This window comes from Chionomys nivalis, chromosome 1, assembly GCF_950005125.1.
Source record: "Chionomys nivalis chromosome 1, mChiNiv1.1, whole genome shotgun sequence".
Lineage (NCBI taxonomy): Eukaryota > Metazoa > Chordata > Mammalia > Rodentia > Cricetidae > Chionomys > Chionomys nivalis.
In genome coordinates this window covers 102,477,367-102,599,823 of record NC_080086.1, presented here as the reverse complement: position 1 = coordinate 102,599,823, position 122,457 = coordinate 102,477,367, and the positions used below count along the sequence as shown (strand labels likewise).

General features: G+C 48.3%; 2 protein-coding genes across 6 annotated transcripts; one reads left to right on the top strand and one right to left on the bottom strand.

Annotated features, from left to right (window-relative positions):
- The first annotated feature begins 3,179 nt into the window (after positions 1 to 3,179).
- On the top strand, positions 3,180 to 41,772 carry Atp6v1c2 (ATPase H+ transporting V1 subunit C2). 5 transcript variants are annotated; one of them, XM_057766175.1, is made up of 15 exons: positions 3,210 to 3,284; positions 4,342 to 4,486; positions 6,544 to 6,611; positions 19,644 to 19,729; positions 20,520 to 20,549; positions 26,080 to 26,174; positions 29,015 to 29,106; positions 31,589 to 31,687; positions 32,218 to 32,286; positions 35,036 to 35,128; positions 35,230 to 35,323; positions 37,776 to 37,913; positions 38,711 to 38,808; positions 40,819 to 40,951; positions 41,134 to 41,772. In XM_057766175.1, the coding sequence occupies exons 2-15, from the start codon at positions 4,358 to 4,360 to the stop codon at positions 41,221 to 41,223; spliced, it is 1,314 nt and encodes a 437-aa protein (XP_057622158.1). In that variant the 5' UTR covers positions 3,210 to 3,284; positions 4,342 to 4,357; the 3' UTR covers positions 41,224 to 41,772. The 5 variants fall into 5 exon arrangements, with proteins under 5 accessions (XP_057622135.1, XP_057622158.1, XP_057622143.1 ...); XM_057766152.1 differs by lacking the exon at positions 20,520 to 20,549 and having other exon boundaries at positions 3,180 to 3,287; positions 4,348 to 4,486; XM_057766160.1 differs by lacking the exon at positions 20,520 to 20,549 and having other exon boundaries at positions 37,776 to 37,835.
- Positions 41,773 to 41,905: 133 nt separating this feature from the next.
- Pdia6 (protein disulfide isomerase family A member 6) lies at positions 41,906 to 58,746 on the bottom strand. Its single transcript, XM_057766128.1, has 13 exons — positions 58,652 to 58,746; positions 55,333 to 55,474; positions 51,386 to 51,443; positions 50,856 to 50,982; positions 48,511 to 48,617; positions 47,328 to 47,458; positions 46,966 to 47,080; positions 46,157 to 46,297; positions 45,480 to 45,564; positions 45,299 to 45,371; positions 44,866 to 45,024; positions 43,065 to 43,161; positions 41,906 to 42,342 (listed from the first exon to the last, which is right to left on the bottom strand). The coding sequence occupies exons 1-13, from the start codon at positions 58,683 to 58,685 to the stop codon at positions 42,274 to 42,276; spliced, it is 1,338 nt and encodes a 445-aa protein (XP_057622111.1). The 5' UTR covers positions 58,686 to 58,746; the 3' UTR covers positions 41,906 to 42,273.
- Between the last annotated feature and the right edge of the window lie 63,711 nt (positions 58,747 to 122,457).

Genomic DNA, 122,457 nt, shown 5'->3' with positions numbered 1-122,457 from the left:
AAATAAAAGTAAATACATCTTAGAAAGAAATTGACTGGGTTGTGGTGGTGCACACCTTTAATCACTGCATTTGGGAAGCTGAGGCAGGTGGATCCCAGTGAATTAGAGACCAGCCTGGTCTACAAAGCAAGTTTCAAGACAGCCAGGACTGTAACACAGAGGAAACCCTGTCTCAAAAAACAAAAAGCAAAAAGAGAAAAAAGAAAAAGAGTGGAGGGAGGGAGGAAAGAAAGAAAGAAAGGAGAGAGAGAGAGAGAGACTGGGAGTTCAAGCCGGGCGGTGGTGGCGCACGCCTTTAATCCCAGCACTCGGGAGGCAGAGGCAGGTGGATCTCTGTGAGTTCGAGACCAGCCTGGTCTACAAGAGCTAGTTCCAGGCAGGCTCCAAAGCCACAGAGAAACCCTGTCTCGAAAAAAAAAAAAAAAAAAAAAAAAGACTGGTAGTTCAGATTTTGAGTAGAAATGTGTGGAAGAACACAGAACTCAACAGTTCTTCACTGTTTTCTCCATCAGTGTTCCCAGAGTTATTTGACTTTAAATCGTATGTATACATGTGTGTATAGATGTGTATCTAAGGTAGGGCCTCACTGTGAAGTCCAGGATGACCTAGATCTCAAAGTACCCCTGTCTCAGCCTCCCGAGCACTAGGATCACAGGCGTGTACTACCACAGTGAGTTTGAATGACTTACTTACTGATTTATTTATTTTGAAGTGCTGGGAATTAAAACCAGGGCCTCAGACATTCCATGAAAATGTTTTGCCACTCCGTAACATCCCAGTCATGTCTTGACTCTTAAATAACAACACAAACTTGAAGAAATGAGATTTATAGGAAGAATGGTGTCATAAGCAAAGTCAAAAACACTTTTAGACATAGTCTTGGGAAAGCCAACACTGGAAGGGACGACATGGGTTCAAGTGATGCCACAGTCCTGTGTGCTGGCAGGCAAGTGAGGCTACACTCCAGATCTGCAGCCGAGTTCCATTCGCAGCTCTCCCATTAACGGAGCCATTCATCCAACTCCTTTGACTGCCTCCCTTCCCTTGACTTTCAGTGTGATCTGGTCCCGGGTCTATCATACTGGTTTCTCTGGAAAACTAAATGGAACGATTCAAAGTCCAAGATTGAGACCACCAGTGTTCGAGTAGGCTGCTCCTTTCCTGGTCTAGGCCCTCAGCCTCCATGCGCACACAGCGTTTCCTCATCCCTCGGTTTCAGGTGTCCTCCCTCAGGACATGTTGCAAGGACTGACTAATGCCCAGCAGTGTCTCAACACAGTAATGTGCACTGCAGGTGCTGGGAGCTCCAGGGCCACAATGCATCACAGTGAGATCAGTCACCTTGACCTTAAACCACACTTGTGCCACCTGGACTTCCCACCGCCACACGTCACAGCAAGTCTCAGACCTCATCAAGTTCTCTCCCCAAGGATGGGAAAACATTCGCATGAGTGGATTAATACGGCTGGTCTGATATAGTAGAGAGAGAGCCCTTTCTTAAGGCAGCAGCAAACACCTTCAACAACCCTTTAGCATCATCTCTCCCAGAAACCCCTGAAATCATTGCCTGCAGGAAAGGACTGCTCAGCTTCCTCTTTTTGGCCCTAGAAATGAATTCTTAGGGGCGTGTGAGTATATTTGCCTTGTTTTTGTTTTTATTTTTTAAAGATTTATTTATTTAGTATGCATACAGGCCAGAAGAGGGCATCAGATCTCATTACAGATGGTTGCAAGCCACCATGTGGTTGCTGGGAATTGAACTCAGGACCTCTGGAAGAGCAGACAATGCTCTTAACATCTGAGCTATCTCTCTAGCCCCCTGTTTTTATTTTTTTATTTTTTTGAGACAGGGTTTTACTATATATCCCTGACTGGTCTGGACTCACTATGTAGGTCAACCTAGCCTCAAACTCACAGAGGTTTGCTTGCGTCTTCCTCCCCAGTGCTGGGATTAAAGGTCTGCGCCACTATGTCTGACTCCTGCTTTTACATTCATGGGTTAATTCTTGGGGTTTCCCTTTCTAGTTTCAAATATTTTTGTAGATTTATTTATTCATTCATATTCTCTCTCTCTCTCTCTCTCTCTCTCTCTCTCTCTCTCTCTCTCTCTCTGAGTGTGTGTGTGTGTGGTATGTACTCTCCCAAGGTATTCCTATAGAGGTCAAAGGACAACTTTTGGGAGTCAATTCTCTCCTTCTACTATGTGGATTCTGGTATCAAACTCAGGTCATCAGTTTTGGTGGCAAGCATTTCCATCTCATGACTCCACTTTCTGATTTCAGAGAGAATATATACTTAAGCCTTGTGGACCCCACCACTTACCTATCTACCTTCCTACCTACCTATCTACCTACCTACCTATCTAATTTCGCTGGGCACTAAAATGAACTTTGGGCTGGGCTAGTAAGAGCTCATTAGTCGCACTGAAATCCTATGCAACTTTCCCCCATATTCTTTTTTTTTCCCTTGTCCTAGGGATGGAACCCAGAGCCTTGCACCTGCTAGGCAAGCAGTCCACTTGAGTTCGATCCCTCAGCACAACTCCAACAGCGTTAGATCCCCCTCTGTGTGGGTGATATGAGATGGGTGTTGCCTGGGCAACTTGGAACAGGCAGGCGCCCACGCTGACCGTAGAGGAGCCACTCCTCCCTGCAGGTGTGTGTGCGTTTGTGTGTTGAAAAACATCTGTGAACCTGTTGCGCTGCTTTCCGTGGGTTAGCCTGGACTCTCGTGCATGGACCTTGGAAACACCCTGGAGCAGGTGATTTCCCTGGATACCTAGCCAGGCTACGGTGGAGTGGGAGTAGGAGGTGGAGGCTGCAGCCCAGAGGACCCTCTGGGAATCCCTTCCTGTTGCTGCCTGGCTAAGGTGTCGCTATTAGCGCCATCGGGTAAGGCTCTCAGCTACCCCACAGCTCCGTAACTCCGTACTGAGCCCTCGTGCGGAAGAGACGTTGGACACCTTACCCCCCCACTCCCCTCCACCCCACCCCGTCGACTAGTGCTCTTCTGTACCCTGTCTGTATATATATCCTGCCCCGAGCTTGCTCTGCGAGTCGCGGGTCCCCAGCAGCGCCCCACAACAGGGACACCAAGGGAGGCGGGCAGCCCGTATGCAAATGTCCGAGGGGCCTAGGATTGCCCCTCCCGCTGGGATAAAAGGCGGGGCGGGGCACGCACCGGACTATTGAAGCCGCTGCCTCCCGGGAGCCGGCCGTGCGCTCCGGCCGTGCCTCCCGCCTCGCGTCCCCGCCTGTCGTCTACAGCCCAATCTCCCGCTGCTCCTGGTAAGGACGCATGGTCGAGTAGCAACAAGAGTCAGGGGTGGGGAGTGAACTGCTGAGACAGCCAGGGGCGACACTACCTACCACCCTCATGGGGTCTGCACCTTCTTGCGTCCTCGCGGCCCGGGTGTGCACCTTCTCTATGGGAACGTGGGAAGCCGGCGCCCACTACGCACTCTCCCCGGCTTAGCAGGTGGCATCTCCCCAGGAGTTGCGCACTAGCCAGTTTGTCCCCAGGCGATATACGGTCAGGTCGGAAAGAACAGCATTTGGTTTGTGCAAGGTTAGCAGGGACGCGCAGGGTCTCAGGTTGGTGTGAGGTGGAGGTAGAGAGAAAAGGGCTCCGCGGGAGCTCACGCTATCCCGTGGTGATTCTCCAGTTTTCTGTAGACGTCCCAGAACGAGATGCACCAGGGAGGTGACAGGACAGGAGAACCCGCCAAGAGGGAAGGTGTGGATGTACACACGTTTGAATGAGCAGAACAAATCGAGGCCCCTGCACCCCTATGCAACGTTGAAACTGCTGGTTGTGCCAGCCCAGCAAGCTATCTGGCCCCACAGAGAACCTTCTTTCTCAGCCGAAAAAAAAGACTAGTAACCCTTTGAAAAGCTCCCTTGAAGTTTGTTTCTACAGCTAATTCCATTCTAAACCAGCTGAGATCTGGGGCTTGACCTGATGTTATACGGTGAAAAATCCCTTGTCTCCCATCTCTATCCACCCTTTCTGGATTCCATAAAAAAACAGTATGTAAAGATGGAAAGTGTCTTCCCAGAAAGCTCCATGCTCCGGAGCCCGGGGAGTGTAAGCAGACAGTCTGGGATCAATCAGAGCACCTATGGTGGGTGCAGACAGAATGCTTATGGGCCAGATAGGTGTCCTTTAAGCTGCTGAAAATGCAGAAGAAGGTCAAAGCTCAGGCATGACAAACAGAAAGGCGGCAGGGCCCAGAGAGGATTAATTCTGAGGTAAGGAAGGGTGAAGTAGACATCTGACACATCTCTGCTCCTGTTTCTGTTTGTGTGCATTTGTCTTGGTGCCCGCTGGTAACTGGATAACCGGAAGACTTAGAGACATGTCTGAGTTTTGGCTTATTTCGGCTCCTGGTGATAAGGAAAACTTACAAGCTCTGGAGAGGATGAACAATGTAACCTCGAAGTCCAACCTGTCCCACAACACCAAGTTTGCCATCCCCGACTTCAAGGTAGGAGCCCCAGAGGAGTGGGAGGGTTATGGATTGGAGGAGGGCAGGGATTTCTGAGCAAGAAGGCAATTCCTCAGAAACCAAGGAGAGCAGAAGGAGTTAAGTAAGGCACATGTAGGAATGGTAAAGATAAATAAAAATAAACCTGAGCTAGAGGATGAACAGAGGTAGAGGAACAGGGTGTCAATGGAACTTTCTGCCACAGCCCCAGATTAATTGTGTCCCCTCGGGACTTGAAGCCACAGGTAAGCATGAACAGGGCAGGCCACAATGGACAGAGTGTGGATGGGAAGTGGAAGGGATCCTTAGGAGTGGCTCCTGGAGTGTTCCTGTGTTGTCTGCAGTATCTAAACAGACCTGCGGCATAGCTAAAGGTGCGGTTTGGAAGCCCTTCAGCTCTGATGTTTTTCTTGACTAGAGGGAGTCCAGGAAGTCCAGGACTTCTGATTCTGCTGGAGGGGAGAGAGAGGATGCAGTGAGGGTTCAAATGGGGGATTCTGAAAGGGCTCTTGCGGTGGATGGGGAGGCTAGGATGAAACAAACGTTAAAAGACGAGCAAGACGGTAACAATCTTTTAAAAAAATATTTAGTTTATATGAGTGTTTTTGTTTGCATATATGCTTGTTCACTATGTATGTGCCTGGGGCTTATGAAAGGCAGAAGAGGCCATTAGAGATCTTGTAATTTAAGCCATGTGGGTGCTGGGAATGGAACCTGGGTCCTCAGAAGAGCAGTCAGCGCTCTTAACTACTGAGTCATCTCTCCAGCCTCCAGGAATGATCGTTTTCAAAAAGATTAGTCAGGCCAGGCATGGTGGCTCACATCCATAATCCCTGTACTCTGGAGGCAAACTAGAGGTCGCTATAAATTCTAGGCCAGTCTGTTCTACAAATGAAGTTCCAAGGCTAAATTGTCAGACCCTTTCTCAGAGAGGGGGGGCTGGGAGGAAAGGGAGGGAGGAGGCTTGGGCTATAGTCTGTAGAGTACCTGAGTTCAAGTCCAAACAGCCATGTAAAAAGCTGGGTGTGCCCACCTGTCATCCTGTACTGAGGAGCACACCCTTCCTTCCCATGTCTCTGAAAAAACCCTCCAGGAGGTCTGTGGACACCACATTCATTGTTATACTAAGAAACAGACCCTGAGTCTGAAAAGACCCGCTACAAACTGAGCCGAGGTCAGGTCATCAATAGCCCTTCCTGGGAGAGAGAGATGATTTCAGCTCATTCTGTTGTCATCCTGCCCCAGAAAATGCAATTTTAAAAAATAAGGAAGCAAGTTTGGATCCCTAGCATCTATAACAGGTTTCACTGGCATGCACCTGTCATCCAGAACTGGGCAAGCAGCGACAGGGTCCCTGTAATCTCAGCCCCAGACAAGCAGAGACGGGGGCACCTGTCATCCAGAACTGAGCAAGCAGCGACGAGGGTCCCTGTAATCTCAGACAAGCAGAGATGGGACACCTGTCATCTAGCACTGGGCAAGCAGCGACGAGGGTCCCTGTAATCTCAGCCCCAGGCAAGCCGAGATGAGGTCCCTGGTCACCCAGTCTAGCTGAATTGGTGAGCTCCATTTTTCAGTGACTCTGTCTCAAATAACAAGAGAGAAAGAAATTGAAGAAGACACCCTGTGTTGATCACTGACCTCTACATGTATAAGTATCTGCACACATGCGTATACATAGGACATACACACTGACATGTACATAACACACAGATAATAATAAAGTTAAAAAGAGGTTTTTGTTGTTTTTTGAGACAGGGTTTCTCCATGTGACAGCTTTGGCTTTCCTGGATCTCACTCTGGTAGATCAGGGTGACCTCAAACTCACAGAGATCCACCTGCTCTGCCTCCTGTGTGCTGGGATTAAAGGTGTGCACCACCACCACCCAGCTAAAGAGATAGTTCTTAATATAGGTGTTTCCACATAGTTTAGTCTGGATGTTGGCTAAAGACATCCAACTCAAAGGGAAGTGAGTCCCTATGTGACTGTTAAAAGGGACACCTTACACTTCTGGCCAGAAAGAACATGAGCTTAATTCCTTTATGGTCTTTTCTAGGTGGGGACCTTGGATTCCCTTGTTGGTCTCTCTGATGAGTTGGGGAAACTTGATACCTTTGCTGAAAGGTAAAACATTTCTTATTTACTATATACAAGTAAGAATTTGACATTGTTGTCAGTGCACACAGCGCTCTTGCTTTGGCCAAACCAAAGTATGGTCTGTCTAAATCTGGTCTCAGAAGCCAGAAGAAAACACCAGTGGGTTCACCTGGGGATGTTGTGTCAACAGTGCTGGGTCCTTTGGGTCCCTCATTGGTGGGTTTGGTTTTTTTTTTTTTTGAAACAGCTCCTCCTTTCTTCCCTCCTTTCCTTCCTCCCTTCCTCTCTTCCCTTCCTTTCTTCCTTCCTCCCTCCCTCCCTTCCTCCCTTCCTTCTTTCCCTCTCCTCTCCCCTCCTTTTGTTCTGAGTCTTAGTAAGTTGCCTAGGTTGGCTCTGAACTGTGTAGCAGCCCTGGCTGTCTTTAAACTTCTTCAGCATGCTACGTGCTAGCCAAGGCACCATGTTTGCCTTCAGTTTGTTTTTTAGTGATGTATATACATAAGAAAAAAAATCAAAACAAAAACAAGACCACAGAATGAAAGTTAGATTTTCTTTGGATCTGTTTGCCTCCTCCCTGTTCCCTCATCGCCTCATTTCCTCTCTCTTAAAGCTTTGTCATCATAACTTTAGCAGGTGAAGCTTCCAGAGGTAGCCGGTGAAAGGACAAGTCAATATGTGTATAGCCTTGTTAGATGCAGGGACTTGTGCCTGTTGCTTGAGTCCATGAGATCAAACCAGCCTACTCAACATAGCAATATCTTTTCTTGTTGGGTTTTGTTTTTGTTTTTCTAAGACAGGCTTTCTCTATAACATCCCTGGCTGCCTGGAAATCCCTTTGCAGACCAGGCTGATCTTCAACTCACATGGACTTGCCTGCCTCTGCCTCCCTAGTGTTGGGATTAAAGACATGGGCCACTATGCCCTACTCAACACAGTAAGATTTCTTGCCTATTATCTCAGCCCTTGGGAGGCAGGAACAAAAGGATCCAGAACTCAGGGTCACCTTCTGCATAGCAAGTTTGAGATCACCTGGGCTACTTGAGGCTGTCTCACAAATAAAACTGTATAGCCTTAGAGTAATTCTAGGTAAATAAAATATATTATATATGTAAGATAACATACATAGTATATCCTGCTTTTTTCCACTTTGCATATTAGTATACCTCAGCGAAAGTTTCATGTTAGCTCACAACTGCCTGTTTGTTTGGTTTTTCTCTGGGTGTGTTACCTTGAGCAGATTTGCTTGTCTCTTTGTTGTTGTCTCTTATGTTTCCAAGTCTTAAGCTTTTGCCAACAGTGCATTGGTGACTGGTTTTGGTATACATGTAGAAGTAATGAAAATGGAGATACAGACTCAGAGAGTCTACGCACAGGCCCCAATTGCCCCTAGCAGAATTGTTAATCCCATCCGTACTCTCACCAAAATGGCCTCAGAAGTGGATTTTCGGATCTTTGATCTGTCTTTTGCTCTATGAGGGATTGCTGGAGGCAATCCTTGTCACTGTAGTTTGCAAAGCTATGAGAAGAAATTAGCCATCAAGAGAACCACGAGGTAACAGTGGCTACTGCTCTGCTCTCATGAATGAGTGAAGGGGAGAGATGTCATGCCAGTCTTGAACCTGTGAAAGAATGTCACCCAGGGAAAAGGAGCAGAGTCCCCTGTGTCCACTTCCTTTTGAGGTTGCGCTTTGTGATACAGAGGCCTGGCCTGCCTTCGATAACTCATCCAGCAGATGATGATCTATACAGAAGCAGAGACCCTGAGCGCAGCCCCCTGCCCAAGACTGCCTCAGGCTTTCGGTTTTCCCTCTCCAAGCAGGCTGCAGGGTGAGGTTGTACAGCCCTGTACAGTGGGCTTGGAAGGCATGGGCTGTTTCCCGCCTGGCTGCAGAAATGGCAGCTCTTAAGCCATTCCTTTTTCTAGACCTCAACACCATTAACTACCCCTGTGTACACTCCTTAACTCCTTCCTCCCTCACTGAAGCCCAGACATCACTGAGAACTCTGATGCAGGATGCTTCTGGCTTTGGGGTTATTATTGTTTGTTTGTTTGCATGCTATTTCCTCCTGATAGGCATTCATACTCTGCCCTATACATTTTGATTGCTTGTGTCTCCCCTGGTGGTAATGCAGCATGTGCTTAAGAAACATACAAATGTACATGTGCACATGTGCTAGCAGGATGAGGGTCGTCCTTGGGAAACGCAGAGGCCGCAAAACCATTTTTAAAAGCAGAGGCTAGGTGTGGTAAGGGATGAAAGTTTATTCACACCATGTACTGTCTCCGGTTTCCTGGTAGGCATGCATCCCCAGGTATGTTCCTACTGGGGACTAAGGACAGTTGTGTGCTGTGAGCGCCCTTGAATACAGCCTCATTCAAGGCAGGTGTCTCGCCTTAGGAATCTGTCTGTACTGGGCTTCAGATAAAAGGAATGAACTCTAGTTATAAATCCTCCGGTCACCCCAATTCTTTGAATAATACTCAAGTGTTACTAGATAAATACATGCTAGCTGGGCCTGTAAGCCATGCAGCGGGAACCTGTCAGCACTGCCTCTAGCCAGGGGAACAGAGAAGGGACAGTTTTCAAGGTGTATTGTTTCCATATCCTTTTATTATTTATTTACCTGGGCACAAGAGTGTTTTTCCATGCAGCTGCAAGGCTTCTGCTTATGGGAGCTCTGTTTCTAGAAAAGTTTATTCCTTCCCACTGCCTGTGTTAATTTACTCTGTAAATCATTTTTAAAAATTTAAGAAACCCATTTATTTTATCATTAAAAACCCCCTTCCGAAGAGTCAAGTCCTTCACAGATCCTCAGCCTAGTCTGTAGTGCCAGTCGGTATATTGTATTTCACAGGCACGTGGTTCCACACGGCCACTCAGTTGTGCCCCTGGGCTCCTCCGGTACCTTGTTGACTGCCACTTGCCCTTGGGTGGCTTTGCATTTTCCTTGTGGTCCTATGAAGTTGTCTAAGAGGTGACTGATCAGAGATTACATCCATGAGAGTGGCTGTCTGCGCAGCAATGCCAGACAGTTCTTATCAGGACACCATGAATGGATGCGGGCTAGAATTCTAAAAAGGTCTCCAGGCTTCCCATCTCCCATTGCGTGACCTATAACTTTTAAAGTTTACTTTTACATATAACCTTGTTTCCTTTTTGCTTTGTCTGGGTGCTTTTCTTTTTCCAAGAAAGCATATTTAATTGCTTGCTTAGTTTAAAATTTTTATTTATTTATTATTTATTTATTTTTTGCATGCACATATAGGTCAAAGGACAACTGTGGGAACTAATTTTTTTCTTTCTACAATGTGAGCCCCAGGGATAAAATTAGTTTGTCTGATTTAACCACCAGCCTCTGTTAATATTTTGTTCTTTTTTGAAATGCCAAAAGCAATGAATTTTTTCTCTCTATGTTTATGCTTTCATGATTTAATGTGTGTTGTTTTAGAGTAATTTAGGTATTCTGCATTTTTTAGTCCTTATATGTTTGGAAAGTTAATCTTTAAAAAATGTTATTTCTGCTTTTTTCATTTTTAATTCTTTTGCTGTATTATCAAAGAATGAATTAGGAGCTAGTTCTACCTTTGAGAATTTGAAATTTTCCTTGTGATCTGACCTACTGTTGGTTATTTTTAAAAGATTTGTTTTATTATTAATTGTGTGTGTGTGCGCGCACGCGCGCTCGTGTGTGTGTGTGTGTGTGTGTGTGTGTGTGTGTGTGTTCAATGCTTGTGAAAGCCAGAAGAGGGCATCATATCCTCAGGAGCTGGACTTACAGGCAGTTGTGAGGACTTAAAGGCAGGGTTGCTAGGAAACAAGCTTGAGTCTTCTGTGAGAACAGTAAGCACCCTTCACTGCTGAGCCATCTCTCCCACCCAACTCTTGTTTATAAGACAGCCTCCATATGTAGCTCAGGCTAGCCTTGAGCTCCCCTAGCTTTACTGTTTCTTTTTTATGGTGCTAGAATATATATTTCATTCTATTATACTTAACACATTGAATAAGTGGTCATCGTTGTTCTTTTACATATTGCTTTTGTCATTAATGTAAGTCTGTGTTTTTGATTATCCTAATACCCCCAGATCGCAATTATTAGTTCTCCTTGGGTTTGATTCTCAGTAACATGCATGCATGCACACACGCATGCACGCACTTACATGGTCAAATGCCATGGCATATTTAAGCTGTTTGTACACATTGCCAAACTGTCCCTGTGGGGTAGCCAGAGGCCCTTTCTTCATCCCCATCAGAGAGAATGCCCACTTACCAGGCAGAAGGAGGAGGCCGTGTGCTTGTTTTCATGAGTGTTTCTCAGACTCGCCGCCAGACTAAACATTTTCAAGTACCTATTAACCACCTCTGTTCCGCTTTCAGGCTTCGCCTTTCCCCGGTGTTTGGTCATGCAGTCCCTGGGCATCTCCCCAGGGTGTTCTCCCCTTGTGTGTCCTGGAGCCTCATTCTGGGGGAACAGGAGCCTGCATCAGGGCACAGTGATTTGGTGGAAAAGTGTCCAAATATAAATGCCTGTATACGGACCCACTGCTCTCCAGATACTTGGGGGTGCTGAACTCTTGTGGGCCCTCAGGGCAATTCATGACAGTCCTCTGGGACTGTGTTTGGATCTAGCACCCTGCCTTATCCATGTCTCTTCTGGGGGCAAACCATGGCTAGAGGTGCTTTGGTTTTCTGTTGTTTTTATGTTTTGAGGTAGGGTTTCAGGTACACAGGTTGGCATCAAATTTGTTAGATAGAGAAGGATGCCTGATCTTCCTGCGTCTACCTCCTGAGAGGTTGCTCTGCTGGGCCATAGTGTGGGCTCGTTATAAATGCCAACTTTCCAGAGAGAATTCTGTTGTGCTTGGCAAAGGTAATTTTGTTGAGTGGCTCTACACTATACAGGAGGATTTCTGTAAAGACTTATTCATTCATTCATTCACTCATTCATTCATTTTTGTGCACCTGAATTGAACTTACAGCTTTATGTTTGCTTACTAGACAAATACTGAGTTCTGTCCCCAGACTTTTTAAATTTATTTTGTTTGTTTGTTTGGTTGGTTGGTTTTTCGAGACAGGGTTTCTCTGTAGCTATGGAGCCAGTCCTGGAACTTGCTCTGTAGACCAGGCTGGCTTCAAGCTCACACAGATCCACCTGTCTCTGCCTCCCGAGTGCTGGGATTAAAGGCATGCACCACCACCGCCTGACTTTTTTTTTCAAGACAGGATTTCTCTGTAATATCTCTGGCTGTCCTGGAATTTTCTTCGTAGATCAGGCTGGCTCAAACTCACAGAGATCCGCCTGCCTCTGCCTCCCGAGTGCTGGGATTGTGTGCACCACCAGCACCCAGCACATTTTTTTTTTAAAAAACAAGATCTCAAAAAGTAGTCCAGGTTGCCTTCAACTCACTCTACCATCTAGGCAGGCCTTGAATTTTCCACCTTTTTTCCTGAGACTCTTGAGTGGCCTGGATTACAGGCATGTCCCTCCAGATTTAGCTTCTTTAAACTTCAGTGTCTTCAAAGCTTCCAGTGTGGAAGTTAAAGCAAGGTATATCTGGGCCCAGAGCTCCCTGGAGCAGAGAACCTCTAGAAACCTCTAGAAGCCTCATTCAATCTTTGCTTTAAAAAAAAAAAAAAAAAAAAAAAAAGATTTAACCGGGTGGTGGTGGTGGTGCATGCCTTTAATCCCAGCATTCGGGAGGCAGAGGCAGGTGGATCTCTGTGAGTTCGAGGCCAGCCTGGTCTAGAAGAGCTAGTTCCAGGACAGGAACCAAAAAGCTACAGAGAAACCCTGTCTCGAAAAATCAAAAAAAAAAAAAAAAAGATTTATTTATTTATTATAAATATAGTGTTCTGTCTGCATGTTTGCCTACAGGCCTGAAGAGGGCATCGGATCTCATTGTAGATAGTTGTGAGCCACCATATGGTTGCTAGGGATTGAACTTGGCACCTCTGGAAGAACAATCAATGCTTTTAACCTCTGAGCCATCTCTCCAGCCCCAATCTTTGTTTTTTATATAAAGAAAGTTACTACCCATCTCGGCTTACCTCTTCCTGGTGACTTTGCTGTAGAGCGTATGTCATTGTCCTTTGGCAGAGGCAGGAATAAAGACTGGAGTAAATCACACATCCCACCCTGTGTGGAAGCTTCTAGGCTCACTTCTTGGGCCAGGCACTCCCCTGTGTGGTATTTCCCATCAAACAGCACAGGGCAAGTTTGGGCCTTCTGGTTGTCCTCTAGCAGATGGAGACCTGGCTCCGGGCAGTCTTCCTCATTCCGTCGGCCTCAGTCTCCTCAGTACTCAGGCTTTGTCTGGTTTGGTGAGGAGTCAGTTGGTGCTCAACAGAGTCCCTTTGGAGGACCAAGGAAGGCTTCCCAGGCAGAACTCGTTTCTTCAGTCCTGGAGACGTTCCCTGGGCCCAGCCTTGTAACCTGTTTTCTCTCCTCTAGGCGTATGGGCAATGTCAGACCAACTCTATTCTGGTTTGCTAAAATTTTCCAATGAGTCAGGAAAGAGGAGGAAGCCTGGCTGTGTGTGTGTATGTATGGTGTGCGTGTGTGTGCGTGTGTGTATGTGTGTGTGTGTATGTGTGTGTGTGTATGTGTGTGTATGTGTGTGTGTGTATGTATGTGTGTGTGTGTGTGTGTGTGTTTGTGTGTGTGAAGGCCAAAGCACAACCTCAGTCGTTGTTCCCTAGGAGCTAGCCACATTTTTTCTTTTGGGACAGGGTCTCTCACCGGGATCCAGGTCTCATCAAGCAGCTTGGGCTGGCTAGCCAGGAAGTCTCAGAGATCTGCCTGTGCCTCCCCAGCCCTGATTACAGACATGCACCATCACACTGGTCTATTTTATTTTTAGCATGGGTCTGGGTATCATGCTTAGGCCTTTGGGTTCTTAAGGCAAACACTTGACCAACTGAGTCATGGCCCTAGCCCCAAAGCCTGACTTTTGCAGTGCCGATTTGCCCTGGAGGAGTTTGGAACCTTGCACCTGCCATGCTGAGAGAAGGAGCAGACAAACACTTCCTTCCAGAAGGATGGAGGACTGGGCTGCAGCTCCTGGGGCAGGCGGGGCCCCAGATGACGACTTGTCTGGCCGGGCTGGTCAGACACTGGGACTCTGTCGTACAATAGCAGGGCGAACTCCCTTGGGGCCACTATGTTGTCTTAAGGCCACTTAGGAAGAATCTGCTCTTTGCTTGGGCCCTGGGAACTGTGACTCAGGTGACTGAGGAGTGAGCCTTCCCTTCCAGAGTTATCCAGTAACTGCAGCCTCTGCCCTCCTACCTAGAGACTGGGCCTTCCAGGGCCTCAGGCCCCGCACAGCAGCCACTTCCTGGCTTGTGGTTACCGAAGCTGGGGATCTAAGGTCTCTCCCACCTGGTGTTCATCTGTACCCCTAGGGCAAGGGTGCTGCAGTTCGATGCTTAGACCCTGGGGGAGCTACTTTTGGGGCCAAGATCTACTTTTTGCATTTCTTTCCTTCTTTCTTTCTTTCTTTCTTTCTTTCTTTCTTTCTTTCTTTCTTCTGTCTGTCTTTCTGTCTTTTCTTTTTTCTTTTTTTGGGGGGTTTCTAACTTATTAGTAGAATTATCATTCAATAATTAAAATAGACAAACGTCCTGCTACAAATCAGTGGACGTGTAAGATAAAGTGCAAATGAGACTATTTAAAATAAACCAGGGTCTGAGGTGGTGACTGGCACCTTTAATCCCAGGATTTGGGGGGCAGAAGCAGACAGAGTGAGTTCTAGGGCAGCCAAGGCTACACAGAGAAACCCTGTCTGGAAAAACAAAACAAAACAAATAAAATAAACTAGGGTCTGGAGAGACGGCTCAGTAGTTAAGAGCACTGGCTGTTCCTCCAGAGGACCTGGGTTCAGTTTCACAACCCCAACTACCTGGATTTCACCTTCAGAGCATCGGACTCCCTCTTCTAGATTCTGTGGGCACCCATACTCTCAGGCACATACACCCAAAAGACACAGACACTCAAAAGGTAAAATAAATATCAAAAATAAAATTATAGAATTACAATTACGTGGCTATTTTATGTTTTAAAAACAAAATTAACTTTTACTTTTTCATTTCAATTTATTTGTATCTTTTTAAAAAAAGCTTTGCAGTTTTGTGTGTGCATGTGGAGGCTACCAGTCCACCTTCCTCCATGGCTGTCCATTATTTTGGATTTGATTTTCTTTACACAGACTGGACAAGGTTGTTTGAGCTTGCAATCATACTTCCAGGGGTGGACCAAAGACTGAAGGACCCTGGCCTTCCTGGCCCAGCAGGCTTGCTGAGTATTTGAGCTGCAGGTTCAATGACAAGCACTGTCTTAAAAGACAAGGTGTGGAGTGATTGAGGAAGATACCCAAGGCTGAGTTCTGGGCTTCACACATATGTTCAGATGCTCATGTGGACCTGCTCACATTTGTACATGCAGACAAAGACACACACACACACACACACCAAGACACGGGTTATAGACAGTGAAATGTGTACATTTGCAGTAATCAAATTGGTAAGTTTTGATGAATATGTATATTTATGTGACCAAGTAAGATTATTACACATTTATTAGTATGATCTATACATCTTCCCAGGTGGACTAATACACATTACATTTTAAGAAAATTAATTTTTAGTGTGTGTGTGTGTACATGAGTGGGTGCCATAGTTCATGTATGGAGGTTAGAGAACACCTTGAGGTAATTGTTTCTCTCCGGAGCTCTACCGTGTGGGTCTCACAGGGATTGAACTCGATCTCTTGGTGGCAGGTGACTTTGGCCACTGAGTCAAGCTCCCATCCCCCCATTTTTGGATTTTCGAGACAGGGTTTCTCTGTGGTTTTGGAGCCTGTTCTGGAACTAGCTCTTGTAGACCAGGCTGGTCTCGAACTCACAGAGATCCACCTGCCTCTGCCTCCCAAGTGCTGGGATTAAAGGTGTGCGCCACCACCTCCCGGCTTCCATGCTCCCACCCTTACTATTCATTTTGGTCAGATATTTTAGAGAAAGCTGCTGGAAATTTCTTTGTTGAATCTTAGAGACCCTGCAGTTTTCCATCAATTCTTCCTGTGACGCTTGTTCACAAAGCCATTGTTAAGATGGCGTCTGGTAGCTGGAAACCCTACCACCAGAACCGGGTCTCCCAAACACAGAAACTCATACAAATCAATGAAGAAAGCAACGGAAGAAAACAAAACAGAAGAGGGGATGGTCTTGAGCTTGCGATTCGTAGAAGAAAGCAGCCTTCTGTAGTCAGCAGACCTGAGGAGGGATGCACAGCCTCCCTGGAGATCACACATATGCAAATCGGGATGACAGTGACGTGTAGGTTTCCAGCTGTCAGACTGGCAGAGACTGAAAGGACTCCTAAGACCATCGTTGGCCAGGGTCTGGGGATACAAGCAGGCTTCTGCATTCTGGGGGCCGTGGACATTTGCTTCTTGTAATTAGATGGGCCTTGCCTGCCGTTATAAATAACCACCCCTTTTCTTCCAGTAGTTTCTCTATACTACCCATACAAGAGGTCAAAATGTGTGGATCGCTGCAACATCAATGCAAACGGGATGCACCTAGCGGGGTGGGGTGCCTTGTGGCAGGGCGACTTGTTGGGCTGCCGCGCTGTAGATTAAAGGGAAGAGGAAGCCTCTCACTTCTGACAATGAAGAGACCACGTGATGTAAAGGGAGAAAGGGAAATTTAAAAATGGCGTGAGACCCTTCAGTTCCCTTTGGCGAGAAAAAATGTTCTGGATCAGTGCCATGGTAATTCTCTGGTGACCACAGCCACTGATCACAACAGGTTGCTTTGGTTCTGTGGAACAGATGATCTTTCTAGCTGTTGAGCTTCACCGGAGCATGCCATTCTGAGACGTCCCGGAAGCCATGTGCGTGCTGGCGGACCACATTTGCTGTGGTGAGACACTCTGACGGGGCTCAGATGGGGAGGAGTAGAACCCCGCAGAAGGATGAGGTGCGGTGAGGCTTTGTTTAGGCAGTCGGCAGACACTGCTGCTAGAAGCTGGGGTCTCACCACCTTCATGTAAATAGGTAGTTATTGGATGGGTTACAGTGGCCACAGAAATAGGTCCGACCCGCTTGGGTTACTATGGTGATCTGAATAAGGAAAAGCAGCTTTCGATAGCACTGAACCTGCAGTTCTACGCCAGCAGGGACCTGGCTTAGGCTACAGCACTTATTAATGCTTGGGGCACAGTAGTTGCTTAGTTAGTGTATAAAATTTCCTAACCGAGTCAGCGTCCCGACAGATGACAGGAGGCACACTCATTTTCTGGTAACTGGAAGAGGTCTTGTGATGAAGAGGCCAGAGTTGTGTGGGAATGTAGCAGAGTTTAAGGGACAATGATGGGTCCTGGGCTGAAACACAAGCCTGAGGCTGCAGGAGCTAAGATCTCTGCCTGAGGGAACCAGACTGGACATTTCGTCTCCCTTTGATCTGCTGATCTCACCTGGGAGCCAGAGAGTAGAGAGCCCAGAGCAATCAGCCAGATGCCTGAAGCACATTTCTCTCACGGCAAACGCCTGGGAATACTCCTTGACTCCATAAAGAAGCCTGGGAAACTGTCAGTACCGCCCCAGGCTAAGGCCCAGAAAACAGCTCAGTTAGGTTTGTGGCCAGGGCTCCCCGCAGTGAGACTGTGCACTGCTAATCAAAGAGATGCAGGCACACCAAACTGGTCGGCTTTTAAACACAAGGCAGGCCACAGTGTCGGTCTAGAACCCAACAAGACCCAGTGGCCAAGAGCCTTGTCTTTGAAACCCACTTGCAGACACTTGATAGGGAGCAAATTGTTTAAGTTTCCTCATCTAATAGGTGGGATAATACTCAACTTCCCAGAATCCTTGTGAGGCTAAAACAATGATTCCAGAGAAACTGACACTTATACCCTCCTACAGATGAGAGTCGGTTATCAAAGGAGCCCTAAGCACACTTGACCCAAGCGGAAGGTAGACTCTGGAAGAATGCCTAATGGTGTGTTTCCTGTACTTGGACGACAATAGTTGTTCTTTTAAAAATTTTATTTACATTTTTTTTTTATTTTTCGAGGCAGGGTTTCTCCGTAGCTTTTTTGGTTCCTGTCCTGGAACTAGCTCTTGTAGACCAGGCTGGCCTCGAACTCACAGAGATCCGCCTGCCTCTGCCTCCCGAGTGCTGGGATTAAAGGCGTGCACCACCACCGCCCGGTTTTATTTACATATTTTTTAAAAAACTTCTTTAATGATTTATTTTTTATTTTATGTGCATTGGTGTTTTGTGTGCATGTATGTTTGTGTGAAGGTGTTGAATTCCCTGGAGGTGGAGTTACAGATAATTGTGAGCTGCCATGTGAATGCTAGGAACTGAACTCCAGGAGTCTGGAAGAACAGCCAGTGCTCTTAGCCACTGGCAGACCTGGAACTTTCTGAATAGGCTAGACCAGCCTCGAACTGAAGATTCACTTGCCTCTGCCTCCCGAATGCTGGGAGTAAAGGTGTGTGCCACTATGCCTGGCCTTACTTATTTTTGGAACAGGGTTTTGCATATCTCAGGGTGGCCTCGAACTTACTAAGTAGCCCGAGATGACTTTGAACTTCTGATCCTCCTGCTTCCACTGTTAGGATTGCATATTCTTTATGGTGCTGCGGATTGAACCAGACCTTTACCTGCTAGACAAGCCAGACAAGTATTGAGCTGTATCTCTAGCCTGGTTCCTCTCTCTCTCTCTGTCTTTCTCTCTCTCTCTCTCTCTCTCTCTCTCTCTCTCTCTCTCTCTCTCTCTCTCATCTATCTATCTATCTATCTATCTATCTATCTATCTATCTATCTATCATCTATCTATCATCTCTCTATCTGTCTATCTATCATCTATATCTATATCTTTTAAACTGTGCTAGGGATCAAAACCATTGCCTCACATTCTAGGCAAGTGCTGTGGTTGTTCACCTTAAACTATTTCACACTTAGGTCTTTAGTTTCTGTCTGTCATCCCTGATTACTTTGGCCAAGAAAACATGACTACCTCTTTCCCTTTCTTGCTTTCAACAAACAACAGTTGTCTTTCAAGGTGTCTATCTGCCTCAGTTTCTACGGTAGGCCCAAGGTACCATACTGTGCTTGGTTAGTGGGATTGTGCCTGCAATAATGGAGGAACTTGGAGCTAGGGACATAACTCAGTTGGTAGAATGTTTTTCTAGCATACACAAGGCCCTGGGTTTTATCCCCAGCACCACAAACTTGGGCATAGGGGTACATGGCTGCATTTCCAGCACTGGGGAGGCAAAAACAAGAGGATCAGAAGTTTAAGGTCATCATTAGGTATGTAGTGAGTTTGGGGACATCCTGGAGTATAGGAGGCTTGTATCAGTTGGATGGCAAAAGGAAGAGGGAGGGAGGGGGAAAGAGGGGGAGGGAGGGGAGAGAGAAAGAGAGAGAGAGAATGAAAATGAAAGGGAACGTATTCCAACCTCCATCTGTAATCTGGTATATGGCTTGAGTTCTTTTAGTGTGTTCACTGGAGGCCCAAGGTTTAGCTTTTCTATAAAATCAATACCAGATTATACTAGAAAGATATCAAGTAGAAATATTTACCCATAGCACAGCCAGCGATCATCTTACTGTCTAAGTTTCTGTCTTGTTTTTTTTTTTTTTCCATCTAACATTATAATGCGTGCCTTGTTCCATGGTATTTGGAATTCTTTGTAAACCTTATTTTCAATGGTGGCTAATAATCCTCTGCTGAATCAACCATCTTCAAACAATTCTCTATTGTTGAACCTTCGGGTTGCTTCCAATTTCTTATTGTCAGCCGCTCTGCTGCAAAGAACATCTTTTTATTCAGAAGGCTTTTCTGGGTTTTTTTTTCCTGTTTCCTCAAGATGGTTTCCCAGAAGTGGAATGACTGGTTCAAAGGTTCTTAATGTCTTAAGTCTCTCCTTACAGATTGCCAAATTGCTACCCCCAGTGGCTTCAAGGGCTCCTTTCTCTGCCAGGAGGATGGGTGGGTGGTCCTGCAGGCAGCTTCTCACTCTTACTGGCTCTCTCTTCTCTACCCAAAGCCTCATAAAGAGAATGGCGCAGAGCGTGGTGGAGGTCATGGAAGACTCCAAGGGCAAAGTCCACGAGAACCTCCTGGCTAATGGAGGTAGGTTCACAGAGGTTTCTTCTCAGGACCCGTTTCCCTCATGATGGCCACCATGGGAGTTCTGACTATCCAGTTCTGTTAAGCCATTTCTGGAAAATCTCACATATCTCCACCCACTTATCACTTTTTTTAAACCAAGCAAGGCGTGAGAAGTGAAGTGGCTGTATGTAGTGAGAAATGCCTCCAACCGGAGACAGCAGGGCCGCATCAGACACTTCACGCGGAATGTCCCCATTCCAGAGTTTTGGCTTCCCATGCTGATGGACACATATTCAGGCACCCCAGTGCTGCTTGGCTGTTAAATGTGCAGATGCCATTTGGGCTGTATTTTTAAATGTGTAGCAAAAACATAGAGACTTTGAAATCCACGTGTGGTGGCACACATCTGTAATCCTACACTAGGGAAGTGGAGGCAGGAAGGACATCCTGAGATAAGGAGTAAGTTCAGGGCCAGCCTGGGCTATCTAAGACTGTCTCAAAATATGTATAAAAGCAAAACACAGACATGAAACAACACTTGGATCTTTTGAAAACTCTAGAATTAAATACTGACATATCTGTAGAGCGAATTAACCTTGAGTCTCTACATGTCTATTAAAAACGAGAGCATACACATTTACAATTAGATCATTGGGATAGGCAGCACATATATGAACACACATATGCTACCTGGAATGTTAAAAGTCTTCTACTGGTTTAAATTGGCAAATGGAAATATCCACTCTCCCCATTCTGAACCGGATCCGCATGTCTTTGTGGTTTAATAACCCTGTCTCATATTATGTTTCAGGTCTGAAGGAAAAGATGAAGTGTTTAAAGAGTAGGTTGTGTCTTGTTTGCCGTGCACATGCTCAGTGTGCTGCTGCATGTCCCTGGGAGGGCAGGGCCCCAGGCTGGTCATAGGGTACAGTGACCAGGCCTCAACGGTTTCTCAAGCAACCTACCTTAGAGCTTGGTCACTGTATCCAGAGGATGCAGTTCACAGTTATCTCATTCCTGTCTCCCTCCTGTCCTCTCTGTTTATTACCTGGAAACAGGACTGCATCAACTCTGGGGGCTTGGGGTGAACTTCAGCATCTTTTCGCTTGCTCTCTGCACGATCTTGAAGCCTGTCTGGTGTCCCACCTGCTCTCTAAGGATGTCCACTCAGCCAGACCTTGTTTCATGTGGTTCATGGGCATCATGGGTCTTCTAGAACAGGCCATGGAGTGGGTGTTAGAACCGCTGGCTTAGCATTTTCTCTCATCTACTGTAACAAGCAGAATGCAAAACAAGTGATATTATTTCATTTTATTTTTTGAGATGATGTCATGCGGTCAAGGCTCACTGTGTATCTCAAGGTGACTTTGAACTTCTGATCATCTTGCTTTCAGTTCCCAAGTGCTGGGATGACAGATGTGTATTACCACACCTGGTTTATGGTTTATTTAAGCATACACTAAAATGCTGATTAAAATGCTCACCGCGTTCCAGGACTGGGGATACGGCTCATTGGCAGTGTTGACCCAGCAAAGTGCCGGACCCTGGATTTTACCCTAACACTGCCCCAAACCAAACAAACCACGACGATAAGCAAACAAACCCGTCCACTTAGCTTTCAACTCAAAGTTGATGCCACTTAAATGTATGTGCTGTTCGTTGTGGGATCCACCCCTGTCAGGTGCACCGTCTCTAGGAGAGAGCAGGAAACTTGGTCTTTGTTGCTTGTTTAGCATGTGCCGTCATCTCCTGGCTTCCTGCAAGGCTTCTGCGGGTTAGTCCCAGTTACTTCCAAGGCCATTTATGAGCATGCTCTGTGAACCAACCCTTCCAAAGGCCTAGCAGCATGGTGAGGCAGTGCCTACAGTAGCTGCCCAACCTTAAGTCCACACCTTTGCATTGAGGCCTCCCAGAAAGTCCAGTGACTTTAACTCATTTTCCCAGAAGATTTTCTTCTGCAGGATACTCTCAGACTAGGGATAGAATTTTCTAAAGCTCTTTTGTTCTGTGCATGGGATTTTAATCTTTTCTCCTTCATGAGAATTTAGGGCATTGACATCATGAAGTCTTGAAGGGGTCAGACCTGGTCATTCCATGCACTGTCCATCTTGTCCTTGCTTTTCTCACTTGCAAATGGACTTAGTAACAGTCTCAGTCTAGGTTCTTAGCTTTGCTGGGTGCCTTTTGCTTTTGTTTGTCTTTGCCACCAGCTGTGATGGAGCCTGCTAAGACCCTTGTGAGTCCGGCAGAAGCAGAGCAGACACACACGTGTCTGGCTCGGGCTGTGGAAGACCTGTCTGGCTAGCCAGCATTGGGCTGCCTGCCTGTGCAGTTATAATCTTGTATGCTGGCAAGGCCCTGGCTTGGTTTTTCAGATGAAGTCATTGTTGCTCAAGAGACAGCTGCCTGTGGGGAGTGTGTCTGGGTGTTTGGAGAGAGCAGGAAGGCTGGGGTGGCAGAGGCCACTCCGGAGTAATATTCCTGCCTACGGTATAGACAGGAAGAACTTTCAGGTTGTGATCTGGAGCAAAGGTTAGTGTCCAGAACTAGCACTAAAGTGGAAGACAGGAGAGAGGAACAAGGGGGAAGAGGGCATAGCTACCAACACAGAGGCCTATTGAGCTCCGACAGGAGACCATTGTCAGCCTCCTGGTGCCTCTGGGAGCTCAGGGCTGGTGGGACAGAGACCCACAGTGCCCTGCACCCTGCAGCGGAACCTTCCCTCCTAATAGTGAAATCCACGGGGGCCTTGGATTTGGTGGCAAGGCATGAAGAGCAGAGCTTGCTCTGAAGTGTGTCTCTGCGGAACAGCCTATAGAATGTACATTGCCCTGGCTGCATTGGCCGTGCTGAGTGTGGCTGTCAGTGTCTTGAGCCTTCTGTGGAATGCTTGGTTCTATAAGGTTCTGTGGTGGGCTCTGGAGACTTGGGCTTTGAGGGAGGTCAGCTAGAGCAGCCTCGACTGATCAGAGAGGCTGGGAGAGCAGTTGAGCACTCCATGGGCTGGGTGGGAGGGCTCCAGGATGCTGCAGGTGATGCGGAGGGTGGAGAGGGAGTGCCCCTGACAACACATCACCCTGACATCTGTCCTGGCGGGCGGCTAGTTCCTCAGCTTCGGGAAAGATTTGAGGTCATCAGTGGGCGTTCTTTCTCCTGCCTGTGCTCTCCCAACAGTTAGCATTGCTGTCTCTTGAAAGGCCTCATGTGACCTTTGTTTAGCTTTTGGGTCATGGGAATGACAAAGCTTTTCCTAATGCCAAAACCTATGCTAATATCTGTCAGTCCGATTGGACAAGGAGGCTTCCACAACACTGTCTCACTCTATGTATGGCCCAGGCTGGCCTAGAACCCACTATGTAGTTCAGGCTAGGCTCAAATTCAAGGCTAGCGTCCTGCTTTGACCTCCCGAGGGTTGAGATTATGGTTGTGCACCACCACACCTGGCCAGGTGTTTCAGGTTGTAATGAGGACTCTGCCCGGTTAAGGGCAGCCATAGTTTGTGTCATCAGATAGTCTTTCCTTGACTGCTTATGGGGTGGCAGTGAGCATGGGCAAAGAGATCTGATGTCCCATTTTCAAGAGCCCAGCTCTCACCAGGTGTCCTACCCCCAGCATTTTAGAGATTCTCTTGTCACATCTTGTCACAGGCTGAGGCACTGTGGCCAACGTTCAACAGAGGTTTTTTTTTTTTTTTTTTTTTTTTTTTTTTTTTTTTTTTGCAAGTCTCTGCCAAGTCTACCCACTCTAGAATAAAATCAAGAGCGTAAATTTTATAAAGGGGCTGGTGAAGGGGCAAGCCTCCTTCCTCCTACAACATAGCTAGATCCTGAGAGCTGGGCACAATGGGGACAGGGACCAAGGACCTTCCTTTGTGATGGGCAGGGCGTTCGGTGCTCTGTGTCATTTCTTCCTGCCGTGATGGAGCTTACATAACTTACTCTGTGCTGGGGCTTCCTCCTGGAGATATTGACATCCCTTAATAGGGCTGAAGAGTAAATCAGATGGGATGACTCACTTCTCTCCCAGCCCAAGGTAAGCTGCGAGCGAGTCCACATCACCACTGTTATTTTAAGGCATTCCTGCCTGCTAAGTAGTAGGGCCACTTCCCTCTTGAATCCCCTTTGGTTTCCATCTTTTTCTTGGGGATTAGTGCATCTCCCCGTCAAAGTTGCTCTTGCCTCATCCTGAGTTCATCCTCTCTGCCCTGTCCCTTCCTCTGTTGCACGGCCCCCAGGTTAATGACTGTCCTTCCCTCCACTTAGCTACCCAGCCTAGGAATCTGGGTGTCACTCTACTTCATGCCTTGTGTGTCCCTGCATCCTGCTGAGTGGGTTCCCCTCCTTTCTGCTCCCAGAGCTTCTTGTCTTTCCTCTCTCCCTTATCCTCACTGGCTTCTGTCCACTCCCAACATGGGCTCTCGCACTGTTTCTCCATGACCAGTTCCAAGCACGGAGGTACAGATGTGACCTCACCTAGTCTCCTAATTCCTGGACTGCCTAGCTCCTGCCCACCTCTCTGCTCCATCAGCTTCATCTAGACTCCTAACATCTTCCCCCAAAGTGACCATCAGTCCTTCTGACACTCGACACAGAGAGAATGGCTTGACTTTAGGAGTTCAAGGTCAGCCTGGGCCGCACAAAGAGATCCCCATCTTAAAAGGAATGAAAGCTGGGCGGTGGTAATCCCAGCACTTGGGAGACAGAGGTCTACAAAGTGAGTTCCAGGACAGCTAGGGCTGTTACACAGAGAAACCCTGACATGAGAAAAAAAAAAGTGGTATGAATGAAGAAGAAATAACACGCTTCTATGGTGCTCTCTGGAAATGTAGGCTATAAATCTAATTAAGCCTTTAATCTCACCGTTTGAGAGGCAGAGGCAGATGGATCTCTGTGAATTTGAATACAGCCTGTTCTACATAGCGAATCCCAGCCTAACTAACACTGTCTCAAAACAAAACAAGCAAGCCCTCAAGAGGTGAGAGGCCTGACCACTCTCAGGAACGCAGACTCAGTTCCTCTCTTGTGTGGGACCCGGGACTTAAGCCAGTGTCCTGTTTTCCTTTGAGATAATCTAAAAAAAATGACAAAAGCACCTTTAAGAGAGAAAAGGTTTGTTTTGCTGACAATTAAAGGTCACAGTGCATCCCTGAAGGAAAGTCAAGGCTGGCACTTGGAGCGGCTCGGCATATCCATAGTCAAGAGCAGAGAGAAAGCAATGCATGTATGCTTCTTATGCTCAATTCCCTTTCCACACCTACCCTGTCTGGGACCCCGGCTAAGGGAATGGTGCCTCCCACAGTGGGCTGGGTCTTCCCACATCAACTGCTTAACCAAGGTGATCTAGAAACACACCCACAGGCCAGCCTGATCCAGACAGTCCATCCCTGAGTCTCTTCCAAGGTGACTCCAGATCGTGTTAAAAATTAAAACTAAGTATCACAGCTGAGTGTGGTGGCGCATACCTTTAATCCTACCACTGGAAAGCAGAGATAGACAAATCTCTGAGACCAGCCTGGTTTACATAGTGAGTTCCAGGACAGCCAGAGACATACAGTGAGACCCTGTCTCAAACAACAACCATATAAAAACAAAACAAAACAACACCCTAAATGTCCTAATCAGCCAGGCTCTTTGGACTAAGATGTGTCAGTGCAAATGAACCACCTTCAATTCCTCCCACTCTTCTGCTCACAGCTGGCTGGGCTAGGCAGGAACACCCGTCTTTGCTGTGGAATTTGTTTGGTTTTGATGAAAACACTGGTGTATTCTGCTCACTCTAGACTTCAATGGGCACACACCAAACGATGTCCATGGCTCCAGGTGGGAAAGCCGTGACAAGCAGGTTCCATGGTGTGGCTGAGCTGTGCCATGTCCTCCCTAAAGTGGACGATGTGGGTTAACATCACCTGGCTCTTGTTGGGGACTCAAGAAGTAGGGGGCACCTGTGACAGGTCATGGCTCAGTGGTTGGGAGCCTGGTTTGATGCTTTCTGCTGTGCCTTTTGGATGCCTTGAAACAGACTGGTGAACTAGCTGGGGAGGGTAGGCCAAGCACCTGTTGAAGGTGACGAAGTTACCAATGGCCACAGAATGTCACCTTCTTGGTTTCAACCTCCAGGAAGGGCAGGCTTCGTAGTAAACTCTAGGTGGAAGCTGCCGAAGGAGAGCTTGGTGCTTGGCTTTGAAGTGTACAATGGCAAGTGTACAATGAGGCCTCCTGCTGGCTCTGAACTGCTCCTGCATGGAGCATATACACTCCGGAGCCCATGCCTACTCTTCAACTGTTCCCTGACTGCTTCTTTGGTGTGAGCACCAAGCTCAGTTTGTCTCCCTTGGCTTGGTTCTGGATTCAAGCTCGCCTTTGCTCTTCCAGTTGACTTGACATCCTTTGTGACACACTTCGAGTGGGACATGGCCAAATATCCTGCCAAGCAGCCACTGATGAACGTGGTGGACACACTGGCCAAGGTGAGGAGAGTCTGCTTGGAAACCTCTGACCGTCTGAAGGACATACATGGGGCTGGGACGCCGACAAGGTAGAAGGCCAAAGGCTGGGATGTTAGCTCTGTGAGTGACCCAGGGAAGGTCCCTCTTACCATGTCCTGGGTAAGGTTAGAACTCAGGAGAGACTTATGTGCACTTGTTTCCTGTCTCTGCCACCCAGAGAACTGGCTGTAATCTCACAGGAGAGTCCCCCTGAATGGGCCTGAGGCACCTGTGTTCTGACCCCAGGCCCCAATTCATTTCACTCCCCTACTGTGACTCAAAACCTGTGATGGAATGGCTTAGTCTTACCTCCCTCACCATGCACTTGGGCACCCAATGCCCTTTGGATGATTGATGGTTGATTGATTGACTTTGTGGTACTGAATGTGGAACCCAGAGCCTTTCAGATACTAAGTATTCTACCACAGAGCACTTTTAATTTTTATTTTGAGGTAGGGTCTCACTAAGTTGCCCAGACTGGCCTTGAGCCAATTCTGTAACTCAAGCTGGACTTAAACTTTTCATCTTTCTGCCTCAGCCTCCTTAGTAGCTGAAATTACAGGGCTTGGGCACCAGGCCCAGATCTCTTGGTAAATGGTTGGTAAAACATCATTGTTTAGAAGACAGTGTGGTGTAGAAGCTCCACCCCTTGGTCATATTGTGCCAGCTCATCCCCTAAGTGTCTTGTGACAACAAATCAGTACCATGACAGGGTACCATCTACTGAGCCATGTTCTTCGGCTCACACTGGGTACATGCCCCATAGCACAGGGATCTGCAGGGACCATGTGGGCATCCCATAGCCAAGGTGACTTCTATGTGCCTTCACCATGGGTGAGATTTGACTGTCCTGCCCTATTGCTGGTGCATACAGAACCCTTTATATGTCATGGCTGGTCCAGTGGCTGGGGAGATCCCAGCTCTATGCTCAACAAAGCCGCCCTGTTCTCTTAAGTGGCTGAGCTTCCCTGAGGGCGGTAGGCAGGTCAGGACAGGAAGGGTGGCTTTGAGACCTTTTCTCCTTCAGGTTTCTTGGGAATCTGGGTGTGGCTCCCTGGGCTTACATCCCCTCCCAAGAGGTTCTCACAGGTGCTTCTAGCAGGAGGCAGCCCAGGGTACTGTGCCAGGTATGGCTTTCTGGAGAGCATCACCGCATCCACCACTGAGCCGAAGAACACAGAGTTTTGTGGGGTTGGGCATGCCACCTCAGGATTCTGTGTCCCAGGGACACTGGGCTTGCCCTGGGGAAGTTGGAGAGCAGTAGAGTCAGAACTGGCTCCCTGCTAGTCCAGGGTATCCAAATGCACAACTGTTAAAGCAACAGACTGAGGGGTGGTGGGTAAGATCAAATCCCACAAGGTGTGCAGTGTTCAGGCTCCACGCTCCGTCACAGGGCTGTAGGCTAGCAGGACAGGGGTTGGGGGAGACTGGATCTTCAGCCTGTGCTGCTCCAGGAACTTGTATATGAGCCCCAGCCTCTCCTTGTTCTTCTGAGGTGGCTTAGGGCTTTGTGCAGTTTGTGTAGCACATGTCCTATGGTCACATGATGTAGCTGCACCCCGACTGGTATGTGCGGTGTGGTCCATGTGCACAGCATAGCTGTGCAGCCTAGTTATGCGGTAGGATGTCATCAGTGACGGAACCCCTCAAGGCACATGGATCTCTGTGGAGCCTTTTTCTAACGTCCTGGGAGCGTGCTCCTCTTTGGATGTCTATTCTGAGTATTTAAACTCAAAACTTCCACAGTACACCGGGTTTCAGTTCATGATTCTCAACAGCTCCCCCACCAGAAGTGCGCATGGCTCTACAGCATGGACGCACACTGTCGGGCATACACACGCTCATCATATCTCACTGCCAAACTGGAGGCAAAGGGGTGGCCAGATGGCTTGTGTTTTGGGGTACCCGCCACTGCCTTCCAGCTGACATGCACCCAAGCATGCTCAAATACACAGCCACCTGTTTGTCATTATGGCTGCAGGGCGCTGCTCACTGTCCTGCTGTGTCTTTGCAGGGCCAGGTCTGCCGTGAGCCCTTGGAGGACAGAACTGTCTTTAAATTACCACAGAGTCAGCCACTGGGAGGGACTCACTGTGGCTCTGAATCACTCGCCACCTTCTGGCCTCAGAGAGTTTATTTACCACCATCCTCTTGAACTGTTCTTCACTGGGGTCAGCTGTCCTTGGGGCCTCTCTAAAGATGGCGTTCCTCCCATGTCGAGTAGATGGGGAGCCTGAGGCAGGGAGCAGAGGCGCTCAGTCACTGGGCACTGCAGGTTGGGAGGAGCTGCAGTCAAGTCTGGAGAGGTGGATGATTGGGAGGATGAGCAGGGAAGACAGGATAGGTACCTAGCAGAGGTACCCAGGGCCGGGAAGTTCGGCATCACTTGCTGGGAAGGAGCACAAGCTAGTGTGTGACACTGGGCAAGCTGTGGCACCTCAGTCGCTGTAAAGTTGTCTCCACTCACTTCCCCATGTGGGGACTGACTGTGAGGGCCAGGTGCTGGGGGCTGGGAGAGTAAGGAGGGAGATGACCAACCACCCTGATGAGTAGGCAGGTTGCTGTTTTTCTTTTGTTTCCTTGTTTCTTTCTTTATCCTGAGACAGGGTTTCAGGCTAAGCTGCAAACTGGCTGTGGAGCTGAGGATGATCTTGATCTGATCTTCCTGCCTCTGCCTCCCAAGTGCTGGAATTACAGAAGTGAGCCCCAGTGGCTGGCTTGGTCACTGTTGTTAAGTGTCCCATGGATGCTTGGCCAGATTTTGAAGAGTTTTACTAACTCCTCAAGGTCACCAGGAGCGTCTCTTCCCCCCTCCCTCCCAGCAACTGGCACAAATTGAGACAGACCTGAAGTCCCGCACAGCCGCGTACAGTGTTCTGAAGACCAACCTGGAGAACTTGGAGAAGAAATCCACGTGCGTACCACACCCACTGCATTCTCTCTGTGTGCATCCGGTGGGGGGTCGGGATAGCCTTCACTCTTACCTTCCTCGCGGCTGTGGCCCTTGAACAGGTGCACAGTTGGAGCTGTGTGCTAGGAACCTGAGGCAGATTGAGAGGACAGAACCAGGCAGGGTGGCCACTCTTGTTGTGAACACAGAGGAACACGGTATTGCTTCCTGCTTGTTCCTCCTTTCCCCCTGTCCCCACTCCTTACCCAGTAGGAGGCTCTGGGGAGCCTGCTCAGGATTTTCGCTGCATCTCATCTTCAAGGAGGGCAGGCAGGATGGGATGTCAGAGCCCAGACCTCTTCAAGAGGCAGACAGGATCATGGGCAGCAGTCTAGGGCAGACCAGGATGGCTCACGGGCAGCAGTCAGGATTGAGAGTTGCAGGGCTTCAGGTGCCCTGGCTGTTTGCTGGAGAATGGGTTGTTCAGGCCCCCGACAGACCAGGCTCCATAGTGATGTAATCACTAGAAGAGCAAGCTTGGGACCATCATAGCAGGGATAGGGATGGCAGTGAGCACCCTGGGAGGAACAGGCAATAAGGAGCCAGGCAAGCTCCCAAGTGAGAGGGGAAGGTGGGTAGGGCCGGGCAAGCATGAAGTGGTCCCCAGCATTCACCTTTACACCCTGAGTCTGAGTCTAAAAAAGCAGAGTGGCCCAGGAGCTCAGAGTCAGCTGCCCTACCTCTGTTTGGTATCTCTTATTTAAGCTTCCCTCTTAATCCTTCCCTAGGCTAGTTTTTCCATTCATAAAAGAGAACAGAGATTGACCATTCCTGATCTGAAAATCCAAAATGAAAAACGATCCAAAACCAGAAAAGTTTTAAGCATCAACATAATTCCTAAATGGAAAGTCCTGTACCTGACCTTTTCGTGACTCTGGCCACGATACAAACACTAAAATTGCCATGTAAGCTTCTCTGCCAGCTATTGTATGAGTCCTGTATAAAGCCAATGGGTTTCTGCTTTGACTTGTGTCCTACCTCCAAGAAAGCTCATTATTCCAATAAAACATTCAAATGAACAAAATCACCCGAAATCCAAACAGAGAAGGAATGCAGAAGCTGCTATCCATCAGTGGGGGTGGAGACCACAGATGCACTGAGCTTAGAAAGTCAGTTCCAGTTGTCTGATTCCATCTCTGGGTACCTGAACCTGAGCAGTGGTGGATGCCAGTCAGGCGGGCACTGTTTTACCTTGAGTTCAGGGTAGCTTAGTCTCTTTTGAGCTTAGGGTCCAGACCATGGTGGGCCACCCACTCACTTCACCACCAAGTCATAGACAGTTTGATGACTGGCAGGATGGATCCATGGGCAATCTGAGTTCAGTCCCTGGGTCTCGCCTGGCAGAAGGAGAGAACTGACTTCTGCAAGTTGTTTGCTGACCTCCACCAATGTGCCATAGCACATGGATTCCTGCACACACACACACACACACACACACACACACACACACACACTCACACAACAAAGTAAATAAATAAAAAGTGCAGTTAGAGAATTGGAACTTTAGCAGGAGACTGGTCCAACCACTTCTCCCCTACGGTCCCTGATTCCTCCTCCTTCACCAGTCAGATGCTGACTCTGCCTTCCATTTGTTCTCTCGATGCACATGTCCTCAGGCCCTGTGGACCTAGAGTGAAAAGTTATAGCCACTCATTCAGCAAACCTGTGGGTTTGCTATGTATGTGGGTTACCTATGTCTCCTAGCAGGGTAACATGCTGGCTGTGGTGACAGGATGGCCGGGAGGTGATCCACCACTTTGTCTGCACACATAGTTGTGTGCGGGAGCAGACACCCTTGGAAGCTGGGGTTTCTCTCTTGCCTTTGAGGCTTTGCCCTCGGCTCTGTGCTTGGGAGGTTGGAAACCTTGGGCTCACATTGCAGCCTGTGTGCTCTGGGGGCTGTCTGGTTAGGACTCTGCAGTGTGGTAGCTGCGTCTGTCCATGCAACAGCTTGGTGATAACACCACGCTCCTCATCTGAGCCAGGGCTGGTGGTGTAGACACAGCTGATATTTCAGGTGAGTGTCCCCAGCTGCTGGACCGAACAGCTTGTAAAGTGACACAGAGCTATCTCTATCTGGGCCTATCTGCCCCATGCAACTTGGAGACCTTGCTGTTTTGATACTTGAATAACTTTAGCCGCCTGCCACCCGAGGTCCCCTCCCAGCGCCTGGGTTGGCTTTTGAGGGCAGTGCAGGTCACTGAGGTGTTAGATTCAGCAGCCCCTTGAGTGGCAGGTGATAGCTGCAGAGGCTCTGCCAGTTTCCCTCTCCCCAGAGGGAAGAGGAGGTAGCTCACTTACCATTTGGCTGTACCTGGCCCTGGCAGACAGCTCAGAGACTCCCCTGGGCCTGCTCTATTTCCTGCTATTTGTCTGGACTCTTGAGGCATGTGGGATCAGTGAGCCTCTCTTTGCTGGACTTACCTATTGTCCCTCTGCCCTCCAGGGGAAACCTCTTCACTCGGACATTGAGCGACATTGTCAGCAAAGAAGACTTTGTACTTGATTCGGAATATCTCACAACCCTTCTGGTCATCGTTCCCAAGTATGTGGGCAGGAAGATAGTGGGTGTGTGCTGCTCAGGGGAAAATGAGGTGGGCCCCTTGTGCCCTGCTGGGTCAGGTCAGCAGACATTGCTGCTCAGGGCCCATGGGGGGGTCACTATCTCCACAGGCACAGAGCCAGGTGGATGGTAGCAGTGACAGAGCCTTAACTGGGGATCTGTGCTGTGCCCACAAGGAGCCTAAGAGCTCTACTCTTCCCTTTGTCCTGGCGCTAGAAAGACCATTCCTCTGGCCCCAGGTCACCTGGGCCAGGATCAGATCATTATTAGTAAGCTTCAAATATACCCATTCCTGAGCTCTCTACATGGGGACCTTCTGGGAAGACCTGGAGCCCTTGTAATCAGACTGGGCTCAGCACAGCCCAGGGCAAGAGCGGGAGCTTTGGGGATGTTAGAGGCACTCCCTGGTTATACCTCTCGACTTTCCATCGTCAGGAGAAGGTGCAAACAGTTTCCTGAGACAATAGAAGCCCTTCCTTCCCAAAGTACTAAACAGGTCTGTGTCCTCACAGGTCAAGCTATGCACAGTGGCAGAAGACGTATGAGTCCCTGTCCGACATGGTGGTCCCTCGGTCAACCAAGTAAGTGAGACCTCAGCTTAGTCTACATCCCCAGAGGGGACATGTATGGATGGACTTGGAGCACCAGACATGTGCCAAGGGTGGGGCACCTCACAGCACCATGCCTGTGCAGTAAGTCCCTGTGGCCTGGAATTCCTGCTTGCCATTGTCCTTCAGAGCTCCAGTTCCCTGTCCCTCCTCTGGTAAGGCTGTTCTGGCTGCTTCCAGCAGAGTTTCTGGGTTCTCTGCCTGCCTACTCTGTATTCTCTACTAAACATCCATTCGGCAAATGCCTGAACAGAGTGACGGCATAGGGCTGGCCTCAGAGTCTGGGCAAGGAGGGCATTCTCACTGTGTGGCCAGTTGGTGTCAGAACAGGAACAAGTGAGCACTGCAAAAATGATGGGTAGGCCCGGGATGACTCTGTGTCTGCCGTGGAAAACCAGCAATGAACTACACACATCAGAGCTCACTCGGAGAATGAACAGACATCAGCTGTTGGCAGGTGTCTTAGTCACACTTCCATTGCTGTGAGGAGACACCATGACCAAGCAACTCTTAGAAAAGAAAGCATTTAATTAGGGGCTTGCTCGCTGTTTCACAGGCTTAGTCCATTTCATCATGGCAGGGTTCGTGCTGGAGCAGTAGTTCAGAGCTGTATCCTCAGAGACAGAGAGACAGAGACAAACAGAGAGAGAGAGAGAGAGAACACCTAGGCCTGATGTGAGCTTTTGAAACCCTCAAAACCCACTCCCAGAGACACACTTCCTTCAACAAGGCCACCCCTCCTAATTCTTCTCAAATAGTGCCACTTCCTGGTGACTAAGCATTCAAAAAATATGAGCCTATGGTAGCCATTCTTATTACCACAGCAGGTATACAGAGGACCATGCCATTTATCTTGAATAAAAAAAAAAAAAAAAACAAAGAACAAAAAAAAAAACATGTGACAGGAAGGTCTTGGTGCCCGGGCCACAATACAGTTTGCGGCAGAGTCACAGGGGCCATGGAAATGAGGAAAACCACCCGCAGGGTCAGAGTGATAAGGAGTTACGTGTCTAGTTCAGTGAGGCAGGGCCTAAGGAACTCTTGACTACGTGGGACCTGTTTGTGATCCTAAGTGATACATCTTATATATGCCATAAAGGAAACTTTAGAATGAGCCACAAGTAACGTGAGCCGCCCACCTCACTCCAGCCCACCCAACCTCATCACACCTACCCCATCTCATTTCATCCAAGCCCACTCCACCCCATCCAATCCTACCCTACCTACTCCATCTATCTCCTTCCGTCCCATCCCACCTCCCTCACCCCTACCCATCCATCCTGTTCTATTCCCACTCCACCCCATCCAGTCTCACTTCCATCCCAGCCCTTCCCACCCCATCCCATTATACCCACTGTCCCATCACACCCACCCCATCCTCATATGCTTCATCCCATCCCATTCTAGCCCCCTTCCTATCTCGACCCATTCATTCTTGAGGTCTTGGCATCGAGGAACATACCACCAGCTCCCAGGAGACAGCCACGGGGAGCTAAAATGAGGTATAGGTTAGTCACAGTCTAAGGACTAAGGAGGAGCTTGAAGAGGAGATCCATCTTACAGGTAGCACCAGACAGGAGCTGCCTGGAAGGCAGACTTCTTTTGTTCTTAAAGATTGCCTCTGGGGTCCTTTTAGGAGGGCCAGTGTCTCAGTTAGGGTTCTGTTGCTGTGAAGAGACACCATGATCACTCAACTCTGATAAAGGACAGAATTTAAATGGGGCTGGATTATAGTTCAGAGGTGTAGTCCATTGTCGCCATGGCAGGAAACATGGTGGCATGCAGGCAAACATGGTGGCATGGAGGCAGACATGGTGCTGGAGAGATAGTGAGAATCCTGATCCACAGGCAGCAGGAGACCGCCACACTAGGTCTAGCATATGAGACCTCAAAGCCCGCCTCCACAGAGACACACCTCCTCCAACAAGGCCACACCTCCTAATAGTGCCACTCTCTATGGACCAAGCATTCAAACACATGAGTCTGTGGGGCCCATTCCTTTTCAAACCACTGCATTCAGTTTGGCAGGATGTTGGGCACCAGAGCAGAGACCTCAGGCCCTCCATGATTCAGGGAGCTTGAGAGCCTGCACCAACAATCCTGGAAAGGTTTGGGGCTTAGGGGCAGTTCCTGTGGGTGTGGGCTCTGAGACACCGGAGAGGTTATCTTCCAACCAGGCATGCCTAGAGCCCCAAGACTTCTAGCGTAGACCACTATCTCCATGTTGCTGGGATAGTGACTCCAGCAGCCTGTGCTACATGTTGGCAATGACATGCCCAGTTAGGGCTTCATGTTATTGAAAGTGGAATGGCCCTTGTGGAGTGACTTCTGCACTGACTTCACCGGAACCTGCATAGCCAGCAGCGGTGTTGGGCCGGCCCTGTGGGGGACTGGATCGCTCAGCCATTTGAGGAGCATAAGGCAAAGCAGATGCCACACTCCCTGTCATTCCCAACAAGAGGCTCTGCTGAGCTCCCAAGGCTGAGCCTGGAGGGGTGGGTGGTGGGGGAGGACCTAGGAAGCTGTCAGACTCAGGCCACCTTTGGTTCCCAGCCCCTGGTGACTGCCAACAACACAAGCATAGGCCACCAGACTCAGGGTACCTGACTCTGTCAGTGGGAATGACCTCCTGAGGTGAAAGAAGAATTTCTCCTAACTTAGCTTCAGCTCAGAGCCTGGAGTAGCCCTAGGTTATCCAGCCAACAAATGCTTCTCCCTTTAGACTGATCGCCGAGGACAATGAGGCTGGCCTCTTCACAGTGACTCTCTTCCGCAAAGTGACTGAAGACTTCAAAGTTAAAGCCAAAGAAAACAAGTAAGGATGCGGGCCACCGGCTGCTCGGGTTTGGTGTGAGTCCCTGGGGAGAGTCTGCCTTGACCGTGTTCTCAGTGACAGCTATAGCTGCTTTTTTGAAGGTTCATTGTCCGGGAATTTTACTATGATGAAAACGAAATTAAAAGAGAAAGGGAAGAGATGACCAGGCTGCTGTCTGATAAGAAACAACAGTATGTGAGTACCAAGGTGTGGGAGGGGCTCTCTAGACATTCCGGGGGGCCAGAGTTCACTCCTCAGTCTCACTGTCCCCATCTCCTGGGCTCGTGCTGTCGAGACACATGTGAGTTCAGATGTCTTATGTACTGAGCTCCACCCCCTGACGCAGCTCGTAGCCACCTGGATCACTGCCCTCTGGCAGGGCTTGTCTGCTGCACAGAAGTTGAGATGCTGAAGTGAGCCGTGGCCAGGGGGATCACCCTGGGCTTTGCCACAGGTCAGCCAGAGCAGGGGCACCAGGATGAAGCATCTGTGCCCAGAGTGGATAGTGTCACCACCTCAAAGATTGAACAGCCACCTGTTTCCTATCGTCTGTGACTGTAGATTTCAGGGCGTCACCAGCACCTGTGTTTACCTCTCCAGTGCTCTTAGCAGAGTGGGTGCTTCTCTGAGATTCTGGCCACACTTAGGAGCTTTGTGGAGAGGTCAGCGTCCATCCCTGGAGCAAAGCTGAGAGCGCGGTGTTGAACCGGGAACATCACCTCTGGGCTTTGCCAGTGTGTTCCAGACTCTGGAGGCCTGGAACAGAGGCCCCGGCTCTGCCCTGCCTCCTCGAGGCACTGGTCCCTTCTCCCCCAGCCGCAGAGCACCTTCTAGTGTCACTTCAGTGACAAGTGGGACCCGTAGAGTGTCATTGAGTCCTCAGGGGGAAGCCTATGTACTCAGAGCTGTAAGCATATGCCTGGGAGAACAGGGCCGCTGGCCTGGTACAGCGCTCCGCACGTGCACCAGCGTCTGCACCAGGCCTCCTCCCGCACTAGGCAGAGCCTGCGCACACCCGATCTGATCTTGCTGAGTGAGTGGCTCTGCTCACCCACACTTTTAGGAGTAAGCACAAGCCACCGAGATCCCCAAAGTAGTTCTTGGAGCCTTACCTGCCTGCTGTTTCCTTTTCAGAAGGGAAGCCCGACTGGTGATGGTTCATGGCGTTGGATTTTCTGTGTTGTTTTTGAGAGAGGGTCTCATGTATCCCAGGCTGGCCTCTAGTTTGATATGTAATTGAGGCTGGCACCTACAGAGTGCTGAGATTATAGGTGCATGGTCCGACAGCCCCATGGTGGAGAGGTGTGGGGTTTTATTTTTTTTTGTTTTTGTTTTTTAAGACAGGGTTTCTCTGACACTAGTTCTATAGACTAGACTGGCCTTGAACTCACAAAGATCCACCTGCCTCTGCCTCCCAAGTGCTGGGATTAAAAGTATGCACCACCACCGCCCAGCCCATATTGAAGAGTTTTAACCCTCTTTCCTTGAGCCTAGACACATGAACACGCACACACTTGCACACACACACATGCCATGTGTATGCACTGAGCCAGTACCCACACTGCCCAGATGCAAAATCAATTGGATTCTAGCCAGGGCTCCTGAAGATGAAAGGCCTGGCTAGAGGCCTGGGCCCTGAGTCCCTGAAGGTGCTCTAAGCTCCTTAGAGCAATAGCAAAGACATGACACATTCTGGCAGGAGTGGCTGTCACTAACAAGATCAGACGCCCAGCTCACTGCCTGACCTCGGCTTTGGGGCCCTGTCCATCACAATGCCTAGCCTTCCCTTAGGTGGGGCTTTTCCTCCCTTACTACTCCCTGTCGTGCCCCTGGATGGATCCAGATTGTGAGGGCCCTGCCTATAGGTGAAGTAGGACATTTGGCATCCATCCTGTGTATCAGGATGACACAAGTAAGCTGCCGCCTTCTCCCTGGGGCTCAGATTCCCAGCAGCGGTGTCTTTCCATGGCATAGACTTCTGCAGCCCCAACTGCCTCAGACAACCTGCTAGAGTCTCCTTGTGTGTGGGAAACAGAGCTCCCGGGAGACACTCAGAACCCATGCTGGTGAATGGAGCCTCAGAGAGGCTCAGTGAGGACCCCTTCCACCCCAGGACCCTGGAATCTCTCTCATTTGGTATGGTTGGGAGCAGATACAGCCAAGCATCCCATATCCTTTATTTACCGAGTCACTGGAACCAAGGGACCGGGTTGCTCTGGGGACACACAGTTGAGTTACCCTGTGTTTTCTACCCATTTACAGACAGGGTGATAAAGGGTGAAACAGCCTGGCTGTATGCCTGACTAATGTCTTGTATGTGACATGCTGAAGTGTCCCATGAACACCACGGAGGATGCTGTTCCTGAGACTCAGGGCCCAGACTGATGAGCTCCCTAGGTCAGGATAGTTCAGTAATACTTCCGGGAGCAGTTTTTGTCTGCTGCTGCTGGGGTCCTGACCCAAGCAGGCACATAGGTTCGGCTCTGTCCCTAGTGTCTGAAATCACCGGCCTTAAACCTCTGCCACACCCTTCTCTCAGCCCGGACTCCAGAGCTTGCTTGCACATGCTCTCCAGGCCATGAGAATTATTTGTGTTCATCTGATGCATGCTTGCTGAAAGATTAATAAATAATTTCTGTACCTTTAGCAAACTTCCTGTGTTGCTCTTAAAAAGGGATCAACCACCTACCGGGACCACAAGGTTAAGGTAACCCCGCTAGGGAACCCCGCTAGGCCCGCTGCGGGGCAGACCGACAGAGACAGAGAGAGTGAGGGCGAGGGCGAGGTAAGCACCCCCTGGGAACTCTGGGGGTCCCTGACTCAACTCTTTCCCCAGCTGAGGAACAAATCTTTGCATTTTCTCTTGTTTCCTATGGCTTGTGAGGTCTGAAGTTAGAGGAGCCCAGAACCCTGCTGTCCTAGCCTTCATGGTCTTCCTGGAGCTGCCTCTCTAGGCAGGGAATGGCGCTTGTCAGCTGGCTGGGATGTCTGTGCTCTGGCTGATGGTGGCTGGAGCTGGTGTCTGGTGATGGGCAGGGCTCTGACTGGAGGGAGGGCGGTTCGGTTGCTCAGCATTCCTCCCTGACTGCCCTGACTGGACACTTCTGGCCTTGTCGAGCAGTTAGAAGTGTCAGAGGGGGACTGCCACCAAGGAACAACCACGTCAGGCTCGGCAGCACTAGCTATGGCCTAGATGAGGCTTGAAGAGCCCCTGTCAGGTGCAGCTGGTAGATGGGTGGGCTGGACCCTGAGGGTAGTGCCTTCCAATGAGGTGGGCTTCTTGGCTGTGCAGTGCCAGACAAGAACCTATTAGCTCATGTGTCAGTCTTGAGGTCAAGAGCTGCCTAGCTTCCCACCCCTGGTCCGAGGTGGCCTCTCGCATGTGCCGGTGGCTGCCCCAGAGCTTCCCCAGTGCCAGGCACCTGCATGCTGTGGTCCCGAGCCTCCCCAGGCTCTTCTCTGCTTCTGCTGGTTCCTGGCCCTTTCCTCTGGTTGCAAGGCGTGCTCTGTATACTGCGAGCCCTTTCTTGGCTGTTATCAGGAGAGTGTCCAGAGGCTCATGCTGTTCTCCTGTCTCTGCAGGGACCTCTGCTGCGCTGGCTCAAGGTGAACTTCAGCGAGGCCTTTATTGCCTGGATCCACATAAAGGCCCTGAGAGTGTTTGTGGAGTCTGTGCTCAGGTGTGTGGTGGGGATCCTGGGCTGGAGAGGTGAGCGGCAGGGCCTGGAGGGGAAGCTCGGAAACTCCACTCCCTGCTGTCTTTCAGCCTTTTGCTTTCTGTGACCATGTTTTGGCAATCTTCTCCATTCTGCCAAAGGAATCCCCGTTGACCATGTGTGCCCCGTTCTCCAGAGCTCGCTCTTTTCTGCCAGACTTGTTTGTGTGCTCTGCCTGCCCCACCTGTGTACCCTATACAGGGCCCCAGTGGCTCCTGGAAGACATCCCCAGACTGTCTTATTTCTTTACTCTCTAAGGGAAGATCTTCAGGTAGCTCCCCCACTAAAATAGGAAAGCTACACATGCAAACATTATTTTGTCTTATTTTCTATCATTTTAAAATTAATAGAGCCACTGTGGAAAATTTGGAATCCATACAGGCAAGCACAGGTGTGAATCCAAATCACTTGTTGGGGATGGGGTGGAGCTCAGTGGGAGAGCATCTCCCCGGCACCCTTAAAGCCCCCAGTTCAGTCCTGAGCATCACAGAATAAACCACAAGCAAACACATCCTGGTGTGTGCTCATTTAGGTTTTTATGGTTCAGTTTTGCCCCCCAGCCCAAGTATTTAATGTTCAGATAACCTATCATTCTCAGTGTATTCATGGAAAAGGAATTAAACAGCAAATGCTTTCCAAAGGGAGGCAGTGGTGAAAGAATAAATGGCACAGGACACTGGGTGTGCAGATTTGGCTCTCAGGGGACAGTGATGGAGCTTGTTCATGTTAAATTGCAGGCAGCCTCTGCTGAGAAATCTAAGTGGGCGGGCATCCTGGATGTCATCCTGAGGATGGGCAGTTGAACTCACGTCCTGGCAGAACGTTTCTCTGGACTGTCCAGGAGGCTTAGCAAGATTGGTGTCCCTGGCAGAAAAGCTAAAAGATCAGTAGGACTTAGGACGAGACGGCCCCGAGGTGTGGTGGTTCAAGCCTATGATCCTTGCACTTGGGGCAGTGGGGGAGGGGGGTGCTGAGTGAGGTACTTAGTCTCTGGTCAGTGTGGGATAGAAGAGCAAACACTGTCTCTGACAATCAACTGGGCTGTCGCTCACCAGGGGCTTGCCTGCATGTTATGAGCACCCCACTGGCCAGTATGGCACTTGTCTTGTGGGAGAGCAGGCAGCACAGGGGCTTTTCTGGCCAACAAAAACAGAGCCACCAGAGGCCTCTGCAGACAGACTGGTAAGGGCAATGCCACATTCCAGGGCTGCTTTGCCCACAGTGAGTGAGGACTGGGAAGGTTGGGGAGTCATTCCTAACATGATGATGGTAGCCACAGGTCCCAGCTGACTCATTTCCAGAGCAGACTCTAGGTAGGTGATCCTGTTGCTAGACACCCGAGGACACTCGCTTGGGGCACAGTTTGGATGCACTGGCTGGGTATGGCTCACCTTAACAGTGTTCTGGAGTAATGGACATCCCAGGCAGTGATTCTGGAGGTATGTTTGGGCAGATTTAGAATCTTTTCCATACACCCCAAAACCGAACAAGAGGCATGACTATACCTTGACAAGGCTAATGCTGTTCTCCTTTAGTGGGCACATAACAGCTGGCATATATAACATTCACGACCTGCAAAGTTCAGATCCACTGCTTGTACAACTAAGTATGCAAGGTGGCCAGGCAGGGCCATGAGCTCTGACCTTCAGAGACGGCTGGCACTGTACTGAGACTTAGTATCTTACTCCTAGTCTTTGGTCACCATTTTCTAGTTCTGCTTTCCTCCGTTGTCAGTGAGCCATTCGTTCACTTTTTAATCCCACGTCGCAACACATGTACACAGGTGTCCAGGGGCCAGAGGCTGTGGGATCCTCTGGAGCTGGGGTTATAGGCAGTTGGGAGCTCCAGAGGCTGTGGGATCCTCTGGAGCTGGGGTTATAGGCAGTTGGGAGCCCCCTGACATGGGCACTGGGCCTTTGGCTGTCTTGGATGGCCTTTACACTAAACACCCACACAGTCGTCTTGTCGGAGCAGGTACGGACTCCCAGTGAACTTCCAGGCTGTGCTCCTGCAGCCCCAGAAAAAGTCAGCCACCAAGCGCCTGAGAGAGGTGCTCAATTCTGTCTTCCGGCATCTAGATGAGGTTGCTGCAGCAAGTTTACTGGATGTAGGTATCATTGGGACTCGAGGGCCCTGCCACCATAGGGCTGTATGATAATATCACATACTTTTAAGCAAGGGGATGGGGATGGTGGGGGGGCAACTGCACAGGATAGGGCGTGGGACCAGAACCCTAGGAGGTCCCCCCCTTAAAAACAAGAATCATCTTTGCCCTTGCTCCCTTCATAGGCCTCTGTGGAAATCCCTGGACTGCAGCTCAGCAACCAGGACTATTTCCCCTACGTGTACTTCCAAATTGACCTCAGCCTTCTGGACTAGGTGGCCAGCCTGGTTCACTGCAGCCCCAGACCTCGCTCTAAGCCAGATAACCAAGTCCTGCAGGATCCTGACTCACGAGATACTCACAGACATTAGTTAGAGTGTATTTATTTTTTTAAGTTACAATAAAATGCTCAGTTCTGAGTCTCTTCTTGTGTTCTAACGTAACTCCAAACTTTCTCCTGAACGCTTCACAAAGAGCGAAAAGCCTGTAACAGGGTAACCCACTAACTAGGCTCTTGTCTTCGTGGGACTTTTAATGGGAAATTAGTGAGAATGTCGACAACCTGAGCCTAATTGTCACCGGTGAAGCCTCAAGACAAGACTTTGGGGCAGGGAATGCGATTCTCACTTGGTACCAAGTTTTTCAAAAGGTCTCGTCTTCATTTAAAAACATCGTTTCGGGCTAGAGAGATGGCTCAGCGGTTAAGAGCATTGCCTGCTCTTCCAAAGGTCCTGAGTTCAATTCCCAGCAACCACATGGTGGCTCACAACCATCTGTAGTGAGGTCTGGTGCCCTCTTTTGACCTGCAGGCATACACGCAGACAGAATATTGTATACATAATAAATAAATAAATATTAAAAAAAATAAAAAACACTGTTTCAGGGAAGTGGTGGTGTTTTCAGGTTAAACATCAGACTCCAATTGTATGATGTGCTACTAATTTCATACATTATCAGCATTGTCCAAAATATCACTTTATTCTTTAATGGAAAAAAGCCATTAATATTCAAACAAAGGAATCACATTTAAAAACCCTATACATAAGAAACAGCCTCCAAGAACAGTCAAGCAGCAGTCAGGAGGAGGGGAAAATGTTTTAACAGCCCAGTTTTCTTCAAAATATGCCAAAGAATACAATCCAATTCACGGCTACAATTCATAGAATTCTTCAGTGTTTTCTTGAGACGCTGAGGTTCACTGTTGCAGTGTTTCCAGGGCTGGCAAGTGCTGCTCGGAACGGCCAACAGCAGACATTGACCAGAACCTTCTCTGCTGGAAAAACTGCCTGCTCCCAAGAAAGGAAGTTTGAAGGCTGCTGTGGCCCTCACAATTCATCCTTCTCCAGGTCATCGAGCTCCACGTCGCTCAGGTCAATGTCATCCTCCACAGGAAGCTGGGGCATAAAGGGATGTTAGAGCCTCAAATGACTAACAGTTTCAACAGAAAAGCAAATTCCAAGATTCCAGATTCCAGCCTGGTTCTTGCACCAATTATAACATGGATGGGAAACCAGAGAACCTGGACAAGGCGGTGGGGGTGGGGGCAGGTGCAGGTGCAAAGTCTGACAAACGTAGCCTAGGCTGGCTTTGAAATCCTCCCACCTCAGGGTCCCACAGCTGATGCCTCACCCGAGCTTTCTGTCTGAGTTTTTGAAACAGGGCTCCATTCTTTAGCTCAAGTCTGACCTCATTCATGGCAATCCTCCTGCCACAGCCTTTCAAGTGTTCTAGTGTGGAAATTACAGGCATGAAACCAAGTTCCCCTAACTCCTAAACATGTTATGTGGGTGTATGAGTATTTGCCTGCATGCATGTCTATGCACCATGTGCACAAAATGCCCGGGGAACCCAGAAGAGGCCACTGGATCCCACAGGTCTGAAGTTGCACATGGCTGTAGGCCATCGTGTGGGTGCTGGGAATTGAACTTGGGTCCTCGGGAAGAGCAGCCAGTTCTCTTAACTGCTGAGCCACCTCTCCAGCCCAAATCATGATTTTAGTACAACTGTCTTTCTCTAAAACCGAAGCCAGCCAGGCGTGGTGCATGCTGGCTATGGTGGACGCGGTTTCCAGACACAGAGACACAAGCTGGGAGAAGAGCCCCTCACTGCCACTTACCTCACCATCTTTCCCATCCCAGGGCTCTCTGGCAGTGATGGTAGGAAAGGAACCACCTCCCACGGGTGCTGTGGAGCCACGTCCGAAGGACAGTTCCCTTGGAAAAAAATACCCAACGCATTTAGATGTACTTCCAATGAGTAAACTGTCGAAATGCAATGTGTCGTGCACCCATAAAGTCAAGCACCACTTCTAAGGTTTTCTTTTTCTTTTTTTAAAAATAAATAAAAGATGAGAGGGTGTTTTTAAAATAAGTTCACTCAGCAAAAGCTGCCCATGACCCTTTGCCTGCTAATCCTATGAGTTGAAAAGCTCATTACTAGTGAGGTGATGCTTTCAGCTAGCCAGCCGGGTGCTGGAGAGGGCAGACGCACCAAGTGTTTGCCAGTAAGGTGTGAACATCTACACTGAAAAATACTAACAGAGAGAATCCTTGATCCTCTGGCCTCTACTAGCTGCTGGATACAGGCATCCACATACCCAGCTCTAACTGGACTTTTGAATGCTGTCTTGTGGAGTGTTTCTGTTGGTGACATTTTGAGACTACTGTAGCCCAAGCTGGTCTTGCACTTCTGGTCCTGCTGAGTGTACAGACAATAGCATGCACCACCGTGTCAGGCTAAAACCTGTCTTTTACATTGGGTTCTTTAGTTTTATGCTATTTATTTTTTGTAGAATACTTTTAAGAAAACCATTACACAAAGAAACAAATTCATTACTAAGCCAGGCACTGGTGGTGCACACCTTTAATCTCAGCACTTGGGAGGCAGAGGCAGGCGGATCTCTGTGAGTCTGAGACCAGCCTGGTCTACAGAGTGAGCTCCAGGACAGCCAGGGTACACAACAATTCATCACTCTGGTTCTACTTATTCCCGCTTGAACTGTGCAGTTTCTCTTCATGTCTTACTGACATTACAGGACTTACAGGAAGGTTTTCAATGCAACATTCCCTACTGTGATTAAGCACGGCACAACTTGTAGTCTACATGGCTTAAGAACAACAGCCTGAGTGTGGCCCTGGCCCAGGCACACTTACAGGGCAGTCTCAGCAGAGTGCCAGCCACCAACTTTTATTATCAAGCAGAAAGTTAAAAACCCTCACTTCACATGGAAGCTGAGAAATGAACAAGAAAGAAAGCAGGAAGAGGAAACACAATTGACCTCTCTAGGTCAATGCTTGTATTTGCCCAAGAACTGATGGAATGAGTTTTAGGAAGAGGTGAACAGCAGGGCAGGATGGAGAGCTCTGCAAATTGGCTTAGGAATTAAGAGCCCACCATGTTTGCCTATAGTAGGAGGATCCTCATTTTCACATACATTCCAAAGCCAAGGGTTCTGACCTGAGGTCAGCAATACCAGTACAATTAAGGGTGGGAACGGTGAGACACGCACAAGACCTTGGAAGACCTTGTAGTTAGAGTGAGGCCTGAACACCTGTGCAACCTGACAAGCATGGCAGGGAGAGTGGGATGCCTGCCACAGGAGAGAGGAATGATTTGAAAGCTCAATTTTACAACATCCAATTACTGTTATGCTGTTTGTTTGTTTGAGATAGGGTTTCTTGTAGCTTTGGAGCCTGTCCTGGAAGAAGCTGTTGTAGACCAGACTGGCCTCGAAATCACAGAGATCCGCCTGCCTCTGCCTCCCAAGTGCTGGGATTAAAGGCGTGCGCCACTGCCACCCAGCCAATTACTCTTATGTTTTAAATGCAAACTAGTTCTGCTACTGCCTGGTTGACACATAACAATATAAATCAACAAAACCCAACAAATGAGAAAATAAACAACTAAGAAAATATTACCTGAGAAATTCATTTATGCCTTGTTCACTGAAAGACCCTTTGAGAAGAGCAAACTTCATTTTGCGTGCGTTGATGGCTGCCATAGCAGGGTACCCAAAGCCTCCGATCCCCAGTGCATTCTCCAGCTCATACTGAGCCCCAGCTTCTGTCCACAGCCATCTGGGAAAGCAGACTGGCTTTAGGGTAAGGACGCTTTTTGGATTAGGATCTAAGTTACATCCAAATCTTAGGAGCGTGGGATGGGCACGTGCTCAGATCCTACAAGGCTGTCGTCCACTGAGCCACAGATTTCCTGTGCTACCTAAACTTAAATCTCAGGACTGGTAAGTAACAAGCAGACAAACAGGCACACACTGCAAAGAACATTCGAGGCAAGAGGCAGGAAGGTCTGCACCCCGTTCACAGAGGTCAGACTTTGAGCTTCAGAACTCACCCCCACATTTTCTTCTTGTATTTGTCAGCCAGTTTCAGGAGAACTTCCAAGTAAGAGTTTCTGCCTGCAGCCCCTGATTTACAGACAAGAACATGGAGGGCGAAATAAAATCAGTTTAGTCAGGAAGTACTCTGAGCAGTGGTAGAGGCAGCGGCAGCAATGAGACCCAGCCTGTGCTCACCAGTGTCCAGGATGTGGGGCAGCACGGCCACGACACACAACTGATGCTCCTCACATGTCTTCTTGGCAACGTCCTCGTTGATTATCTGCACCAAGACAGGGCAGTTGTGAACGCAACAAAGAGATCCCTACATGTCTCCTCACACAGAAATGCCATCTAGAACCCTCTGGAAATGCATGCCATCATTCATTCCTAGGCCACCTAAGCAGTCTCTAAAACTGCAAAGGCCTGGTACAGCCTGGCCTGCCACAGCTGAATAAATAGGTCACATGTCTGTGCATAAGGCATACACAGTGCGAGGCTCTTGTGTCTGTTTTCTCAAAAGGCGGGAGTAATCTTCCCTCTCGGTGCTGCTGTGAGAACTGGAGGTGTCTGCCCTGAAGGCCAGTGCAGGGCAGAGCTGGGCAGAGCCGGGCAGGGCTCCAACAGCCCAGGTGATGGAATCCACTCAGGTGAGGTTTTGTATAGTATTTTAATCCCCAAAAGTAGTAAATTAAAGAAAGGGAGTAAATCACTGGGGCACATGTCTATAATCTCAGTATTTGTGGGGCAGAAACAGGAAGACTGCTGTGAATTCAAGGCTAGTTTGGGCTATACGGTCAAAAGCAAAAGCTCACCCAGATATAAAGGGTTCACAGCGGATGGGAGCTTCCTCACCACCAGGGGGAGCACTTTACCTCGAGCAGCTCTGGAGGCGGGGCATTATCCGAGAACAAATCGAGGGCCCTTGACACTATGTCTGATCTTGTCCGCCCACCATCATAGTCTGCAGGAGACTCGCCTTTCTGAAATATCTTGATTGTAGGGAATCCTCTAATCTGTTAAAGTACAGTAACAACCACAATGTTTTAAAATGGAAAATTGAATAATAACAATAAACCCACAATCTTTATGGTTTCTAAAACCACTTCACAGACACTTCACTATCACAAAAATATGCTCCAGTCAAGCATGGGTACATACCTGTAATTCAAGTTATTTGGGAGGCTGAAGCAAAGATCACAAGTTGGAGCCACTCTGGGCCACTTAATAAGACACAGCCTCAAAAATAAATACGTAAGTGCTGGGAACTTGGCACCGTGGTGGAGCACTTGGTGGAGCACTTGCCTAGCGTACACCATGGCTTAAATCATCAAAACGGGGGTGGGGGAGTTCCCAGCTGGAAACCGGTCAGTTTCATTACTTGAGGAGTTCAAACCCTGTCCAAGCTCTGGGTATTTAATACAGTCTGCATACTCCAGAACAAGAAGATCAATTTCAAAAGTCAAATGAGAACACCTGTAAAACCTAGAGCAAGCAGAGGCCAAGTGGAGTGATGTGCACTAACCCACCAGTCCCGAGTACCAACTTGACAGCTAGGGACACCATCTCTTCATCTACAAGTGCTTAAACACTTCCCTGCCTACTTCAAAGGGAGGCCAGGGGTCAAACAGCTGTTGAAAATCTTGAGTATTTCTCCAAGTAAATGAGTCGTAAACACACTCACCCCGTATCGGCTAGCTAGAACCTGATTCACGGTGGCATCCACAGCTGCCAGCTTCACCTTCCCCTTCGTTTGCTCCTTCACTTCTGTGGCTGCGGCCGCCCACTCTGGCTCCAGGCTACAGAAACCCATTTGAGAAGCACAGTGAGCCCACAGCACAGGTCCTCACACCGACTGAACTCTACATTCTGGCCTTCACACTTCAAACACATCTTGGTGGCTTCACCAAAGGGATGATGCACCTGTCCCCCAATCTGGACACTAGCCAGGCCCTGGCTGAATCTGGGAATAGCACAGCTCGGAGCCGGATGACTACTACCGGAAGCACCATGACTGAATACACTTATTTGGTCAAAGGCACTTACTTTTTGCAATGTCCGCACCATGGAGCATAAAACTCAACCATCCAAACATCTTCACTGTCAAGGACATTCTTATCAAAGGTGTCATCCATCAGCTCTATCACATCCTTTTTACTTGAACTGTCGCCTCTGCCCTGTCACAGCAACAGGAAATGTTAAACTACTACCTGGTCAAAAATGAATACCACTACAGCAAGTAATCATCTTACAAGGTAATCAAGGTTTTGATTTGCTCATTAGCAAATAAATGAAAACACTAATGACTGAATGGGAAGCATTCCTCACGATGATTTTTGCTTGGTAGCAGTAACACTTCTTGCTACATTCAGAATAACGTATGATCTGCCTTGAATTCTTCCACCTGCTGTGTTTATGAAGAGCTCAATGAAGGCTCCAGCAGAGCTTTGTGCAGACACAACTGTTTCTATGTTCACCTTCGCAGTCCAGATCCTTCAAACAGCTGACACCAGTGCTTCATCTTCCCAGGACTTGACGACAGGCAAGGACTAGGCCGAATCTACACCCTTAGACCTGAATTTTCTTCAGGCAGACCTATGGTGCTGATCACTCTGCTATGCCTGTCGTCAGGTTAATCGCCATGGCAGAAGCAAGGCAACAAAGTCACCTATGAGTAGGGCTAAGGCTGTCTAAGTTGGTCTGGCCCTTAGGGCAGAGAGCCGTTTTATAAACAGCTTCATTTCTAAGGGCACATCACAGTCAAGCTATGGAGCACAAATCCTAGAACAGGAACTTGTTTCTCTTCCTCTTCCTATTTACCCTGCAGAACTCCCCACCTACTCCAGACTCTCACAAAAAGAGTCTGGAAAGTGAGTGCAGGACTCTATTCTCTCGGGACTGGGAAGGTCATAAGATCCCAGAGCCTTTCGCCCCCGGCATGGTCCTTCTTCACTGTGTAGTTCCAGCTCCCCATTCCAGGCTAGGGACATTCTCAGACTGTGACTAAGTAGGTCTTGCCATGTAACTCTCAGGATGACAAAGAACAGGTGGGTAGAGTGTACACTCCTGTAATCCCAGAACTCGGGAGGTAGAAATAGAAGAATTTAAGGTCATCCTTGGCCACAAAGAGAATCCAAGGCTAGCCTAGGCTACATGGTGCCCTTTGTAAGGAACACACACATTCAGGCAGAAAACCAAGACACACTAAGTCAGCATCACACAGCCTTACCTGTTTTCCAGAACTGTACCCACCGCTCCGCCCACCAAGGCGATCCTTCACGAGCTGGCGCAAAGCACTGAGGGCAGCATCTACGATGGCTTCCCCAGTTCTGCCACCTGTGGGACAGCAAGGGAAAGGCAGTCTCAGACTGGCCTTCTGCACAAGGGCCGCATAACTCCACATCTGTCAGCAACTGATGGTGATCAGGCCTCACACACTCACTGTGGCACTCTCCCAGAATGCACTCTGCCCTAGACTCCCCACTCGAAATACCAGTTTCTTCAGTTCCCTGTCCACCGTCTGGAAAAATCACATCTTCTAATGAAAATCTCATGTTTCTGAATGGACAATATGAGCATGGAAGACACGCTGACAGCTGGTCAGGAAGATGGGAAAACTTCCCAAATACCGCGGAGAACGTCAACAAACCTTTTCTACGACACAGAGAATAGACAGGAGAGTATGGGAAGAGAGGAACATGGGACACGGCATACATAACTTGAAGCCACCCTCAAAGTTGAAAGGCCAAGCTCTAATGGAGCTCCAACATGACATAAGAAGGGAAACACTAGAGGAACCCCCTGACCTGTGGCCCCTATCTTCTATGGTCCACTCGGCCACAGTCCAAGAATATGGTTTGTCTCAGCTCTCTGAAGCGAGACCGCAGCCACTAACTTCCATAGTTCTACTCTACTGTTAGTTACTGTTGGCCTCCGACTGCCTAGCTTATAAAGGACACATGGATAGGGAAAGAAAGCTGCTTTATGGTCACGCACCTACTAAACTGTACGGAGAGAACACTTAGGAAGCGCTCAGTTAACTGAAGGGCCAGACTCAACATGAGAGCAGCCCTCCATCTCTGCCACAGATAGCGCTATATCCCAGCCAGTGTCCTTGTCCCACCCTATGGAACAGAATGTACCCAAGGAGAACCCCTCTAGGGAAAGAGGGTTGACCCACTCTTCCCACAGCAGGCCATACACATACAAGTACTATCTATCTCCGGGGTCAATCTGCCTCTTGTAACCACTCGATTCTGCGGTTGTGGTGCAAAAGCAGCCTTGCCAATCCATGAAGTCCCAGGTGGAACTATGTCCCAAACACCTTATTTAGGGCAGGTGAGATGGCTCAGTAGGTAAAAGTGCTTGGCACCAAGCCAAGCAACCTGAATTCAATTTCTGAGATCCACGTGGTAGAAGGTGCGAGAACTCCTGAAAATGGTTCTATGACTTCACGAGCACTAAAGTCCATTCATGCCACCAATAAATAAGTATAATAACAGCCTTATTTACAAACAGCTACAGCCATACAGAATGCTTCTAAGTATTCTGTTTTCATCAAGTAGCGAAACTATAACCAATTATCATTTTGAAGCAAAGACAGACACGCTTACTCTGGAAAACAAAACTCATCATCAAGAAGAAACCAAGCATCCAAGGCTTTGTCTTCAAGGATTTTGACTCCCAAGTCTAGAGATTTACCAAGCAGACTATTACCAAGTATGCATCCCCTACCCTTGGCATGTACTATTTCAATTACATTTTGGTAGCATGGGCAGACTTCCTGTCCCTTTACAGAAAAGCAGTAAGGTCAGACCAGTTAAGTGCTGTGTGGACCAGAGGCCCAAGCATGGAGAGGCGGGACAGTTATAGCAGGCTGTGCCTTGAGTTTACTCTTTAGATTCCACAGCCCTGGGACTTCCCCAGGCCGAGTCTGACTGGGATTCAGCCCACAGGCACTTCTGTTCACATACGCAATTATCAGTTACTTTGTCATATTTAGCAAATCTTTAATCTTGAATGTACAAACACAGCTCACCAACAGACACGCCAGTCCATCCCCAGTGGTGCTCTAAAAGCAGTATGACTAAGATAATATTTAATCCTGGGAATTCAGGGCCGGAATTCTCTGGCTGCCTCCTAAGACACACACACAATTCTCTTATCTGTAGAACTGGGAGAATGTGGAGTACCTATTATCAATAGTTTATGACACTAATAATAGTTTCCCAGTCAATGGCGCATGCGTTAAGGCATAAAGACTATAGGCAAATACTATGTTTTGCCAGTCTCTAGTCTTACAGTGAAGGGAGGAAAACAGATCTTCATCAAATATGAAACAGCTGTAATAGGAAAGACATGGCGCTAAGTGGGCCCTAAAACCACCCTCAAGAACCGACATTCACGTACACACGTGCCTGGACACACCCCCTTACCTACAAGCTAATACTCAAAACCTGGAGGAGGTACTAAGTGCTGTCCATCAGCACAGATAGCAAGGTCAAGTCCCTGCGGGAGCCAGGCTGACTGGTAACAGACGGTGTCGCCTACAGGGGAATGGAGTAGAGTCCTTACCCTGATAATCTTCTGGTTTGTTTTTGTTCGCTCCAAATATCTTGATGGTAGGAAATCCCTGGACACCGTACTGACCGCCCAGGGACTGATGCTTATCTGCATCCACTGCACCAACTTTGACAACATCCTGACGAAATACAGACAGGTTACCTCCTTTCCCTACCCTACAGTCCTGTCAGACTCAAGTACACAAGGTAAAAAGAGCTCAGTGAAGTTACAAGGACCACTGAGGTTAGCCTGGAAAGAAGAGCACTTAGGTCGCACATGGGTGCAAGTCCAGCCAACGCGGAGTGTTTCTGGGGGACAGCTGGACAACCAAAGACTTCAGAACCAGCATGGCTAAAATCATTACATGATTTAGCTTGGAATCAGATAGAATAAAACCTGATGACATGAGAATAGTATCTGTCCCACACCCTTCCCCCACATGGTATTTGGCAGCACTCAGGACTTCATCATGCAAATTATCTTCCCAGCTAACCCATCTTCAAATTTAAACACACAGCGAATGGGCGGCCTCAGACACTCACTTTCAACGCAGTGGCTGCTTTTTTCCACTCTGGTGTTAACCTCTGGCAATGACCACACCTGTGAGAGGCAAAACACAAATAAGGTTGACAGTTAAATCCTTTGACCTTCAGCTCATAAAGCAGCCACCAGTGCGGGACCCCACAGCGCCGGGAGCTTGTAAGGTAGACAAGGACCAAGAGGCCCAGTGACTGTACTTAGGGTACTCAGTGTCTCATAAATCTAACAACTCCAGCAAACCATAACCGCTCAACAATCACACAGGCAAACCTTTTGCAGGCACTAATTCCGTAAAACCAACCAAAACCTTCTGTAATTCAGGCAGGACAGGACAAACCTGTCAGGACAGTACCTGGGTGGCAGAGGCAGGACCACAAGTTCAAGGCTAGCCTGGTCTACACGGTAAATTTCAGCACAGCTAAGACAAGCACAGCGAGATCCTCTCTCAAAGGCCAAACAAACACAATGTGCTGTGAACTATAACACAGCATACTGTGTGACAGAAATCCACTTCTACCATCCAGTAAGGTCATAGTAACCTCACCACTCAATCTCACGGCCGTGCAATGCCCACTGTGTAGAGACAGTGTAGTTTACTACCAGGTAGTATGGTAAATATTTTAAGGTTTTCCTCGTCTCTTCTACCTGGGGCTCTAAGGACATCACTGGATCTGTGTAAAGCTGAGGACAGAACTTCACTACTATCTTCATTCTAGAAACAGAGACTGGCAAATGACGACTCCAGAGCTAGCCTGCCTGCCCCACCATGCTCCCATGAAGACACTACGTAATTAATACTCTAGAGGGACCTGAACTCAGTCCCAACATCTTAAGCAAGGTTATTCTGCAGTAGTGCCTTGAATCGGTGCTTTAACATATTAATACATGCATTTATGTATGCTTCGCTGCTTAGGTGAGACACTTAAATCCGGAAGTCAAATACTCACATGGCTTAGGTTTCGGTTTCTCTAAGACAGGAGGATTCAAATTAAATGGTTAGAGCACACACGGCTTCAATCTGATGTTAGGCCCTATGCACATAAAAATTAATCCATTTTTTGCTAACTTAGCAATAATAGAAACTTAGAAGCTCTTTCTATTATAAATGTAAACATCTAGAGTTATAATGATATTTCACTTATATTTTAATAAATAAATCTTGACTGAAGTTCAGAGATTAAAACAGCCCCACTGGTCATCCTTAGATCAGGCAGTGGTGACAAAAACCTTTAAACCCAGTAGTCACATCAGTTTGCCATAGAAACCAGGCAGTGGTGGTGCATACCTTTAATCCCAGCCCTAGAGAGGAGGAGACAGCTCTCACACACAGTCTCATGAGATTCCAGGAGACAGATTCGCTATTTCAGAGTGAGGTAGGGGTAAGAGTCAGTGGCTGGCTGTTTTGCTTTTCTGACCTTCAGGCTGAACCCCAATTTCTGTCTCTGGGTTTTTATTCATGGTGTTACACAAAATTGGTGAGATTACTACTACTTAATGGCTTCCATAAATAAAAACCACAGCTATTTTCTTATTACAATTGCTGAAGACACTGTAACATCATTTATGTGTACAACATCTTTAGAATTACACAGCTGTTAGACTTGCTGATGCTTCTTGGTATTTATTAGTTTAGAAAAAAAATGCAAGATAAGTATCCATAATCCTAAAATTTTAAATCCAGAGGTGGGGATGCAGCTCAGGGCCCAGCGTGAGCACAGTCCTGGTTCAACTCCCAGCGCTGCAAAAAGTAAAAACCAAGCAAAACCATCCAACAGGAAACCTCTGGAGCACTACATGACACCAGTTCTGTGTTTTTGAGTTTTAGAGATGTTCAGTGGGTAAAATCTGTGTAAATACTTCAAAATCTGAAAAACTCCAAATACCTCTGGCCCCAAGCACTGTAGACAGATCCTCATTTGCACTCTGTCCTTTCATTTCTTTTTGAGTCTCAGGTAGTCCAAAGGTTGACGTTGAACTTAAGATCCTCCCAAGTGTTTTATTTTTTTTGTTTTTTTGTTTGTTTGTTTGTTTTAGATTTTTCGAGACAGGGTTTCTCCATAGATTTTGGTTCCTGTCCTGGAACTAGCTCTTGTAGACCAGGCTGGCCTCGAACTCAGAGATCCGCCTGCCTCTGCCTCCCGAGTGCTGGGATTAAAGGCGTGCGCCACCACTGCCCAGCCCCTCCCAAGTGTTTTAAAGAAAAGTTTTTGCTATGTAGCCCTGGAACTCCTCACATCTCCTGCCTCAGCTTCTTGAGCGCTAGAACTAACAGCATGTGCCATTATGCTCTACTCTGCTCTGTTCAACATCTAAAGCCTTTACTTTGTGAGGGAACCCACAGTTGTCTCTGGGATGTTAGAAACCAAGCAGAAAAAGGCCGAAAGCAATTGTTCTAATTAGACATTTTCTCAGAACACTACACATAAAACTGCCAGCATAGTCGTTGCCTACCACATCCAGAACCTGCTGTCGAGATCACACCATCTGCTAGGTTTCCTGGGGATGTTTTCTTGTGCTGCAGCTCTCAAAAACAAATGAACCTACCCACGACATAAGAAGCTGAGTGTGCAAAATCGCCTCCCAGAGCCATTTGATAACTTAGCAGCCTGTACGAGTACTATTTGCCAGGCTAATTCAGATGGGCTAATGATGGAAACCAGCAATTAATTTTAAAATCTTTAGAAGCATTGTGCTGGCATGAACGTTAGGACTGACCCTTAGGTAATTTCCCAAGAAGCAGTGCTAAGTTTTGAGAACAGTCTCAGCATCCACAACAGAACTTTCAGCAGGCACACCCTAAAATGCACCCACTCAGGACTTCGGGATCCAATGGTAAGAATGCCATGAGCCCAGGTCTGTGATCCCGGCTATTTGGGAAGACTAAGGCAAAGGAACAAGTTCAAGACCAGCCTGGGCAACTTGCTAAGAACCTGCCTTGTGTCATATCCTGTGATGCTCTCGTAGTCCTGGTTATTGTGCTACTCCGTGCCCGGTTGGTGGTGCTGTGTGGGCAGGCTGAGAAGGCACAGCCTTGCTTGAGGACGTGTATCACCGTGGTGGGCCTTGAGTGTTTCAACTCATGCCACCTCTAGTCAGCTGCCTCTGTCGCTTCAGCACCATGCCTTTGGCTGGCCACCTCGGTTCCACCACTACGGACTCTCCTTTTTGAACCATAAGCCCAAATAAACTCTTCTGAAAGTTGCCTTGGTTGTGGTGTTTTACCACAGCACTAGAAAAGTGACTAAGAGTATCCCTTCCGAAGCTAACAAGATGCTGCTCACTTCTGAGCTTAGCTCATCTTCAGCTGCTCGCAGGGGTCTGATGTTCTGCTACTTTACGGCCACCACAGCCCTGCACACTTCACACACTTCCCACTCCTGCGCCTTTGCTTTCCTTTCCAGCACAGGCTTTACCCAGCACGCAGTGCAGCACTGCATTCTGTGTAGGTATGGAAGCCCCGGCCTCGCTCCACCGTGTGTCCCGAGGACTGAACTCGGGTCATCATGCTTGGCTGTAAGAACCTTTTCCCCACAACTGACTCAATCTCTGAGGTTTTCAAGAGACTGACATGTGCAGTCCAGTCTCCTAGTCTACAACTATTTGGACATGGTGGCATAGATCCGTAATCTCAGTTCTCAGGATGCTGAGGCAAGAACATATATGTTCAAGGTCAGTCTGGGCTACACAACTCCAGGGTTACAGACCAACCTAGACCACACAGGATACCTGTATTTATGTGCACATAAACACAATTAAAAATAGCTGGGCATGATGGTATAACAACTTTAATCCTGGCACTGGGGAGGCAGAGGCAGGTGGATCACAGCAAGTTCAAGGCCAGCCTGGTCTATATAATTACAGGTCAGTTGGAGCAAGTGACGCTATGGCAAAATAAAAGCAAAATCAACCGGTCCATCTTTAAAAGGCGTAACTATTTTATAATACGTACCATGGAGCATAAAACTCTACAAGCCACAGGCTATTGCTCTGAATAACTTCTCTGTTGAAATTTGATGGTGTTAACTCGATGACGTCATCACTAGAGGAATACAGACCATTGACTGCCAGAAAGAAGGCACAGCTCACCAGACCTGGACAAACGACAAAACACAGCAGTGACAGCACGGCCCACAGTACAGGATTCCCCAACCCAAGGACCCTGCTGAGGAGGACAGCCTGGGCCTGCCCCTGCCCTTGGGTCCTTCCTGTTGCAGTGCTGGGCATGAAGGGCATGGATCACTCAAATCATGCCAGTTGCTGCTTCCAATGTCAAATGAAGGGCCTGATTCTTCACAGCTAGAATCTAGGAATCATCCTCATTTTGTAAATAAGCAAACACAGGAAGAAAAGACCCACGTACGGTCAATGCAAACATGCCAAGTGGCAGAGTGGCTCTCTAACTCCTGTTTCCAAGCCGTTGGTTATGTATGCCTTGGCATGAATACACAGATACATTATTCAAGAACACTGCATCTGATGGAATCCAATTTGTTTTTTAAAGATGCAAAAGCAGGGGAGATGGCTCAGTGGATTAAGAGCACTTGCTATGCAAGCATGACGATCCAAGTTTGCACCCTTACTGTTCACATTAAGGGGTGAGCACGGCTTTACATGCCTGTAACACCACCATGGGGGGACAGAAGGGGAGAGGGGCAGAAGGATCCTGGAAGCTTGTTGGCCAGCCTAGCTGAAAGGTAAGCCTTTGACTTAGTGACCCTCTCTCACGGGAATGAAGTAGAGAGTGATAGAGGAAGACACTCAACATGCCCTTTTGGCCTCTGCGTATGCAGGCACAGGCGTATACAACTCTACACGCAAGAGAACGCATCACACACTCCCGCATCACAAACACACAACAGAAGGGAACTATAGAGAAAGGAATGGGACCAGAGGGACAGGAAATAGAAAAGGGTAATGGTGTGTGTGTATGAATATGACCAAAGTACATTATGTACATGCATGAAAATGTCACAAGGAAACCCACTATTCTGTACAGCTAATATATCCAAATATAAATGTCTAAGAAATATACTGCATTTGAATTATAGATGGGGTCAATATTGTAGAAACTTATGAAATAAAAGTGGCCTTTACTAAGAGTGATGTCACACAAACCAAGAAGTATGGACTGAGAGACAATCAACATACTACCAGGGGACAGCAAGATAGGCTGAAGCTTACTACTGCATTTAATGACAAAGTTGTCTGTGAGCACCTGGGCAACTGTGACAGTAAAATTAACCAGCAGCTAGTGGGCAGAGGATTGGAGAGAGGAGGCAGTAAGTCCAGACAACTCTTTCAGTGAGCTTCGTAAGGAGGAACTGGGGCGAGCAAGCCTGTGTAGAATAAAGGGGATTCCAAAGAGTTGGAGAGAAAATAGAAAACAAATTTTATTAATACTTTCATACTGAGCATGTGCTGAAATCATGACAGGTTAAGTACAGATGAGCGGGGCTTAGTGACAGGATACGTCCTGTAAAGTATGCGTGTAGTCGATCTCACCACTGCGACAAAGCCACAAATAGGGACAGCTAGGACATCATTAGAGCGTACAATCCAATGGGGTTGCCACCATAAATGAGGCCATTACGTAAAATTAACTCAAAGTGCCCTCACCTCTTCTGCTTTAGTGTGGCACCTAGGAAATTTAGGATTACATTACATAGAGCATTTGCATCATTGTATTTCTATTGGATGGTGCTGTTCAGCCAAGGGACTAGTAGAGCTTGTCTCAAGTGCTGGAATTAAAGATGTGTCCAGTGAGTTCTACTGTTTTACAAGAAATTTATCTTGTTTATGAAATTGTTATGAATTCATATTTGCTTGATACACTAATGTCTTATGAAAATTTCAGAGCTGGAGAAAAAAAATCAGAAGTTATGGAAACTGCACACAAAGTCACACAAAGACCTCTGACACACTAGAACCTTGCTGCAATCTACTTCTGACTGGTGGTCAATCTAAGTTTTTTAAGGTGTTTAGGTCTTAGATCTTTGATAAGTTGTTTCAATTGGGTAGCCATCTGTTAAGGGAAGCTCTTTAGAGAACTAGGCAAAAGTGTACAGACAGAAGACTGAACCGCAGCGTCTAGGAAAAACAAACTGCCATGCAAAAGAAATGCTTCCCTCCCTGAGGCATGGAGTCACTGCCCATCCCCGTGAATGCCTGCCCAAATGGCCAAGAGAAGCAGAACCTCCCAATTCTGCCTCAGTCTACTCAACTGATGGCTCCAAGAAGATCTACCAGGTCAGGATCAAACACACTGTCCCCTCATATCTGCTCTCCCAGCATCACCCCCCTCCTCGGGTGGGGATGGGGGGGGCGAGTAGGTCAATGCTGACCCATCAAGTTCCCCTGGGCCACTCTACAGTGACTATGAGCATCACCGGGAAACAGAACTCCCGGGGTCCACACTCCATGCGTGCAGATGGTTTGACCATCTGTGGCTTCCCATTCAATCTCCGCAGCCGTTAAGGGTGTTAGAAATTCACGCCTGTAATATTTCTGCCTGGCACCCGCCTGCAGCAGGGTGTCCAAAAGAGGGCTGACTACCTGATTAAAATAATGAGCTAATTGATAGGCTCACTTTCCCAGCCACTCACGGGGAAAGCTAGAGATTAAATCTTTTCCCTCTCATCTGCTCTCTACGGTAACCCAGCAAGTACTTCTTGAACATGTACTACCGCTCATAGGGTGAACACGGTTGAAAGAAAAAAATAAATAAATAAAAAGAACACTGGCAGAGAGGTGAGAAAACACGCTGTCTCACAGACAGTAAATGAAAGCGAATGCAGGGACCTATCTTTCTTTCTTTCCAGTCATGATCTAGGCTGCGTTAATACTGTCTAAAGACTCTAGGGCCGTGAACAAAGCCAGCCGAGGAAGGAGGGGACCCCAAAATTCACCCACTGGGTCGCTAACCATCACTCCGGGGCACCTAGGCGGACGTTCAAAGGCATGCGGTGAGGCCTCCCTCGGAAGGCACTGCCCACCTTCAGTCCGCATCTCAGGTCAGACTTCTACGACACGCGCCTAAAAGTGAAGGCTGAGCTGGACCGGTGGTGGCCGGCGCTCGAGGTGAGCAGAAGCAGTGAGTCCCCGACTCCCCGAGGCCTCCTGCAGAGGGCCCGGCTGGGCCTCCCCGTCCCCGCCGGCCAAGAAGTCCCCAAGCCGGGCCGGCACCCCGTTCCCTCCACTCGGGCCTGCTCCGCGGCCCCGGACTCTCCGGCCAACCCCAGCCCGGCCTCCGCTCGCAGGGCCGCGCTTACCGAGCTCCAGGCGAGCCATGCCGAGAAGCCGCATTCTGTCCGCGCCACCGCCGCTTCGACTCTGCCGCGCCCACGTCCCGCCCTCGGCTTCTAGCGGGCGGTGCGCCGGCGCGCGGGGGCGGGCCGGAAGGGCTCGCCGCGCCGTGGCCGCCGCTCATTGGCCTCTGTGGACTTCGCTCGCGTGCATGGCCAATGGGAAGCGGCCGGGTAGAGGTTACCGGTTTGGGTCCCCACCCCCACCCCCCGTGGGGCCAGGGACCAGCTGAGGAGCGGAGCGGGATGGGGCGAGGTCGGGATGGGCGGGGAATAAAGGGGTGGGACCAGTGGAGGTCGGGCTACGTCCTTGCGAGTCCCTCTTGTCTCCATAAGTTTTCCTGGGCTAACTGAAGACTCCAAGGCTGAGGTCTTCATTTCTCCCAGTCCCTCATTCTCGTTCCTCTTGACCTCCCTCGTGGCCCCTTCCAGTTCTCACTCTTTGACCTGTCTCTTTCTGTTGGGAGAATAGCCGCGGGTCTTCAAGTGTGTTTACGACCTTATTAAATGTCATATTTATTCCTTTGTACGCGGACTGAGTATCCAGTGAAACCCATTTGCCGAGCTTACTCATTCCACATTTCTTTATTTTGTTAAAGTGACTTCAAAGCCTTGTTCACTCACGTGACCCTCGTGACCCTCAGAGCTTAAAGAGCAGGGTTCTTCGGTTTTGGCGGTGGGGGATGGGAACCAAACTGTATCACCTGCAGAGAGAGCGCTCTACAATATTTACAAAGGTGTTTTAAGGCTAACAGTAAGACACAATTAAAAGTAATGACTGGGGACGCCGTTCTGTTGGTAGAGCTCTTGCCTAGAAAGCACGAAGCCCTGGGGTGGACCTGGACCGCCACAGGGACACATCGTGACTGTGCTTGGCTAGTTTTATAGCAATTCGACTCAAGCTAGAATTATCTGAAAGGAGGGAGTCTCAATTGAGGAAATGCTTCCCTAAGATCCATCTGTAGGGCATTTTCTTCATTAGTGATGGAGGAGGTTCATCCCTGGGCTGGTGATCCTGAGTACTATAAGAACTTAAGCTAACCAAGTCATGAGGAACAAGCCACTAAGCAGTAACCCCTCTGTGGCCTCTGTCAACTAGACACAAATAAGAGGAAGGGGGACCTCCAGGAATTGAATTGCTTCCATCAATGTGGCCCAATGGGTATGTCTGTGTGGGTATTTTTTTTTTTTTTTTTTTTTTTTTAGATTGGCTGGTTGATAATCTATGATGGAGGACCCAGCCCACCACTGGACAGGTGGTCCTAGTGTGTTTAAGAACCGTAACTGAACTTGAGCTAGGAGGCAAGCCAGGAGGCAGGGTTCCCTTGGGGTCTATGCTTCAGTTTCCGGCTTCTAGGTTTCTGCCCCTGTCTTTTGATGATGGACTCTAACCTAAGTTAACTCTTTCTATTCCACACTGCCTTTGGTCAGTGTTTTTATCACAATAGAAAACAAACTAAGAAGACTGGACTGTGCTGGGTACTGCTGGAGGCACAGCCACTGGCCTGGGAGCACACAGCCGACACAGAGGTCAGGGAGACAAAGGCACAGTATGCTGCTGTGTTCTTTGGTTCTGCTTCAATGAAGACCCTGATACCGTGGAACCCAGAATTAATCTTTTTGTTTGTTTTTGCTTCTTCACTGTGGTAAAATGTACATACAATTTGCTGCTTTGTAGTAACATTTTATTTGTATTTTAATAAATAAAGCTTGCCTGAAGATCAGAGAGTAAAACAGCCTCACTGGTCAGTCTTACAGACCAGGCAGTGGTAACACACACCTTTAGTCCCAGGAGCTACACTAGTTGCCATAGAAACTGGGCGGTGCATGCCTTTAATCCCAGCCCTAGAGAGGATTATAAAACGGGAGGAGACAGCTCTCAGGCTCAGTCTTATTCTGAGATTCCTGGAAGCAGGATCACTATTTTCGGAGTGAGGTCAAGGTAAGAGCCAGTGGCTGGCTGTTTGGTTCTTCTGACCATCAGGCTGAACCCCAATTTCTCTCTCTGAGTTCTTTATTAATCGTGCTTCACTGCTTTGCATTTTCTCACAGGACTGAGTATCAGACCCAAGGCCTCACATGCACGAGAACACTCCGCCGCTGAGCTACGCCCCCAGCTCCTCACAGCCGTCTGTGGCCGTTACCAGTATCCACACCCAGATTTCTCATCGTTCTAAACTGAAATTCTGCCTCTAAGAACTTTACATTCCTCCCTCTCCCGCGTCCCTGGTCAGCATACTTTCCAGCTTCTAAAACGTAAGTGCTTTGTCATTTCTATCCTTTATCGTCTGTCTACCACATACAGCATGGTGTATGTATGCCGCCATACGTGCTTTCGACGTGCTTTCGAAGTCCCTCCATGGTGTAACGTGTGTTAGACTTTCATTTCTCCTTAAGGCTGAACGATTTCCCATTGCAGGAATGGATGTTTTCTTTACCCATTCCTCTGTTGACAGATATGTTTGTTTTTCCTTTCTTGTTAATACTGCAAGAAGCATTGATAATATCTTCAGTTCTTAGAGACTAAAGCTAGGAGGGTAATTGTGGTAATTCAGTGATTTACCTGAGGGGAATTGTTACAATGTGTTTCACGGGAGCCCCCCCCCACCTGATGCTCCTGCTCCTGATGGGTAATTTGCATCCTGCTCGCTCTAGTTCTATTAATGTGAGCCCAAGTGAGGTGTGAGGCCTCCAAGCCCAATCAGGCAGTGCATGGCTGGGCTGTGGGTGCCCTTCCCCACTGTGTGAGATCAGCGGTACTGAGAGGGGCTCCTTCATCCTGAGACCTGTGATGTCCTGTGGAGCAGGGTGGAAGCTTGGCTATAAGAGACACAGGGCATGGGAGTAAGCCCCAAAGTTCAGCTCCCTACTTACTGCGGCAAACCCCAGCCCATCCTGACTAGTGTTACATCTGAGCGCTGTGGCTCTGGGATACTGGATGCATTTTTTTTTCTAGTCTTGTTTTCTTAATTATAAGAGACGTGATGATCCCTTCCCAGTAGAGTTGGTTCTTTCACTCAGCACAGACTTTCTGAATCTCTACAGTGTGCACAACTGTGCCCAGTATCGTAAGCTTGGCCCCATGGACCTCACAGATAGGACCCATGGAGCTGTAGTTTGGTTGGCGGAGCGCTTTGCCTCACGTGCAAGGAGGTCCTGGGTTTGATTTCCAGTACCACGTAAACAGGCATGAAACATATTGAAAGCCATTTTCTAAAATGAATACTCATTTATGGATATTGGTTGATAAACAGTGATGTTTATAGTACTGTTTGTTGTCTGGGTCAGTTGGAATCAGTGATTTAATCCCTCATAACACTGTTAAAGATTTCTGTGAGGATTTTGTTCTTTCTTCGTGTGATGCTTTCTGTGCTGTTTAATATAGACACAGAGTGAACGCATTCATGCATGAATTCAACTTCCTTTCGCCACTTATATACAGGATTTATATTTATATATTTATATACAGGATTCCCTGCATAGGGAATGGTGCCACCCACAGTGGGCATGTCTTCCTATATCAGAGAACAGTCAAGATAACCTCCCAGATAGGTCCACAGACCGCCTTGATCCAGACAATACCTCACTGAGACTCCCTTTAGATTGTGTCACTTTGATAATTTGCCGATCACAGAAGACGAGAAGGAATTTATGGGTGAGGGTTTCTTTTGTATCCTCAAAGTCTCTTTTATACTTCAGCTTTTAGATTCAAAGACCTTGTTTAAGAAGAGCCAGAGTAGAAACTTTTGGTTTCTTTTGTGTTTCCAGTAGCATCTAGATCAGTGGTTCTCAACCTTCCTCATGCTGTGACCATTTAATACAGTTCCTCATGTTGTGGTGACCCCAATCATAAAAGTATTTTCATCGCTACTTCTTAACTGTATTGCACTACTGTTATGTATCATAACGTAAATATCTGATATGCAGGATATCTGATATACTACCCCTGTGAAAGGGTTGGTCAACCCAGAAGGGGTTACGACCCACAGGTTGACAGTCACTGACTTGACCCACAGCTGGTGCAGAACAGCCAATGTGTGCCATTCAGCCACTTCTGTCATAATTTAATGCAAGCTCTCTGCCTGGATAGCCACTTGTCAGTGGCCCCAGGCTGGGGATTTTCATCTAGGGTTGTGAGGTGTTGCCAGCACTAGGTCTCTTAAGCTGAAATGCAAACAGTCTGTCACACATGAGGCGTTTCCTTGCCAATGGCCTGTGGATGGGCAGGAAGATGAGACGGAGACCGTGTGGGCCTTTCACCACTGCACTCTGCCAGCCTGCTGATGGCCCAGGGAAGCCACCCAAGTGCCCATCAACAGCGATCATAGAAAGTGTGAACCTTTGAGTCGCTGAGTTTGCTGACTGCTTGGCCACTAGGGAGTGGTACTCTTTGAAGAGGGCACCAGATCTCATTACAGGCAGGCGTGAGCCACCACGTGGTAGCTAGGAGTTGAGCCCAGGTCCTTTGGAAGAGCAACCAGTGAGCTTAATCGCTGAGCCATCTCTCCAGCCTGGCGAGAGATATTTGAAAGTATTAGGAGGTGTGGCCTTGTTGGAGGAAATATGTCACTAAGGATGGGCTTTGAGGTTTCAAAAAGCCCATTCCAAGCCCAGAGTCTCTCTCTGCTGCCATCTCTGTCCAGATGTAGAGCTCTTCGCTCCTTCTCCAGCACCGTGTCTGTGTGCTGCTGTATTTCCCACCTTGATGGTAATGGGCTAAACCTCTGAGCTGTTAGCCAGCCTCGGTTAAATGCTTTGTTTCTTAAGAGTTGCTGAGGTCATGGTGTCTCTTCACAGCAATCAAACATTGACTAGGACACCAAGCTAAGGCCTTACACCATGGAGAACCCTCAAAGGGGACTGCAGTGTGGGACAGGCTATCACCTTAAGACTCTTTTCCTTTGTCCAGGGCCTCCATTCATTCCAGTCCCATAGAAAGCACAGGGTTTGTTGGTCCTGAACTTCTTGTTCTTACTGGGCCATGGACTCTGAGGTTGATGGACAAGAGTACCTTCTATGTTTGCTGGGGAAGCAGGAGGCAGACCAGACATCCTTCCTCTCTGGGGGCGAATGAACTCATCCAGGGGCCTGACAGAGAGAGCTTAGCTAGATCCTTCGAGTATATGTTTCCGGTGCTGACTTTCTTCCTTGTCTTAGTATCCCCAGGGGCTACAGACTTTCTAGGTCTCAGCTTCCATAGCTGCCAAATATGTATTGTAATAATTGTACCCTATCTGTGAGGGTATTAAAAAACTTGAAATTGTTCATGGACCAAACCTCTTTGTAGTGCCCTCTGGAGTAATAGCAGGTTCTGAAGCAAAAGAAAAATGATATCTGTAATGCTCTGTTTAAGTTGTACAGGTGTGTGCGTGTGTGTACCCGTGAAGGCATGCCCACGGGAACATAGCTGTCGAGTGTCTTTTTCTACTTCTCTCTGTATTATCTCCTTGAGAGACTCTCTCCCTAAACCTGGAGCCCGCAGCTTTGCCAGCTAACTGGCTGGCCAGAGAGCACTAGTGGTCCTGCTGCGCTCTGGCCGCTTCCCTCCCCCATCACCCAGCCCTGCTCCGCTTTTTACCAGAGTGCTGGGGATCAGAACCCAGGTCCGCAGGTTTTGCAGGGAATGCTCTTACCCACTGGACCCTCTCCCCAGTCCCTCAACCTTGATTTTTATGAAAAACAAATTTGCTTTTAAATAAAGATTTTGCTTATAATTTAATTTTCACACTTTCTCCCTCTGTCCTTCGTTCTTTCTTTCAGTATTTTGCGACAGGGTCTTGCTAAGAAGTCTAGGCTAGCCCAAAACTAGCGATTTCTGACTCACCCCTCTAGTGATAGGATTATGAGTGTGAGCTGCTAGGCCTGACTTGGTTTTTTTTGGTTGCATTTACATATTTCTCTTTAAAAACTGTGTGTGTGCGTACGTACGTACGTACGTACTAATCAATACTGTCAGTTGGCAGGCTCTAGAATCAACTAGGATTGATTGTGAGGGAGTGTCTCGGTTGGGTTAGATGAGAGGGGACTGCCCACCTTACTTGTGGGCAGCACCGCGCTATGGGCTTGGGATAAACTCGAGAAATCAAGCTGAGCCCTGCATCCTTCTCGCGTCTCCCTGACTGTGGACGCAGTACAGCCAGCTGCCTCACTCTCCTGTGATACCTTCCCTGCCGTGGACTGTGCCCTCAAACCGTGAGCCAAAACAAACCCTTCCTTCAGCCAGCTGCTGTTGTCACAGCACCAAATAAAATAACTATCACACCCTCTTCTGGAGGGGCACCAAGGACAGTGGTTCTTCCTCTGCGCTTCACAGCCAGTCCCCCTTGGCCAGGCAGTTGGTTACTGTTCCGGTCCCCCAAGCTCTCAGACACACACATACCTGCTTTCTCTGGTGTGGCCCATGTCTTTGCCAAAAGCCACAAGGATGTTGACTTTGGGCTTTGCAAACAAAAGCTCCTGGCTTATCAGTGTCTGCTCTTGTCAGAGGCACGGGTTTATTACACATAGTTTTCTTCCTCATTCACAGATCTGAAACATTAGCAGAACTTCTCTCTTCCACGCATGCAGATCCTGCTTCGGTTGCCAGAGTGCTTGCCTGGCATGCAGGAAGGCCTGGCTTGCACCTCCAGTACCACACAAAACCACGCATGGTGACCCATTCCTGTAACCCTAGCACTCAGGAGGTGGAGGTAGGAGGATCACTAATCCAAGGCTATCCTTGGCTATATAGCATTTTGGAGGCAAGTTTGGCCACATGCAGTCCTAACAAAACAAAACAACAACAAAAAATCTGGGTCAGGCATACTGGTGTACACCTTTAATCCCAGCACTTGGTAGACAGAGACAGAGGCCAGCCTGGTCTATATGTCAAGTAACTGGACACTCAGGGCTGCATAGTCCTTGTCTCAAAAAACTAAAATAACAGAAAAACATGGCCAACAGGACTTCTCAATGGATAAAAGCATTTGCCGAAGGCTGGTGACCTGAGTTCAGCTCCTGGAACTTCAGGAGGGAAGGAGATAACCAACTCTTGAAAGTTACCTTCAGGCTTGCATTCATATATACATATATACTCATGTACATATATACATATACACACATATGTACACATATATACATGCACACATAGTTAAAAAAAAAACTTCAACAAAAACCCTAAATACTGCCCAGGCTCCAACATTTCTGGCCTTGGTAGTGTAACAACCTCCTTCTCCTCCATTTTTGTTTCTTTCCATTTCTACCTTCCCCAGAGCTCTCTGGAGATCGAGAGGTCCTTGTTCTTCTTCTTCTTCTTCTTCTTGTTCTTCTTCTTCTTCTTGTTCTTCTTCTTCTTCTTGTTCTTGTTCTTGTTCTTCTTGTTCTTCTTCTTCTTCTTGTTCTTCTTCTTCTTCTTCTTGTTCTTCTTCTTCTTCTTGTTCTTCTTCTTCTTCTTGTTCTTCTTCTTCTTGTTCTTGTTCTTCTTGTTCTTCTTGTTCTTGTTCTTCTTGTTTTTCTTGTTCTTGTTCTTCTTGTTCTTGTTCTTGTTCTTGTTGTTGTTGTTGTTGTTGTTGTTGTTGTTGTTGTTGTTGTTCTTCTTCTTCTTCTTCTTCTTCTTCTTCTTCTTCTTCTTCTTCGTCTTCTTCGTCTTCTTCGTCTTCTTCGTCTTCTTCGTCTTCTTCGTCTTCTTCTTCTTCGTCTTCGTCTTCTTCTTCTTCGTCTTCTCCTCCTCCTCCTCCTCCTTCTCCTTCTCCTCTTCCCCTTCCTCTTCTTCCTTCTTCTTCCTCCTCCTCTTTCTCCTCTTCTTCCTCATCCTCTTTTTCCTCCTTCCTCTCTTCCTCCTCCTCCTCTTCCTCTTCTTCCTCTTCTTCCTCCTCCTCTTCCTTCTCCTCTTTCTCCTCTTTATCATCTTCTTCCTCATCCTCTTTTTCCTCCTTCCTCTCTTCCTCCTCCTCCTCTTCCTCTTTCTCTTCTTCCTCCTCCTCTTCTTTATTCTCTTTTTTTCAAAGCATACCAATAAATAAAGCTATGCCAAAGCGAGCAAAGTTCTGACTGTTTTATTTTGTGGTCTGGGATTAAACCCAAGGCCTTATATATTCGGGGTCAGAGCTGTTGAGCCCAGCCCTGTGACAGATGTGTTTATTTACAGAACAATCAGCTCTTTAAGTGAAAGTTTTTTAATCTAGATGTCTGGTCACAAGACAGTTGCAGAGCACAAACCAGGTCCTGGAACAGGACACCAACAAAGGAGCAGAGTCAACTGGTCGTCTTACTCTGCCCGCTTGTCCTTGTGTCCCCGTGCTGATTCTCACTTGGAACAGTGAACCTTGGAGTCCTTGAGGATGAGAACCCTGGCTAAGCGGGCCTTCTGGTCATCTGTGAGGGCATACATCACTTTCTGTGGCTTGGTGGCTTCACCGTGGGGAGGCTACCAGCCTCAGGCAAGGGTCAGGCAAGGAAGGTCCCCCTCCCTGACCACGCCTAGCTCCCTGGCCCCTCCTTGCCCTTGGCTGACTCCTGCTATTCCTTTAAGTCCAAGCCTTGATGTTAACCTGTCACCTCTTCTAGAAGTGTCCTTTCTCCCATCCCATCCTTCCCCATCTTCCTAATGACTTCTTACTCTGTAGAAGCCCCATCTACCTCCTGCTGTGCTCAACACACAAGACCAAGACAGTAGCTATAACTTTGTTACTTCACCTAGAGGAGCTATATCCTCTCCCTCCCTCCCCGCTCCTAGCACCAGAGGAACAAATGGCAATGACTGAAGAATAAATGTACAAATGACAAAATGACAGATATCAGTGTCCCTCTTTCACTCGTTTGGGCTGGATTATTTGAGCCAGTGAACTTGTAAGACAGCAAATATTAAATTCCGGTTGAAGGGGCACAGTCTTCTCTATTGACCGTTCTTGGGGGTGGGGCTGTACTTACCACACTGGTGTTATAATCATGAAGACCACCAGGTGGCGCCAAGTGCCCTTTGCTGGGAAGTTTCACGCTGTTCCTTCTGCAGGGCCCTGGGAGCATCTTGCAGAAGAGCCGTAGATTTTCCTTTCCTTTAAAATGAAATAGTATTTATTCATCTACTTGCATGTGTGTATGTGGGTGCACACATGCCAGGGAATGTGTATGGAGGCTGAAGCACAACTTTTGTGAGTTGGTTCTCTCCTCCCACCTCGTGGGTCTTGGGGATTGAACTCAGGTCCACAGGTTTGCTAGCCAACACCTTTACCCACTGGGCCATCTCATTGTCTCCACCTCCCTCTTCTAAATGCAGGCCCATGTGTATCTGTGTGTGTGGATGTGGCATCCAGAGAACCCCCAGTGTCCTTCGAAATGCTGTCCTTTCGAGGCAAGGCCTCCCATGGGCCTGGGGCTCCTCAGCTAGACTGGCTGGAAGCAAACCCCAGGGAAATCCACCTGTCTCTGTCTCCCCAGAGCTGATCTTGAGAGCATGTAGAACCGTGTGGAGTAGTTTTATGTGGGTTCAGGTCTTTATGCTTGCAGAGTGAGCACGGTCCTGATTGAACCACCTTATCAGCCTCTCTAAGTGATCTTTCTAGACTGTTTTCTGGAGTTTTTCCTAAGAACCCTAACCCCAGCCCAGCCTGTGGAAGCACGGTGGTTTCTGAGAGTCTCCGTTCGTGGAGTGGGGAAAATCGAGTGACTTTCTGGAAGGCTGCCCCGGAGAGAAGCCACTGCTTTTATAAGGTCTCTAGCATCCCTGCTGCGTCCAGTACCTGAGAGGGCAGGCTCATGCACCTGGCCACAGGCACACACCTGCACCAAATAGATTAGAACGAGGCCTCTACCCTGTGTGCCCTTGACTGGCTGGATGTGCAAGGGCAGATAGGAAATTGTGGTCTCCTTTAGGCCCTGGAGCCACTCGGAGCTCCTAATGGGGCGTATCTTCCCTTTCCTATATAGCCTCTACCCTCCCATGAGAAGACTCCTTCCTACACAGATACCTTCTCCAAGAGACTTGGGTGTGGGGGTGTTCTGGTTAATCCCGAGAATGATATACAATTGCCACTTCCAGATCTGAATGAGTAAGTTTATTAAGTATGTAGCAAGCCCCAGGTAAAGAAATAACTAGCAAGTAGCAGGTAGCGGAAATATAATCAAATCACGTTTCAAACATCTGGCATAGGCTGACACACACCTTTAATCCCAGCACTTGGGGCAGAGGAAGGCGGGTCTCTGTGAGTTCGATGCCAGCCTGGTCTACACAGTGAGTTCCAGGACAGCCTGGGCTACACAGAAAAACCCTGGCTTGGAAAACAAAACAACAGAACAAACAAAAATCATTCAGCAGAAATGGTCTAGGAAATTGAAGTTGGTTATCTTGGTGGAAGTAATGACAGGGAGAGACCACCAGGGGGCACCTCTACTCGCCGTTAATCATCCTGAGCTGCTTCTGGAATCTGAACACGTCTGACTATGATTGGTGCACTTTTTTTCTTTGCATGCTAGGCTACAATAAAATGTTCACATCTTAAAAATAGATGCTGTGGTAGAGATTTCAAACCATCTATGCTAGACAGGTGGTCTCAACCCCGGGGTCCTGGCCTGCCTGAATTCCCTTGTCAGCATTTTCCTGGTATAGCAGGGTTTGGAAGCTCGGTCTGGGGCAGATGAGGCATTTTCTGGGAAAGAGAGGATGGCTGGGAAGGTCAGGTTGTACCAAGAGACAGGAATAAAGAAAGGAGCTATGCAGAGAAACTGGGATGTCTATGGCCATCTTGGAGACCCAGGAAAGGTAAGGTAGACCTTTCTACCTCAGAAACCCAGAGATATTGGAGTCGGAATCTTGGGGGCTCCCAGAATATCAGTCCTCTGGGTCAGTTTTAGTGAAGGACTGTGGGGGTGACAGGAGGGAGAGGGCATGAGTGGCATCCGTGTGGAAGGAGTTCTCACTCTCCTGGGGCAGAGTACCCCCATGTACCCCCTCACTGTCATGGGGTAAGGTTGGAATGCAGACCACGCTATGTGTTGAGAACAGTAAAGGCTACCTCCCTACATGCCCACCCCCTGGTCAGGCCAGCTTCATAGAGAGACAGATGGCAATGTGGCTGTCAGCCCCCCAGGCCCAGACCAGAAGCAACTTTCTCCTCCTACATCTCCTGCTTGCCACAGTCACCTCCCCCTGGAATTAAGCCAGGCTTATCTTTTGTTGTGGGATATTATTTTAACTAGGCAAAGATGTGTTACATTTGTTTATGCTGTAGAATATTACTTTAACTATGTGAAGGTGTGTTACATTTGTTTATGCCGTAGAATATTTAACTATGTGAAGGTGTGTTACATTTGTTTATGCTGTAGAATATTTAACTATGTGAAGGTGTGTTACATTTGTTTATGCTGTAGAATATTTAACTATGTGAAGGTGTGTTACATTTGTTTATGCTGTAGAATATTTAACTATGTGAAGGTGTGTTACATTTGTTTATGCTGTAGAATATTTAACTATGTGAAGGTGTGTTACATTTGTTTATGCTGTAGAATATTTAACTATGTGAAGGTGTGTTACATTTGTTTATGCTGTAGTTTAACTATGTGAAGGTGTGTTACATTTGTTTATGCTGCATTTGTTTAACAATGCAAGGAAGATGTGTTGCATTTGTTTCACCTTGCCTGCCTAAGGTTTAATAAAGAGCTGAGCAGCCAATCACTAGGCAGAGAAAGGATAGGCAGGACTGGGGGGCAGAGAGAATAAGTAGGAGGAAAAATTTAGGCAGGAGAGAATGAAGGGAGAAAGGGAGATAAACATCCAGGGCAAGAAGCCAGGCAGCTGCCAGACAGACACAAGAAACAGTGAAAATAAGATATACAGAAAGAAAAGAAAGTCTCAAGGCAAAGGTAGATGAAGAGAAACAGGATAAGTTAAAAGAGCCAGTCAGAAATAAGCCAAAGCTAAGCCGAGCATTCATAGCTAGTAGTAACTCTCTGTGTCATGATTTGGGAGCAGGTTGGTGCCCTAGAGGAAAAAGCCTGGTAAAATCTTTATAATCTTTAGTTGTCTCTTCTGTGAGCTTGTCCCAATCCACACTGGGATTTCTAGTAGGAACTTCGAGAGCCCTAAGAGGGCTCGCTCTTCCAATTCTGCCAGGTAGAGAGGGCAAGATCAATTTCCCACACATGTCCAAGTCTCAAGAATGCCGTTGCACCTGTATCCCACGCATGTTGACACGCCCTTCTCATATGGCTGGATGGACGACTGAACACTCAGGCCCGTGTGTGACCCTAGGCAGAGTGCCTGGCACCCAGCATATTCCAGGAGACACACGGAATACATGATGTGGAAATCAAAGCTGGGCACCAACAAATGTCTGGAAGTGGAACTCGGGCTCCAGGACCTGGTTATCACATCTGGGGCTCCATGCTTGTGGAAACACCTCTCTTTCACGTCCTCACGAGAGCGTCCTTCTGTTTCCTTACCCTGTGATGATGCTACAGATCCTAAAATAAATTCCTCCCCTCTCCCGCCCCCACAAGCTTCTGAGGACGGATGACACTGGACATTCGGAGTGTTCTACCCACTGTCCCCATCCCAACAGCTCATATAGTGATCACAGCGCAGATACGGGAGAAAATTCCCAGTGAATTAGCTTTTGTTTTGGCAGCCTCAGGCAGCAGGATTTCAAAGCAAGGCAGCTCCTCTGATTCTTTTCGGGCTTCTTTTCTGAGCAGTCATTTATAAGTGCTAGTGATCTCTGCGCCAGATCACAGGCAAACGCTCTGTGTGGATCAGGGGTGGGCGCTGCCCACAGCACTGTGTCAGAGAGAAAGGTACTCGTCATAGAAAGGGAGCATTCTGGAACCGCCTAGATTTGTGTGCCCCTTCCTCTGAGCAGCTTTCCCTCCTCTGTGCCCCTGCCCTTCTGCTCAGACCGCTGGTGGACATCCATCCTTTCGCCTCTCCTCTCATTTCTTCTTTGAGAGGTGAAGTCTTCCTCAGTTCCTAATTGCAGGCCCCGGGGTTTCTGCAGATAGCTGCTCACTGGATGACAGACGGAGCTCCCATGGCCTAGGATTGTCTTTTTTACAAACACACACAGGAGGCGGGTCTCTTGCTGCTAGACTTCAGACATAGCATGCAAAAGCAGACCCTGAAAAAGCCGAGGAGATTAAATCTATATTGGTTTTGGTACAGTGTGAACGTGTGTTGCAGAAAGACAGCAAGGAGCAGTGGCAATTTAATGCATTCTGCTGGGCCCCACCGGTCTGCGGGTAGCCTCCCAGGACCTGGGGAATGTGTAAACTTTATGAGGCCTGGATGGTGAATTACCTCAGGTCCTAGGACCTTTAGAAAGCAGATGGGAGCAGACAGTTCCCATGTCAGGCAAACTCTAGGGTCTGCATTTAAGACCAGGTTACCCTGAATTCTGTCGTTTAATATCAGGAAGCCCCTGGCAACCTTTCTAACTCTCCTGATCCTAGACCCTGTGGCCTGTCATATGACGATAGCAATTGTCCCCATCTGTAGGATTGCCGAGATGGAGTGATTTTTTTTCCAGAACACGAGGGAGCTAATGCTACAGCCTCATTCTGTTAACAGCTGTGCTGGAGGAGAAACTGCGACTCTCCCTACCAGGCAGCATGAACTGCAGGCTGCTCAGTCCCAGTGCTTGTCCCTGGGTGATTTGTCTACCTCCGCCCAACCCCACATGATCACTGTCATCCATGCCCCCCAGGTGAATGAAGAGAGCCATGGTCACATTGGGCGGTGTTCTTAAAGTCATGTGCTCATAAGCAGCGTCTCTCTGCCTCGGAGGTTTTATCCCTTCTGTGGCATCCAGCATCACTGTCATGGCGGACCCCTATGCCTGGTACTTCATCTTGGGAACTTCCCATGGCCTTTATTTTGTCCTTCTTTCTGATGCCATGTCCCCTCTGCTGCCCATATGGGTCCTAGCTACTCCAGACATTGACTTCTCACCCCCAGACTCAGAAGATTCGATAGCTGAACAGGTTTCCAGGACTTCCAATGCCTACCTCCCCACCGACCTCCAGTGCTAGAGCAGAACCTGCCCCAGCTGTGGGAGCTCAGGCTTGGGCACCCAGGGCATGGGCAGGTTGGGGGCCACAGCACACATCTAGGTGGGTCCAATTCGGTTCCCATGATTACTACTAAGAAGGGCATTCACCTCTTAAAAATGGAAGGGTGTCTCCTCAGAGCGGAGTTGGAGGTACCCCCAGTACCCTGTCCTGGAGATCGCCATCTGGTTGGCTCCTTGTCAGCAGGCTAGGGAAAGGCTGAAAGGTTCAGGGAAGAGCTTGTTCTAAGGACAAAAGATCCAACTGAGAGCCTTGGGTCAGATATCCCATCCCTGGGCAGGAATTAAGATGATCATTCTGGAGGGATCCAGTGCTCTGTGGAGAAAGCCTACGTGTGAGATCTGACTGCTTCAGGGGACAAAGTCACAGCTGGACCCATTGAGGTCACTTCTACTGTTGCCTGAACCCTGAGTTGGATGGGGCCTGTTTTGTTTAGGAGACCTTTAAGAATTTGCCCAGCTCTGCAGCCCTAACTGTGTTTGCAGACGTTCACTTGCAGCTAGTTCCGTGCCACAGGCAGGCCTGTTGTCCCCATTTCAACACGAGGAAGCTGAGGAAGTTGAAGAATCAATAAGCAGCTGTGTACCTGTGAGATAGGAGGGGCAGAGGCAGGAGGATTGCTTTACCCAGCCTGGGTAACAGAGTGAGCCATCACAAAACAAAAATAAAAAAAACAAACACCAGAAAATGAAAAAAGGCAATCTCCCAACACACACACTCTCACACACACACACACACACACACACACACTCAGACACACTCAGACACACTCACACACACACACACACACACACACTCTAAACCACTAAAAGGGGAAAGGTTTTCTCAGTTACCACTACCCCTCTCTCGACTCCACAATCTTGGAGGACTCGCCTGGTGTTTGCTAGTGTTTGCTTGCTTCTGTTTCTGCCCTGTCTCACCCAAAGCATTTGAGATAACACAGTGTCTTGGTGAGGGTTTCTATTGCTGTGAAGAAACTCCACGACCATAGCAGCTCTTAGAAAAAGAAAGCATTAAATTGTGGTGGTTCATTTATAGTTCAGAGGTTCAGTCCATTTTCATCATGGCGGGGAACATGGCAGCAGGTGCTGGAGCATTAGCTAAGAGTCTACATCCTGCAGGCAACAGGAAGTTGACTGAAACGCAGGGTAGTATCCTGAGCATAAGAAACCTCAAAGCCTGCCCTCACAGTGACACTTCCTCCAACAAGGCCACACCCACTCCAACAGGGCCACCCCTCCTGATAGTGCCACGCCCTGCAGGAGCCCTTTTCTTCCAAACCACTGCACACTGAAGAAAGAAGAAAAGCAGGCATATGCGAAAGTCAGGGAGAAGGAAAAACTCCTAGCAAGTGAGATAAGGATGCCCGCAGGAAGGGTGAGATATAGACAAGTCTGGATGGGAGTCCCCCAGAGAGAAAACAGCCAGACTCCTGGCCATCACACGTGCTACTTCTCACTAAATGAACCAAACACTCCTGTGCCAGCACATCCGTAGGCCCAAACAATGACCTACGACAGCAGCAACTGTATAAAATTAGCATTGCAGTTGACAGCCTTTATTGTCAACCCAGCAGGACCCAGACTCGTGCAGGAAGGTGTCTGTGGGCCCGCCTGTGAGGGGTTTTCCAAATGAGGTTCATTGAGGTGGGAAGAGCCACCCTAAATGTGGGTGACATCATTCCGTGGCCTGCAGTCCTAGACTGAAGACGAGACAGGCAAGCCAAGCGTTCACTGCGGTCGGCTTCCTGGCTGCAGATGCTCTGGCTCCTGCCGCTGCCATGACTTTCCTGTCTCAATGAACTGTATCCTTGAGCTATGAACCAACTGACCCACCTTTCCTTCCTTAAGCTGCCTATGGCAGGGTGTCTTCATCACAGTGGCAGGAAAACAAGCAAGACTGGCAGAAAGGACAAATCAGAGATCAAGGAACTGGCTTTTTCAGGAGAGTCAGGGGCAGGTCCAGGACCTAAAACCTGGGCCCTGACCTCCGGGTGACCCCTAACCCAGTGCTTATCATTTTCTTCCATTTCAGGCAGACAGTTCAAGACAGCCAGAGAGGAGATGGGCCTCTGCGGGAGGTGTGCTGGCTGTGATGGCTGCGGGCAGGTTTCTGGACAGGTCAGGTATAGGTGCCATGGCTGTGTTCTGAGCTCAGGCTGGGTGGGTGTTCCTCGAGGAGCATATGGAGTGAGCAAAGACTGGAGAGCCAAAATTAGCTGTGTGTCGGCCAGCTCCTAGGTTAATGTGCCTGCCGTTGTTGGAGCTGGGCAGGGCCGGGATAGTGTGATTGTGGGGGTGGAATATGAAAAAAGCTACGTTCATGATGAAGTGGGTGGATTTTATCCATAGGGGCACCAGGGAGTGGAAGTGTAATTTATTGTCCTCCCCAGGATACTTTTTGAAAATTAAAAGGTGCAAAAAAATAATTAAGAGGTATTAATTGCTCTGGCAGCTGTATAAACTGTGACCCTCCTGAGACATCCTTAGGTGGAGCCCCTGGGGAGTTCAGAGGAGAGACAGGAGGACATTCACTTTCTAGCAAGGTTGCTGCTTGTATCAGCAAGATGGTCAAATGCATATTTGCGGGGTCCCTCTGTGGACCTCCCGAATGGCCCTGGCCGAGGAGGGGAAGTGCATACTGGCCACCCAGCCCCTGGGTTCAGAGACAGCAGAGAGTAGAGTCTAGCAGTAACTCTTTTATTTCCTTACAGCATGCAACTTATAAAGCAAAACCCCATGAATCCCAGAAGTGAAAGGCGAATTAGCCAATCACATCAGCAGTCACGTCCACATGGGTGGCTCCTTTAGTCCCAATGGGGATCACGTCATCTTACGCCATTCCTAACTCCAATCATCTTCTTGTGAATAAGTCAGATCTCCTCCCCTCTTGCTCCCTTTCAGCGCCATCTTGGCTGGGTGTATTCTTCACCGGCTTTGTGACGTGACTGTTTTTGAATTTTGTGCTCTTTTCTAACTGTCACGCTTTTGGCGTAGCTGTCTCGCTTTTGGCGTAGCTGTCACGCCTTTGGCGTAGCTCTTACGCTTTTGGTGCCAACTGCCCTTTTCCTGTCACTTTTTTTCTTTTTTGCACTAACTTGGCCACTCCAGCCTCCTATATGCTTGATTCAGCCCACACATATTATCTTTACATTTGTTTATTCTCTCTCTCATGTGTGTGCGTGTGTACAATGCGTGTACATGCATGTGCGTGCTGTGCATGGCACATGCGTGGAGCTCAGACGACAACATGCCAAAGTCAGTTTCCCCCTTCTATCATGTGCACGCTGGGAGTCCCGCTCAGGTCAAGTTTGGAGGAAAATGCCTTTACCTGCTAGACCTTCTTTTCTTTTTTTCCAGTCCTGTGCTGGACAGTTTAGTGTCAACTGGACAGATGCAAAAGTCATCTAAGAGGAGGAAGCCTCAGTTAAGAAAATACCTCTGTAAGATCAGAGTGTGGGCATGCCTGCCGAGCATTATCTCAATTAGGGATTGATGGGGGAGGGCCCACCCAGGTCGTTGTGGGTGGAGCCCCTCCTGGGCCGGTGGTCCTGAGTTCTGTAAGAAAGCAGACTGAGCAAGCCATGGGGAACAAGGCAGTAAGCAGCACCCCTCCATGGTCTCTGCATCAGCTCCCGCCTCCAGGTTCCTGCCCTGCTGAGTTCCTGTCCCGACTTCTTTCAGCCATGAGCAGTGATGTGGAGGTGTAAGCCAGCGCCTTCACCCCCAGCTTCTCTTTTTGGTCCTGGTGTCTCACCGCAGCAATAGAAACCCTGACTAAGACAAGCCCTTCACCTGCATTTTTATATGAAAGGATAACGCAGGCTCCACAGAGAACTGAGCTGGTACAAACACAGGCCAGTCAATTCCCCTGTCTTCTGATGGAGGAAGCCAAGGTCCCCTTCTTGGAAACAATCACTGTCCCCAGTTTTAATCTAGAAATAGTCTGAACACAAGAGCTCACTGTGCCTTGCTCTTTACCTGTGGCCCATAGGTTATCTTATATTGCTAAGTTCTAGAGTTGCCTCAATCTTTTTAGTGTTCATAAAATGTTCCATGTAGCTGGACGGTGGTGGCGCACACCTTTAATCCCAGAACTTGGGAGGCAGAGGCAGAGGCAGGCGGATCTCTGTGAGTTTGAGGCCAGCCTAGGCTATAGAATGAGTTCCAGGACAGGCTCCAAAGCTACAGAGAAACCCTGTCTTGAAAAAAATCCAAAAGAGAAAAAAAAATGCTTCATGGATCCAACATATTGCACCATCTTCCCTACCTATAGTCATTGAGGGGTTATTTATTTATTTATTGCTTGTATTTTGACCTTGGCTGTCCTAGAACTCACTTTGTAGACCAGGTTGGCCTTGAAGTCACAAAGATCTGCCTGCCTCTGCCTCTTGAGTGCTATGATTAAAGGTGTACATAACTGCACCTGGCATTGAGGTTGTTTTTACTATCTCCCCATGACAGTAATGCCAGCACGGGTACCTGTTTACAGAGGGATGTGTGCATGGAACGGACCCCCTGAGATGGCATGGCTGAGTAGAAGGGCCTCTAAATTTATGATTTGTTTTGAGACAGGGTCTCACATCACCCAGGCTGGCCTCAATCTTGCTATATAGTTGAGGATGGTCTTGAACTCCTAATTCTCTCCCCCCAACCCCCACTACCTTCCCAGGTGCTGGGATACAACGTGTGCAGCCATGTTTGACTACACCTTGGGTTTCAGTAATATTGTCAACTCGCTTTCCACAGTGAGGGAGTTCATTCTGCTTGCTCTGTCATGTCCTAGGCATATACAGCTGATGACAGGGGAAACTAATAGAGATTACGGAACGTTGGGCAGAGTACTGAGAAATACATGGGAGTGAGGGGGGCTTGGGAGAGTAGAGTAGGGTGTGAGTAGTGTTGAAGAGGTGACGGGGTGACTTGAGGTGAACCAGGTGGAGATATCCAAAAGCTGGGGAGTATGGGACTGGTACGGGGGAGCTGTTGTGGCCTGGAGAAACAAGCCAAGAAAGTCCCGTAGGAATACGTGTGTGTGTGTGTGTGTGTGTGTGTGCGCGCGCGCACGCGCGCATGCATGCATGCATGCATATGCATGCACATGGATACAGCCTTGAGTCCTGTGGGGTAACCCAGGAAAAGTAGTTGGAAGGGGGCAGGCCCTGGATTGGGCTGGGACCAGCCAGGAGCCTTGGGGTGTGGGTGTGGGACTCGGGTGCTGTCCCTGCGCTTGAATACTTAGCCTGAGGCCTTACTCTATCCCAGCTTTGTACGTGAGGGATGCTGGGGGTTCAGACCTGACTTTGGTAAGCAGGTTGAGGGGACGATCTCAGAAAGAAGGAAGAAATGGGTAAAGGGGGGGGGGTGCCTGGGGATGGGGGGAAATCCTGTGGTCAGTGTACACCAAGAACTTTCTAGTTGAAGGAACTAGTGACCATTACCTGGCACCTGGAGGCCTCTGGTATAATAAAGCCCCAAGGCTCAGATGGTCTACGAGTGGAGGAAACAATACTGGAAAGTCGGGGTGTCTGCTCATTGGCTGTCTCCTAGCAGCACTGTGTTCACCACGGGGTAAGCCTTCTAGATGTGGCACCAAATTATACAGGAACATTCTAGAATGCCTGTGTGAGTCAATGGGCATCTCTTAGAAGATTAAGCGAAATTACTCCCTCTTCCATTTCCAGGTAGCTGGTGGCAGGCATCCGACGCGGTAATAGATTTTGAGGGCTTTGCTGAGGTCACTTCTCACTATCAAAGTCAAGTCCGGCAGATGGGCTGAGACACAGTGAGCCTAGCTCCATGTCACCACCTTTTATACGAGGTGTCACCCACTGTCCCTCGGAATCTCAGAGGGGTGTGTGCTCTCTGGAGAACAATGACAGCACCTGCCTTCCTCTCCTTCTGAGTCTTCCCCACCTGTGAAAACTCAAGTTCATTTTCTGATGCGCAGACACACACACACACACACACACATACACACACACACACACACACACACACACACAAAAACCCAGATAGGTTTTAATTTGAGCTCTTTCTCCCAAGCTGTTCTTCCGTTTACCTGAGCCTTTCTTTCCACATACCTCACTTCCTGGCCTCTTGGGTGTCACAGAAAGCACCTGCCACTCCAGTGCCTGGAGTCTGTTCAGTTCCCCCGGAGGGCTCAGGCTCCTTTGGCCCACACCCAAGTGCTATGACTGAAACTTAAGGCCTCCTAGGCCAGCAGTTGTCAACCTGTGGGCCACAGCCCCTTTGGGGGTTGCATATTAGATACCGTGTGTATCTGATGCTTAGATTACAACTGATAGCAGTAGCAAAATTCTAGTTATGAAGTAGTAATGAAATAATTTGATGGTTGGGGGGTCCCCACAACATGAGGAACTGTATTAAAGGGTCGCAGCGTTAGGAAGGTTGAGAACCACGGCTCTAGCAGTGCTGGCTGACCCGAGTGGATCAAAATCCTGCTTCAAGAGCTTGCTGCATCTTCTCAGTTAGGTCTCCATTTGTGTCTTCCTAGATTCCTTGGCCCCACCGAATGCAGTCCCCATGTTCCTGCTGACTCTAGACTATCCTGAGGTCTTCTTCCCACTGGTTCCTTGTGGGACACTCCACTTTTCTCTAGCACAACTTCTGCCTAGTCCCAGAGAGTGATACCCTTGGGATGGTATTAGAACCATGAACATGTCTTGATCCTCACCCACTTGTCCGGGTGGGCATTCCAGTCTCTGCACAGCCAAACCATTTGCAGGAACCCTGGGTCTTCTTCAGTTGTTTCCCAGCAGAGGGTACTCTTTAGCACAAGGTCTGGATTGCGTGCATGTGTGTTTGTGTGTGTGTGTGTGTATGGTGTTGTGGGTGAGGCTAAGCTGAGCATACACGTAGTAGGCACAAAGAAAAGACTGTTTAAGTTCTGTGAAGGCGTTGGGCTTTCTGGGAGTTCACACTCTGAAACCTCACTGGGAGAGCAAGCTAGCCTGCCGCTGCCTCCTTCCTTGAACACTAACCCTCCATACCAGTGGCTTGCTGTGCAGGGTCCTAGGAAAGTGTTCCTTAGGCCTTTCACTGTTTTTTTTTTCTGTGTGAGCCTTCTCAGAAATGTAGATACTGGACAGGTTCTACAACCGGCCGAGGGAACGTGTCTGCTGGGCTGTTTTCTTCCCACGGAACCAGCAGGTGAATAGCTGGGATTTGTTCTGTTTGGGCCTCAAGGGAGAACAAAGTTAGACATAACCATGGTAACTAAGGCGCAATTAACGCCAATCAGGGCTGCTAATCACAGGGTTAGGATTTCCTTGCGTGGAAGTTTGTTTTTTATTTTGCCTTTTTTTCGGGGGGGGGGGGGTGAACTTCATGAGAAGCAGATACAGGGCTCTGTGAGGCAGAAGTTCCACTAAGGGGGGAGGGTGCTTGCATTGTCCGGAACCATGATGGCGGGCGGCAGTGTTAAGGGAGAAAGTCAGTCTACAGTGAGGTGCCCAGGCTCAGGTCCTGGCCTGGCTGCCCAGCCTGTGTGATCTTGATCGAGTCCTGCACCTCCTTGTTCCACATAGTCCCCATATGAAAGCGGTTAGTACTGGCCTGGGTTCTCATGAGGGCACTATTAGAAGTTATCAAATACATAGTAATGTATGCCATGTTTCCATCAGTGAGGAACCAGGTAGGATCACAAGGGAGCGGGAAATTTCCTACCACTTAGTATTCTTCTTAAAAAGATTATTTCAATTAATTCATTACTAATTATTTTGAGACACAGTCTAACTATGCAGCCCTGACTTATTTGAAACTCTCTATGTAGACTAGGCTGGCCTCAAACTAATAGAGATCTGCCTGCTTCTGCCTCCTCAGTGCTGGGATTAAGGCGTGTGCTGCCATGCCAGGCTGATCAGTCAATTCTTCCTCCCTCCTTCCCTCCCTCTTTCCTTCCTCTAAAACAAGGTCTCACTATGTAGTTCTGACTGTCCTGGAACTCACTGTGTAGACCAAGTGGGCCTCAAACTCAGAGATCCTCCTGCTTCTACCTCCTGAGGGCTGGGATTAAGCGTGTGCCACTACACCTGACTGGTGTTTCTATGTTTTATAAACTTGAGTCAATGTACCACATAGCCCAGGCTGGCCTCAAACCTTCTATGGCTGAAGATGACTTTGAGCTTCTGATCCTTCTGCACCTACCTCCCCACCATCACGGGAGCCACACGTGTGCAGCAGCAATACTCTGTGTAGGGCTGGTGATCAATCCCAGGGCTTCTTGCATGCTAGGCAAACATGCTACCAACTGAAGGCATCCCCAGACCCTCACCTGGTATTCTGACTGTGCCTTTCCCATGTGTAGCTATTGATGCACATGAATCCCATGGGCTACCATTGCTGTGGCATCCAGTGCAGTGCCATCCTGCACAGCTCCTAGCCTTGGAGGAGTGGGTGATATCCTACAGCTGATGCGGGCAATGCTTGCAGTCTGTGTAGGTTAGTGGAAGTGTTCTGTTACGAGCAACGAGGACACATTTCTCCAGAAGCATCTCCACCACCGAGCCACGCAACAATTGCCATCTGTAAATAGTTGTAAAAAAATAAACATCAAGGGCCCCTCCCACCCTTCACCATAGGCCAGGGAGAACTGACCCTGATGGCATGGGCTTAGGGGAGCTGGCTCCACCCCCTGGCCTGAGGCAGGTGGCCCCAGTGGCCCAGGCTGACCAGCTCAGTTACCACCCAGGCACACAGCTGGGCCTTGGATTGGCCCACCCTAACTCCTACCCCATCTAGGACCTGCTGGAGCTCATGAAGTGGCTGGTCCTGTGGGATAATACCTGCAGGATCTCCAGGACGTGGGGTAACCGTGGGATATCCCTGAGGAGGTCCCATGAACATGTGGCAAGGATGGTGTACCAGAAGTCAGAGGCCTTAAACCAGACCATTGTAATGAACGTTTGTTCGTAAAGCTGATGGACACAAGAGTGTACTATGAGACACAATGTGGTTCCCAGTGCTATCAGGACGAATGGCAGAGGTGTTGGAGAGGCAAGGAAAGGAGAAGCACAGAGGGTTTGTTTGTTTTTTTAGTTCTTGTTTTTTATTTACTTGCTTGCTCTGTTTTCAGTTTGATTTTTTTTTTAAATTTTCTTTTGGGGGTGCTGCAGGGATGAGGGGAGGATATGGGGGGACTGGGAGGTGAGTGGAATTAGGGTGCATGACGTACAATTCCCAAAGAATCAATAAAAATATGCACCGAGGGCCCCTGTCCTTATTTAGTCTCAAAAGGGTCTTCCTAGGGAGAGAATGAGGGAATTGAATAATAATTTTGGGCTTAAACACTTTATTAGGATAGGACTGGGGAGATGGCTCAGAGATTAAGAGTACTGGTTCCCGGTTCAATGCCCAGCACCCACCTGGCAGTTCACAACTGTCTATAGCTGTGTGGGCATATCCAGCACCCTCACACAGACATACACATAGACAAAACACCAATGTACATAAAATAAAAATAAACAATTATTAAAAAGTTTTATTGGGATAATTTTTAGATGCAAACAAATGGAGCAAAGTTGAGTTATAGTTATCCATGGACATGTTAACCAGTATCAGTGATTAATATCCGACCAGTTTTGCTTTGCTGGCTCACCTTTAGATACACAACTTCACTTGACAGCTATGATTTATGTATATACAATGTATCTGTCTTAGTTACAGTTTTAGTGCTGGGAAGAGAAACCATGACCATGGCAACTCTTATAAAGGAAGGAAAGAAAGCATTTAATTCATTTAATTGGGACTGGCTTACAGTTAACAGAGGTTTAGTTCATTTCCATGGCTGGAAGCATGGCACTGGGCATGCAGCCATGGTGCTGGAGAAGGAGCAGAGAGTTCGTCAAGCATTCAAACACATGTGTCTGTGGGGGCCAATCCTACTCAGACCGCCACAGTATCCAGATGAGAGGGGCTTTTTTTTTTTTATAGGGCTCTCACTCTGTAGACCAGGCTGGCTTCGAACTCAGAGTGCCACCAGCTTTGCCTCCTGAGTACTGGGAGCAAAGGCTTGTGCTACCTACTACACCCAGTCCAAAAGAGCTTTTTGATGAGTATCTGCTTGTTAAAACAGGGAGGAAGCTGGGCCTGGTGATATACTCCTTTAAGTCTCAACAACATGATGGTAAAGGCTGGCGGATCTCTGAGTTCAAGGCCAATTAGGGCTACATTGTCAGACCCTGTCTCAAACAAACATACATCCTGGAATGATTTTTTTGAAGAATTGCAATAGAGGTCAAGTCCAGTAGGGGAGAGAGACTGGACTTAACTCCTAAAATATAGACAATGTGTGTGTGCTGGAGGTTTTATTCCTTCTAGGATTCAGTGTGAATCAAGAGAAGATTAATTCCTTCTAGGATTCAGTGTGAATCAAGAGAAGATTAAGGACAACCACTTATCGCTGAGCCTTCTAAAGTGCAGACACAAAGCAAAGGCAGAGATGGGTAGCCTTCATCCACTTTAATTACCTTGTGGGTTCAAGAGAGGAATCAAGGCTTTTTGCAAAAGTGGCTTTTAAGAGCATGTCTAAACTTGAGTGTCTGAACAGAATCAAATGGTGGCACACCCAGCTGGTTTCTAGAGGGCTGAAAAGTTGGCTGTTGATGTGGAAGACACCCCCTCCCCCAGCGCCATATTTTTGATGTCAGGAGTAATTTTGTTTTGTGCTCACCACGTTGTGTTTTTGGGTTCGGCTGCTGATGGTCGTTTCTACATTTGGTCACTGGGAATAATGCTGATGTGAGCAGAAGATGCATAAATAGCTGCTTAAATCCTGGCTTCCATTTCTTTTGGTTGCCTGCTCACACATGGGATTACTAGATCACATGGTAATTTTATATTAAACCTCTTTCTGGAACTGGAAGACTGTTATTGTTACAGCTCCAGCAAAGGACAAAAGTTTCTAATTTCTCCACATTCTCATCAACACTTGCTGTTTTGATTTTTTCAAAACAATAACCAACTGACTAGGTATGAAACGACATTCAGTTAAAAAAAAATCTGTTATGTGCATGGTTCTACAACATGTATATGTACCACAGGTATGCCCAGTGCCTCCAAAGGCCACAAGAGGAGTCAGATTCTTTGGAACTGGAATTATGGGCAGCTCCGAGTCACCACATGGGTGCCAAGACCCAAACTCAGGTCCTTGGCAAGAGCAGCCAGTAGTCTTAACTGCTGAGCCGTCTCTCCGGCCCTCTAGTAGTGGCTTTGATTTGCCTTTCCCCGATGACAACAGATGATCAGTGTCTTTTCTTGTGCACCATTGTCGTGCACCTGCTTTGGAGAAATGTCAATTCAAATCCTTAGCCCTTTACTTATTTATTTAAGTTAGATTTTTTTTGTTAATTTTAAATATACATTTTTATTTGCTTTTGATTATTGTGTCCATTGGCATGGGGTGGGAGTGTGGGCATGCGTGCCGGAGATCAGAGGACAACCTTATGGAACTGGTTCTCTCCTTCCACCGTTATGGGGACTCTGGGAACTGAATTCTGGTCATCAGGCTTGCATGGCAAGTGCTTAACATGTGAACTCTCTTGATGTCCCCTCCCCCCATTCAAGTAAAACAAAACAAACAAACATGGACTAGTGAGTGGCTCAGTAGTACAAGCTGAGCAAGGCTGAAGGGCTGGGTTTCATCCCTGGACCCCGTGGTGATAGGAAAGAACTGAATACCAAAAGTTGTTCTCTGACATTCAAATGCACACCTGGGAATGTGTACACACACACACACACACACACCATCATTATCATCCTCTTCATCATCGTCATACTCTTACAAATAATTCTTGCTAATTCTTCCTTGATTTAATTCATTATTATTATTGCTTTTTATTAGTTTTATCTTTATTCTGAATTTGATTTCATAATTAATGATTAGTTGTTTAATATTTAATAATGAACTATAATGAATAATCATTATTATCATATTAATGATATGATTGCAACATTTCTTCCTTCCCATTTCTTTCTCAAATCCTCCCTTATAACCTTCCCTGTGCTCCATCAAACTCATGATCTTTTTTCATCGTTTTTTGTACGTATATACATATATATGTATGTGTACACACATATATGTTCCTAAATAGAACCTATTCAGCCTATGTAATGTTATTTGGATGTATGTTTTCAGAGCTGACTACTGGCACTGATCTACCTGTTTTCAGTTTTGAGATAGAGCCTCACGCTGTAACCCCAGGTCAGATTGCCACTTACTCTCCTCCTGCCTCAGACTCCTAAGGCGGGGCTAACAGCCGAATGACCCACACCTGGCTTTATGTTCTTGGTTACATTCAGTATTATGCTCCTCTAAATATGTCCTCTCCTTCCAATACACTTGCTTGGCAGCGAAGAATGTCCAGTGAGGCTGTCCTCACTTATAACCTTGGGGCTATCCTGTGGTACTCTGGTTTCTTCGACCTGTGAGGTCGGGACTCTATAAGGACATCAGCTATTCTATGTGCAGACAGGACAGGTTGGTGGAGTCCACAGTGGAGTCATTGCTGGCGTAAGAGTGCTAGAGAGAGAGGCCCCAGCAGAGACAGAGTCTGGACTCGGGGGCTCGCCTGTGTGTCATCTTCCTGCAGAGAGAGGCCCCAGCAGAGACAGAATCTGGACTCGGGGGCTCGCCTGTGTGTCATCTTCCTGCAGAGAGAGGGCCCAGCAGAGACAGAGTCTCGACTCGGGCTTGCCTGTGTCATTTTCCTGCATGGCCCCTGTTCTGAGAAGGGCTGTACCTCTGACCCCCCAGGGAAGAGCAGTCTTGGGACAACCATCTTCAGATGTTAAGGTGTGGGGGTGTACCTGGGAGCACTTGCAGGTGGGGGCTCTGTCCCCACCTGTTTTTGTCACATCCCAGTAGGGCCCCTGCTTTTATTTGATAATCCCTTCAGGTTCTAGAAGCGACTCAGAGAAGCAAGGGACAGATCAGAATTGAGACCCTGCTCCTCCCCCGGGCTGAAGAGGTGGCTCAGTGGTTAGAAACACTTGTTTCTTTACTAGAGGGTCCAGGTTTGGCTCCCAGCACCCTAACAGCAGGTACCAAATGTTGTTAACTGCAGTTCTACAGGATCTAATGCCCTCTTTCGGCCTCTGTGGCCACGTCGTACATACAGGGCTCAGCCATACACACAAGGGAACACTCACACAGGTAAAATAAAAGGAAATCAGTCTTTAAAAAAGAAGCGCTCTTCTCCCCCCTCTTCACTGTTCTCACTGGTTATGACTTAGGCTGCAGCATCCTAGGCCACCACCCCAACATAGGAGCCGAGACCACAACCAGCACCTGTGGTAACACACCTCAGTGCCGGTCTCTCGTCACACACATAGTTTTATTTTCCAGACTCTCCAGCAAGGCTTGATGGTTCTCCTAAGACTTCCAGAAAGATCCATTGACTGTTCAGTGGAAAATACCGGCAGGTTGTATTTTAGTTCTCAGTTCTCAGAAGCCCCGTTTCCCTGTTTCTATCAGCCTTGGCTGTTGTTTGTGGCTGTTGTTTAATGTTGATTGGGTTTCTCATATGTGAAACATTCATCTTAAATCAGTTTTAATTTTCTGTGTGTGTGTGTGTACATGTACACATGATCATGTGTATGCATGTGTGGGTGCATGTGCACCTGTGTACATATGTGCTCAGAGATCCTCATGACATCATAGTCTCTCATTGGCCACGGCTCACCAATTAAGTTAGGCTGTTTGACAAGCAAACCCTAGGAATCTACCTGTCTCTACCTCCCCAGGACTGGTGTTATAAGTGTGTGCCACGACACCAGTCTGCCTGCCTGCCTGCCTGCCTGCCTGCCTGCCTGCCTTCCTTCCTTCCTTCCTTCCTTCCTTCCTTCCTTCCTTCCTTCCTTCCTTCCTTCCTTCCTTCCTTCCTTCCTTCCGTGTGCCACCACACCAGTCTTCCCTCCCTCCCTCCCTCCCTCCCTCCCTCCCTCCCTCCCTCCCTCCCTCCCTCCCTCCCTCCCTCCCTTTCTTTCTCGATGTGGGTTCTGGGATCAAACAAGTCCTCAGGCTTGTGTAGCAAGCAGTTTATGAACCTAACCACACTCCTAGCTCCATCCTCCCAGACATGCCTTCTGTCTCTGACACCCTACCCAGTTGTCGGGAGTAAAATTCTCCACCTTAGGAACCATTGCGGCTTTGTCTTCTCGGCTGATTTGAGAGCCAGCTTCAGCTTGGCTTTTGCTGTTTCTTTGTTCTTGTCCTGGAGTTTTCCTTTCTTCACCTCCCCCTCCTTCTCGGGGAGGCTGCACCAGGTGGCCACTGCCAGCATCCTCAGTGTGCTTTCCCTTGGAACTCACGCAGCCACCGTGTGGATGGTCCAGGACAGGGTTTTCCTATTGCCGGTTGCTGGGGCTGTTCAATCAAAAACCCTACTTCTGTTTACCCTTTCCCATGACCGATCCTGAGACCCAGCTACTCTTGATGGGCATTTCAGCTTCAGTCAAGAAGGGAATTTGTTAATTGTGGGACTGAGATAATGCTGTTCTAATGTAGGAGCAGTTGTGCCAGCTTAATTATTCATGCTCCTTGCGACTATTTTTAAAAGTATAGTCTGTAGGCAGGGAGTAATTATACACCGGTGATGTTTCAAGCCTTTAAAAATGTCTTATTTTCTAATTCTAGGTATTTGGTTAGGGTAATGGGCATTTTTATTCATATGCAATGAAAAAAGCCCAAGTATTTGCAAAAATTAAATATGGTATTGAAGTCATAGCTGTTCCAGTTTGTAATTACTGGCTATGATAGCACCAGCAATATCCCTTCTGCTAAAGTCTGAGTCACTGCAGCCGACCTGACCCTGGGAAAGAGCCAGCAGGGGGCGAGAGCAGTGAGGGTTTGTGGCTGAAGAGCTTGGATCATGTCCCGGCCATGTCCATTACCCCAGGTCTTGCCAACCAAGGCGTGTGACTTCCTGGTGCCTACTTTCCTCAGATATAAATCTGAGTAAACCTTCCTCTCCATCCCACCTCTTCCCTTCCTCTCCCCACTCCTTCCCCTCCCTTTCCATCTGTGGTAGGAGAGAGGCATCAAGAGTAACATATGGGATAGAGGCTAGAGTCAGAGGAGGACTGGGAACCGTCTGACCATGGGCTCCATGGAATCAAACAGCGCAAGAAGAGAGTTCCATCACCTTAAAGCTTGTGCTCTTGTAAATGACCGAAAGGGTAGAGACTCAGGGCCTGGGTCTGTGAGTCTCAGACCTTCCCCAGCCCTCTGGCCCACTTCCACTGTCAGTGGTGTCTCTTTCTCTCTTAAAAATATTTTGTTTACTTGTATGTATGTGTGTGTCTCTGTGTGTGTGCACACATGCATATGTTATTTATACACATGTATGTGAAGTATTTCTCTTTATTAATTAACTTTTAGTTTCCCATCATTATCCATGTGTCCCTAACCTGGTGTTTTGTTCTAGGACACAAGAACCTAGACATGAGTATATGGACTCTGATCCATGCCTGTAATTAATTGTTCATTTGTTCATTCATTTATCCCTCCCTCCTTCCTTCATCCCTCCCTTGATTCCTTTCTTTCCTCCCTCCTTCCATCCTTTATTTTAAATGTTTATTTTTATTTATTATTGTGTGTGTGTGTGTATGCTGTGTGCATTATGTGTGTGTGTTCTATATGTGCTGTGTGTTCATCTATATATGCTGTGTGTGTCTGTATATGGTATATATGTGTGTGTCTATATATGCTGTATGTGTATGTCTATATATGCTGTAAATGTGTGTGTCTATATATGCTGTATGTGTGTCTGTATATGGTGTCTATGTATGTGTGTGTCTATATATGCTGTATGTGTGTGTGTGTGTCTATATATGCTGTGAGTGTGAACACCCAGAGAAGCCTGATGTGGTTTCTCTGAATCAAACTGTGGTTCTCTGGAAGAGCAGTAAATTCTTTTAACCGCTAAGGCATGTTTTCAACCCCGCCTTTTAAAGATTTGGTTTCACTCTATAGCCCAGGCTGGCCTGGTATTCGCTATGTAGTCCAGGCTGGCCTCCACCTTATAATACTCTCCCGCCTCAGTCCCTCACGTGCTGGCTGGGATACTGTCTTGTAGGATAACCAAAATGATGTGCGCTGCTCATGTTTGCTTGATTGAAGTCAGTATCATTTTAGGTTAACAAAGTCATCTGTGTTAAATTTAACACCATTAGTAACTTGGGATGTCTTTTCTCACCTAGTTTATCCCATAATATACAATACAGAAAAAACTTTCAAAATAGAAGCAGGGATATTTCTAATACACAGATTACGACACAGAGACAGATTGAGATAGGACGACAGAGAAATTGGTGAAACTCGGCTGTCCCTAAACAGAGAGCATATGGGGCTCACTCATCAGGAAGGAGACCCCTGACTGTGACTGAGCCTTTTCAAGGAGAACGTTCATGTGGCTCTGGTTAAAGACAAGAGGGGCAGTGAAGCTCCAGGCCGCAACCCTAGGAGGCCTCACTGAGGGACAGTGCTCTGGCCGTGGTTTCCCTCAGCAGCATGTAGAGATGGACCGGGAAGTCGATTGCCTTTTCTCCATCCTGGGCTCCAAGCTCACTCAGCCTGCCTTCTATTCTTCCGTCTGGAGAGTGAATGCTCCCTGTAGGACAAAAGGGGCTTGCGGTGCAGTATCAGGGTGTGCCTCCTGAGTGGGCGTGCACCAGATGACTCACTGGAGACAAATAATAGAACTGCCATTTGGACCTGAGTCTGTCTGTCCATCCCTCTCCCCACCTCTTTTGGGAACAGGGTCCTCCCCAAGCTGGTCTTAAACTCACAAACCTTGTCTCATCCTTCTGAGTGCTGGGATTTCAGTCCCGTGCCACCACACCTGGCACCTGGCTATGTCTGTCGCATGTCTCTGCTGTAAAGGCAAGTGAGAGCTTATACCCTGTCACCCCAGAACAAGGAGGAGACAGATTGCTTTTAAAGAAATTATAATTCAAACGAAGATTCTTCCTTCTCTTCTTCCTTCACATGGGGACACATACACACACACACACACACAGAGAGAGAGAGAGAGAGAGAGAGAGAGAGAGAGAGAGAGAGAGAATACATATACATACATGGAAATAAATATTTAAAAGGAAGGGATGGAAGAAAGAAGGGAGGAGAGGAAGGAATAAAGGAAGGGGTGAAGGAAGGAGGGAGGGAGAGAGGAAAAGGGATAAAAAGGAAGGAAAGATTATAGCTATAGATCAGAGTCCATAGGCACCTCCTGAAATGTCCAGGTTTTTGTGTCCCAGAACAAAACACTAGACTAGGGACACATGGCTAATGAGGGAAATTAAAAGTTAATTAAGAAAGAGAGATAGTACATACACAGCTGTGCACAGCCCCCACAAATATGGGTGTTTTCATTTCTTTTCTTTTTAAACTTAGAATTGTAAGCACATCTACCCCATGAGCTGCAGATAGTGACTTGGGTGTCTGTCCTTCTGTTCTTTGTTCTTCTGCAGAGAGAACTCCAGTTCCTTGCCCCTCTAGCATGTAGCCCTCTGACTACCACACTGCCAGGACTTGATACAATGCCAGCCAGAAGTTGGCCTTGCCGAAACTGCCTTTCTCTCTCTATCTCAGTCTCTCTCTCTTTCTCTTTCCTCCCTCCTTCCTTCCCTTCCTTCTCTCTCTCTCTCTCTCTCTCTCTCTCTCTCTCTCTCTCTCTCTCTCTCTCTCTCTCTCTCTTTCCTTCCTCTCTTCTCTCTCCCCCTCTCTCCTTTCCTTTCTTTTTTCCTTTTTCGTTCTTATTGTTTAGAAAAAAATCTCTTCCCCCCATGAGTCCTGAGCCCCCTACTTATGGCCCAGGGACTGCACAGTGAGAACCGCACCACTGTCAGCTGGGTGTGTAGTCAATGATAATGATGTCGTTTCTCACTAAGAGTTTGTTGCAGAGCAGCTCAGTGCTGGATGCTCTGTACATAGCACCGATGATCCTTGTCTTGTGTATGCCACACTCAGAGCCCCAGGACGTTCCCCTCATGTCATAGGCATGGTGCTTTAAATCACCTCCTCAGCTGTGGGTATGTGGTGAGAGACAGCCTTAGTGCAGGCAGCGGGCATCTCAGCTCATACGCCCAATTCTTGAGGCTTTCTCTGGATCCTGGTCTTGCCTCACTTGGCTCCAGTTGTTCCGGGAGAAGCCCAGCCCTCCATGCTGACTGGCAAGAGAATATGTACATTTTCATGTGTTACATTAAATAAATAACAAACAATTGAATTAAAAAAGCAGGAAAGTAGGTCTATACATTTCCATTTACGTAAAGCTTAAAATTGCAATATAAAGTTGATCTTCAGGGACACAGATGTGGCAAGCTACAAAATGCAGCAAGAGACTGAAGGATGTTATTCATGACTGTGGCATCCAGGAAGCTGTGTGGGTGTGGGCCCTTTTCCGGCCCATAAGCTGGTTGTGAGTTTTGGATATTGGTACAGTGGTATCTTCATGTCCCACACTTGACATACCCTGCTATGTGCATCTATTAATATCACTTCCATCTACTCAATACACATGGTGAATCAAGCACTTGAATTTGGAGGACATTACTGTAGGGGTTCATGGGCAGACCTGGCCATGTCTTGTAACTGTTGTCTTACTTGGGGATCTATGACATCCGGCCCTTATGTCCACATATGGTATTTGCACCATTATTATCAGGGCCAGCCCAAGCAGGGGAGCAGAAAGCAGGTCTCTGGGAGGCTTTCTTGGGCTTCTAATAGTGATGTAGGATGGAGGAGCTCTATTCTTCTAGAGCCCATCTGGACCCTTGGGCCAGGAGCAGGTTAGCCAGGCTAACCCCCTGCTGGGGGGGCACCTTTGCTCATAAACCAATCACTAGACATCGAGCTCTGTGAGGAGACAAGGATAGAATACAGAAAGCTGGTGCACCGTGCTTCCATCTTACCCATGGTTGCCAAGGCAACCGGAGCCTACTGTTTCTTAGTAACCACGCCTCCCAAAATAGCCTCCATTGGTGCCAGCCAGGGAGCTGCATCCATTGCACAATCATTTTTTACATGTTTTGAGAAGAAGGAAGGAGGTGGGGGGGGGCTCTGTGTCTCTTAAGGTTATACAATATGGACGCTACCTTTTCTTACCTGAGTTTGAGCCTAGCACGTGAAGGGTTAGTCTCCACCTCACAGTGGGGAACACACTCTCAGAGAAGGGGCTTGCTCAGGTGATTGGTAGGTCTCATAACTGAGAAAACAAGACAAAACAACAACAAAGCCCACCAGATCCTCTGTGATTGGCCAGAATGCTGCCTTCTCACAAATTTTACAAGGCTCTAGCACAAGAGGAAGTGCTGAGCCTAGTCAGCCCCGGGACTGGAGTGGGCTGTCAGGAGGTTTTCCTAGTCAGCGGATACCAACCCATTTTCCAGACTCTTCTTATCAGTGAATGCCACCCTGTGCCCAGACTCTTGTCACAGATGCCATCCTGTCCCCCAGACTCTTGTCACAGATGCCACCCTGTCCCCAGACTCTTGTCACAGATGCCACCCTGTCCCCAGACTCTTGTCACAGATGCCATCCTGTCCCCCAGACTCTTGTCACAGATGCCACCCTGTCCCCAGACTCTTGTCACAGATGCCACCCTGTGTCCAAACTCTTGTCACAGATGCCACCCTGTCCCCAGACTCTTGTCACAGATGCCACCCTGTCCCCAGACTCTTGTCACAGATGCCACCCTGTGTCCAAACTCTTGTCACAGATGTCATCCTGTCCCCAGACTCTTGTCACAGATGCCACCCTGTCCCCAGACTCTTGTCACAGATGCCACCCTGTGTCCAAACTCTTGTCACAGATGTCATCCTGTCCCCAGACTCTTGTCACAGATGCCATCCTGTCCCCCAGACTCTTGTCACAGATGCCACCCTGTGTCCAAACTCTTGTCACAGATGCCACCCTGTCCCCAGACTCTTGTCACAGATGCCACCCTGTCCCCCAGACTCTTGTCACAGATGCCACCCTGTGTCCAAACTCTTGTCACAGATGCCACCCTGTCCCCAGACTCTTGTCACAGATGCCACCCTGTGTCCAAACTCTTGTCACAGATGTCATCCTGTCCCCAGACTCTTGTCACAGATGTCATCCTGTCCCCAGACTCTTGTCACAGATGCCACCCTGTGCCCAGACTCTTGTCACAGATGCCACCCTGTCCCCAGACTCTTGTCACAGATGCCACCCTGTGTCCAAACTCTTGTCACAGATGCCACCCTGTCCCCAGACTCTTGTCACAGATGCCACCCTGTGTCCAAACTCTTGTCACAGATGCCATCCTGTCCCCAGACTCTTGTCACAGATGCCACCCTGTCCCCCAGACTCTTGTCATGGATGCCACCCTGTCCCCAGACTCTTGTCACAGATGCCACCCTGTCCCCAGACTCTTGTCACAGATGCCACCCTGTGCCCAGACTCTTGTCACAGATGCCACCCTGTCCCCAGACTCTTGTCACGGATGCCACCCTGTGTCCAGACTCTTGTCACGGATGCCACCCTGTGCCCAGACTCTTGTCACGGATGCCACCCTGTGTCCAAACTCTTGTCACAGATGTCATCCTGTTCCCCAGACTCTTGTCACAGATGCCACCCTGTGCCCAGACTCTTGTCACAGATGCCATCCTGTCCCCAGACTCTTGTCACAGATGCCACCCTGTCCCCCAGACTCTTGTCATGGATGCCACCCTGTCCCCAGACCTTGTCACAGATGCCACCCTGTCCCCCAGACTCTTGTCACAGATGCCATCCTGTCCCCCAGACTCTTGTCATGGATGCCATCCTGTCCCCAGACCTTGTCAACAAAGCTCAGATTTTTATAGGTGTAGCAGAACAGATGTTTCTCCAGACCTTCCACAGCTTGGGTGAAGATGAATTAGCTATGACAATTCTAGTCTTTTGCTAGCACACATGTCACTGTCCCCAGCCAAGGAGGTGGGAGCCAGCCTTCAGGAGAACTGATGTTTCTCCTTAAAAAGGCATTGTCAAGAACAAATCTGTCATGGATGCCATCCAATCCCCCGGTTAAGGTTCTTCTGTGGATGATGTCACCTATTTGGTGGCCATGAGGAGGAACACTGCTGGTGGTGCTAAGTCGAGGTGGAGATGGCTTTGAAGTCAGGTTCCTTCCACTAGCAGCATCATGTTGGGTCCTTAGTGCTGCACCTGGGGCCTCCTTCAGGACCCCAGAGTTCTATTTAACCATGTCCTTCCCTTCCATTGGGCCATGATCCCCTTGGCCTTGTGTCCCTAATGCTCTTCCCCTAGTCTAGCCTTTTCGTAGCAGGGGTCTGTAAAGGTCACTGAGATTTGAGTTGGTTCTCCAGACCCTCAGTGGAGATCTGCACCCCATTCATGAGGGACTCTTGATGACTTTGGTTGGGAGTTTCCCAGCAATCTGTTTTGCAGCGGTGTGGCAGCATCCTTCACATCACATCTTCAGGAGCTCTTCCCTATGACAACCCTTTGCAGTGTGGAAGCAATCCCAGTGATGGCTTGGAGGAGTTTTGCTACTGTGAGGAGAATTCTCGCCTTTTACAGGAGTCTGACTTCTCATCCCACATTCATACGTGAGCTAATTAGGCTTTGGGATCTAAAGGGAAGTCCAGGGAAATAACTGTGATGTGGCCCCCCAGCACTCTGAACCACAAGCCCAACAGTGTGGTATGTGACACAGAGGGACCCTAAGTGACAGAAACTCCTATGGCAGGAAGGCTTCAGAACTGTGTTGTGGGGTGAGGAATGGGCAGCTAGCAGGGGTCCATGCTGGTGGATGTTCTGAGACTGGAGGAGGTGGGCAGCAGTTGGGCAGAAGCATCACCAGGTGGTACCAAGAGGTGTTTAGAAGAGAACTGTAGGAAGGGAAGCGTGAGTCTGCACCCTAAGGGCTCGGGCTCCTGTCTGACCTGGAGTGATGGAGAAGATGTTGAGTGTAGAGGTGTCAGGAGCCCTAAGGAAGTAGTTTGAGGGAGGTTGTTGGGACTGGAGTGTACTGGTGGGGTGGTACATCCTTGTAATCCCAGCACTTGGGAGGCAGAGGCAGGAGGGTCAGGCAGTCAAGGCCAGCATTGGTTACATATAGCAAGGTTGGGATCAGCCTAGACTATATGAGAACTTGTCTCCAAACCAAACCAGATCCAGCCCAGAGTGCAGGAGTCAAGTTGTGACCAGCGAACATCCACTGCTGGGCTAACCAGGGACTAAAACCTTTCCTCCTGGCTCCTTTCTTCCTACTTCCTAAGTGGCTCCCAGGGAAGCTGGGCATCCCTTACTGCCGTTCATCTTTCTGAGGAAGCAATTCCAGCTTTGGGGAACAGAGAAGTTGGGGAACACCCTGTGTGATCTCCCTGCCAAAGCCCCAGCTTGTTCTTCATAGAACAACCTTCCTGCTACCCCACCCTTAGGAGTTTGAGACTCACAGTTGCGTATGTCTACAGTTGCTTGGTTTTCTAGCTGGTTTTGAGTTTCTTTGCCCAATTCCCAAGCACACATCAGAGTTAATGAAGCAATTCTATTATTAAACCACTTAGAAATTTAGAAGACAATGTACTGGGGTTTGAATGGGATAATTAGATATTGGGGAAAGAAACGTTCGTAAACAGGTCTCATGTAAATCTCAACGCGGTCCCCCAGCACCACGTCCCCCAAACCTGAGACCCCCCTCAGAGTTCAGCAGGAGGCTGTTTGCATTTTGGGGAGTGGCGAGGGTGTTTCTGTTTTCGCACAGACTACCTTCATAAGAACCCCACAGTTTGTACAGATTTGCAACTCTATGACTGCTTTCCCAGCTACGGAGGGGTTAAAAGCATTTTTTGATCCAGAAGTGCTGTTGGGAACTGGGAGGGCCTGGCTTGGTAGAACTGACACCTGGCAAGGGTGGCACTGCTCTGTTCTCTGCAGAAAAGTGTCGAATAAGTTACAGCTATTCTGAGGGAGAACCAGAGACTTTGTGATACGGTGAAGCCACAGAAGGGATGGGATGGACTCAGGGGGATAGCATCTAGAAAGACCGCCCCCGCCCCAGGCCTTGCTTCCTGACTCTCCTCACAGATTTCCTGCTGGTCAGTGGGCACAGAGTGAACTTGCCCTTGGTGCTGGCCTACGTTTGCCTGGCTCAGCAGATTGCAGGGTCCGTCGGCATTTGCCAGCTTCAGATGGCCCGCAGTGACAGGTGCAGAGAGTCTCCTCCAAAGGACACAAATTGCTCACAGTTCCGGGGCGACTGTGAATGGAATCCAGATCCAAATTTGCCCAGATGATGTGCCAAGCCGGACATATGCATATGTGGATAGCTGAAGTTTCTGGCAGGGAACTCAGGAGCCACTTGGAAAGAACACAAGGCTTGGAAGTCAGAAGGATGAGAATTCAGACCTTTGCTGGGTAACTTACCAGCTATGTGACTTTGGACAAGTGCCTTGATATGTGCGAGACATATTGTCCCTGCTCACTAGCTCTTAATCAGAGTGATCAAGATGCTTGACAGAAATGCCTGAAAGGAGAGAGAACTAATTTGCTCATCTTGCTCAGAAGGTTTGGATCATCCTGTCAGAGACAGCATGGTGGATGGAGCAGGGCAGCCCACATCATGGTAGCGAGGATGCAGTGTGGACCACCAGCCATCAGATGATGTTGCCAGCATTCAACGTATTTATGGCTCAGTAATCTTGTCTAGAAACTGACTCACCCAGAGGTGTGCCTCAGCCATCTCTTGGGGGTGATTCTATACCGATTCAAGAACACCCATTACGGTGCCCCTCCGAACAGCAGAATTCGTCACTCTTAGTTTATTTTTCCATGCTGTGATAGAATGATGGAGAAAGGGTTTATTTCAGCTCACAGTTCCCAGTTACAGTCCAACCTATTAGGGAGGTCACAGTGGCAGGAGCTCAAGGAAGCAGGTCACACCAGATTTGCAGTCAGAAACAGAGGGCAATAATGTATGCAATCGTTCTTATCTCCTTTTCTCTACGTCTATAGCCCAGGTCCTACCCATAATTAAGATGAGAGTGATCCCACAACAATCCTGCCCATGACCCCATCTCCCAAGTGCTTCTAGGTTCTGTTGACCGCCACATGACACCTTCCTCTCTGGGGTATGTTGAGGCATCCCTGTGACGAGGGATGTGGAAACCCTTGGTAAGTGACAGAGCATGGGGCGCACACTCCTGGGATTCCTTGTGTGCTTTGAAGACATTAGAATGGGAATGTTGGAGGGCTCTGTATTCAGGTCACAAGCTAGTAGTGACAGAGTCATTGCCCCCCCCCCATTACAACTGTACCTTCCTAGATAGATAGCCCAACTTAGTGGAGTTGCCACAAAGGGCAGGGATCCTCAAGGTGCTTTGGCTGAGTCATTTCTGGGGCTCAGCAGTAGCCCAGTGCATGTCTGTCTGTCCCCTGCTAATGACTGCAAACAGAATAGAATTGATTGACAGCCATGTGAATAGGGGAGAACAGAAGCTCTTCCCCCACCTTATTTTCCTCCTCTTGCTTCCTCTCCCCCTCTTCCTCCTTATTTTCGTGTTACTTCTGTTTCTGGCAGTTATTCAAATGCTTTAATTATTTAGTTGTCATTTTGCATTTAATTGTTTGCCCATACTTGGATTCACTTATTTAATACAATGTATTCAAATGAACATATTTACGTTGTGCAAGGATGCTTTCTGTTGGACTGATATGGCACCAGGAGGTAGGGATGGAAGTCAAAGACAGCTGTAGATCAGCCAGCTGGGTGACGCCCCCCACCCCAGCTTCCTCACTATGAGAAAGGGAAAGATGACCCCCACCTCAGTGTGATGGTGTAGACCACAGTGTGTCATTTGTAGTATATGGAAATCTTCTCAGAGCAAGTGTGCCTAGAGCAGACATGACAGTAACGTTTGGGGACAAGGCTGACGAGGGCCTAGGTATTAGTAAGTTGTCATCAGACTGGGACGAATGCCTTAAGGGTTTCTCACAGCTCCTGGGAGCACTAGTACCCCATTAATTCTTTATGAGGCAGTTAAACCAATGGGTCCCAGTTCCCAGTTCCTCTATAAAACTCTATGATGTCCTTGGGAGATATTAAAGCTATTTTTTTGTTCTATCAGACTGAGCAATGGGGAAAGGAGTCCCCCTTTGAGTGGAAAGCTTCTTCACGTGACTCGGAGCTATTTGATGTTTGAAAATGTTGGTAGGAGGCAGCCTGGGCTGCCATGATGACGTGGGAGGCGTCAATGGTAAACGTTTACTTTCTTCTAGTTCTGGAGGCTGAAGGTCTGAGGCCGGTGTATCTGAGTTGTGATGAGGGCTCTTCCTGGCCCCCAGATGCTGCCTTCTTAGCATGTTCTCACGCTACGAACAGAGAGAGCTACATTGGTGTGTGTGTGTGTGAGTGAATGTGTGTGTGCGCACATGTACACCTGCATGTGTATAGGAGCTAGCAGTCAATTGAGTGTCTCGTTCTATGGATTCTCCACCTTACTTTCTGAGTCAGGGCTTCTCCCTGAATCTGTAGTTCGCTGATTGTCTAGACTGACTGACTAACAAGCCCTGGGGATCCTCCTGTCTCTGCTGAATTACAGGTTCCTGGCACCACACCTGGCTTTTTATGTGGGTGGCCAGAATTCAAACTGAGTTCCTCGTGCATGCAGGACAGGCACTTCATCTTCTCAGCCTTCTCCCCAGCCCTCGTCACCATGTTTTAAGAGAGCACCGGTTCTACTACGTGGGGGCTCCACCCTATATATGAATCTTCTCAGGGGATCCATATCCTCTACAGTCTGGAGGTGGAAGACACTCCAGCTTCGGAATAAGAATTTGGGTATGCTGTCCCTCCCAGAGCAGATGTGGCGTCAGGTCTGCAAGAGTGGATGGAGTGACAGTCTAGAATCCAAGTGCCGTAGGCTCAACGCCTCCCCTGCTGCCTGTCGTTGAGGGCATGCTTGCAACATGCTCATTTTTCAGACCCTAAGAGGATCACCGTTTAGTGTCTAAGAATAACACCAGACAATGAAGTAACAGGCCCTGCACCTAGTGACCTACAGGGGTCAGTACTATTCTCTCTGCTGCTGAACAACTTCCGGTTTGTGTTTGCACTTGACCAGCTGAAAGTGGCACAGTCTCAGGTCCTGAGTCTCCTCCTCTAGGCTGGGACTCAGGATTTGTAAGGTTGCATTATAGTGGTCCCTGTCCCTAGGGAGGATAAAGTGTCCCTAGCTTTAAGTCATTAAGACTGAGAAAAACACCCTCTGTGGAAGAGCTGATTCCCATCTGAGATGTGGCACTCATTCAGCCCACGCTCTTGTACTATGACCCCAGCTACAGAGGAGGAAACAGAGGGAAGTTGTGGGTCAGCCGAGAGTCGCTGAATCCCTGTTGTATGGGGGGCATTGAGGTTATAACAGAGGACTAGACAGGCATACTTTAATAAAAAGATTTTATTTTATGTGTGTGAATGTTTGTCTGCATATAGGAATGTATACCACACGCATGCATGGTGCCCATAGAGGCCAGAATTGGGCACTGAATTACCTGGGACTAGAGTTATAGACGTTTGGGGCAGCCATGTAGGTGCTCAGAATTGAACCCAGGTCCCTTGCAAGAGCAATAGTTGTTTTTAACCCTCCATCTCTCTAATCCCAGTCTCTAGTTTTAAGAGACTGAGTCATTGGGAAGAAAGACATTAAGAATAATTATGAAAAACTGTGAGGGGCTTTAAATAATACAAAACTGCATGAAGAATCAGAAAACATTACACACGGCAAGACCCGAGTCATGGTCGTGTTCACCAGAGAAAAGAGGGGGGAGGGGTTTCCCAGCCTCACAGGCATGGAAAAGACTATTCTCCAGCTTATCTATTTTGCCCTTGACCAAGGAAAAGCCTTACTTTAGGAAACCAAAAGTTGTGTGATGCTGGGCAGTCAAGACCTGTTGTGGGCCTGTCTTTGGCTTTTCCTTGGCTAGCTTTGGGAGCTGTGGTCATGGATGGACCTAGTTAATCGCCTTTGAGGGGGGTGAGGGGGGGTTGCTGTGTGCTTGAAGGCCCTGAAGTAGCCAGCTGTGCCATCGTCCTCTTTGGGATTTTATGTTTGATTTCATTTCATTCATCTCCATAAATCTGGGCAGGAGCCTTGATTGCCATCAATAGGATAAATATTCTCAGCCATGCAAGCTGGCAGGTGCTTGGGGGCTCCAGGGCCTCAGATGGCCCCCAGAGACCCTGACCTCTGGGACCCGTGGGACTGAGGAAGGAGGCTTACCCTAGGACACTGGGCTCACATCTGACTAGGGCCCCTGCAGCTCTGCTGGTACACAGAAGTATCCATCACTGGGCCCTGCTGGCGCCTGCCAGTCCATCCCTCCGGGAGAGGTGCCCCAGCTTGGGGGTGTAGGAATTCCTGCCTAAGTCCCTGGCATCTCATCAAATGCCAGCTCAACTTCTAGCTATGCATCCTCCCAGAGCATCTCCTGTTTTGGTGTCCTTGAGGCAGCCTGTCCAGGTCTCCATGAGTCACAGAGCCACTTCTAAGCCTCAGCCCAGACCACAACATTCCATTTATAACAAACATGTGCACAGGAATTAAGGAGCCTCCTCTGTTGCAACATCTTGCATCGTGGCTGAAGGTGCTCTGTACTGGGGGTCGGGAGAGGTATCTTCTGGTCCTAGCTTTGCTGGGGACATGTTAGGTGGCACAGGCAAGTGACTGACCACTCTTGACACTGTTAAAAATTGGACAGCCTACAACATGTACCTATATTCACACACAGTGTGTTTGGGTGTATAGATGTGAGACAGAGAGACAGAGAGAGAAGGCTCACACCATACCCACCTCCCATACAAACTATGGTACAGTACCTGCACAACTAGAAACATGGACATATATCACTAAGTATTGTATACGTTAATATTGTCTCACTGTGTTATAATCTCCACTGCTTCTGATATGCAGTCACACAGAGGCCCCGTCTGAGGTTCCCTCCATCCCGCTGCTGATTTTAATGTTGTCTTCTTGTCTCGGGCCTGTGGCATCTTCTACTCCAGTGTGCCTTTGTGGATCTTTTGTTAATGTTTTCATCAAGTTTGGGGAATCTAGAGATGCTATTTATTTAACATGTTTTTTACATTTGTGTGTGTGTGTGTGCGTGTGTGTAGAGGCATATTTGTGCCACATCACGTGTGGAGGTCAAAGAACAACTTGGGTAGTCAGTTCTCTCTGGGTCTCAGAGATGGAACTAAGCTGCCAGGATTGGTGGTGGACGCCTTTATTCCCTGAGCCATCATTCCAGCCTGGCATTATCTCTTGAAGTATTTTTTCTCCTCCTTTTCTCTTTGGTAATTCCTTTATGTGTTGGCTGGTATAATGAATGGGACACTCTTTTCAAGGGGAGACAATTCATATGACTTCATTCTCTCTCTTCAATTGCATAATCTCTAGCAAGCAGAATCTCAATGTGATTTTGCTTGTTTTTGTTGCAATGCTGGGGGACCTGAACTCAGGGCCTTGACCTGCAAGCAAATTCTCTCTCTCCACAGTCCCCAGGTCTGGCAATTCTTTTGCTAAGTGTCATCTACTGTTGAGCTACGCTTTCCAACCCAGCCGTGGTTGGAATAGTTTTGGAGTGTCCATCTCTTGGTGGACAGTTCTCTTTCGGCGGTTCGCACAGCACCTTATGGCATTACCGAAGTTTGTCCTCAGGTTAGACCTGGGAACCGGATACTAGAGCAAGCCTGGGTATTGAACCCCAGTGGGGGATCCTCGATGATGTGCTGATGTAGAAGCTGTTCTGTTAAGGTAGGTCTCCCCACCACCACGCCACTTGCTTTGTTGCTCAGTACCAGGACTGTGCACGTGAGGCGCCCCGGGACAGCTGCAGATTTGGCAGATCCCTTAATTGTCTGTTTCCTCAACCAAAGCTACGCGTTAAACTCTGCAAATCACTGGCTGGCTTTTCTGTTGGTTTTTCCACCACACCCCGAGCAGAAATTAGTCTAGTGATGGGTTTCATTAAGTGCTTTGGGGGATGGTTTCTGAGGTCCATGCTTAAGATTTGTTTGGACTCCTTACCTCTGTATTGCCCTGGCTCTCTCAGGATGCCGAGCAGCCTAGAGTTACTAGTATTTACCAAATATGCCAGTCTTCTCTGAATCACATTGTACTGTAGAGCCCATTGTTTTCAAGAACACCTTTTGTACTCTTGAAGGGAGCCCCGCCTCTCTGCAGTACTTATCTCTGCCACAGGGGTTTGAGGCAACATGAGAAACCTGGCATCCTGCACCTTCTAGGCAGGCAGAAAGAAGCCTGAGCCTGAGCCTGTCCATTGGAGGAGACACACACACACACACACACACACACACACACACATGCGCACACACAGAGAGAGAGAGAGAGAGAGAGACAGACAGACAGACAGACAGACAGACAGACAGACCAGAGTGCTGAGTCTTTGTCTTCATTTGCAGTAGAGTCACAGTGGCCATGAGCTGAGAGGGGATGAGGACATAGGACTTGGGCTTCAAATGTCACAGATTCTCACCCCTCTTGCTGGAAGTCTATGCATTTTTTTAAATGCCTCTTTAATTGCTCTGTGCCTTTAGGATCATTTCCAGAGAATCTAAACTGTTTTTGTTTTTGATTTTTTGAGATGGTCTCTCATTCGTTATATAGCTCAAGCTGGCACCAAATTGTCTATTCTCCTGCTTTGGCTGCCTGAGTGCTGGGATAAACATTCTTTTCTAAAAACTAATTTTCACCAGTGTCACGGGGAAGCAGGTCCCCACTCTCCTTGCACAGCCACACGCAGAGCAGAATATTCTTTTAGAAATTCTTATTTAAGGCTTTGATTGTCTCTGTATCCTTCAGCTACAGAACTTGAAGATGTGATGGCGTATGCCAATAGCTTAAGTATTCTAGATCTAGATGTGATATGAGTCATATTTATGCATATATATAGGATACACAGATGATATATATGTGTGCATATATATAGGATGCACAGATATATATGCAAGTAGTTTTTCAATAACTTTTTGGTGTTTAGGGAGTTGAGGATTCATGTAGATTTCCAGGAAGTATCAGGATGTTGGACTTGTATGACATTAAAAATATTTTATTTTGTGTGTGTGCATGCGTGTGGGCACATGCCCACACATGTCACAGTGTGTGTGTTGGTTAGAGGACAGCTTGCAGAACTCACATTACATGAGTCATGGAATTGAACTCAGATTGTCAGGCTTGGTGAGAGGTGCTCTTACCCACTGAGCCATCTTAGCCACCCTTGTGTGGCATTTTAAAGGAAGGCAACATTCTTTTCACTGTGAGACTTCCTGTTGTTCTAAAGATGAGCTCTCAGGGGCCTGGACTTTGGCTCATTACACAGGTGTGCCCAGTGCACCAGCCCAGTTTGCTGACCCTCCTTTGGTTAAATGTTTGCAGCGCTTGCTTAGCCTTTTTCTGTGTATCAGACCCAGGAGAAGAATGAATACATCAGCCATGACACAAGGCTGGAAGTGCTTCCTGTCCCCCAAGAGGGCGAGCTGGGTGATTTGGGAGTCAGGAGCATAAGTAGCCCTTTTCTCCTATACAAGGCTCAAAGGTTACCGGGAGAAGGCTGTGGCCTAACCAAACCATAAAGGTTCTACTTGTGAGTCTGACTGTCCCTTGGCTTGCAGAATCTGAAGAGTCATTTGATATGCCCCCTCTCCCCTTCCTAGAAGAGCAAACATTTATGCATACCTCTGTCCCTTGGTGAGCTCTCCCCACCTAGTTGCTGTTGCCAGTCAGTGGATAGGGTGGCTGGGTCTTGACTGTTTCCGCGAAGGGGGAGGAGGAAAAGTACTCACAGTTACCATGACCCTCTCCTGCATGGACAGCAGCTTGTGAAACGCCAGCACATCCTTCCTTCACTCACTACTCCTCCAAGAGGCCTCACCAATCCCCACCTCTTTCCAGCTCTCTGTCTGGCTTCCGGGGCAACATGCTCTTCCCCCTTAGAACAGGAGAGTTGTGGATTTGTATGATTCTTAGGTTAATATCAGTAATGGTTAGTTTTAATTGTCAACTGGACATAATTTAGACTCATCTGAGAATAGAATCTCAATGAGGGATGGTTTAGATTGGGTTGGCTTGGGAGCATGTACGTGGGGGATCGTCTCAGTAACCAGTGTTAGTTGATATAAGACCCAGTCCACCGTGGGCGGCACTGTTCTCTAGGCAGGGGATCTTGGACTGTATAAGTGTGGAGAAGAGGCTACGCATGACTAAGTGTACACACATTCACCTGCTTCTGCTCTGACTATGGCTATAACCAGCTGCTTCACATTCCTGTCTTGACTTATCTGAGATGACAGATTGTAATTTGGAATTTTAAACCAAATGACCTGTCCTTTATCTCTTTTTTCTCTGTATGTAGGTGCCTATGGAGGCTAGGGTATCCTGGAGCCCTGGAGCTAGAGTTCCAGGTGGTTGTGAGCTACCAGACCAGGGAGCTGGAAACCAAATTCATGTCCTCTGCAAGGGCAATACTTGCTCCTAACCAATGAGCCATTTCTTCAGCCCTAACAATCTCCCCACCTTTAAAGACATTTTATTTCATGTGTGAGTGTTTTACCTGAATGTATGTATTTGTGCCACATGTATACATTGCCTAAATAGGTCAGAAGAGGTTGCTGGATGTCGGGGACCAGGGGACCAGCCTTGACAAAAATACAACTTGCCAGGGTAGGGGTGTGGAGATTAGAAGAATAAGTAAAGAGTGCGAAGACACAAATAAAATCATAAAACAGAAACATATGATAGTACTGGGAGGGAATTCCAGTGAATACTGAAATCACGGTGTTTAATTTTTCATACACTTTTATACCCCAATACAAAAGAGGGAAGAAAGCAACAAAAGACTTCTTTAACATGATACAAAGGACAACTTGAACAGTTAATTGCTTCAACACTTTGAGACATCAAGTCATTAGCATTCTGTTGTTTAGGCAGTGAAGCTGCCCTAGACCAAGTATCCTGCAGGCAGCCACTCCCCAGGTAACCTCATATTACAAAAGAAGGAGCAGAAGTATGCTTGTGTATCCTGACCATCTGTCAGGGTGGAGTGGATCTTCCCGTAGGTGCCATCTTAATGTCAAAAGAACCAAGTAACCACATCTTGAGTCAGGTTGTGTAGCCGTGATTGTTGTCATCAAATTTGAGCAACCTCCAAACTCTCTGTCCATCAGGCAAGGAGGAAGTAGGTTCACATTTTTGGGCCTCCACAGCTGGATCCATTGAAACTGGAGTTACAGTTAGTCGTGCGTGACCATGTGGGTGCTGGGAACTGAATTCAGTTTCCGCATGAGCAACAAGTGCTCTTAACCGCTGAGTCATCCTCCAGTCCTCCAACCCTTCTATTCTGGAAGTTGCTTTTGTCAGAGTTTTCTTGTTTTGTTTTGTTTTTAATCATAGGAATAGAAATGAAATGAGGATAATGTCTGCCCCCTTCTCTCAAATGTAAGTGATCCAAAGTGTTTTCTATGTCAGTAAGAATTTTTCTATTCTTTTTTTCCTTCCTTCTTTCCTTCATTCTTTTTTCTCACTGTGGTTCAATGTTTATTCAGGTAGAGAGGGTGTTCTGGAAGTGTTCATTGGATGACTGAATGATTTGGAATAAAACATCTTGAAGAAACCATAACTCATTCAGAATAAGACCCAACCCAACTGGGCCTCATTGGTGTTCTGTCTGTCATCACATGTAGGATGGGAGTTTACAAGATGGATGGATCATCATTGTGTCAACTTGGTGAATTGTTGAAGTTGATCCTGAACTTGGGAGAGACCTAAGGGAGTAGAAATTGAACACCTTGCCTGGGGAGTTTACCGAAGGCTTTTATGTTTTGGTTTTCCCTCTTAATGATCAACAGTTAGCAACACATAGAATTCTTTTAAAGTTTCATTTTTAAATTTATATGTTTATATGTTTATGTGTGTGCCATGTGTGTGTGGTTACCCAAGATGCTCAGGGTTCTCTGTAGATGGAGTTTTAGGTGACTGTGAGCTGCCTGATGTGGGTGCTGGGAACTGACCTCAGTGATTTTGTAGTCCTGGTTGGCATCCTCATCTCATTTCTCCTACAATAGAGCTTCATGAGATCTTCAGGTACATGCCGTGTCCAGTTAAAGGGATTTTCCCCATACCCTGCAGCCCCTATGGACATGTGACTAAGAGTTGCCAATGGGATGAGATAGTACACAGTGCACAACCTCCAGGCCCCTCTGTTTAGGAGGTAACCATGTGTCTTCTCCCGGATTTCTCATGGGCTTGAAGTGGAGGCAATAACAGAAGTGAAGAATGACCGAGGTGTGAAAAAGTAAACCACTAAGACAGGAAGACAGGGCTGACGCAGGCGCAGTGCCTTGATCTAGTTAGACATGGTGAAGGAGAGAAAGGAACTGAAGGAAGAGCAATGGGGGGGGGAAGGGGAGAGGGGAGGGAGGGAAGGAGGGAGAGAGGGAGGGAGAGAGAAAGGGAGGTAGGGAGGAAGGAAGGAAGGACAGAAGGAAGGAAGATGGGAGGAAGGAAGAAAAAGAAGGGGGAAAGAAGGGAAAGAAGGAAGGATGCAAAAGAGAGAATAAAATAGAGAACAGAGAAAGGAAGGAAAGGTAGGTGGAGGATGGATGGATGGATGGACGGACAGACAGACAGACAGATGTCCTGAACTAGCCTGTGAAGGTTTTGCAGTTTACTTGTATATAATAATGAGTATATACTGTAAAAGAAGTAGCAGACTTCCCTGAATGACTTTGTGGAACGTATCTTTTTATTTATTTATTTATTTTCCAAGACAGTTTCTCTGTGTAGCTTTGGAGCCTGCCATGGAACTCGCTCTGTAGACCAGTCTCCTTTGAACTCACAGAAATCCACCTGCCTCTACTTCCTGAGTGCTAGGATTAAAGGTGTGTGCCACCCACCACCTGGCTGTACTTCAGTATATTTCTTAACTGTAAGGCTTTTTGGGGTGGTGGAGGATTTGGGTTCCCTAGAGACAGGGTCTCATTCTAACTAACCCACGCTGACCTCTTAGGGATCTTCCCACTTCAGCCTTCCACGTGCTGGGATTACAGGTGTCTGCCACCATGCTTGGCTCTGTAGGAGCTTTCTGTTTTTATTTCTGTCTCAACCCTCCGAAGAGCCAGTCGTGAAGCTGTGCCACATCTGTTCAGCGCGCATGCGTATTTCCATGGGCGGCTTTTAGCAGTCCTTTAGGTCAGCCGGCACAGGTGGGTTCGGAAACTAAAGCAGTTCTGGCACACCAAGGGAAGGACCTTCCCCCCCAGCAGCAAGCAGCTTGGAGCGGTCAGTGCAGCTTTTCAACACACTGGACTCGCAGGCACTTCTCAGTGGGGCCTGGTTCTAGGTCATCCGATTTGTTCCAGCAGATGATGAGAACACAGAACTCTGTAGACACACCTCTCAGGACTCAGCCTCTTGGGTCCCTCAGCTTGCAGGCTGTGAGGGAAGATGACCATCCAGGGGATGGCATGGAGGCCTGGCAGAGTGTTGTCAGAGTGGTGAAGTAGGCAGTCCCCTGGAGCCATCAGGAAGGGCTGACCACCTACCCTGCAGCATGCTGGGCCTCAAGGGGACCCACCGGGAATGATAAAGATGGAGTCGGCCACAGGGCAGGTGGCCACAAGGGAATCCTCAGGGGTTAAGGATGACCCAGGGAAGGCAGCATCTCCACAGGATGCTGGCTTCTGTAGTCTGTTGGAAAAGGTGTGCTTGCCTACCCAGAGATGGGGCTTCTGCCTGAAGGCCCGTCTTTTCCCGGGGTCCTGCTGATGGAAGCAGGGGGGATTGGGGCTGGATTTGTGTTCTGTGCTTGTGACTTCAAAGGGCTCCGTCCACCTCACGGGCACATGGAGGTCACGTCCTGGTTCCTGGTTCCGTCACATCTGAACACCTCACCCCACTCCCACTCAAGCTCCCAGTGCCAAGGCATAGACAGCCCTTTCAGATTTATTTTCAAACCCCTTTGAAGTTTCTAGAAAACACTAAAAAGAAAGATGATCACAGGTCTGAAAACAAGTTTTCTTCCTGCCCATCTGTTTTCTCAGTTGGACTTTTCGTGTGTGTGTGTGTGTGTGTGTGTGTGTGTGTGTGTGTGCGCGCGTGCGCGCTTGTGTGTGACGGTACAGGTATGGAAGCCAGAGGACAATTTAGTTGTTTCTCTCCTTCTGCCACACAGATTGAACTTGAGTTCTTGGGGATTGAACTCAAGTTGTCGGGCTTGGCTGCAGGTACCTTTACCTGCTGAGCTGTCTCAATAGTGCCTATAGCAAATTTTCTTTCTTTTTCTTTAAAATTACTTTTTAAAAATGATTTATTTATTTTGTATCTGTGAGTGTCTGTCTGCATGTATGTGCGGGCCCTTTGTGTGTGCAGTGCTCATGGAGGCCAGATGGGAGCGCTAGGCCCCCTGGAAATGGAATTATGGTTGGTCACGAGCAGCCATGTGGGCACTGGGAATAGAACCTGGTCCTCTGTAAGAGCGTCTAATGCTCTTAACCGCTGAGCCAGCTCCAGCTCCTGTAGTGTCCTCTTCAGTATATGAAATCAGAAGAAGTGATGATTCTGGCCCTGCCCACCTCCTGTGAGGGTTAGAGATGCGTGTGAGGAACAGAATAATAACGTAACTGGCACTTTTCTCACCTTTGTTCTGCCCCAGGGATTATTATAGAAGCGGATATTCTAAAAGCTCTTGCCAGGTACAGAGTGTACCACGCTCTATGTGGCTGTGAGAGGCTCAGTATTTATAGCTCCTGCTATACAAAATATGGTATTTAGCCACGTATTAATCAGAGGAGAGTGGAATAAGTAATCACCCCCACCCCTTTCTTTCCATCTAACAATAAACTTCTGCCAGAGAAAAGAAGCAGCAGCAAATGACGAGTAAGAGGATGGTAACAGAAAGTCTTAAATTAGCATTGTTGAAGGGCAGCTCACATACCGGAAGACTCGGGCCTAGTTTATTGAGACCGGCACATGGAATACCCCGCAGCTCTCTCTCGAAGGTGCTCTCTCCTTTCCTACCCGGCTCCCAGCCACTGTCAGTTGGCTATCTGTCCTCAGTGGTTTTGTCTTTTCTGCTTGCTCCCTTTTATTGTTGTATAGTATTCAGGGACATAAACACGTGTGTTTATTCATTCTCTCACTGAAGGACACGTGGCTTGTTTCCAGTCTGGATATATTATAAATGCAGCTTTATGACTTCACATATGACTTTTAATATGGGCGTATGTTTTCGCTGCTCTGAGAGTGAGATGGCCAGATCATGTGGAACAGTGCTTTGGATGTGTGTATATACGTGTGCATCTGAGTGTCTGTGCACGTTCAGGGGTGTGTGTGTCCGTGTGTGTGCATGTATGCTGCATGTGGAGGCCACAGGGGAACCCCTGGTGGCTCTCAGACTCCCAGTTGCCTTGTTTTTTTGAGACGGGGTCTCTGACCAGGATCTAAAGCTTGATTAGGCTGGCTGGCCGGCCAGTTAGCTCCAGGCGTTGCCTGACTCCACTCTCCCAGTACTGGGCTTATTAGAGTGCCATCAGCAAAGCAGGCTTTTTGTGAGGAGGCCAGAATCAAACTCAGGCCTCCACTAGCGGCTCCGCTGTCTCCTCAGCCTGCACTTTTTAACAGACTGACCAGTTGTTCTCCAAGATGGCTGCTGACCAGTTACATGAGTCCCAGCTCTTCTGAATCGTCCTGAGCACTTCCTCTCCATCACTTTGGTTTAGATTTGGTCCTCCTCCCAGGGTGTAGTCAGTTCTGACTGCGGTTCTAACCTGTGTTTTCTAGTGTCGAGCGATGCTAAGCGTCTTCCACGTGTTTATTTACCGCTCACGCGTCTTCTTCAGTGAAGAGTCAGCTAAACGCTCTGCCAAACTTAAAAATGAGTTTGAGTTTCACTTGTTTGGGGCACAGAGCACTTGCCGACCACATGTAAGGCCCTGGGTTTGATCCCTAGCGCGCCAAACATATAACCAATTCAATTAAAGTTTGAAAATCAACCTTTTCTTGAATATTGAAATGAAAGATTATTTGGGCATACTTTTCATCAGACACAGTTGGCTATTTTTTTTTTTTTGGAGCTTCTGGTTTGTTTCTTATTTTTACAGGTGTCTTTTGAGATCAGGTTTAACTTTTAGGAATTCAGAGCTCCCATTTCTTTTCTTGCTTTGATCTCTGCTTTTTGTGTCTCATGCCGAAGAGTCTTCCTTATGTTTTAAGCTTAGGTTTATAGCCTAAGATTTTGTATTTAGGCCTATGCTATAATTTAATATTTGTATTGGTATCAGGTATGAAGCTAGGATTGGTTTATGTGTGCTCAGACATCTAGTTACCACACTTGTTGATGAGGATAGCCTTACTTATCCCTTAAATCGCCCTGAGCCTTAATCATCAGTGGACCATTAAATGTCAGATTTGTTTCTGGGTCCTTCACTGTGCTCAGCTGACCTGTATACCTTCTGCCGGTAGGACAGATGTTCACCTCCTTCCTACGGGACACCAACCACCCGTCTCCCTTGGCATCTTCTAGACATCCTCTCCTGTCTTCCTTAGCTTCACGTCCCACTTCCTCTTCTGTATAAGGATGTGGTTCATGTTGGGTTTAGACCCACTAATGACAACTAAGATCTGCTTGCAGCCTGGACTGCCAGACCGAGAAGCTGTGGACTGAGAAGGAACATTGGTTCAGGTGGTCTGTCGCCATGTCTCCTCTCCAGACTTATTCTTCTTCTCTGTAAAACTAGGATCGTTGTTTTCCCTTTTGAAATCGTTAGGAGGGTAAAATTAGGTGTAGCACACAGTGGACATAGGCCTTGAAGAAACAAAGAGATTGGTAAAATCTGCTGCTGTCACTGACTCGGCTCTATAGTAAGAGTTTACAGTGTGTGTGTGTGCGTGTGTGCGCACGTGCAGCAGATAAGCCAATGTCCTAAATAGCACACAGACACAGCTGTTGAAAGAGCAACTGGGCAATACAGGACGCAGAGTTGCTCTGTGGAGGGCCGTGCTGGGAGAAGCATATTAAATGAAACGTCACTCTCTGCAGAGGGTTCACATCTAGAAACGGAGGAGGCTTGTGTAGAGGTGTGCAGAGCACACTCAGCTGGCGGAGCCAGGACAAAGCATTGTGTGCTTGGAGATTTCACACACACCTTCCTTTTTACTTTGATTCACCTGACTCAGGAGTGGGATGGAGAGGCCGCCAAGGCCTCTGCTGGTCCAGAGGACACTTGAACCTGGGTCTGTCTCTTGTGATGGTAGATGGAACCAGTAGGCTGCCACACACTCTCACCAGGCCATCCTTGGGGGCTCTGCAGTTACTTCCCTATGCATATACATGGATACGTGGGGATGGGGCTCGATGGTGGGAACCTTGTCAGATGGACTCAGATTGCAGTAGCTATTTCAGACAAACCATATCCTGGTGTGTGGGAACCAGTTGCCCAGAGGCAGTGGTGCCAAAAGACCAAAGTGTCAGATGGCTTCAGCATTGCGCAAATCCAAGACTGGCTTACAGCAGCAAAGACAGGCGCATCTCTGCACCCAAAGCATGAAGAGGTGTACATGCTAACCTTAAGACTGACCGGAGCCAACCAGAGGCCATCAGCCTTTCTCGATGACCACCGACAGATACCCACCACACCCACCACCAGCTAGGAAACACTGTGGCCATGATCTGCTCAGAGGACTCATAAGGACTGTCTTAGCAGGGTTGAGGATATGCTCCTGGTCACCTGCAAGCAGAGGGATGGTGGTGGCCATGGTGACTGTATCCATGTCAAGCCATATGCCTTCAGTAGCATCAGGCATGTGTGCTTGGCAGGGGTGGGGGAGATACAGTGCCTGGTGAGTGATGGGGGAGGGGTGGGTGGGTAGGTGAAGGAGAGAACAAGCAATGGATGATCCTCAGATGAGATCCTGCCAACAGCCTGTTCTAATGGCTCCAATACATCCTGGGAGTCCCAAGATGGGTACCAGTTCTCAGCACCTCAGCTCTCCCTTCATATATGAAGAGGAGGAGGACAGGGGGTGCAGTTTGATGTTTTCTTGTGTGACTCTCCTCTCATGTGGTCAGAAACCACCCTGGGGGCCTGCTCTCCCAGGACTCTGCTCACCTGGGACCCTGCCCCCATGAGCTATCCTTGTTTGTGGGTTTTGAAACACTTAGACCTATATACTGGGAGTCACAAAAAGTCTCTCAGATGGTGACAGGGCTGGGCAGCAGGAAGTGCACACTTGATACCTGTCCTAGTTCAGGGTATAGCTCTGTCCACTTAAAAGCCAGTTTACCCCAGGAGACGGGGGCAGAGTACTTGAGAGCCCAAATGGCATGGCTTTTTGCAGAAGTCTAACGTCTAGTGAAGTCAGTCCGCTCCCATTTGAAAGTCATCAAAATCAAATTCTCTTTGTTTGACTGTTTATTTGGTGCAGGCAACCGCCACAGACTCCAAATGAGCCGAAGCCTGAGTTGAGTTTGCCGTGCCCCGGCTAGTTGTTCTGAGGGCCAGTCTCTCCTCTGTGGCTTTGCCTCCTCTGCCCTGAATAGCACAGCCTTTGCTGAAGTCTCCAGGGAGCTGTGGTGAGCCTCCCACAGGCTTGTGGGGGAGGGGGGGAGAACTCTTGCAGATGAAGGTCTCTTGCAGTGGCCTTGCTAGGCTGCAGCTCACCTTGTCAAGTCATTTCTTCTGTTTCTAACAGAGCCTCCTGCTATCAGGACTGTCCTGTGTGGGGACAGGGATCATGACTTAGGGTTCCACAAGTCCTCCACTCAGTGTCTTGCACACCAAGTTCAAGATGTCCGTGGTCTTAGGTGCCTTGTAAACATCCATATCCATACATGTACAATGTACTAGGCGGCGGAAGAGGTAGGGAGTGAACCCTAGGCAGGCAGAAGGCAGCAGTTTGGAAGCCCAGCTGCTGGGGGGTGGTGGGGGTGGTTGATAACAGGACAGTCAGCAATTATCCTTGAAGGGACTGTGTGATGGGGAATCCGAGGCCAGCAGTGTGGGATGCAAACTCAGGCTCACTGTTCAGTCAGTCTCCCCTTGATGCCACGGCATCCACGTCCCCATTGCTTTCTATCACTGTTGAGTTTGCTGAGAACCTATTTCTTAATTTCAGAGAGATCCAGGGGCCCTTGGCCCAGGGTTTAGGCTGATGCACAATGGGAGGTACCCTCTGTGTCGCTGTCCCTGCCTACCTTCCTCCTGATCCTTGCTTTCCTCTCCAACCAGTTGGGAGGGCAGCTCCCATACCCGACAGCACGTGTAGACCCTGGTCCAACTATCACCAAATCAAGTGCCTAGCTTCTTTTCGAGGCATGTGTGCACACGTGCACGCACTTATGTCTGTACATGTGGAGGTCAGAGGTCAACTTCAGCTGCCATTCCTTAGGACCTGCCCACATTGTTTCTCTTACTGGGGCTCATGCATTAGGCTGATCTGACTGGCCAGTGAGCTGAGGCAATCCGTCTGCCTCTGACTCCCCAGAACTGAGATCACAAAGCCCGTGCCACCATGCTTGGACTTTTATGTGGGTTCTAAGGCATCAAACCCAGGTCCCCACAGTTGCACAAATGCTTTCCAGACTGAGCTATCTCCCCAGCCCTGACTTTCCTGGGGTTTTAATTTTATTTTCCTCAACCCAGTGAGTATAGATTCTTTTTACCCTTCACCCCCTTTGAAAATAGATCTCACTGTGTGGCCTCGGCTGGCCTGGGGCACATCAGATAAACTAGACTAGCCTCAGACCTGCAGTAAGCCCGTGCTGCAGACTCTCAGGTGCCAGCATTATAGGTTTGTACCACTGTGTCTAGCCTAGATTAGTTCTTTATATTGGAAACGCAATTGCCGATTTTCTTGGCTGTGTTTTAACTGACCTCTCTCTAGTTTTGTGCCATCGTCTCCCTTAGAAAGGAAGCATATTAGTTTGAGATGCTGTAAGAAAATTGTATACTCTGTGTTGCCCCTGGTCATGCCATCCAGTCTAACAGACCCTCCTTAATAGCTACACACACACAGACACTACCTGCAGATGTTCAAGTGCCCCTCCCCCCACGTGTGCATGAGCAGACACACACCTCTGTTGGTTCCGTTCTTCTGGGCAGCCTTACTAAAGGGTAGAAACACATGGCCAGTGTTTAGAGGCATCAGAAAAATTCTCAGACTGCTCTGCTGTGGCCTGGGAGCTGTTCATATGGGTTTGTATGGAGACAGCTAAAGATAGGGTCACTCAAGGCCAGGTGCATTTTGGAGGCACAACTCCCCCCAGTCAAAAAAAAGGAACCAACCTGAGTTCTATATAGCACACAGCAGTTCTAGGTCCTGACCACACCCTATAAAAGGAAGCTGTCTTGCGAGAAAGCCAAGCACGTTCACACAGCAGCAGGGGAAGGAAGATCAGGCCAGTGCCCTCCACAAAGCTAAGGACAGACTTCTCTATTCAGTGAGTCTAACAGCCTGCATCCTAACCACCCAGCAAACTGTTGTTTAGGAGGAGGAGGGTCCTGCATCCCAACAACCCAGCAAGCATAGCTGTTTGGGAGAAGGAGGATCCTGCATCCCAACAACCCAGCAAACAGCTGTTTGGGAGAAGGAGGATCCTGCATCCCAACAACCCAGCAAACACAGCTGTTTGGGAGAAGGAGGATGCCATAGTTATTTTTTCTGTTGCTGTGAGAAAACACGGTGACCAAGGCAAGTGAGAGAAGGGTTTATTTGGGCTTAGGTCCCAGAAGAAGTGCCCACGATGGTGGGAAAGCAGAAGGCATGGTGGCTGGGGCAGAAGCTGAGGGTTCACCTCTCAAACCACAAATGGAAAGCAGAGGGTGACCTGGGAATGCCATGTGGCTCTGAAACCTCAAAGCTCACCTACCATGGTGTATTTTCTCTGCATCTTTTAGATGTCCCCAAACAAGGCCACCAATGGGGGACCAAGTGTTCAAACAATCGCACCCATGGGGGAAATTCTCATTCAAGGCACCACAGAGGGAAAAACAATCTATTGCTGAGAAGAGGAAATAGCCCAATGCGAGAGCCACCTGTCGTGGAGCCCAGCTGCTTGCCAAGGTAGGGGACACTATGAGTGTTCCCTTTTAAGGTGAAGACTGTGTGTCCTCCCCTCCTCCTGCCCCATGTATGGTCCCATAAGATCTCAGGGGTCTCTCATCCTCACCCATCATCCACTGAGCTGCAAACTGCCTGCCCGCTAAGATGAAGAGTACAGATGTTGGTCTATGATCAAGATGACAGTTAATACCCATCACATACATGGTTAGGACAGAACAGGGTCCCTCTCTCCTGCCAAGGCCTCAGAAAGTCTTCAGTGTGGAGGAAGGGAAGGGTTTATTCCAGCTTAGAGGTTGTAGTCTATTGTTGAGGGAAGTCAGGACAGGATTTAGCAGGAACTTGAAGCCAGGCCTTCTTGCTATTCCATGCAGCATTGACTTTGGCCAAGGAACTCACTCGACCACAGAATGCAACAGAAACCTCTGAGGATGCTGCTTGCTTGCTGACTTGCAAGCAGGCTCATGATCAGCTTGCTCTCTTAGACGTTCAGGAGCATCAGCCTAGGGGTGGGACCACACAGTGGGCAATCCTTCACGGACTGGCCAGTCTCATTGGAACTCGCCTGTGATTCCTTCTTCTCAGGTCACTTTAGGCTGTGTCAAGTTGACAGTTAAAGGACACCCCCTTTCTGCCGGTGAAGGGGGATTGGTTGCTCACAGCCACTCTTGTCTCTGGTTAGTTCATACAAAGTAAAATAAGAACAAGAGCCTTCACAGCCCGTCGGTGACAGGTGGTCTTTGGGCACTTTGCCGTCTGTTAAATATCCAGGGCAAATGACCTGCTGGGAAAACTGGCCTTATTTTTGTGGGGGGGTGCACACATACTGGGAATAGAACCTAGGGCATCTGTGCATGCTAGGAAGATGCTTTACCACCCCGTCAGCTCCCCAGCTAGTGATTGCTGTTTGGGATTTTTGTATCATGAGACAGGATCTCAGACAGTCTAGGCTGATCTTGTTCTCTCTCTCGCTCTCTCTCTCTCTCTCTCCTTTTCATTCTGGAAGACAGCAGTGTTTCCCATCTACACAGGTTGACTGGCTGCAACAGTAAAGCCATGCATCTTAGATTTTGAAGAATTTTCACATCTCCACATTGCAGCATCCTTATGATTTAGTTTCTATCCTCATTACACATCCAATCTGTGGGTTTCAATAAATACTTAACAGTAGGGGGACAACTTGGGTAGAGGGATCATCATTAGATACCACCCACTTTCCAAGGGATGAGTCTCAATTCTTCTATCTTAGGAACATAAGACTTACTTGGCCACGGGTCCATTATTGGATCAGGGTCTACTGTAGTTCATAAGTCACCTTAGCATGCTAATACCTGCTGGGTGGTTGGTTTAACTGTCAACTTGGCATAGCCTAGGGCCACCTAGGAAGAGAGTCTCAGTGAGTTATCATCATCCTTGGGTTGGCCTGTGGACTTGTCTGTAAGGGGATTCTCGCTCTGTGTTTTATAAGACTTTTATTAGGATGTACATTGGTGCTTTGCTTGCATGTGTACAAGTGCACCACATGTGTGCAGTGCCTGTAGAGGCCAGAAGGGGGCATTGGATACAGATGGAACTATCTCTGGAACTAGAGATATAGATGTTTGTGAGTTGCAAAGAGGGTGGAGGAGCTAACTCCAGGTTCTCTGGAAGAACAGTGAATTACTCTTTACCACTGAGTCATCTCTCTAACCCTGTGGACTGTCTTTAAGTTAATTGATGTGGGAAGACCCAGCTCCCTGTGGGTAGCACCGTTCCCTTGATAGAGGGTCCTAAACTCTGTAGAAGTGGAGAAATGGAGCAAGTGAGCATGCTCACATTAATTCCTCTCTGGTCTTGACTACATATGATGTGGCTAGCCATTTGAAGTTCCTGCTTGGACTTTCCTATAAAGATGGGCTGTAACCTGGAACTATATGAAATAAAGTCCTTTCTCCCATAAGTTTTTTTGGGGGGGGTTCTAGGGTATTTTATCAGAACAACAGAAAGGAAACTAGAATATGGAACCTCTGTCCAAATAGGGTAAGACTTCAGCATGCTTTCTGAGTTGGGAGCCCTATGATGAAACCCCTCTAACACTTGAATAACAAGGTAGGTGATGCCACCATGGTCCTGGAAGCTGTCAAGCTGCCGGGCATAACTACTGCCATCACTAGCTTACAGCACAACCTGAGGACACAGATGCCTGTGCTGTCTCAGACTGTATTGTAAAAGACAGGATGTTGTAAAGATGTCATTGGCAATTGGCCTTCCATCTTTGGGCTGTGGGTGTTTAGGAGTCGAGTGTGGAAACTTTCTCTGGGACCTTTCTCTGCCTTGGCTTATACTCTAGAAAACTGAGCCCAGGGAACTATTGGGGAAGGATTGGGGAGTTGAAATTCCAGAGAAGCGAGGATAAAGCCCAAACACAGTGGGGCAGGATGAGAAGAGAAGGGAATAGAGACAGATTCATGTGCAGGTAGGTCACTGCAACCTAAGAACACTGCAGCTGTTTTCAGTCACATCTACTTGAAGGGATGTTTGGGAAAGGCAAAGAATTCATCTTTTCTGATCTCCAGTCTCTATCTGCCTAATACTCACCCATGAAGCTTGCGGTTGTGAACTCCTCCATCGGCCTGAGTTGTGTCATTGAGACCCTCTGGGCAGCCACTAGGAGACCCACGCATGCACTACACCCCACCATAGCCCACAGAGTTAGGAAGAGTCAGCCATATTTGGCAGCAAAGGTGGCCTATAGCTCCCACTGTGGACTCAGGCAGCTGCTGAGTTAGAGTCCATCAGAAGGGCAGGGATCAGACCGGCAGTGTGTGAGAGCCGCTCAGACATAGGTTCGGCAAGCTAAGCATTGCAGGTGGCCATCTGGGTTGCTTCTTTGCGGGGCAGAGCCTTGAGGTGGGGACCCCAGAGCAGGTTCATATTCTGGCTGGAGCTCTACCGATAGCTAGAACTGAGGCAGGCAAGCCTGACAGTGCTAACTGGGATTGGCTGTCTTTGACACGGTTCCACCATCATCCAGATGGCCACCACCTCCCTGCTGTTGACTTGTGAATGAATGATGTTGGTCCCGGTTGTATGAAACAGCTGAGCTGCCAGGTACACTCTCTGACCAGGGGTACCTTCTGCATAGCTCCCAGGAAAAGCAACTCAGAGGTGAGAGCTGGTCCTGGGGCCTGCTTCCTGTTTAGCATCGGCGATGTCTGCCAAGTCTGCACAAGTCTTTGCCAGAGCACGGACCTGGCATGACTCAAACCCCAGAGCAAAGTGTTGGGGCTGTCCTGACTTGGCCCCAAAGAAGTAGCATTCTTCTACTGGGCGTGACTTTTCCCTGACTTTTGCTAACCTCGACTTCCACACACTCTCCTTGTCCATTCCATCTCCACCTTCCCCGCTTCCCACCTGCTTTTCCCATCCATGTTTCCCACTCTCAGGCATACCTCATCTTTCCCAGCTGGCACTCAGCCTCCACCCAGTTCTTTACAGCTCAGCTGAGTTCTCCTTCCTGTACATGACTTTGGGGTGCAGGTCTGGAAGGATCCAGCCATACGGCACACCCTGGAGTCCCTCCCTAGGGCTGAGGTTCCTGTGAGCACAGTCAGCATGCAGATTGCCTCCCTGTGAGAAAGGACCATTGGTTAGAAGATAGTCCAGGCATTGTGAGGCAAAGGGGTCAAGGCCGTTCCATTTCCCACTCTGGATTTCAGTGCTTTGGAGCCGTTCACACCCCCCGTCCTTCAGGTGGGCTTTCTCCTTCTGTTTTTTTCTTATCCCAGATCCCAGCTCACTCCCATCCGGCCCTCTCTATCTTCCTTCACTTCTGGCTACGCTCTCCATAGGCAGCCATGAAAAGAACCAAGAGGATGTCCAGGACACATAGAAGGTACCTCTCTGACTCCAAACACCTAGTGGCCACATTCAGACACTTCCTTTGTCCTTGGCTACTATCCGCGCATCCAAGAAAAGAAACGTAAGCCTCCTCTGAGTACCTGCTAAGCATCCTGGCCCTGCTTCCACTCTCAGTGCCTGCTCAGAAATTGGGCATGGCTCAGGAAAGCATGGCCTCCTGGGCTCTTGGGCTAAGTCTAATTTTACTAGGAGCAGAGGTGTTTGTCCCATCATGCCTTCTTTCTTGTTTTCTGCTATCAAATGGTCTCCTTTTGCTCCAGCCTTCCTTTGTAGGACTACTCCGAAGACTGCAGCCAGCCCGTTCCAATTCTCTGATGTTCTCTTATGGTCACGTATGTTTGTTTGTTCTCCCAAGGAACTGCAGGTGGCAATGATACACCTGCTTTATGGCTGCAGAGTGACTGTGGGCACACCAGCCTGGCACCTTGGCTATTTGCTCCTTAACCAATCCCAAGTTTTAAGTTCCAGTTCCATGCATGCTCCTGTCTCCTTGGACACAGTTTAAAGTGGGGGATGCTGACGGCTGTGACCCAAAGTGATGTAAGCAAGAGTTAGGTAGATTGGTTCTCTCAATTAGAAAGCTCAGATAAAGGCTTAAGCTTCAGCACTGGCTCGTCCCAGTGTTTCACCAATAACAGGACAGTGTCTGGGTGGGTCCCTCCACACCGCCTCTCGGCGTGCATACTTCATTTGAAAGCTTCTTTGCTCTTGGTCATAAGATGAATGCTAACTACTTTCGGGGAAGCGTGTCTCTTGGTACACAGGCAGAGGGCAGAGGGAAACATGTCTCTTGGTACACAGGCAGAGGGCAGTTCTCTCTATCACAAAAGCTTTTGCTTTGTTTGTGCTGAAACAGCTTGAGTTCTGTCCGTTCCTCATCACCAGGGCTAATGGAATACTCTGGGTGGTTTGGGAGCACCCACTTACCCTTGTGTAAAATGATAATGGAGATGGGTGTGTCAGTAGGATAATGGGAGTGACTCAGGCTGATCAGGAACCGTTCTGAAGTAGGAATGGGGATAAAGCCTGTTCAGAGTCCATGCTTACTACTTTTTTTTTTTTTTTTTTTTTTTTTTTTTTTTTTTTGAGACAGGATTTCTCTGTAGCTTTGGAAGCTGTCCTGGAACTAGCTCTTGTAGACCAGGCTGGCCTCTAACTCACAGAGGCCTTCCTCTGCCTCCCCAGTGCTGGTATTAAAGGCCTACGCCACCACTGCCCAGTCTGCTTTCTACTTCCTGAGGATGGGGAGGTCAATGCTGTTATGGAAAAATTAAAAATGCTGGAGGATCCCTGGCGGCAGTAGGCAACAGAAATGCTGTTGGTCCCCAAGAGGTGGTAGTGGGCCATGTGGCAGCAGGCAGTGGGCCCTGAGAGCAGTCAATCCCAGGCAGAGATGGCTACCAGTTCCCAAGCGGTGGCTGGTCCCAGGCAGGGAGACACATGGCGGGCGGGCAAGAGACAGAGACATGGATAGGCATGACATGCAGAGTGAGGTTGGATATTTGTATTCAGTAGGTTATGGAGGGGGAAGGGAAAAGGGGAGAAGAGCAGAGAGAGAGAAGAGAGAGAGACAGAAGTGGGGGAAGGGGAGAAGTGGGAAGAAAGGCAGAAGCTGCCTCTTCAAGAGGAAGATGGAAAACAGAGCTCAGGCTGGAAGCTGAAGATCAACCTGCCTCAGCAGATGGGGGGAGTGGGCATGGCTTGTCTCTTAAAGAGATAGAACAATCATTACAAATGCAGTGAGCCAAGCTATGTTAGTATATGTCCTCCTCTGTGATAAAACACAGACATCGGTCTCTCCAGACCTAACCTTGTCTAGTTTTTTTTTTCTGTCCATTGACATAATTTTATAGACAAGGATGTTAAAAGTTCACGTAATTATTGTTGACCAGAATACAAAGAAGTTTGTTTCTGACTTTTTAGGTCCTTTCCCATCCCAATGTTATGACAAATAGGTGTGGGGACAAATTTTCCCATAGTCACTCACAGTGCACCTTTTCAGTCACTCAAGGGCCCATACGGTACAGGTCTAGTGACAATTATCTATATTCTGCATGGAAGGTGTCCTCCTTAGCTTTAACTGTTACCTTGAAATAGATTAGAACCACTTGACAGGGGGAGTCTCCATAAGGAATTTCCTGGATCGGGTTGGCCTGTGGGCATCTGTGTGGATTGTCTTGATTGGTCACTGATATAGGAGGGCTGGTCCCATTGTGGGTGGTGCCATTCCCTGGGCAGGTGGTCCTGGGCTCTCGAAGCAATCCAGATGAGCGTTCGTGTGAGCAGGCCAGCAAGCAGTATGCCTCCATAGTGTTTCTTTAAGCTCCCCTTTGAAGTCCGGCCCTGGCTTTCTTCACCGATGAACTATAGCTTTCCAGCTGAGACCCTTTCCTCCCAAAGTTGCCTTTGGTTGGTGTTTTATTTCAACCATAGAAACCAAACCGGAACAGAAAGTAATGGAGATTCAGAGAGACCAGCTGGCTTGTTTGAGGTCAGGCAGCTGGCTTGCAGCAGAGGCCGGCCTCCACAGTGTGTCCTTGTTAGATACCGGCCTGGCATGGCGCAACCGAAAGGGGCCTGGGCTGCGCCGCTGGGCCACCAGGAAGTAGAAGGGGAGCTTTCTTCCTCCCAGACCTTTGCCTCTGGTGCTGCTGTCAGGGATTTTGTGTGACCAGAGACCGCCAAGCTGAGACTGAGGTCTGCGGACAGGGACTGCTTTGAATGGTCAACTTCTGTGATCCAGACTCCCTGGGGACCAAGCTCCCCACAGGCCTGCCCGTTTGATTCTTGTCCCCACACAGGGTGTCTTCCTGCTGTTCCCCAGAGGGCTCTGTCATGAGGTCTGAGCTGTGACTCAGGCAAGCCACTGCCTCTGATGACTGCATGCTGGCTTGGGGGACTGCACTAGGAGGCTCGTGACATCATAATTATTTGCTTCTTGTGGACTGAAACATCCCACAGATGACAGTAATTAACAAGTCCTGCCCGATGTGACATTTTCTTCCAAAGGCTGTAAGATGTTTCAGAGTTCTCGTCTCTGCTCTGCTCTGCTTTCCTGCCCCTCTCTCTCTCCTCCCACTCTTGGTTCCCGCCCACACTGTCTCCCCCTCCCTGTACCATGCCTTCCCTCTTTTCCTTTGACCCACTCTCCTCTGCTGTCACCATGTGGGGGCAGAGACGGACCTGGGGACAACAGGAGATAAGTCCAGTGCTTCCCAGGGCGGGGTTCCCAAAAACAGCCTGCCAGTGTTGGGAACCAAGCCTCATGCCAGACCCTCCCCAAATTCCATGGATTCCATTGCTGTCTCTGGGTCTCAGGTTCCCCATCTACACTGCCTGCTGGGGACCTAGGTGCCTACCTAATAGGCAGCTACTGTTCATGTAAATGCTGGACCTGTTTAGTCTCGCACAGCCAGGTTTCTCACCCAAATCTTTAGTTGTACAATAATAAATAAAAAAAAAAAATCCACAACTGGGCTAGAGAGATGGCGCAGGGGTTAGGAACACTGTTTCGAACTGTTCAGAAGACCCAGGTTCCATTCTCGGCACCCACATGTGGTCACAGCCCTTTGTGACACAAGTTCCAAGGGACTCAAACACATATGGTGTGTAGACATACATGCGGGCAAAATACCCACAAAACTTAAAATAAGTAAATAAATAAAATGTAATATAAATAAATTAAATTAAAAAAAATGAAACGCAGCAACTCAACCAACATTTAAA

Bases quoted from the DNA above. Each gene is read 5' to 3' on its own strand.
- Atp6v1c2 (XM_057766175.1), top strand. From the start codon at position 4,358: ATGTCTGAGTTTTGGCTTATTTCGGCTCCTGGTGATAAGGAAAACTTA. The intron at 19,730-20,519 runs GTAGGTTCACAG...ATTATGTTTCAG, and splicing joins GAACCTCCTGGCTAATGGAG to GTCTGAAGGAAAAGATGAAG. The intron at 38,809-40,818 runs GTGTGTGGTGGG...TTGTCGGAGCAG, and splicing joins TTTGTGGAGTCTGTGCTCAG to GTACGGACTCCCAGTGAACT.
- Pdia6 (XM_057766128.1), bottom strand. From the start codon at position 58,685: ATGCGGCTTCTCGGCATGGCTCGCCTGGAGCTCG. The intron at 47,081-47,327 runs GTAAGTGCCTTT...GGGTTTCTGTAG, and splicing joins TGGTGCGGACATTGCAAAAA to CCTGGAGCCAGAGTGGGCGG. The intron at 42,343-43,064 runs GTAAGTGGCAGT...TTTATGCCCCAG, and splicing joins GGGATGGGAAAGATGGTGAG to CTTCCTGTGGAGGATGACAT.